The 101,805-nt window shown below is 45.0% G+C and overlaps 1 protein-coding gene and 1 non-coding gene across 3 annotated transcripts; one reads left to right on the plus strand and one right to left on the minus strand.

Moving 5' to 3' along the window:
• The first annotated feature begins 30,600 nt into the window (after positions 1-30,600).
• Positions 30,601-30,704, plus strand: LOC112630814. Its single transcript, XR_003120952.1, has one exon. It is a non-coding gene; the product is annotated as a U6 spliceosomal RNA (small nuclear RNA).
• A 9,445-nt stretch (positions 30,705-40,149) lies between these two features.
• On the minus strand, positions 40,150-101,485 carry FBXO16 (F-box protein 16). 2 transcript variants are annotated; one of them, XM_025394407.1, is made up of 9 exons: positions 101,353-101,485; positions 94,742-94,856; positions 85,191-85,226; positions 74,797-75,003; positions 67,731-67,895; positions 63,613-63,845; positions 58,547-58,649; positions 41,117-41,142; positions 40,150-40,479 (listed from the first exon to the last, which is right to left on the minus strand). In XM_025394407.1, the coding sequence occupies exons 2-9, from the start codon at positions 94,838-94,840 to the stop codon at positions 40,470-40,472; spliced, it is 879 nt and encodes a 292-aa protein (XP_025250192.1). In that variant the 5' UTR covers positions 94,841-94,856; positions 101,353-101,485; the 3' UTR covers positions 40,150-40,469. The 2 variants fall into 2 exon arrangements, with proteins under 2 accessions (XP_025250192.1, XP_025250193.1); XM_025394408.1 differs by lacking the exon at positions 85,191-85,226.
• Positions 101,486-101,805: the final 320 nt, after the last annotated feature.

A 101,805-nucleotide genomic window follows, 5' to 3' on the forward strand; every position in this document is an offset into this window, starting at 1 on the left:
TTGTAGTCAGACAAACCGGCTTGCAGTCCTGACTGAACTAAATTCGCTTTATGATCTCCAGCAGGTTCTTCCACTCTCTGTACCCCAGCTTCTTCATCTGCAAGATGGAATGACATAGATAAGAGTGTCTAGCTCATAGCAAATAAGTATGCTTTCCCTTCCTCCATCTCCCACCATTTGTGAAATAAGAAAATTATCTAACTAGAACCAAAATTCCTATAGGACACTGGTTCTCAGTTGGGGGTGATGAGACAGCAATGTCTGGAGACGTTTTTGATTGTCACAATTAGGAGAGGGGTGCTACTGGCATCTAGGCCGAGGAGGCTGCTAAACATCCTACTGTGCACAAGACAGCAAGACAGCCCCCACAACAAAGAATTGTATAGTCCCAAAAAAATGCTGGTATTGTCATTAAGTCCCGCTATAGAATAATCCTGCTACCCTGTAATTCAGCAAAGACTGGTTCTACCCTTTAACTCTCACCCTCAAGGAAACATTTCTGGTTTGCACTAAGAAGAAGAATAAAACATTGAGGGGATCACCGCAATTACATTAATATGAAAATGCAGATTGAAATTTTGTATTTAATTATTCAAGGAATATTTAGGCCATGCAAGGTGGCTCATGCCTGTAATCCTATCACTTTGGGAGGCCGATGTGGGAGGTTCACTGGAGGCCAGGAGTTCGAGACCAGCCTGGGCAACAGCAAGACCTCTTTTCTCCAAAAAAAAAAAAAAAGGAATAGTTTCGTTAGTTAACAATGTATCCTCTCTCATTTTTAAGGTATTTTTGTATGTCACATGTTACTACAGTTCATGAATAGTTTTATATTGTTTCCATTTTTCTTCAAACAGTGGGTGTTTACTTACTTCTATATATTTACCTCTCTGCTAAATTCCTCACCTATCCTGAGGTTTATAATATAGTCCCTGCCCCCAAGGACTATACAGCCTCCGAGGAAGTGGATTAACGCACATACAACAATTAGGGAACAATACAAGATAACATATAATTAAGCTCTAATTGCAACACCCAGAGTAAAGTGGTTCAGAGGAAAGGGAAATGAGTTCGGCAGCAACAACCCAGGGCTTGCCTTTGGGACTAAGGTGTTCAGGAAATGTTTACTGAGTGAAATGAAATAGTTAATGTTTCTTACACCAGGTCGGACTGGTATGTAAACTCCATAACAGGATTTAAAGTGCTAGGATTCACCAATGGATGTTGGTGCCTGGTTGTGAATTTATTCTTTAGTTTTTGTTTCTTTGTTTTTGAGACAGGGCCTCACTCTGTCACTGAGGCGGAGTTCGGTGGTGGATTACAGATCACTACAGCCTTAATGTCCCGGGCTCAAACGATCCTCCCGCCTCAGCCTCCTAAGTAGGTGGGACCATAAGCATGGACCACCATGCCCAGCTAACTTTTTCTATTTTTTGAGAGACAGAGTCTGACTATGTTGCCCAGGCTGGTTTCTAACTCCTAGGTTCAAGCAATCCTCTGGCCTCAGCCTCCCAAAGTGCTGGGATTATAGACATAAGCCACTGTGCCCAGCCAATTTATTCTTCCTAAAACATCTAGTTTAAGCTTTTAACCAAACCTATATATTTCTTTAAATGATTGCACTTTAATAAAACCAAAACACTCATTCGTTTGACAAATACATGAGTGTGTGTTACATGCAAAGTGAGCCAAAATAGTCTCTACATTTCAACAGAATTGTTCTGTTTGAGAACTTGTTATGTTTAAGACTGTGTCTTGCAAACACAGGCCTTCAAAGGACATATGCTCTCTCTCTCTCTGCATAAATTGGATGCATATCTCTTTACTGCAGGTAGGTACTTGCACAGTATGCATTCCAGAGTTTTGCACATTAACACAGATGCAGAGAAATCATCCCAATACAAACATCCATTCCCAACACACACACACCCAGCTCTCAGCACCTTCACACAGAATCCGGGCCCTCACCTAAATACACACTGCACAAAACTAACATCACACAAAGCAAGACGTACTTACAAAGACAATCACTTTTTGGTTTCCAGTCTCATCCCCTCTTCTTCTCCCTTCCCCTATAAATGACTAAAGCTTGCTCTTCCTGGGGGGCTGTCCTATCTCAGAACTGCCCTTCACCCTGCTTTCTCCCACACCCTGGCCCCCCTATTAAAATGTAGGCAGGCTGGGTATATTGGCTCATGCCCATAATCCCAGCACTGTAGGAGGTTGAGGCAGTAGGATCACTTGAGGCCAGGAGTTTAAGACCAGCCTGCGAAACACAGGGAGACCCTGTCTCTACAAAAAAAAAAAAAAATTTACAAATTAGCTAGGCATGGTGGCACATGCCTCTAGTCGCAGCTACTTGGAGGCTGAGGTGGAAGGATCACTTGAGCCCAGGAGTTGAAGGCTGCAGTGGGCTATGACTGAAACCACTGTACTCCAGCCTGGGTGACAGAATGAGACCCTGTCTCTCTTTCTCTCTCTTTTTTTTTTTTTTTTCTTTTTTTAGATGGATTCTTATTCTTGTTACCCAGGCTGGAGTGCAATGATGCAATCTCGGCTCAGTGCAACCTCTGCCTCCCGGATTCAAGCCATTCTCCTGCCTCAGCCTCCTGAGTAGCTGGGATTACAGGCACGTGCCACCATGCCTGGTTTATTTTTGTATTTTTAGTAGAGACAGGGTTTCACCATGTTGGCCAGGCTGGTCTCGAACTCCTGACTTCAGGTGATCCACCCACCCCAGCCTCTCAAAGTGCTGGGATTACAGGCACGAGCCACCACGTCCGGCTGACCCTGTCTCTTAAAAAAAAAAAAAAAAAAAAGAATGTAGTTATCTTCTGCCTAGTTCCATTAAGTAATTAGCTCTTTGGAGAGTATCTTCCATTAACTGAGATTAAGCACAGCAGACCCAGGCCCGACCTCCCTTCCCTGCTTCATATGCTAAGGACTCATTTATAGGTGCTATTTTAGAGCAGTGAGAGTCTGAGATTGCCACCCTCCCAACTCCGGGATGTAACTGCTTCCAGGCTTGCCTCCCTCCAATCCACTCTATTTCCTCAACCTCTTGCCTCTGCTTAAAACTCCTCAAAATCTTTCAATGGCTTTGATAATAAAGTCCCAACATTGCGCATTAAGGTCCTTCATGGTGTGCCTTCCAGTGACATCTCCAGGCTCCACCTGCCCCTCTGCCCCTACGCCTCACATGGCACTCCAGACGCCCAACTAATCTTCTGTTCTTTGCCTGAACAGACTTTTTCTGCTTGTTACATGCTGTTTTCTCTGCCTAGAACACTCTCTACCCTACCCTCTGACCTCCTTACTTGGCTATCTCTGCTCATCCTTCAGGGGTCAACCTAGATAGCATTTTCTCTGAAATGCTTTCATGGGCCTCCAAGACTGAAACTAGGTGCCCCTCCCATGTGTCCAAAGCACTGTGACTCATTGCACTGAAATCTCCATTTTCTTGTCCTAATGCCTCAAAAGACTAAATATTTTGTGAGTACAGGGAGTATGTCCTGTTTTCCATTGTATACCCAACACCTAGTACAGTGGCTGGCATGTAGTAGGCACTTTTCTTTGAGTGTGAAACAGGGTTTCACTCTGTCACCAGGCCTGGAGTGCAGTGGGCACCGTCATAGCTCACTGCAGCCTCCAAATTCTGGGCTCAACCAATCCTCCCGCCTCAGCCTCTCGGTAGCGGGGACTACAGGTACATGCCAGCACACCCAGCTAATGTTTTAGAAAAATTTTTGTAGAGACGGTATCACTATGTTGCCCAGGTCTTGAACTGCTGGGCTCAAGTGTTCCTCCCACCTTGGCCTCCCAAAGTGTTGGGATTACAGTCATGAGCCACCACACCTGGCCTGTAGTACGTACTGAATAAGCATTTGTTAAAAATGAATCACCGGTTGCATATGCAGGACAGATTAGAGTTATTCCATGGTGCAGGTGATCCCTGGTTCAAAGCATGCCTCAGATGCTCAGTAGATTCCTGGGATACTGAAGACCTCTTGCCCATATATTTAGAGCAGATGAGGCCAGCAGAATGAACTGAGGCTTCAGGCTCCACCAGAGGCTTGATTTATACCTAACTTGGTTTCCTGAGCTCCAGACTCTTAACACCAGTTACCTAATTGGCATCTCCACTTGGATGTCTAATCAGATCTCAAATGCACCATGTCCAAAACCAGACTTCTGATTTCCCTTTAAAATCTGCTCCTTCCCATATCAGTAGATTGCTGTTCCCTTCTTCTAGTTGCTCAGGAAACAAACAAAAACTTGGAATCATCCTTAACTCCTTTTTTTAATTATTTTTTTATTTTCTTATACTCCATATCTAATCCATCAGAAAATCCTATTGGTTCTAGTGAAATACATCCAGAATTAATGAATGTTCCAGCATTTCCAGCACAACTTCCCTGGTCCAGCCACCATCTCTCTAGCCTGGCCTTCCACAATGGGCTCCCCCTGGTCTCCCTGCTTTCTCTATTGCCTTCCTACAGTCTATTCAACATCCCAGCAGCCACAAAGATTCTTTTGAAACTTCAGTCAGGCTGGGCACAGTGGCTCACGCCAGTAATCCTAGTATTTTGGGAGGCCAAGGCGGGCGAATCACTTGAGGCCAGGAGTTTGAGACCAGCCTGGCCAACAAGGTGAAACCCCACTTCTACTAAAAATACAAAAATTAGCTGGGCGTGGTGGTGCACGCCTGTAATCCCAGCTACTCAGGAGGCTGAGGCAGGAGAGTTGCTTGAAACCGGGAGGCAGAAGTTGCAGTGAGCCAAGATCATGCACTGCACTCCAGCCTGGGTGACAGTGAGACTCTGTCTTTAAAAAAAAAAAAAAAAATTAAAAATTAAAAATTAAAAAAAACCCCTAAATCAGATTATATCACTCTTCTGCTCAAAACTCCAACTGCTTCCCATCTCACTCACTGCAAGACCCTACGTGATCTTTGTCCCAGTCAGTCCTCCAGTCCTACCACCCCACTGCTCTTCCCTGGCTCCTGAAGCTCCAGCCACACTGGCCCCCTTACTCTTCCTCAGCTCCACTCCTAACTCAGCCTTTCCAAGGCTGTTCCTTGGGCTGGAATGATCTTCCTCCAGATACCCATGGAACTTGTTCCATCATTTGATTCAAGTCCCTGCTCCAAGGCACTCATTGTAAGATACATAACTATAACACCACCACTGAGCTGCCCCTTTGCCTGGCCTTTTTTCTCTTCTTTGTACTCATCACGGCCTGATAGTCTGTCTCATTCAGTCAACTACAAATTCAATAAGAGTAGAGACTTTGCTTTTACTTACTGCTATATCTGCAGCTTCTAGAATAGTGTCTGGCATATACTAGACACTCAGTAAATAATCATGAATCAAGGGTCTGGTTAGACTTCCAAAAAGTTGCCCATCAGGATGCCAGATACTAAATTCTTTGCCGCTATGCTTCTCATTCACTTAGACTAGGGACCACATTACCTCTGTGATCCACAGTTCTTTTATGAAACAGTCTCGCTCTGTCTAAACTGCAGAGTCTTACTGCAGACTGGAGTGCAGTGACATGATCTCAGCTCACTGCAGCCTCTACTCCCTGGTTCAAGCAATTCTCCTGCCTCAGCCTCCCAAGTAGCTGGGATTACAGGCATGCACCCCAAGTGCCTGGCTAATTTTTTAGTAGAGATGGGTTTTCGCCTTGTTGGCCAGGCTGGTCTCGAACTCCTGGCCTCAAGTGATCCACCTGCCTCTGCCCCTGGAAAGTACTGAGATTACAGTCTGAGCCACCACACCTGGCTTGTGATCCACAGTTTTAAACAAAGCTTTCATACCACAATCTCAAACCAGGCTGTGAGTTTCAAGTGAAAAGAATAATACTGTTAATGTCGTATCTGTGGCATACTTTGTGCTTTTCTTTTGATTGAGGAAATTACAATGTATCTTAGTGGACAAAAACAGGTCTAGCACCCACTGCAAGTATTTTCACCATAAGAAGCACAAGAGCCAGGAATTTTAAGAGAAAGTGGTGGGGTGAGTGTGCCCTGGGGTCAATGGCATCTTCTCTCTGATCTGCTCAATCTGTAAGGCTTTTCTGGAAGAAGTGGGCTTTGCACTCCATTGAAGAGAAAGGATGGATAGGTAGCAAATAGGTGTTCAAAGGTTAAGGGTATCCCTGAGGTTTCTTGCTTTGATCTGCACAATGACATTTTCACACTAAGCCCCCATATGTGTAAAGATGGCCACGGGTACACCCCAACACATAAACACCCAGATCTGTGTCTCCTTCCTCCTAGCTCTGAAACTCAGTGAATTTGAGCAAATGTCCACATTCAAAAAGGGGGAAAATGAGCTGGCTTTGGGAACAGGGAACATAAGGCCCTACGACTCTTGGTATGAAGGAATGTGTAAGCCTGGGCAGGCTCAGTGTACACATCTGGTTTTTCCCTTTTATGCTTCTGTGGTTTCCATGACACAGGAAATCCATTCTGGAACAACCCTGTCTGCTTTCTAGTGAGTGCATTAAAAGTGGGGATTAAAATTATGTTTATCTCACTGCTCAGGCCATGATGATAAAATCCAGAACAGAACCATTTTGAGGGTGAATCAGCTGAGGCTTCATCCTACCCTGTGCCCCCAGGGAGGAGCTCGTAACTAAGACAGGAGGAGTGGGAACCCAAAGAAAAGATTTATGCACAGGTTAAAGAATATCTAGACATGGCCAGCCATGGTGGCTCATGCCCATAATCCCAGCACTTTGGGAGGTTGAGGCGGGCAGATCACTTGAGGTCAGGAGTTTGAGACCATCCTGGTCAACCTGACAAAACCTCGTGTCTACCAAAAATATAAAAATTAGCCAGGCATGATGGTGCATGCCTTGTAGTCCCATCTACTCAGGAGGCTGAGGCAGGAGAATGGCTTGAACCCAGGAGGCAGAGGCTGCAGTGAGCTGAGATCGTGGCACTGTACTCTAGCCTGGGCAATAGAGAGAGATTCTATCTCAAAAAAAAAGAAGAAGAAAAGAAGAGAAAAAAGAAAAAACAAAAAATCTAGACATGGCTGTCCCTCTGAAGCAGACCAGGTCCAGGAACATACCACGTGGTGAAAACACAAATTCATCTCAACAGATAGAATTTGAGTAGTCCCCAATCTCACTGGGAGACCCTCTCGCTTAGGGTGCCACACTACAGCCTCTGCAGGAATACTCTTCTCATAGAAGGTTCTTAACAGAGGCTAAATTCAGTGGCCAGTTTTTCCCACTTATAAGGGAGATAACAGAGCTGTGAAAGAAATAAATAACATTAAATGGCTGGGCATGGTGGTTCACACCTGTAATCCCAGCACTTTGGGAGGCTGAGGTGGGTGGATCACCTGAGATCAGGAATTTGAGACCTGCCTGGCCAACATGGTGAAACCCCGTCTCTACTAAAAATACAAAAACTTAACTGGGTGTGGTAGCAGACACCTGTAATCCCAGCTACGCGGGAGGCTGAGGCAGGAGAATCGCTTGAACCTGGAAGGTGAAGGTTATAGTGAGCCAAGATAGCACCACTGCACTCCAGCCTGGGCAACAAGAGTAAAATTTCATCTCAAAAAAAAAATAATAGTGATAATAACAACAATAATAATAATATTAAACAATATGGCAGAGCACTGAGAACTTTAGACTTACAAGATGACCCCGAGGAGAAGCCTGAAGTTATCTGGCCCCTTGGATAACAAATGGTACCAGAGAAGCTGACTAGGGGCTCCCAAAAGAGGAGGAGGAGAGATAGAGCAGAAGTAAAATAGCCAATAAGAAGCAAAGAATTGGGCCGGGCGTGGTGGCTCACACCTGTAATCCCAGCACTTTGGGAGGCCAGGCGGGCAGATCGCTTGAGATGAGGAGTTGGAGACCAGCTTGACCAACATGGTGAAACTCTGTCTCTACTAAAAACACAAAACTTATCTGGGCATGGTGGCACACATCTGTAATCCCAGCTACTTGGGAGGCTGAGGCAGGAGAATCACTTGAATCCATGAGGCAGAGGTTGCAGTGAGCCAAGATTGTACCACTGCACTCCAGCCTGGGCAACAGAGTGAGATTGTCTCAAAAAAAAAAAAAGGAAAAAAAAAGAAAAAAAAAAAAAGAAAGAAAAGAAAGAAAAGAAGAAGAAAAAAAAGAAGAGAAGAATTGGCAGGAAAGTGCACATTGGGAATACTCACCCCTGACACTCCTCTTTGGTCCCAATCAACATGTAATAGTTATTTTACTGGGTCGGGTGCAGTGGCTCATGTCTGTAATCCCAGCACTTTGGGAGGCCAAGGTGGGAGAATCACTTGAGCCCAGGAGTTTGGGATCAGCCTGGGTAACATAAGGGGACCGTGTCTCTACAAAATAAAAAATAAGGCCTAGCTGGGTGTGGTGGCACAGGCCTGTGGTCCCAGCTACTCGGGAGGCTGAGGTAGGAGGATTGCTCGGGCCTGGGAGGTTGATGCTGCAGTGAGCCATGATTGCACCATCACACTCCAGCCTGGGAAACAGAGTGAGACCCTGTCTCAAAAAGAAAAAAGAAAAATTAGCTGGACGTGGTCATGTATGCCTGTGGTCCCAGCTACTTGGGAGGCTGAGGTGGGAAACTGAGGTGGGAGGATCACTTGAGCCCAGGAGGTCGAAGCTGCAGTGAACCATGATCATGCCACTGCACTCCAGCCTAGATGACAGAGTGAGACCCTGTCATACACACACACACAGGTTATTTTTCTGCAGTGTGTTTACTGTCATGACTTTGCTCTTAAGGACCACTTTCGTCCCTTGGCAGTATCACCCCTAGCCCTCCACAGAACGGGGCTGGTGGCCTTTTCTTTAGTGAACTTACCAGAGTTTCATTTTGGTTCAGCTGTTAAACGTCATCATCTCTCAAATGTATTCCATTCTGGTCGCCAGCCCCACATGAGCATTCCAGCCTTCTTCCTTATCCTTCTGTAGCAGCAAACTGCTGCCCAAGGCAGATGTGCCTTCTGCAACCCAGCCTGCCCAGATGGTCAAAAATGGCCCAGATCTTGAGACAATGATCACGCAGAAATATCACAGATCTTGACAAAGCGCACAGGGTGATCTTGCATACTGTGGAATGGCAAAGCCCATGAAGCACTGGGAAACAATTATTGTTATTATTATTATATAATATTATATATAATTATTATATTATTTCCACAGGACCACAACAGCAATGTGCTAACTAACAATTGCCCAGGATGTGGGGTTGATCAACTGAACAACATCTTGACAAGCAAAATGAAAAGATTAAAAAACAAAAGTCCATAACCCCATTTGCCAATCAGATAAAACCCCAAATATAAAAGGCTGTTTCTAAAAGCATTTTAAATGGTGTCAATCATTTTATGACAACTTCTGGCCCTTCAGAATTGAATAGCGGATGCTGTTTGTACCAGATATCTTATTGTATTCACAGTCAGCACAGTTTCTTACATCCATCAGAGATCAGCCTCCATCACTCCCCAGTGGGATAACCAACTTCACAAGACTGGTCTGTAAGACACTGAGAGCACAAGTGGGTTGACACACAGCATGAAATTCCCTCTTGAGCCAGACAAGGTGGCTCACGCCTATAATCCTAGCACTTTGGGAGGCCAAGGTGGGCAGATCACTTGAGGTCAGGAATTCGAGACCAGCCTGGCCAACATGGTGAAACCCTGTCTCTATCAAAAAATACAAAAATTAGCCAGGTGTGGTGACAGAGACATATAACCCCAGTTACTCGGGAGGCTGAGGCAGGAGAATCGCTTGAACCTGGGAGGTTGAGGTTTCAGTGAGCCGAGATCATGTCACCGCACTGAGCAACAGGGCAAGACTCCATCTCAAAAAGAAAAAAAAGAAAGAAAGAAATTCCCTCTTGAATTTCAGTATAGATAGCAAGGTCTGACACCCAGATTCTCCTTCAAGTTTAATTTTTCTAAGTGCTATGTTTTGAATGTGTCCCCCAAAGTTCACTTGATCACCAGTGCAGCAGTGTAGGGAGGTCGGGGCTAAAGGAAGATGTTTGGGTCATAGTGTACCATCCTCCTGAATGGATTAATGCCCTTATTATGACAGTGGGTTCCTTATAAAAAGATGAGTTTGGCCTCTCTTTCTCTCTTGCCCTCTCTTTGCCCTTCCACCATAGTGTGACATAGCAAGAAGGTCCTTGCAAGATGCCTATACCTTGATTTTGGACTTCCCAACCTCCAGAACTGTGAGGAAATAAATTTCTGTTCATTATAAATCACCCAGTCTGTGGTATTCCTTTACAACAACATAAAACAGACTAAGACACGAAGTTTAAATCGTTTATTTACTAGCAAAAAGTGTCTCCTCGTTTCATAGGCCTACCTAAATTCATTTAGGTGAGGAAGAATGACACTTTTTTTTTTTTTTTTTTTTTTTTGAGATGAAATCTCTCTTTGTCTCCCACGCTGGATGCAATGGCGCAATCTTGGCTAACTGCAACCACTGCTTTCCAGGTTCGAGCGATTCTCCTGTCTTAGCCTCCTGAGTAGCTGGGATTACAGGCATATGCCTCCATGCCCAGCTAATTTTTTTTTGTATTTTTAGTACAGACAGGGTTTCACCATGTTGGCCAGGCTGGTCTCAAACTCCTGACCTCAAGTGATCCACCTGCCTTGGCCTCCCAAAGTGCTGGGATTACAGGCATAAGCCACCTCTCCCAGCCAAGAATGAGACTTATCTTTAGTTTTTTTGGAGAGAATCAATACAATATTTGCCCATAAAACCCAGAGTCTTACCTTGATAAGATATATAGTTAATGATTCTTCTAACCTGCAATTCATCTGATGTTAGGCCACATCTTGCCCTAGTAATCCTTATAACACATTGGAGCAGAAGTCTTGTGAATTATTAAAATCCTGTTCAATTACCCTTTTATATTATCCACCTGGGAGCACTCTGATTTTCCAATGCTTGTCTTAGAGATGGTCCATCTCACAATCTTCTCACTTATAAGCTGTTGATTTACAAATCCCAGCCTTCTCCCTCTTATACTGCAATTGATTGCTTCTCAAATCACCGCTGACAAACTGTCAGTGATTCCTGAAGGCACAAGAAATGACTAGCATCTGGGTGTTTGGTAATTCAGCACCCAAGGTAGGAGTGAAGATCTGTCCTATGTAGAAACAAGATCTCAATCCACTTATAGACCATTCTAGGTTGTTGTTCCTCTGATATTTCCCTTCTTTGTGGCTTATCTCTTGATCCAAACTAATCACCTCAAAAGAGACACTTTGAAATTCACTAGTCAATGAGTTGCCAGGCTCCTTCGAATGAATAATAACAGCCATATGACCGGAAAATTATTCCTATCATGTATTTTAGCATCCACCCACTCCATTCCCAATGTGCTAACCCACCATTTGATAAATAGAAGTATTCATTGTCCTGTATATATTGGGGAAAGGCACAGGCGATAAGATGCTATAGCACCTTTGGTTAGCTGGAAAGGTTGTGAAATACTGAGGACAGATTTGTGACGTCTGGATGACACAGCCAGGAGAAAAAACAAATCCAATCGAAAAAAGCCTTTAAAGCCGGGCGCGGTGGCTCACGCCTGTAATCCCAGCTCTCAGGGAGGCAGAGGCGGGAGGATAGCTTGAGCCCAGGAGTTCGAGACCTGCCTGGGTGATATAGCGAGACCCCGTTCTCCACAAAAAGGAAAAAAAAAAAAAAAAAAAAGAGACAAGAAAAAAGCCTTTAAAATAATATGTCTTTGTTGACATTCTTATAGGAGGAAGCCAAAGAGGAATTTAATTGCACAACACACAAGAAGCTTTCAAAAATCCTCTTTCTAAATTTCTCCCCACAAAATCCTACTGCCCATAGCTGCTGTTTCTCTCTCCTCCTCCTTCTCTCTTCTCCTGTCCTCAACCTTGTTCTCATTTCCTAACTACTCCTTTCCTTTCCTTTCTTCATCAAGTAGAGAAATACAGCCTGCTCCTGACTTCCCAACTCTCCACTTTGTCAAAGGCCTAGCAGCTGACAGAGCCAGCAAGGAATCTGTCCCCTGTCTGTCGTGGGAAAATATCTAATTTTTTTCTTTTCATGGTGACAATATCAGACTAGTCTCAGTTTACCTGATGTGTTCCCAAGAATATGTATAGGGCCTCTATAATTTTATCCCCAGACCCCTAGAATGGCCATGACTGGCAAAGGATATGAAAAGACCATCTCTCCCTGCTCTCCATGGACCACTGACCACCTTTTGCTTGGTGACCTACCCAGCTGTCCATCACTGGAATTGTTCAGGAGGAAGGAGAATGATTTGTCAGGGACTCTGTCTCTAAGATTCTGTGACTCCCAAATGCCCCCGCTCCTTGCAATTCATGTTCTGTCCTCTAATTGCTTCTTTAAAACTGACCCTCTCACCTTTTCCATCCTTCAGCTTTAACCAACTGATAGGTGATGATGATGATTATTATTATTATTTGAGAGGGAGTCTTGCTATATTGCCCAGGCTGGAGTGCTGTGGCATGATCTCGGCTCACTGCAACCTTGGCCTCCCGGGTCCAAGCCATTCTCCTGCCTCAGCCTCCCAAGTAGCTGGGACTATAGGCACCCACCACCACGCATGCTAATTTTTGTATTTCTAGTACAGATGGGGTTTCACCATGTTTGCCAGGCTGGTCTCAAACTCCTGACCTCAAGTGATCTGCCCTTCTCCGCCTCCCAAAGTGCCGGATTACAGGTGTGAGCCACCACGCCTGGCGAGAATAGTTATGATTCTATCAGTCTTTCTTTCTTCCTTTCCTTCCTTCCTTCCCTCCCCCTTTATTCTTTTATTTTCTTTCTCTCTCTCCTTCTTTGTCTTTCCCCATGTTGCTAAAAACCTTCTAGTAATCTCACCTCAACAATCTCAGTCTTAGCCTCTGCACGATCCAGACCATCATCATATCCCAAGGTGAAGTGTTACCTGTCCAATCTCTAACTCGGACCTGTTGAATTGTTTTCTGTGTAGAAAAGCAATAATACTGAGGAAGAATTAGATTTTCACGGGACTCGCACTTGCTATGACTCATTCTGGGAAGTGGAACACTTAAGAAGTGATAGCTGTGGCCAGCACCCAATTTCCATTATTCTTTGAGGGATAAATAAATACCACTGTGCCAAACTTATTAGTCAGGCCTCTTTTTGGAGACAAGTGACAGGAACTCAATTCATGCTAGCTTAAGCAAAAAAAATGAACTTGTTAGCTTCCTTAACTGGGAAACTCAGGAGTATAACTAGCCCCAGGCATAGCGAGACCCTGGGTTTAAACAAAGTTGGTAGGGTCTGTTCTCTAAATATCTCATTTCTGGTTTGCTCCTTCATATTAGTCCCGTTATTTCCTACTTCAAAAGAGCCCCCAGCCCTCAAAAATGAGCTTCCCTCGCGCACTTGGGAACATGGCTGCTGGCAGCTCCCAGTTATGACATCCTAATTTAGCAACACCAGCAGAAAACAAATTTTTCTCTCGCACATTCATATATTAGTTCCAGGGAAAGACTGTAATTGATTCTGTTCAGAGAAAATGCTCACCCTTTAGACCGCTGTTGCCAGAGAGATGGAATCCTAAGGTGGTCAGCCCAAATAAAACCACAGGGAATAGAGGAGTGAGGTCCCATAGGAAGGGACGTGGTACGGAGAAAATCACATATGTCCATTATACGAGGGGTAAGGGACACCTTTGAGAGTCAAAGCACATGTGCACTTTCACTAGCTGTGCGACCTCGGACAAACCGCTTTGCCTTTGTCAGCCTCCGTTCCTCAGGTGCAAAACAGTTACCTGGGTAGTAGTTAGGACATTACCAAATTACGTGTCACAGCGCCTCTCTACTCTGGATTTCTCAGACAGTGGAAAACTGACTTCGTGGAAGAAGGCACTTCAACAGAGCCTGCTGTCCTCAGTGTTCATGCAGATACCCTCGTGGAGCGCTCCACGGTTTACGGAAAACTCTTGCATCGATTGCATAAATTAGAAAATAAAGCATAGGAGGCCGGACTGCCTAGAGTACAGACTCAGATCAGCTCAGTGCGTGACTGGAGTCTCGTGCAGGCACACAAACCATAGGGCGATGCTGCCACCGAGTCATTTCCTGGATTAGGAGAAGTGGCAGAGACGCCCTCCGGGACCACACGTGTCAGATCTCCACCTCCCAAGCGGCGATGCCCGGACGCGCTGCTCGGGGCCCAGAGCGCTGCGTGCACGCAGCCTCCAGCAATCACTTACCGCGTGTGCGCGCGTGTGTGTGTGCGCATGTGTGTACGTGTGTGCGCACGCGTGTATATGAGTGGGTGCACTCAGTTATGTGCGCGAGTGTGCACGCGTGTAGGCGCACGTGAGTGCACTCGAGTGTGTGTGCTTGTGTGTGCGCGCGCGCGCGTATCCGTATGCGCGTCTATTTGTGCATGTGTGAGTGCGCCTGTGTGTGCACGCGTGTGTGTACGTATGTGTCGTGTGTGCGTGCGTGTATATGTGCGTGTGTGCGCACTCGGAAGTGTATGTGAGAGTGCGCGCGCACGCACGCGTGTCTGTGTGTGTGGCGAGGGGGGCGGCAAGGAAAGCAGGCTAGACATCTTTTAAATAAAATAAGAAAAATAAAAGCCCAGCAGTCCTGGGTGTCTTCAGCCAGCCCCGGCTGAAGCCACCTCCGGCTCCCGCCCCACCTCCGGCTCCCGGGCCGCGGCTCCGGCGCCGCGTTTTCCTGGCCGCCCCGCGCCCGCGGGTTAAAGCTCCCCCGCCAGGAGTAAACAGAGCCCCAGCCGGCAGTCGGCAGCCCCGCCCCTCGGCCCGTTTCCTGCGCCAGCCCTGGCAACAGGCCTCGCCCTTCGCGACAGGCCCCGCCCCGTGCCGTCCGTCTAGCCCTTCCCGGCGTCCGCCTACTCGCGGCGAGGTCCCGGCACTGGCCCGTGCCGAGTGCCCAGCCAGCCCCGACCCTCCTCCCGCGGGACTCCGCGGCCAGAGCCCGAGCCGAGGGAGGGTGCGTGCCGCGCACGTGACTCGTGTTGTGGGCGGGGCCTTCGCGGCGCCGGCGAAGAGGGGAGGAGGAGGTGGGAAGGAGGAGGGAGGGAGGAGGAGGAGGAGGGGCGGGGAAGGAGGGAAAGGGAGTGGGGAGGAGAAAGGAGAAGGAGGAGAGAAGGAGGGCAGGGGAAAGGAGGAGGGGACAGGAAAGCAGCGGAGGGGGGAGGGGAAAGCAGGGGAAGGGGCGGGGCGAGGGTCCGGCTTAGCCTCCTCCAGCTGCCTGGAGCTTGCCTGGGGCCCAGTTCTCCCGCCCCCGCCCCTGCCCCTCCTCGGGTCCAGCTGGGAACTGGCTCTGGCCTCTCCGCCCGGCGAGGGCCTCAATGGGCTCCCCGACGACTTTGCCGCGGTTGCTGCTTCTGCAAGCACAGCCTCCGGGCGCTGTCCGGCTGCAGGGCTCCCACCTCTTCCCCAGGTCCGTGCTCAGCAGAGCCTCTTAAGTTTCCTGCCTATGTCCACAGAACCCGACATTTCAAGCCCCCTGAACGCACAGGCTCCTGCTGCATAAACACCCCGCCCTCTTGCCTCCTGCACACACAGGCCTACATTGTAGGGCCTCCCACGCCTCTCCGTTCCTGGAATGGAGCTCACCTAACCCTGTGCTCGTCCTGCTGTCTTCTCTAAGGGTGGGGAAACTTGAGGTTCAGAAAGCTGGAAGGATTTCAGTGTGCACCATACGTCGACCACACAACAGTCCCACTCCTAGGTATTATCCAAGAGAAATTAAAACAGATGCCCACACTAAGACTTCTGCTTGCGTCACTGCCAACCAGAAAGTAATCACCATATCCATGAACAGGAGAGTGAATAAACAAATTGCAATATATCCATGAAATGGGACGCTACTCAATAAAAAGAAATAAACTTTTTTATTTCTTTGTTAGTGCAGACACTACCTGGGAGGAACCTCAGAAGTATTCACTCTGGTGGACCCGGCACAGTGGCCCACCATTGTAATCCCAGCACGTGGGAGGCCAAGGTAGAAGATCACTTGAGGCCAGGAGTTTGAGACCAGCCTGGGCAACATAGTGAGACCCGTCCCCCCCAACCCGCATCTCTTCACAAATAAAAAACATTAGCCAGGCATGGTGGTGCAGTCCTGTAATTCCATCTGGAGAGGCTGAGGGAGGATCACTTGAACACAGAAGTTCAAAGCTGCAGTGAACTGTGATCTCACCACTGCACTTCAACCTCGGTGACAGAGTGAGACCCTGTCTCTCACATAAATTTAAAATAAAAATACATAAACTATTAGCTATGTGAAAAAAGCCAGACATACTGTAATGATTCCATTTCTGTGAAATTCTGGAAATGACAAAACTAACGGTGGTGAGCAGATCAGAGATTACCAGGGGACAGGGTCCAAAGGAGGGGATTGACTAGAAAGGGGCAAGAGGAAATTCGGGGGATGATAGAACTGTTTTATATTTTGATTGTTGTGGTTGTCACAGGGCTAGATACAGTTGTCAACAATCATTGAAATGTGCACTTGAAGTTGGTAAATTGTGTTTTATCTAAATTATTCCTGAATAAAACTGATATTTTAAGAAAGGAAAGGTGGTGGGCCGGGCGCGGTGGCTCAAGCCTGTAATCCCAGCACTTTGGGAGGCCGAGACGGGCGGATCACGAGGTCAGGAGATCGACACCATCCTGGCTAACACGGTGAAACCCCGTCTCTACTAAAAATACAAAAAACTAGCCGGGCGAAGTGGCGGGCGCCTGTAGTCCCAGCTACTCGGGAGGCTGAGGCAGGAGAATGGCGTAAACCCGGGAGGCGGAGCTTGCAGTGAGCTGAGATCCGGCCACTGCACTCCAGCCTGGGCGACAAAGCGAGACTCCGTCTCAAAAAAAAAAAAAAAAAAAAAAGAAAGGAAAGGTGGAAAAATTTCCCAGATCTGAACTAAGACTGGAACTCAGAACTCCTGTTGCCAAGGGCTTCTTTCTACCCTGATCTCTGTGTGTAATTCAGGGGCAAATGGAGGTAGAAAGCAGGACTCAGCTCCAGAGGCTGGGTTTGGAGACTGAACCAAACTGAGCACTAACTAAAACAGGGACAGAGAAGAAGCAGCTTTCCCACCAGTGAAGTGGGAAAGACATGCCCACCATGTCAATGTATCATTGCCATGGCAACACCCCAGAATGACTGCCCCTTTCCATGGCAATGACCCAACGACCCAAAAGTTACCACCCTTCTCCTAGACATTTCTGCATAAACCACCCCTTAATCTGTTACATGTAATTGAGAGTAGGTGTAAATCTGCAGCCTGAGCTGCTGCTACTCTGCACACTGCCTACGGGGTAGCCCTGCTCTGCAGGAGCAGTTGAGGGGCTGTAACGCTGTTGGAGTTGTAACACTGCCACCTCAGTAAAGCTGTTATCTTCTACTCTACTACCAGCTCACTGTTGAGTTCTTTCCTGGGCAAAGCCAAGAACCCTCACGGGCTAAGCCCCTCTTTGGGGTTCACCTGCCTTGCATCAAGATGACTACCCAGAAACTGGCAGTATCCAGCTATTGTCATCCAGGTAACACCCTCCAGATCTTCCCTCCCAGGGAAAATGCCCATTACCTTCTATCTGTCTCAAGGTAGCTCCAGGAAATAGATCAGAGCTGGTGGAAAAGGAAACTGGAGAACCTTCACTAAACCTTCACTGCAAGAGAAGCAGTCATTTCAGGGAGGCATTGAGAGAGAGTGAACTATGGAGCCAGACTACCTGGATTCCGAACCAGCTCCTCCACCTACTTGCTCTCTTGGACAAGTCGTTTGACTTATCTCTGCCTCCGGTTCCTCATTCGTAAACCTGGGATGGTGATAGTAACTACGGCTTAGATATGTTGTTGGGATTGAATGAGCAAATGTAGGTAAAGTGTGCAGGCAGCATTTGGCCTCTAATAAAGCCATCAAAGCAATCATTCTGTGCTATGTTCTTAGTGTCCCTACCACTCTTCCTGATCCCTCCCTCACCTCAGCTTTAGGACTGACTTGAAGATTAGCAGCAGAGTGAATGGAGGGTTGGAGGGCAGGGTAGCTCTATTGACACAGGTGTGCATGATGTGGTGCTGGAATGGGGAAATATGGGGTTCAGAGAAGGAAGTCATGGGTCCAGGCAGTGGAGTGAGGAGACAAAGTAACTCCCAGATACAATGTGGACGGGTACTCTGCCATCTCCTGGTCTCTGAGCTCCTGATCCACAAGTGAGTATGTATGTCTAGTCTTCCCTTGTACTATGTGTTTCCTGAGAGCAGACACCATGTTGTGTTTACCATTATTCATCCTTTAGCACCTAGCTCAGTGCTTGGGATGTAAGTGATCAACAAATGTTTGAATATTTGTTCAATGAGATTTATTGATTTATTGGTTTTTGAGACAGGTTCTTGCTCTGCCAACCAGGCTGGAGTGCAGTGGTGCAATTATAGCTCACTGCAGCCTCAACCTCCTGGGCTCAAGCGATCCTCCCACCTCAGCCTCCCGAGTAGCTAGGACTATAGGCTTGAGCCACTACATCCGGCTAATTTAAATTTTTTTTTTTTGTAGAGACAGGGTCTCTCTGTGTTGCGCAGGCTGAGCTTTTATATGTATCACCACACTGAGCCCTGTGAAGAGGTTCCTAATTTTAATGAATTTTAGAGTTCCTTTATCCAACTCTTTCACTTCAGAGTTAAAGGAATCAAGGAAAGATATTTGCCTGGGGTTATACGACAAGTTAGAAACAGAGGCCAAGTCTCTGCTTTCAACCTGATGTTATTTCCTTGACACCGCTCTGTACTTACAATGCAATTGGAAGGAAAAACAAACTCCCTAAAACTTACAGAACTAAATGCGGCAGTGTGTGGTTAAGATTCGAATGCATGGTATATATGGTAGGTATGGCTCAAGTTGAGAGCACTGGATTCCCCAGGGGCTGGGATTGGGCAGAAAATGCTCACTGCAAAAGAGAACTTGAACTTACCCTGAAGGATGGGTAGAATTTGGGATTCAGGAAACAGAAGTCCAGGGAATGGAGGTAGCTTTCTGCTGAGGCCATGGTGAATGGGTAAGGGTCAATCGGAAAACAAGAGGGGTTTGCACTGGACCATAGTAAGACAAAATGTTGGAGGATTAAGTTGAGGCCAGATTATGGGAAATTTCAAATGCCAGGATAAGGAGTTTCTACCTTCATCTATGGGCAGTGAGGAACCCCTGTATATAGACACGGCTAGGCACTGAACCAAGACAAGACACCAGGCAAAGGTCTGCCAATGTGATCTGATTTGCATCTTTTGCAGACAGTTGCTTGCCATATATATGCATTTACCGAATTTACCCCCACACAAAGGAAACTCTACCAGCTAGCTTGTCTATATTTATGTTGCCTCCATATACACATGATACTTGTTGGGAGCAGAGGAAGGGGAGGGAAATTAACATGGTTGGTGTGTCTGTAGACACTTTCACCTGCAGTAGTCTCTCATTTAATCCTGACAATCTTGTGGGGAGTGGGTGGTATTGCCTCAGTAACCCCCAGAAAGGGTTAGTAACTTTCCCAGCACACACAGCTAGGAAGTGGTGGAGCCAGAATTCAAACAAACTCAGCTTTGACACCAAAGCCCTCTCCAATCGCTTCTCGAAACCTTCCCATGAGAAGACACAGGAATTGGGGTCTCAATGCCAGGTTCCTTGAAGTCAGACAAAGCTGGGTTTGAATTTCCATTTCCACTACTTACTAGCTGGTAGCAGAGGCTCATGACTCTGATGGACCTGAAGCTTCAAGGCCCCCTCACTTTACACAGGCCCCTTGCAAGCCTGCTGCCCAATTTTCAAATCCCAAATTTTGCATTATTGTCCTGAAAGAGGGCTCCAACGATTGCATAAGCCTTGGGCCTCATGAAACATGAATCTGCTGAAGGTAGATGACCTCTATCAAGTTACTTGCTGAGACTTAGTTTCTGTATCTGGATAAAATCATCCTGGACTCTGGTCTACCAGCTTAACATCCAGTTGACACATAATACTAGAGATGCTGCAGTAACTTGAACCTGATCTCACCTAGCCTTACTCCAAAGGCAAAGGTTCACAGAGCCCCTAGGTTAAAAGAAATACCTAACGGATTGTTAAGTACGTAGGTCCAAACAACTTAATAGGTATTCATGTCTTAACAATTTAGTAATTATTTGCAAAGACAATACATAGAAATTGAAGGAAATTAATGTTTTTATTATTTTTTATTTTTTTAATTGTTTTGAGACGGAGTCCCGCTCTGCCACCCAGGCTGGAGGTGCAGTGGCGCGATCTCAGCCAACAGCAAGCTCCACCTCCCGGGTTCATGCCATTCTCCTGCCTCAGCCTCCCCAGTAGCTGGGACTACAGGCGCCCGCCACCACGCCCGGCTAATTTTTTGTATTTTTTAGTAGAGATGGGGTTTCACCATGTTAGCCAGGATGGTCTCGATCTCCTGACCTCGTGATCTGCCCTCCTCGGCCTCCCAAAGTGCTGGGATTACAGGCGTGAGCCACCACGCCCGGCCTGATGTGTTTATTTTATTTATTTATTTATTTATTTATTTATTTTGAGATGGAGTGTCGCTCTTTTTGTCCAGGCTGGAGTGCAATGGCAAGATCTCGGCTCACTGCAACCTCCACCTCCCGGGTTCAAGTGATTCTCCTGTCTCAGCCTCCTGAGTAGCTGGGATTACAGGCACATGCCTTCCCGCCCTGCTAATTTTGTATTTTTAGTAGAGATGAGATTTCACCATGTTGGCCAGGCTAGTCTCGAACTGCTGACCTCAGGTGATCCACCCCCCTCGGCCTCCTAAAGCCCTGGGATGACAGGCGTGAGCCACTGCACCTGGCCTTTATTTTATTCTTTTTTATTTTTATTTTTTTATTTTTATTTTTATTTTTTTTGAGACAAAGTTTTGCTCTTGTCCTCCAGGCTGGAGTGCAATGGCACAATCTTGGCTCACTGCAACCTCTGCCTTCTGGGTTCAAGTGATTCTCCTGCCTCAGCCTCCCAAGTAGCTGGTATTACAGGAGTGTGCCACCACGCCCAGCTAATTTTTGTATTTTTAGTAGAGATGGGGTTTCACCATGTTGGCCAGACTGGTCTCAAACTCCTGACCTCAGGTGATCCACCCACCTCGGCCTCCCAAAGTGCTGGGGTTACAGGCGTGAGCCACCGTGCGCAGCCTATTTTATTCTTAAATGACTGAAATTTCTTTCTAACAGGATGAGTACACCTGTTGAGCACTGCACAATTTCCCAAACCTTAGAATCAGATGCACACAGTCACCCTCATTTCCTATTTCCCATCCATTGTCATATGCAGTGCTTGCCTTTTTTTTTTTTTTTTTTTTTCTTTGAGACGGAGTCTCCCTGTGTCTCCCAGACTGGAGTGCAGTGGCGCGATCTCGGCTCACTGCAAGCTCCACCTCCCGGGTTCACGCCATTCTCCTGCCTCAGCCTCCCGAGTAGCTGGGACTACAGGCGCCCACTGCCACGCCCGGCTAATTTTTTGTATTTTTAGTAGAGACGAGGTTTCACCTTGTTAGCCAGGATGGTCTGGATCTCCTGACCTCGTGATCTGCCCGCCTCGGCCTCCCAAAGTGCTGGGATTACAGGCGTGAGCCACCACGCCCGGCCCAGTGCTTGCTTTTTAACACAGTATCTGACAAAACCCAATTCTGTCAAGCCACTGAAAGGAATGTAATGCGATGTAATGTTGTAACTGTGCATTGCCTTTGACTAACAGTTCATGCAGTGTGTGACAGATGGCAGGTATCACTGTGTCCCTCTGCAGCATTTAAAATATCCTGATGAGGCCGGGCGCAGTGGCTCCCGCCTGTAATCCCAGCACTTTGGGAGGCTGAGGTGGGCGGATCACTTGAGGCCAGGAGTTCAAGACCAACCTGGCCAATATGGTGAAACCCCATTGCCACTAAAAATACAAACATTAGCCTGGCATGGTGGTATACTCCTGTAGTTCCAGCTACTTAGGGAGGCTGAAGCAGGAGAATCGCTTGAACCCAGGAGGTGGAGGTAGCAGTGAGCTGAGATCACGCCACTGAATGCCAGCCTGGGCGACAGAGCGAGACTCTGTCTCAAAAAAATAAATTAAAATATCTTAATGTGCCCCCTGTGAATTTGCGGCAGCACCCTAGGGCACCTCGACACACAATTTGGGATACCGGACTTAAGGAAACTGTTAGAGGCTATATCAGGAAGCAACCAAAAGGCAGCATGGGCTGGGGGCGGTGGTTCACGCCTGTAAGCCCAGCACTTGGGGAGGTTGAGGTGGGCGGATTGCCTGAGCTCAGGAGTTTGTGACCAGCCTGGACAACACGGTGAAACCCTGTCTCTACTAAAATACAAAAAATTAGCAGGGCGTGGCAGCGTGCACCTGTATCCCAGTTACTTGGGAGGCTGAGGTAGGAGAATTGCTTGAACCTGGGAGGCGGAGGTTGCAGTGAGCTGAGATCGCGCCACTGCACTCCAGCCTGGGCAACAGACTCTGTCTCAAAACAAACAAACAAACAAAAAAGCAGCACGGTTCTTTCCAGGAGAATGGAAGCAGGGAACAACCTGTATGTATCCTTGTTCACAGTTGGCCACCCTGTCATTGTTCCATGGTCTGCAGGAAATCTTCCTGAAGTCTCTCTTCCTAGTACCTCCTTCCACCCTGGGTTATGGCTATTTACATAACATTAGCAAAGGAGAGAATAATGGTTGGTTGTTAGAAGGCCTGGATTCAAGTCCCAGATCTGCCACTCAGGAGGTACGACACCTTAGTCATAACCTCTTCTTTTTAGAGTCTCTTCCAGCTTTAAATATCTATGAATCTATGCATCTTCCCTCAAGCTTTCTCCTAAGAGGTCAAAATTTTGCACTTAATTTTAACTTAGCCTCATCAGAGTAGGAAGGAAAGAAGGAAATGTTTCTTCCGTTGTACACGGAAGCCTGCATGCTAGAAGCCTGGGGACTTTAAATCAAACAAAAATCAATTTTCACATCAGGTAAATTTCTGAAAAGAGAGAAGAAAGCAAGAACATAAAGCTCTCTATAAGGTGCCCTTGTGTATGGGGTGCTGGAAATGTTTCTTGATCTGAATGCAAATAACTAGGTGTCTTCAGTTTGAAAAAATTCATCAAACTGTACATTGTGATTTGTGTATATTCTACTTTAATTTCTTTTAAGGGCAGGTAAGCAAATTGGAGAATTGAAACAATATAGAAATTACATAAAAATACAACACAAACAATACCATTTTCTTTAAAAACTTGACGATGACTTGTAAAAGTGTGAATATGCTATACGCTTGTGGTAATTTTTAAAATAAATTTTAAGTCATTGAAAAACACAATAGGCCAGGCATGGTGGCCCACATCTGTAATTTCTGCACTTTGGGAGGCCGAGGCAAGAGGATTGTTTGAGCTCAGGAGTTCGAGACCAGCCTGGGCAACATAGCGAAACCTTATCTCTACAAAAAATACAAAAAATTAGCCCAGCATGATGACACATGACTGTAGTCCCAGCAACTCAAGAGAGTGAGGTGGGAGGGTCACCTGAGCCCAGGAGGTCAAGGCTGCAATGAGCCGTGCTTGTGCCACTGTAGTTCAGTCTGGGTAACAGAATGAGACCCTGTCTCAAAAAACAAGAAAAGAAAAAGAAAACAATAAAATAAGGCTTTTGCCAGCTTAATAAGGAAAGTTTGAGACACAGACCAGCAAAGGGAGGCTCATGTCCTCTGCATGGTAGAGTCTGGCTTCTTCGAAGGCAGCCTTTTTTTTTTGAGATGGAGTTTCGCTCTATCGCCCAGGCTGGAGTGCAGTGGCCAGATCTCAGCTCACTACAAGCTCTGCCTCCCGGGTTCACGCCATTCTCCTGCCTCAGCCTCCCAAGTAGCTGGGACTACAGGCACCCGCCACCTTGCCCGGCTAGTTTTTTTTTTTGAACTTTTTAGTAGAGACGGGGTTTCACCATATTAACCAGGATGGTGTCGATCTCCTGACCTCGTGATCCGCCCGTCTCGGCCTCCCAAAGTGCTGGGATTACAGGCTTGAGCCACCGCGCCCGGCCCGAAGGCAGCCTTTTACTGCTCTGTCCCTGTCACACTACAAAGGGTCAGATGTTCAGCCTATGCAAATCCATCAGAAGGACAATTTATCAGGCTGGGTGCAGTGGCTCATGCCTGTATTCCCAACACTTTGGGAGGCTGAGGCAGGAGAATGGCTTGAGTCTTGGAGTTTGAGACCAGCCTGGGCCACATAGTGAGACTCCATCTCTACCATTTTTTTTTTAAATTAGTGTGGTGTGGTGGTGCCTGTGGTCCCAGCTACTTGGGAGGCTGAGGCTGAAGGATCCCTTGAGCCCAGGAGTGCAGTGAGCTGTGATTGTGCCATTGCATTCCAACCTGAGTGACGGAGCAAGACCCTGTCTCAAAACAAAACAAAACAAAAAGGAGCAACCATTCTGAGAAGCCAAGGGGCAGAAGCCTGGGCTTGGCCTGCAGGCGCTGGTATGTAATCTGCTCCCATCAGCGACAGGAGCTGTCTCTGAAGCTAGAATGGAAGAAACAGCCAGTGACCAGAGGCTGCCTGTTCTACAAGAAAGAGCACTGTCCTAGCTTTGGGGACACAACTAGCAGAGTGACCAGAGCAAATCATCCATAACATTATGACCAGGCCAGGCGCAGTGGCTCACGCCTGTAATCCCAGGCTGAGGCAGGTGGATCACTGGAGGTCAGGAGTTTGGGACCAGCCTGGCCAACATGGTGAAACCCCCTCTCTACTAAAAATACAAAAATTAGCCAGGCATAGTGGCACACGCCTGTAGTCCCAGCTACTTGGGAGGCTGAGACAGGACAATCACTTGAACTCCAGGGAGGGGGCAGAGATCGGGCCACTACACTCTATCCTGGGTGACAGAGCGAGACTCCGTCTCAAAATATATATATATATATATAAACTAGATGGTGGATAGGAAACCCTATCTTAAAAAAAAAAAAAAAAACTTTAAAAGTATTTGTATCATTTGATCCTTCAAAAAAATGAAAATGATTGCATTTTGGTACAGTTGTACAATGTTAACATCGAACCATCAAACATATTTATGATGTGTTTAAGGAAGTGGGAAATGTTGCTAAGATATTAAGTACAAAAAGCAAGACACTAATGACTTGCACAGAACGATCAAGTCTGTAAAGAGAAATAGGGCAAAACGTGAAGAAATAGCCCACTACGTAAAGTATTTGCTTCGGGGTGGTGGAATTATGGGTGCTTTTCTGCAGGGTTTTTTTTGGGGGGGGGGTCTAATTATTTACAGTTTTCTGTATTTGCCATAGTGTATACACTAAGCACATACTACTTTGATTATAATGCGGCGGGAGGTTGAAAACGATCTCCAATCTCCTCGGTTTCCTTCTCAATCCTTTGCATAAGGTTGATTTCCTCCAGGCCCCTTCCTGAAAATTCTGCAGGTGACGCAGGGCGCTCCAGGAGCGCAGCCCCAGCGCGGGCCGCCGCCGGGAAGATTCGAGAGGCCGCCGGCCAGGGAGCGGAGGCGTCGGGTTTCCGTGCTGCTACCCCCGCGGCGAGTGCCGCCGAGGCTGTCGGGCCGCGTCTGTCCTCGGGCTCGCTGGGGCCCGGCCGCCCCTCTGCAGCGCGGGGCGAGTTCTTGGAAAGGCTGCGTTGGCGCTCCCTGGCCCTGCCCGCGAGGCGGGTACAACCCGCGGCCGCAGCCTGGCGTCCCCCTCCTGCTCGGTCCTCAACCCCGGCTGCGGGCGGCGGAAGCGCCCGGGCCTGGGAGGGAGGGGGAGGCGTCTCCCCGCCGGCTCAACCCCCTGGGCGCGGGGCCGGGAGGGCGCGGCTGGGACGTGCCCGAGCCCACGAAGGCCTCCGCCCCACCCCTGCGCGCCGCCTGCAGGGGAGACGGGGCAGGGCGCCCCCAGCCGCCCAGGCCGCTGGCTGCCGGCCGCCAGCCATGCACAGGGATCAGGCGAGGGGGTGGGTCGTGATCCGCGAGCCCGGCAGGCTGTGCCTGCGGCGCCAACGCTCGGGTCTCGCTCCCGGCTGCTGGACCGGCCCCTTTGTCCCGTAGTCCTGCTCCGCCGGGGATCGTCGGGAGCCAAGCCGAGCGCGCGCGCTGGCGTCGGTGTGGACAGCGGGGGAGGCTGCCCGGCCTGATCCCTTGGCGTGCGCCCTGGCACGGCGTCCCCACGGCCTCTCCGGGGCCGATCCCTGGGCCGGCCTGAGCGCTGAGCACTGCACCCGGTTTTCTTTGGGCGCGTGGCTCGTCCTCGGCCTGCTGCGGCCTCTTCCTTGCCCCGGCTGTGTTTTCCTTTTTATTTCTTTCGGTTTTTTTCTTTTTCTTTCTTTCTTTTTTTTTTTTTTTTTTTTTTTTGAGACAGGGTGTCGCCCAGGCTGGGGGGCGGTGGCGTGATTACGGCTCACTGCAGCCTTAAGCTCCCAGGTTCAAGCAATCCAGCTGCGCCAGCCTCCTGAGTAGCTGGGACTACACATGCGCGCCACCACACCCAACTAATGTTTTTTTTTTTTTTTTTTTTTTTTTTTTTTTTTTTTTTTTTTTTTTTTGAGACGGAGTCTCGTTCTGTCGCCCAGGCTGGAGTGCAGTGGCGCGATCTCGGCTCACTGCAAGCTCCACCTCCCGGGTTCACGCCATTCTCCCGCCTCAGCCTCCGAGTAGCTGGGACTACAGGCGCCCGCCACCACGCCCGGCTAGTTTTTTGTATTTTTTAGTAGAGACGGGGTTTCACCATGTTAGTCAGGATGGTCTCGATCTCCTGACCTCGTGATCCACCCGCCTCGGCCTCCCAAAGTGCTGGGATTACGGGCTTGAGCCACCGCGCCCGGCCTCAACTAATGTTTTTAAAAACTTTTTGTAGAGACAGGTTCCTGCTATGGGGCTTGCCCAAGGTGGTCTTGAACTCCTGGGCTGAAGTGATCCTCCCGCCTCAGCCTCCTAAAGGGCTGGGATTACAGGCATGAGCCACCGCGCCCGGCCAGCACCACTGTTTCTCTACCTCAGCTTCTTTGTCTAAGTCTGATACACCAAAGGCCTTCTTCGGCCCATCTTTCACCTCTATCTGTAAACCCATTCCTGCCGGCCCTGCACTCTGCCCTGCAGACACACATGCCTGAGGCGAAATCCAAGTTTACTTCCACTTTGACCGTAGGACAAGATCCTGCCCTCTCACTGTCACCACGAAATATCCCCAAAGGCTAGAAGAGTTGACTCTTGCTCTATTACCCTGGGCCCACTGCTGCGTAATTTGCAGGGCTCAGTGAAAAATGAAATTGAGCAGAGATGGAACCACTGCATTCCAGCCTGGATAGCAGAGGCAGACGCTGTCTCAAATAAATTAATAGAAACAGGGTCTCACTCTGTCGCCCAGGCTGGAGTGTGGTAGCATGATCGTGATTCACTGCAGCGTCGACCTCCCACGCTCAAGAGATTCTCCTCCCTCAGCCTCCTGAGTAGCTGGGATGACAGATGCGTGCCACCACCACCCCTCACCCCGGCTTTTTTTTTTTTTTTTTTTTGTAGAAATTGGGCCCTCCTATGTTGTCCAGGCTGGTCTCGAACTCCTGGACTCAAGTGATCCACTTTGGCTCCCCAAAGTGCTGGATGACAAGCATGAGCTACCGTGCCTGACGTTTCCTTCCTTCCCTCCCTTCCTCCCACGTCCCTCCCTTCCTTCCTTCTTTCCTCCTTCCTTACTTCCTTCCTCCTTCCCTCCTTCCTTCCTTCCTTCCTCCTTCCCTCTCCTTTCCTTCCCTCCTTTCTCCTTCCCTCCCTTCATTCTTCCCTTTTTATCAATCTTCTTTCTTTCCTCCCTTCCCTGCCGCCTTCCTTCCTGAGCAAAAAGTAAACCGACCCTGGGACCCTTCTAAGTCAGGATGCTTTGCAGCTCTGCAGGTGGAACACTCCCGAAGCCAGGCTTGCCAGCAGCCTTTCAAAGCATCTCCTCACAAAATATTTCAGTAATTAGCCCTTAGAAGTAATTTTACCATGGTGAGACCAGGCACACATCATCCTAATCAAATCATGAACGTGAACCCACAGATAACGAGATAAGTTGACATTGCGTGCCACCTGGTGAAACCCAATGAGGAGTGGCAGCGTGACTTCTGCCATGCTCCTGTCAAAGATGCAGGACCCAGGTCTTATAAGGAAACGCTGGACAAACCCAATTTGAGGGACAGCCTACAAAACGGCCTCTAATATTCAAAAAAGTCAAGACCTTGAGAGCCAAGGAAACTTGAGGAGCTCCCTAGGTAGAAGTAGACTCAGCAGAGCAACTGTGTCCAACGTGTGATTGTTGTGCTGTAAAGAATGTCATTGAAGTCTGGGCGCAGTGGCTCATGTCTGTAATCCCTGCACTTTGGGAGGCCGAGGCGGGCAGATCACTTGAGGTCAGGAGTTCGAGACCAGTCTGGCCAACATGGTGAAACCTCATCTCTACTAAAAATCCAAAAATTAGCCGGATGTGGTGGTGGGTGCCTGTTGTCCCAGCTACTTGGGAGACTGAGGCAGGAGAGTCACTTGAATGTGGGAGGTGGAGATTGCAGTGAGCCGAGATCGCGCCACTGCACTCCAGCCTGGATGACAGTGCGAGACTCCATCTCAGGAAAAAAAAAAAAAAAAAAAAAAAAGAATGTCATAGAGGCCACAGATGAAAGGCGATGAGTCTCTGGGCAGAGAATAGGGGAGTTATTTTGTTCGACTCTTTCAGCTAATTTCCTGTCAATTTGAAATTATTTCAGAATGAAAAGAAAGAATAAAATTCACCATCACAATCCCCCCCTCCACACCAGCTTTCCCTCTAGACTTCGGTCAATAGCAGCGACGTTCTCCCAGTCACCAGAGCTTAAACACTTTGGTATCATCTTTGATTCCTCCCCTGCCCACTTCCCCACCACCCTAACACAAAGTCCTGCTAATTCTTTTTAAAATGCCTCTCACATAGCTACTTTTTAAATTAAACCTCCAAATTAAAAAAAAAAAAAAGACTCTACCTACCTCGTGTAATCATTTTAAGTAGTGTCTGTGAAAATAATTTGTATACCTAGAGTATTGTGTAAACTCAAGATCTTCTTGCACCAACTCAAGCCTGGATTACTGCTGTTTACTGCTGCAATCTCCTAACTGGTCTTCCTGTCTCTCCTTGCTCCCTTTACCAACCCATCCTGTATAGGGTTACCGGAGTAATCTGCCTAAAAGCACATTTTATCCTGTCCAGACCTTCCTTCCCACGGTCCACTGCAGGACTTAATCCATGTTCCCTGGGAAGACTGTCGTCTATGAGCTGAACCAAAACGGTCTGCCCTTGTATCAGATAACCCTGACCTTTCCCCAATTCATAGAGAAAACAAAAGTTAGTGGATAGAACTTTCTCAATTTGTAAATATTTTTCCCTATATGTACTTGTTTTTCTGTAGTAGTAAGTCCAAGCTTTCATCTGCTACTTTTGTAGGGGACAAAATCAATGAATAAGCAGCAAATAAATCATAAAGATTTGGCCATAGCAGATCATACTTACTTTGATAGATTGGTTTTCTCATGGGCACATATGGGTGGTTGTGATTTTTACAATGCACGTCAATCAATTATATAGCCATTTTCTTAAAAAGCGTTTCTGTTTGTTTTGTGATGGAATTCAATATATCAAAATTTTATCGTGAATAAGAGAAAACACTGCCCTCCCAAACAAATACTTGGCCTCTTATTCACAGTTTTCCCAGCCAGATCGCAGCTACTCCCCTTGATAGCAAAGTTGTCTAATCTCTGTTCATTTTTGCTTTCTTATTTGTTTGCTTTGCATAAACCACTCCATGTCCCTGGCACTCTCCCCCTATTCCTGTCTGCAGAAACCTCCCCAGCCTTAAAAGACCAAATTAACCCTGTACTTGGTGAAAACTTCAAAAATCATGACGACTCCTTCTAACTCAGAGCATGTCTTGCCTCTGCTAGTCATCTGGCACTTAATCAAGTACTGCCTAGTGGATTCTTACTTTCTTGTGTACATAGCTGTAGTTAACTCATTCTTCTGACCAGGCGGGGCGCTGTGGCTCACACCTGTAATTCCAGCACTTTCAGAGACAAAGGTGGGTGGATCACCTGAGGCCAAGAGTTCCAGACCAGCCTTACCAACAGGATGAAACCCCTTCTCTGCTGAAAACACAAATCATTAGCTGGGCTGGTGGTGCATGCCTGTCATCCCAGCTACTCTGGAGGCTGAGGCAGGGGAATCGCTTGAACCCGAGGGGCGGAGGTTGCAGTAAGCCGAGATCACGCCGCTGCACTCCAGCCTGGGCGACAGAGCAAGACTGTCTCAAAATAAAATATAAAATAAAATAAAATAAAAAACTCAGTTCTTCTACTTGTCAATGCAAGGATACTTTCCTTTCTGAATTGCACTGGAAGCAGAGTTCAAGTGTTGGAGTAAGATAAAATAAGATTGAAAAGCTGTTAGAGAACTTTGTTAGGAGTTCAGACTTTGTTTTATAGGACAGGGTTTCCTACTTTATAAGCTTTAATGTGCGTACGAATGGAGGGAGAGCTTATTAAACATTCAGATCCTGTGCTTGCCTCAGCAGCACATATACTACAATAGAAATGATACAGAGATTAGCATGGCCCCTGTGGGAGGATGACACGCCAATACATGAAGCATTCCATATCTTTAAAGGAATCGGCCAAGTGCAGTGGTTCACACCTGTAATCCCGGCACTTTGGGAGGCCGAGGCAGGTGGATCACTTGAGGTCAGGAGTTCAAGACCAGCCTGGCCAACATGGTGAAACCCTATCTCTACTAAAAATACAAAAATTAGCTGGGTGTGGTGGCGGGTGCCTGTAGTCTCAGCTACTCGGGAGGCTGAGGCAGGAGAATCGCTTGAACCTGGGAGGCAGAGGTTGCAGTGAGCCGAGATCATGCCGCTGCACTCCAGCCTGGGCAACAGAGACAGACTCTGTCTCAAAAAAAAAAAAAAAAGATTCACCTTCCTTTTTGTATCTGGCTTATTTCACTCAGTGTAATGTCCTCAAGTTTCATCCATGTTGCAGCATGGGTCAGAATTTCCTCCCTTTTTAAGGCTGAATAACATTCCACGGTGTGGACCACATTTTGCTTCTCCATTCATCTCTCAATGGCCCCTTGGGCTGCTTCCACCTCTGGGCTACTGTGAAGAATGCTGCTGTGAACATGGGTGTACAAATATCTGTTTGAGCCCCTGCTTTCAGTCCTTTTGTGTATTTCCCCAGATGTGTGATGACTGGATCACATGGAAATTCTGTTTAGTTTCTTGAGGAGTGTCATATTGTGTTTTGCTTGTTTTTTGAGACAGAGTCTCTTTTTTGAGACAGAGGCTCGCTCTGTCACCCAAGCTGGAGTGCAAGTGGCATGATCTCAGCTCACTGCAACCTCCGCCTCCCAGGTTCAAGCAATTCTCCTGCCTCAGCCTCATGAGTAGCTGGGATTATAGGTACACACCACCACGCTCCACTGATTTTCTAGATTTTTAGTAGAGACGGTGTTGCACCATGTTGGTCAGGCTGGTCTTGAACTCCTGACCTCAAATGATCTGCCTGCCTTGGCCTCCCGAAGTGCTGGGATTACAGGAGTGAGCCACCGCTCTCAGCCCATACTGTTTGTTTGTTTGTTTTTTTAATTACAGCTGCACAATTTTACATTCCCACCAGCAATGCACAAAGGTTCTAATTTTTCCACCTCCTTGACAACTTTTCTGTTTTGTTTGTTTGTTGTTGATAACAGCCATCCTAATGGGTGTGAAGTGGTTGGTTACTTTTTTTTTTTTAAATGGAGTCTTGCTCTGTTGCTAGGCTGGAGTGCAGTGGCATGCCTCCAGGGTTTAACCGATTCTCCTGCCTCAGCCTCCTGCGTAGCTGGGACTACTGGGGTGCCGCCACTACGCCCAGCTAATTTTTGTATTTTAGTAGAGACGAGTTTCACCATGTTGACCAGGCTGGTCTTGATCTCATAACTTTGTGATCCGCCCGCCTCGGCCTTCCAAAGTACTGGAATTATAGGCGTGAGCCAGCGCACCTGGTCAGTTGGTTACTTTTTAAAGTGGTTATGTTTCTTTAGACTTTTAGTTGTTCAAAAACTGACAATGTGATTATTTGCTTGAATGATTCTAATGAAATCAAAGACTTGAGTGGAATAAGTGAGTGATTCTCTAAGGGTGTCAGCATGTATATTCAAAATTTCCCAGAGCCCCTGCCTAGTAGTGATGGAATCTGTGTTTTCATGAACGTCAGTCCTGTTTGAATTTTTGAGACACAAATGGGTAGTAGTGATGTGCCCTGATCTCAAATAAGAGGGGAAGGAGCGCCCTCTTGTGTTCCTTCTCTGCTGGTGTCAGTGACTACAGAAAGCCTGCTGAGAAATGCACATTTTGGATCTTCCAAAGACATTCCAATGACAGTGCTACTGTCAAAAGCCAATCATGTGTCTACTGCGTGAAAGAAAATGTGGAAATATGGCATGAATGAAACTGGAATCCTTTGAGGAATTCCAAACCTAGTGGGGGAATAAGATACATGCAGAAATCACTCGAGTAGAAGACAGATTGAGCAAAATGAACAGAGTATATATAACGTGAATACGGGAAGATCAAGACTTCGAAGGGGAGAGAAGTCGAGATTCACATCAGAATGTAAACCTGGCTGGTTAAGGAGGAACTTGAGATGGCACTGGATTTTTTTGTGGTTTTTGGGTTTTTTGTTTGTTTGTTTAGTTTTTTTGTTTGTGGAGACAGAGTCTCACTCTGTGGCCCAGGCTAGAGTACAGTGATGCAATCTCAGCTCAAAGCAACCTGTGCCTCCTGGGTTCCAGTGATTCTCCTGCCTCAGCTTCCCGAGTAGCTGGGATTACAGGCGCCCACCACCACGCCCAGCTAATTTTTGTATTTTTAGTAGAAACGGGGTTTCACTGGCCAGGCTGGTCTTGAGCTCCTGACCTCAAGTGATCCACCCACCTCGGCCTCCCAAAGTGCTTAGATTACAGGTGTTAGCCATCTCACCCAGCCAGCACTGGGGTTTTTTAATGGTGCCAGCTTCTGCTTGTCTGGACCTGGGAGGGCCAGCCACATAGGTCTAGTTGTCGGGTTCCCTAGTCATTTGGAACGAGGACCCCAGAACTCACGGGTTCCCTGTCTTCTCAGTAGTGCCCTTCCCACAGCAGTCTCTCTCTTGAGTTTCATCCCCCGAACTCTCCCATTCCTAAATTGGCTGATGGCAGGGGCACTGCCTCCATAGCTTCCACTGTCCGTCATGCTCACAAAGAAACTTACATAGGTCCTCCGGTTTTAGGATTTTGCAAATATAATCAGGGTAGGGACAAGTGACAAAGGGATTAAGAAACTCTTGAAATCTCTGTTTCTGAGAGCAGCCTTCTGCCATCCTCTTAGAGTCCTGAGGAGGTGACGCTCCCATCCCTCGGTCTGCATCCTTCTGTCTCTCTGTTTTTTGTTTTGTTTTTTGATGGCGTGTTTCTCTGTTGCCAGGCTGGAGGACCGTGGCGCCATCTCGGCTCACTGCAACCTCAGCCTCCCTGGTTCAAGCGATTCTTCTGCCTCAGCCTCCCAAGTAGTTGGGATTATAAGTGCGTGCCACCACACCCAGCTAATTTTTGTATTTTTAGTAGAGATGAGGTTTCACCATCTTGGCCAGGATGGTCTCAATCTCCTGACTTCATGATCTGCCCGCCTCGGCCTCCCAAAGTGCTGGGATTACAGGCCTGAGCCACCGCACCCAGCCAAGAAAATTCTAAGTTCTGCTATTTCTCCTGAAGACATTCTACAACCTCCTTGTATTCTCTCCACCCTCCTCCACTACTTTCAGTTCAAGTCAGCAGCATCTCTTCCCTGGAAAACTGTGATGGCCCCAAACTGGTCTTCAGTGTTGCCCCTCTCCTGCATTATCCAGAAGTCAGAGCTCTTTCAAATGCAAGTCCTAGCAAGTCACTCTCCTCTTTAAAATCCTGTCCTGATTGCTCAGCTATGTTGGAGATAAAGTCTTAACTCCTTAGCACAGCCTGGCTTCCCATTTGGGCTCCTGGCTATCTTTTCAGCTATCTCTCTTTTCCAACCCTGCTGCAACTCAGCCCCACTCCTCTGGGCTCCAGCTGCACTGGATGTTTTACAAGGACCACTCACAGTGACAAGAAGTTTCCTGGATGTAGATCTTGTGGTGCTAACGCCAGGACAGCCCTGGCAAACCAGGATGCTTGGTCACCCAGGTTTGGCCTGGGGTCTCTTTACTTTATTTGGCTTACTTTATTCCTCTCCGTCCTCTCTGTGGAATGCTCCCCCTTGTACACTCAAACCTCGTAGTTACTATGAAATACTGTTCATCCCATCCCAGGTTTCTCCCTCCCTCCTTCCCTCCCTCCTTTCCTTCCTTCCTTCAACAGAGTCTTGCTCTGTCACCCAGGCTGGAGTGCACTAATGCAATCTCAGCTCACTGTAACCTCTGCCCTTTGGATTTGAGCAATTCTAGTGCCTCAGCCTCCTGAGTAGCTGGGACTGCAGGCACCTGCCACCACGCCTGGCTAAATTTCGTACTTTTTTTTTTTTTTTTGAGACAGAGTCTCGCTCTGTCCCTCAGGCTGGAGTGCAGTGGCGCGATCTCGGCTCACTGCAAGCTCCGCCTCCCGGGTTCCTGCCATTCTCCTGCCTCAGCCTCCCGAGTAGCTGGGACACAGGCGCCCGCCACCTCGCCCGGCTAGTTTTTTGTATTTTTTAGTAGAGACGGGGTTTCACCGTGTTAGTCAGGATGGTCTCGATCTCCTGACCTCGTGATCCGCCCGCCTCGGCCTCCCAAAGTGCTGGGATTACAGGCTTGAGCCACCGCGCCCGGCAAATTTCGTACTTTTTTAGTAGAGTCGGGGTTTCACCATGTTGGCCAGGCTGATCTCGAACTGCTGACCTCAAGTGATCCACCTGCCTCGGCCTCCCAAAGTGCTGGGATGACAGGTGTGAGTCACCGTGCCTGACCCATCTGGAGTTTCTGCTTGGACATCACTTCTGCAATGCCCCGTGGAGTGGCTCACTCCTTCCTTCTGTGAGCTTTCACAGCCTGGCCGCTCTGTCTCCTTCGCAGCTATGATCACCGCGTTGAAGGCAGGAACAGTTTCTTTCTCATATCTATATTCCCAGAGACTTGCATGAAGTCTGGTGCAAAGTGGGCATTCATAAAGTTTTGCTGAATGTGGCCGGGCGCGGTGGCTCACGCCTGTAATCCCGGCACTTTGGGAGGCCGAGGTGGGTGGATCACCTGAGGTCAGGAGTTCGAGACCAGCCTGGCCAACATCGTGAAACCCCATCTCTACTAAAAATACAAAAATTAGCCGGGCACGGTGGCGCATGCCTGTAATCCCAGCTACTCGGAGGGGCCGAGGCAGGAGAATCGCTTCAACCTGGGAGGCGGAGGTTGCAGTGAGCCGAGATCATGCCATCACACTCCAGCCTGGGGACAAGAGCGAGATTTCATCTCAAAAAAAAAAAAAAAAAAAAAAAAGTTTTGCTGAGTGAATGAATATGAACACAGTTTACCAACCATTACCTGGTTCCTACCACAATGGGAGATGTGCCTACCTCACATGTCTGTGTCCAATGTATGGCAAGGGTTGCCCAGGGAACCATCCTGGGGCACAGAGCCTACCCCCAAATGATCACAAGATTATTTCCCATCTCACATGTTCTCCTAGAACCTTGCAGCTCTCCCAAGTCTTCGTCCTCTCTGCTTGAAATTGGACAAGCCCCTCTGGCCAACTAGGGATGGTGGAAGAGACGAGGAGACTTCCAAGGCTGGGACCTCAAAGGTGATTCTGGTCAATCTGGCTCTCTCTTGGGACCCTCATCCTTAGAACCCAGCCCCCCTGCCATGAGAACCCCAGGCCACATGGAAAGGTAAAGAGGCCCCGCCCTCAGTCCCGGCTGAGCTCTCAGTGGGTGGCACACACCCACTTTCCAGCCATGTCCCTGTATCCCCTCGGACATGGATCCTGCAGCCCTCAGTTGAGAGGACGTGGAGGATGCTGTGTGGGTCGGAGGTCTTGTCTCTGAGAGAGAGACAACCTCCCCACAGAGCCCAAACCACAGATTCATGAGGAAAATGACGGACTTGCAAGCAAGTGCATTCAGGGTGGTTTATTACACAGAAATAGATAACCCGAATACTCCTTAAGACAACATGCAGGCTGGGCGCGGGGGCTCATGCCTGGAATCCCAGCACTTTGTGGGGCCAAGGTGGAAAGATTGCTTGGGCCCAGGAGTTCAAGACCAGCCTGGGCAACATAGGGAAACCCCATATCTACAAAAAATTAACAAATTAGCTGGGTGTGGTGGCACACGCCTGTAATCCCAGCTACTCAGGAGGCTGAGGTGGGAGCACTGCTTGGAGCCTGGGAGGTCAAGGCTGCCGTGAGCTGTGATGGTGCCGCTGCACTCAGCCTGGGCCACAGAGAGAGATCCTATCTCAAATAAAAGAGACAACATGCAGCCTCTGGCACTGGAGGGGCCCTTCTTTCTCCTGATACGTCCTTGCCCCAGGGGATCTTGGCTTATTCTGAAAGGGGCTGTGAACAGACTCTGGTCTGGCCCATTCAAACATCTGCCTGCAATGTGACAGGCTCATGATATAATCAAAGAATGCACTGGGACAAAGGGGGTTAGATGCACGGAGCTACAGGCCATCCCAGCTTATCTGTCTGTCCCTGGCTTCTGGGGGCAGCCCAGGAGGAAACCCTTCCTGACAGCCGTCTTCTTTTGGAACACATGGGAGGAATACAAGGTCTCGACTCAGGGAGACACATTCGCTTCACCCTGGATAGGACAAACAAATCAACTGAACCCGCCTATCATTTGGGCATCAATACCCCTGTGTCCGGGGCCTTCCGCCCAGGCCACTATCTTTTTTTTTTTTTTTTTTTTTGAGACTGAGTTTTGCCTTGTCGCCCAGGCTGGAGTGCAGTGGCGTGATCTCGGCTCACTGCAAGCTCCGCCTCCCGGGTTCCCCCCATTCTCTTGCCTCAGCTTCCCGAGTAGCTGGGACTACAGGCGCCTGCCCGCCAGCATGCCCGGCTAATGTTTTGTATTTTTAGTAGACATGGGGTTTCACTGTGTTAACCAGGATGGTCTCGATCTCCTGACCTTGTGATCCACCCGCCTCGGCCTCCCAAAGTGCTGAGATTACAGGCATGAGCCACCGCGCCCGGCCCAGGCCACTATCTTTTGTGTGTGTGTGTGTGTGTGTGTGTGTGTGTGTGTCTTTATTTTTTCATCTTTTTCATTTTACAAGAGATGACCCTTTCAACAACCAGACAGTGGATGTGACAGAAGAAGTTTCAAGGCCAGGAGTTTGAGACCAGCCTGAGCAACTGAGCAACACAAGTAGGAGAGCCCAGATGAAAAAAAATGAAAAAAGGAGGAGGAGGCCGGGGTGTGTGTGTGGGGGTGGGTGTGTGATGGGGGTGAGGGTGGCTGGGGGAAGGAGAATGAAAGAAAAGAAAAGGAAAAAGAAAAGCAACCATCAAGAAAGTTAACATTCTCCAATTGTGCAGGCACAAAAAAGTGTGATTTCACGTCTTTTCCAACAACACGGATAAAGCAAGAAGCAAGTATGTACCCAGGGAACTGCCAGGCCACTATCTTAAACCATGCCAAAGTATATATTTACAGTATGTAGCGCAAGGACATAAGTGTTCAACATTACAAGCTTGGCAAACGTGTGTGTGAGTGTTTTTGTTTTGTTTTGAGACAGAGTCTTACTCTGTCACCCACGTTGGAGTGCAGTGGCACGATCTCGGCTCACTGCAACCTCCACCTCCTGGGTTCAAGCGATTCACCTGCCTCAGCCTCACGAGTAGCTGGGACTACAGGTGCCTGCCACCACATCCGGCTAATTTTTCTATTTTTAGTAGAGATGGGGTTTCCCCATGTTGGCCAGGCTGGTCTCAAACTCCTGGCCTCAAGTGATCCACCCACCTCAGCCTCCGAAATTGCTGGGACTACAAGTGTGAGCCACTGCACCCAGACTCTAGGATTCTAATCTAGTTAAAGCAGAATGATAGAAAAACAGATGTTAGCTGGGTGCAGGGGCTCACACCTGTAATCCCAACAATTTATGAGGCCAAGATGGGAGGATAGTTTGAGCCGGGAGTTCAAGATCAGCCTGAGCAACGTAGGGAGACCTTGATTCTACAAAAAGCCAAAGAACAATTAGCCAGGTGGCATGTGCCTGTGGTCCCAGCTACTCAGGAGGTTGAGGTGGGAGGATGGCTTGGGCCCAGGAGGTCCAAACCCAGATGGGTTTGATCAAAGGGAGGTGCTATTGAAAGTGAGGAAGGCTGGGAAGGGAGAGAGGTGGGGTCTTCTCCATCTTCCCTCCCTGCTAGGCCTTGGGGTTTCTTTGTTGTTGTTTGGTTTTGTTTTCTAGAGATGGAGTCTCACAATGTTGCCCAGGCTGGTCTCAAACTCCTAGGCTCTAGTGCTCCCACCTTGGCCCCCCAAAGTGCTGGGATTACAGGTGTGAGCCACTGCACCCAGCTCCCAGGCCTCAGTTTTGATGTGGCTGTGTTGCTCGGCCACACCACACATGTCCTGGTGGACAGCCCCTCTTCCGTGGCTACAGCTCTTCACTGATCCCAGCAACTCCACCTTCTCTCTCTCCTTTGCCTCTCCAGCCTAAGGGATGATAAAGTTTTCTGCTGTTGCCAATTCCTGGGCACTTCACCAGCCCTTCTTCATGCTCTTTTTATTTATTTATTTTGAGACAGAGTCTCACATTGTTGCCCAGGCTGGAGTGCAGTGGTGCCATCTTGGCTCACTGCAACCTCTGCCTTCCGGGCTCAAGCGATTCTCATCATGCCTCAGCTTCCCAAGTAGCTGAGACTACAGGCGTGTACCACCATGTCCAGCTACTTTTTTCTTTTCTTTCTTCTTTTTTTTTGGTAGAGATGGGGTTTCACCATGTTGCCCAGGCTGGTCTTGAACTCAGGGGATCAAGCGATACGCCCACCTCAGCCTCCTAAAGTGCTAGGATTACAGGCGTGAGCCACTGCACCTGGCTCCTTCTTCATTCTCTTAACTCTGCCCACAGCATATGTTATGGGCTACACTATGTCTCCCACAAATTCTATGCTGAAATCTTAACCCCCGGGACCCCAGAATGTGACTGTATTTGGAGATAGAGTGTTTAAAGAAGTGGTTAGGGTTAAATGAGGTGGTTAGGGTGGGCGGTAACCCAATAGGACTGGCGTCCTTTTAAGAAGAAATTAAGGCCAGGCACCGTGGCTCACGCCTGTAATCCCAGCACTTTGGGAGGCTGCGGTGGGTGGATCACCTGAGGTCAGGAGTTTGAGACCAGCCTGGCCAACATGGCGAAACCCCATCTCTACTAAAAATACAAAAAATTAGCTGGGCACGGTGGTGGGTGCCTGTAATCCCAGCTACTCCAGAGGCTGAGGTGGGAGAATTGCTTGAGCCTGGGAGGCAGAGGTTGCAGTGAGCTGAGGTGCCATTGCACTCCAGCCTGGGCAACAAGAGTGAAATTCCATCTCAAAAAGGAAAAAAAAAGAAGAGGAAGAAGAAGAAGGAGAAGGAGGAGAAGAAAGGAGAAGAAAGAAGAAGAAGGAGGAGGAGGAGGAAGAAGAAGAAGAGAAAGAGGAGGAAGAAGAAGGAAGAAGAAGAAGGAGGAGGAAGAAGGAAGAAGAAGAGGAGGAGGAGGAGGAGGAGGAGGAGAAATTTAGACATAGACATATACAGAGGGATGACCACTTGAGGATGCAGGGAGAAGATGGCATCTACAAGCCCAGAGAGAGGCCTCAGGAGAAACCAGCCCTGCCAGATCCTGGGTGTCTAGCTTCTAGAACTGCAAGGAAATACATTCCTGTTGTTGAAGGTTCTTGGTCTCTGGTGCAGCCCTAGCAAATTAAGATACCACGGTAAACAGCCCCTCCATTCAACTGCTCATGCAGCCTTGGGAATGAGCCTGTATCCTTCTGGGACCTGCCTCACCCACCTGGTACTACCAGTGGTGCCGTTATATGTCCCATCACCAACCTCATGATATCTATCATCATGTTTCTACATCCGTAAATCTGTCCACATTTATGCCATGAATTCCTTTTTACTGAAATACTGTAGGACTCACTACCACAATAAGTACTTAAGCTGAAAGTTTCTAATAGGAGCCAAGTAAATTCAGCTCTCCACTGTGCAAAGCATCTTGTCATTTCTATAATAGAAGTCTTTCTATGTTGTTCAGTCCGCTTTGGCTCTGGAACCTGGATGAGTCATGCCTGGGGCCCAGGGTGCCTCTGAAGATGCTGCATGAGAATTTCAGCTGTGGTGGCAGTGGCTGGGAGTCCCACTGACTCAGGAGGAGGCCAGGCGAGATGAGCTGGAACTTTTAGGGGAGAGCTGGAACTTAGGGACATCTAGAAAGGAAAAAGGAATCATGAAAGCGAGAGTTATTAAAACACCAAGGGAGCTATCTAGTTAAACTTATTTTTAACGACATAAAACAATTTTATAAAAGTATAGGGCTAACTGGGATTTATTGAGATTTCCCAACTTCACTTCCCTCTGCCCCCATGCAGTCTTCACCCTGAGCTACAAATAATACGGTCTTTAGCGTCCAAAGTGCTCTCACATTATTTCATCTGAACCTCAAGATCACATGCAGTAGAGAGGATAGTATTAATAAGTTTCATTTTGCAGATAAGTGAAACTGAGGAATTTGAGTGACAGTCCAAGTTCACACAGCTAAAAAGCGTCACAGCTGGAGCTAGAAACTTGGGATTTTTAGATGAGACTATTGGCATCATTTCCATATTTTAATTTTAAATATTTTTAAAAATAGATATTTTTTAGATATGAGGTCTCCCTATGTTGTCCAGGCTAGTCTTGAATTCTTTGATCCTCTTGCCTCTGCCTCCCAAAGTGCTGAGATTACCAGCGTGAGCCACCGTGCCCAGCCTGTTCCCATAATTTACACTCTCCATTAATCAATGCATGCGCTTGATCTCTCTAAAAAGGCAAATGTCACAGGTTGACATCACAACCAAAACTCACAGTGGGAAGGGATTTCTCCTCGACATCTGGCCGTGAGCAGGAAAGCGAAGAGAATGGAGAGAGGAAAAGAAAGAAATAATCCGAGTTGAGCTTGAAGGGAGAGAGAGTGAGGCACTCTTTAAAGTTCGCCCTTATCTTGGTTCCAACTGTGCAAGGAGAGACCTAAGAGGATTGGGCTGAACACAGATACCGTAGCCTCCCCTGAGCACAATGCCCCCCCGTTACTCCATACTAAGCTGCCAAGTCACAGGAGTCTGGTCAGAGTCGTTGTTATCTCTCTAACACTGTGGCGGGTATGTTTGCAATACACAGGGTTTCCGTAAGTCTGGGAAAATCCTACTTTAGACTTTCATTGACTCAGCAATGACATCCACCGATGACAACTCCGTGGTCCTCCCCTCCAGCTAACGGGCTCCCTCTCATTCCACAAGGAAGCTCCACACCTGCCTGAAGTGCTCTCTGTAGTCCTCCCGTAAGTCTAACCGGTCCTTCCAGGCCTGCCTTCCTGCAAGAAGCTTGCGTGTCTCCATCCACAGGATGTTTACAGCAGGTGGATTCCCGAAGCCTTTATTATCGACTTCTCTGGCTTCGTGTTGAACATATGCTCTAAAGCATTAGTACTCACTTCTAAGTGTAATTCTTTGTCCCCCAGTGAGACTGCAAACTCTCTGAAAGCAAAACTGAAATCTGTATTTTATTTTTGAGACAGGGTCTCACTCGGTCTCCCAGGCTGGAGTTCAGTGGCACAATCATAGCTCACTGCAGCCTTGACCTCCTGGGCTCAAGCAATCCTCCCATGTCAGCCTCCCGAGTAGCTGGGACCACAGATGTACACCACGATGCCTGGCTAAATTTTTTACATTTTTTTTTTTTAGAGATGAGGGTCTCCCTATGTTGCCTAGGCTGGTCCTGAACTCCTGAACTCAAGCAATCCTCCTGCTTTGGCCTCCCGAAGTGCTGGGATTACACGCCCACTGTGCCCAGCCAAAGCTGGAAGCTTACACTTCATTGAATCGACAGGTGTCTGCCTATAGTAGATGCAGACATGTTTGTTGATTTTTTCTGGGAAAGACGGGGCAAAACTGGGGTTAAAGTAGCAAGTTGTCAGCATCAAAAAGGAAAAGGGGGAAGAGATGGGAGTAAATAATCTTCCCTCGTTTGAAGTGTTTGGTGTTGATTAAGATCCCTGTAGTGGAAGCATTTTCATTGTTGTTTCAAGATCAGCATGAGGTAAGAAAATAAACAGGAAGGTTCCTCTATGCTCTTTTAGTAACAATGAAGATAAAATAATACCTGTTGAATGGCCAGGTGCAGTAGCTCATACGTGTAATCCCAGCACTTTGGGAGGCCGAGGCGGGCGGATCACCTGAGATCAGGAGTTTGAGACCAGCCTGGCCAACATGGTCTAGTAGAAACCCTGTCTCTACTAAAAACGAAAAAAATTAGCTGGGCATGGTGGTGGGTGCCTGTAATCCCAGCTACTCAGGAGACTGAGGCAGGAGAATCTTTTGAACCTGGGGGATGGAGGTCACAGCAAGCAAGACCACGCCATTGCACTCCAGCCTGGGGAACAAGAGTGAAACTCCATCTCAAAAAATATAAATAAATAAAATAAAATAATACCTGTTGAATGAAGAAAAAGCCTAGCTCTCTGTGATACAAGAATGGGCTAGTCACATCTCACCTGTAAGAGTTTCAAATTTAATCCTATTACCGAGTAATGCTTATCTGTCACTGCATTTGCAGAACCCCTTTCTCCTGAGTCCCCGGGCAGTTCACAGGTCCAGGCAGGCTCCTCACAGCCCTCCCATTTCACCATGGCAGGTCCCAGGGCTTCCCCTGCTCTCCTCTCCTCTTGGTAGCTGTCACCACCCATCCAGACTATGGCATTTCTCTTCCCTCCAAGATGGGCTCAAGGAAGATGGTCTCCTTCCGGCCACCATTTCTTGTGGTCCCGGAACACAAGCTCACAGACCCTCTTCATTTTGAGACTTTCATGTCCATTATTACAAGAGAAAAGACAAGATTTAAGGGAGAAAACATGGGGAAGTTCTATAAAAGGGTAAAAATCTTACAGTTCTCGATCCTGCTCTATAGCACCGGACTATCTGGTTGAAATGATAACTAGAAGTTTCTTCTATACCAATGTTGGGGTCTCCCAAACCTTTTCTTTCCTTCTGATCTTTTCCCCTGGCTGTGAATCCACCCCCACCTTCTTCCCCCAGAAAGGTCCGTCTTCACAGCACATAGACTTCACAGCAAGAAGCACCTTAGCGGGATAACTCAGGCCGAGTTTCACATGGTTTAACTTCTGAGCACCTCGAGACACAGCAAGGCACATTTCACGACACCTCTATTCTCCGTGAGAATCTTCCCTAAAGGGCATTTTCCTATGGCTCCTCAGGGATTATTTTTGCTTGTCTCTTTGAAAATAATTAAGCTTGTTTATTTTTTGAATAGGTTACTTTTCTACATAGTTCAATATTCAAAAGGTACAAAAGCATTCAGCGAAAAATCTGCTCCCACCTCATCCTTGAGCCTCCTAATTCCCTTTCTCAAAGTTACCAGGGTTGTGTTTTTTTGTTTTTCTGTTTTGTTTTTTGTTTTGTCTACTTCCAGTGATATTGTGTATGCATGTGAGCAAATGTAGACATAAAATGCAAATGTACCATCCCACTCTCCTTTTTAACACAATTGGTAGCACGCTGTGAACACCACTGCTGTTTGCTCACTATATATGTGAGACTATGTATGGAGTGTGTGTGTGTGTGTGTGTGTGTGTCTGTGTGTGTGTGACTGTTACAAATCAATACACGAGGCCGGGTGTAGTGGCTCACGCTTGTAATCCCAGCACTTTGGGAGGTCGAGGTGGGCGGATCACCTGAAGTCAGGAGTTCGAGACCAGCCTGGCCAACATGGTGAAACCCCATCCCTACTAAAAATACAAAAATTAGCTGGGCGTGGTGGTGGGCACCTGTAATCCCAGCTACTCAGGAGGCTGAGGCAGGAGAATCGCTTGAACCTGGGAGGCGGAGGTTGCAGTGAGCTGAGATCGCACCACTGCACTCCAGCCTGGGCAACGGAGTGAGACTCCATCTCAAAACAAAACAAAATAACAACAACAACAACAACAAAAAACCCAAATCAATACACGAAGAACTTCCCTAGTCTTTCAATGGCTGTAGAGCAGATGAACCATACCAATAGATTATTTGGGCCATTTTCAACGTCCTGCTCCTACAAACGACGCCAACATGAATGATCCTTTATGATTGTGCAGGCCCCTCCGCTTTTTGGTAGGTGGACGTTGCCAATGGCCATGCCATCTATCAGCATTCCTAGTGCTGCCCTGGAACACCATCGTAAGAATATTCCGGCCAGGCATGGTGGCTCACGCCTGTAATCCCAGCACTTTGGGAGGCCAAGGTGGGCGGATCACCTAAGGTCAGGCTTTGGAGACCAACCTGGCAAACATAGTGAAACCCCATCTGTACTAAAAATGCCAAAAAAATTAGCTAGCCATGGTGGTGCACTCCTGTAATCCCAGCTACTTGGGAGGCTGAGATGGGAGAATCACTTGAACTCGGGAGGCGGAGGTTGCAGTGAGCTGAGACCGCACCACTGCACTCCAGCCTGGGCAACACAGTGAGACTTTGTCAAAAACAAAAACAAAAACAAAAGCAAAAACAAAACAAAACAAAAAAACACAACAACAACAACAAAAGAATTTTCCAATCCCCCATCTGTCCCTATAAAGAGGGATGGGATCAGGTAATTCAAAGATATTTTTCTCATTAGTTGAGCTTTCTGTTCTTTTTCTAGAGGTATTTACACAATATCCTGATGTGCCGTTATTGTGTCTTTAAAGGGAAGGAAATAGAAGAGAAATGCAAGGCAATGTGTTTGGCATTGGAATTCGCCAGGGTTCTGTTCTTGGCCTGCTTCCTGGCCAATCAGTGCCTGAATCTTCCATGGCTGGATGTGTTTCTGTCGCCCTGCTATTCCCCTGGGCTCCGGGCCCATCTATTCAGACCTCTTCTGAACTCGTATACTTGTGGTCCCTGAGGTACCTCCAACCTGACATTTCCCACTAGGTTTCCAGTCCCACTGGGGAGAGGCAAGAACCTTAATACAACTGCCCGCCCCAGATTCCTGGGACTTTTCCCTTGCTGGGCCAGAAGCTCTCCCTTGTAGCCTGGAAGTTCTCGAGGGCAGGGGCTGTTATCTTATGATTATCTCCCTAGGGCTAGTTCAGTGCCTGTAAAATCCTTGTTCATTAATGATACACATACCAATGCTTCCTTCTTCTTTCTCATCTCAGGGCAATGGCTGAAACCACCTTGCAAGTGAACTTTAGATGGGGATAGAAAATCCCTATTTTCAGACTGGATGTCATTTTACTGGGCGCAGAGAAATGGGTGAGAATGCCAAGAGGCTACTGAGGGTGAGGGGCCCAAGAAAGACAAGGGTCCCACAGGAGGCTAAGGCCCAAGAAGAGGTAGAAACAGGAACAGCCTGTGTATACTAGCTTGTCTACAGACCTGTGTTTTTCACTCCTTGATTGATTTTTTTTTTCTTTTCTTTTCTTTCTTTCTTTTTTTTTTTCTTGAGATGGAGTCTCACTCTGGTGCCCAGGCTGGAGTGCAGTGGCGCAATCTCAGCTTACTGCAACCTCTGCCTCCTGGGCTCAAGCTATTCTTCTGCCTCAGCCTCCTGAGTAGCTGGGATTACATGCGCCTGCCACCACGTGGCAAATTAGCCCAGCTAATTTTTGTATTTTTGGTAGAGACAGGGTTTCACCATGTTGGCCAGGCTGGTCTTGAACTCCTGACCTCAGGTGATTCGCCCACCTTGGCCTCCCAAAGTGCTGGGATTACAGGTGTGAGCCACTGCACCCAGCCCCTGATTGATTTTTTTGTTTGTTCTCCATTCATGTTATTTGCAGATATCTGCAAATGATCACTGATGCAAACAATACCACTGGATCAACCCGAGGATCAGTGAAGTGAACACATTAAGTAAAGAAGTATGTGGATACGGAAAATAGATAAATATAGTAACAACAATGACAGCACCTGCTTTGTGCCAGTCCCTCTTCTAGGAATAGCAATGACGGTAATAACTGCAAATACCTGACAGCCAGGCATTGTGCTAACATGCATTTATTAATTCATTTCTTCTTCACCACAAGCCTGTGATGTGGTAAAGAATCTTACCACATCTTCACTTTTTGTGACAGTCTTCACTTTGTAGAAGATTCACCTCCTCCCTTTAAAAAAATCTCCATCTCAACGTTTTATGATGATTCCCAGTTGAGTAGTCGATGCAGGATTTTTCTTGGCCCCTTTGCCAGACTTGCAGCAGGGGCACCCTGTCTACTCAGCCTGCTGTGCTCAGCCCCTTGCGGGAGGGAGCATGCGAGTGAGTGAGTGCGGAACCCAGTCGGCCACTCTAAGCGCCAACACAGGAGCAAGCTCCATGTGCAGGGCCTGCAGCCAGGCCAGGCATGTTACCTCAAGGGAACGTGGTGGCTCCTGGACAAGGGTGCCCACGACCCTGAAGCCCCAGAGGGGGCATCAGTGTGCTGATTAGCTCTTTTAGTTCCGTTGTCCATAGCCCAATGGATGGCAGTATATTAGCACTCATTGGCCCCTGCGCCTGTTGCGTGGGGCAGCTGCCCTCCACTAGTGAGGGCAAAAGGCCAGTGTGGCAGCCTTTTTGGGTACCCACACTCGGTGGATCCTAAGCTCTTGTCCAGCATCCAAGAAGAATGAGGTCAGGCTGACAATAAAGGGTGATGAGGGCAGATTTTTTTTTTTTTTTTTTTTTTTTGAGACAGAGTTTCACTCTTTCTGCCCAGGCTGGAGTGCAATGGTGTGATCCTGGCTCACCGCAAACTCTGCCTCCCAGGTTCAAATGATTCTCCTGCCTCAGCCTCCCGAGTAGCTGGGATTACAGTCACCTGCCACCACATCCAGCTAATTCTTTTGTATGTGTTTTTAGTAGAGATGGGGTTTCACCATGTCGGCAAGGCTGGTCTTGAACTCCTGACCTCAGGTGATCTGCCTGCCTTGGCCTACCAAAGTGCTGGGATTATAGGTGTGAGCCACCGTGCCTGGCCTGAGGGCAGATCATTTTATTGAGGACAGAGCAGCTCTCAGCGGAGAGGGGATGCAGAGGGGTGAGGAGGTTCCCCACCCCCACAGTTGGGTGGTTTCTCTCTCCCCATGTGGCTGGGTCAGGGCTTTTTATGGACTCAGAATGGGGAGTGCATGCTGATTGGTTTGTGAGTACACAAAAAAGGTTAAAGCAGAGACACCATTCAAAGGTGGGCACAACAGTGTAGAAAACCAATTAGAAAAGGGTAGGTACATGTAAAATAGGTGAAGGCTGGGGATCAATGAGGGGAAAGCACGCCAAACGGGAAGACAGATTCTCAGTAGGTCTGTGGATTTGACTCGTAGCATGGCTTTCAGGCTTTCGACTGTCTACGGGTTGGTGGTGGGATTCCACCAGGGATCCACCCCTATCTGCCCAGGCATTTGGCTGCCTCCTGCTGCTATCAGAGTGATGTGGTAATATTGTATATAAATATGGATTATTGTGTTTGAAAAACATAAAATCAGAAGTTATTGGTTTTAGCAGTGCAAGCACAGTTTAAACTTACCCCTGTAAATTGCCTAAAGCACAGGTTGGGGGCTGAGGTCATGGGTAGAGACAAAGCCTCTGAGTGCAGAGGAGATGGTTGAGGAGGTCCTCCCCGGGGGGGCCTTCCTCTAAGAAGAAGGACTAAGAGGCTGATGCTAGTCCCAGTCCCAGCTTCATCCGGTTGAGAGGATGCTTAATCCTCAGGATGGAGTTGCTTCAAGGACTTTCCATCTAGGAATTCTGGAGAAGGACCCCTGCTGTCTCCTGTCTGATCAGGAGCCCAGAAAGCTGCTCAGTCCTGTCTGGACACCTTCCAGAGGGCCCCCGATTTGGCCAACACCTATAAGCAAAACATTCCCTTTCACTCCCAGCGTTTGCTTCTGGCGGAAATAAAGGCAAGGTGTTAGAAAGAAATAACCAACGCAGTTTTAAAGAATCCATAGGCCTGGCTTTATGTTTATCTTTTAAGTAACCTTGGGGTAATATTTTTAGCTGCAGAGGAAGGCTAAGCAACTTGAGCCAGTGTTTTGAAATTTAAATCCAAGACTATGTGACTATATCTTTCATGCTTCCAAGTAGGTGAAATAGGCCATAAGGTCTGAGTGGTTGGTTGTTAGTAATCATTGTGAACTAATATTTCAAAACATCTGTGTCTTACAAAATCGACTTCCAGTGTAATTTGTGGTAAAGTACCATATTACTAAACACACACCACACACACACACACACACACACACACGGTACATACATATATCTTATTTTATGTTATTTATATATATATTTATAAATATATAAATATATAAATTTATATATATATATATATATTTAAGAGAGGGTCTCACTGTCACCCAGGCTGAAGTGCAGTGGTGCAATCATAACTCACTGCAGTCTCAACCTCTGAGGCTCAACCAATCCCCCCAACCTGAGCCTCCCCAGTAGCTGGGACCACAGGTGTGTACCACCATACCTAGCTAACTTTCATTTTTTGTAGAGACTGAGGGGGTCTCATTATGTTGCCCAGGCTGGTCTCAAACTCCTGGACTCAAGTGATCCCCCTGCCTCAGCCTCCCGAAGTGCTGGGATTATGGGCATAAGCTGCTGCATCCAGCCTACATACATATATATTAAACCCCAATGGTAAGAGTAACTAAAGCATGTTATAACAAATATGTATATAACTAATAATATTATATAAATCACAAACACAGTTCTCTTCTGGTAGGTCCTAAACAGAAGTTAATTTGTGTCAAATATTTTGTGTTAAAATAAAAACAAATAGCCATCTGGCATTGGTCTAAATGCTCAGTGAAGAGAGCAGGTAGAATCATTTCCATTGGAAATATCACAGTAATTTATTACGGATAGCCTGATGAAACGAGAGGCAACAAGACAGAACAAGTAAACTCAGCTCTCTTCCAGGCAAAGGAGAAATGCAAAGACTCCAAGTAGCGGGCTCGCCTGACAGTTGATTTTGCCCCCAGGATTCTTGCCAAGGAGGCTTTTTCATCTCTTAGGTATAAAAAATTAACAACAACCAAGATTGTAGTTCTCAGGCAGTGGAGTGCACATAGCATATAATTCATGGCACTGAGTTCAACACACATGTACTCTTCAGTCTAGGAATATGGAGTAAAAAACAAAACACTGGCTAGGTGCAGTGACCCACACCTGTCATCCCAGTGTTCAGGGAGGCATGGCGGGAGGATTGCTTTTGGCCAGGAGTTCAAGAACAGCCTGGGCAACATAGTGAGACCCTGTCTCTACAACAAATTGAAAAATTAGCCAGGTGTGGTGGCGTGCATCTGTATTCCTAGCTACTTGGGAGGCTAAGGCAGGAAGATCGCTTGAGCCCAGGAGGTCAAGGCTGCAGTGAGCTCTGATTGCACTGCTCCACTCCAGAATGGGCAACAGAGCGAGACTCTGTCTCTAAAAAAAGAAAAAGAAAAAACAAGGACCACCACAATGATGAGGAATACACACACAGGCACAAGGCTATATGGAGGCCATGCAGGAGCTGAAAATATATGGCTTACATTCCACATAGCTATTGATGCAACTGTTTCTTACACAGTGGAAACTGACTATAAGGGCCAGGTGTGGTGGCTCACATCTGTAATCCCAGCACTTTGGGAGGCTGAAGCAGGCAGATCGCTTGAGACCAGTAGCTCGAGACCAGCCTGGGCAACATGGAGAAACCCTGGCTCTACTAAAAGTACAAAAATTAGCCAGGCATGGTGGTGCACACCTGGAATCCCAGCTACTTGGGAGGCTAAGGCATGAGAATTGCTTGAACCTGGGAGGCGGAGGCTGCAGTGAGCCAAGATCGCACCACTGCATTCCAGCCTGAGCAACAGAGTGAGACTCTGTCTAAAAAATAAAGAAAAGAAAAGAAAAAACTGACTGTAAGGAAGAGAAAAGACAAAGGGGGGAAGAAGAAGATAAATGGGAAAGGTCAAGGAAAAAGCGAAAAGGAGACTCTTGTTCCATGGACCAGGGCCTCCCGCCAACGCTTTCTGGCTGCCTGGCAGGTCCCTCCTCCATCTATCTCTCAGCGGCAGCTCAGCATCAGATTTCTCTTGTCTTTCATTGTGGGCTCGGGTGATGGCTTAGTATGATTTTTACTGCTGTTACTACTACTATTACCACTACTGGCTTTGAGCTAGGTACTATGCTAAATGCTTTACATCCTTCTCCCAATTGAGTGACGTTAGTTAGTCTTGTTACTAACTCCATTTTACAGATAAGGAAAAAGAGGCTCAGAGAGGTCACACAACTTGGCCAAAATCACCAGACTACTAAAATAGTGGTACGATGGGCATTGAACCTAGGCTATTTGCATCCCAATCTGTGTCCTTAGAAAGCAAAGTAGGCTGGGTGTGGTGGCTCATGCCCGTAATTCCAGCACTTTGGGAGGCTGAGGCAAATGGACTACTTGAGGTCAGGAGTTTGAGACCAGTCTGGCCAATACGGTGAAACCCCATCTCTACTAAAAGTACAAAAATCAGCCGGGCATGGTGGCAAGTGGCTGTAATCCAAGCTACTTGGGAGGCTGAGGCAGGAGAATTGTTTGAACCCAGGAGGCAGAGGTTGCAGTTAGCTGAGATGGCCCCACTGTACTCCAGCCTGGGCATAGAGTGAGACCCCGTCCTCCCCCCCAAAAAAAAAGAAAGAAAGAAAGAAAGAAAATAGAAAAATAATATGATACTGAATGACAGCACAAACACGTATTACATGCTTAATATAGACCTGGGATTTAGGTAGGTGTCATTATTCCCATTTTACAGACAAAGAAACTGAGGCTTAGAGAGGTTAAGTAACATCCGAAGTCATACTGTTTAGTACAAGAACCCAGGTCTGTCTGACTGCAAATCCCATATTCTTTCTTACTCCTCTTTCCAAATGGAATTCCCAGGAATGTCATTGGTTGAATGAAATAATTAAAAATATCTCCCACGGATATTTTTGGTTCTGCACATTCAAACCAGACAGACATTGTTATAGAATGAACACCTGGCATTGCAGAGTGGCTCATTCCTGTAATCCCAGCACTTTGGGAGGCTGAGGCAGGAGGATTGCTTGAGGCCAGGAATTTGGGACCAGCCCCGGCAAAATAGCGAGACCCTGTTTCTACAAAAAAATACCCCCCTAAAAAATCACAATTAGCCAGACTTGGTGGTGCACAGGTGCTGGCTACCTGTGACGCTGAGGTGGGAGGATCCCCTGAGCTCTGGGAGTTGTTGAGGCTGCAGTGAGCTGTGATCACACCACTGCACTCCAGCCTGAGTGACAGAGTGAGACCCGTCTCAAAAAAAAAAAAATTAATTTAAATTTTAAAAACCCCAAATACCTGAGGAGTGCATCAGAATTTGATAAGAAGTATATTAAAGACTGCCTGCAAGGAACCTTCTACAGAAACTGTTTTATAAATTCTTCTGTTTTGGTTCATTATACTTCCTAAAGTTCAAAGAAAAAGATTGGAAACAGAAAATAGTTTGTATTGGTTTAAAATTAGGATTCACGAATGTAATTTTTTTTATTTTATTACTACTATTTATTATTTATTTAAGTGCTCTGTCACCCAGGCTGGAATGCAGTGGCACAATCATGGCTCACTGCCCCCTTAACTTCCTGGGCTCAAGTGATCCTCCTACCTCAGCCTCCCAAGTGGCTGGGACTACAGGCATGCGACACCACGCCTGGCTAATTATTTTATTTTTTTTTGTAGAGACAGGGTCTCGCTATGTTGTCCAGGTTGGTCTCAAACTCCTGACCTCAAACCATCCTTCCACCTCAGCCTCCTGTGTCCCTGGGATTACCCAGCCACTGCACCCACCAAACTCTCATTTTATAAATGAGGAAACAAAGACTCAGGGGATTTGAGTGACTACTCATTAGTGGCAGAGTTGATACTAGAACTGGGGTTTCCTGATTCTTAAACCATTGTTCATTCCACAATATGATCCAGGAATCACTGTAGAGTATATTCCTGTTTTTTCTTTTCTTTTCTTTTTTTTCCTCTTTTGAGTGAAGGAAAAAAGGTGAGAAAGCCTGAAGAAGCACTTTTAAAAATCAGGACTCTAAGAGTAAAGTTATCCCTGGAAAGAGGTGAAGAAAGTAATTTCAGAGGCTGGAATTAGCAGAGGACAGAAAAAGATAAGGTCTAATCTAAGGCAATTAGAGTAAGCAGGCAATTAAAGACTTTTGTTACTTGTATTTAAGTGAATGCTCTGAAATGGCAGGTTTTTTGAAATCCATGGCTGAACCAGGACCTAGAAAGTGAGGACACCTAACTCCCAAGTAAAAGTTCAGTGTTAGACAAGAGGTATTTGTATTTATACTTGATAAAGGAAAAAACAAAGAAAAGAAACAAGATGTCAGCTAGGGTCCTCTTAGCCCAATTCCAGGGCCTCGGAAGTTCAAAGCCCATCTCCTTATTTTCTGTGAATTGTCCTAAGGAGTGTTCATTTTCTTAGCTTTCTAGACTTCTAAGATCTTGCTTCCATGTGTAAATGGAGTAGAATTTGCTGCAGAGATGGAGGCAGGTATTTACATCCCAGTAACGGCAAACAGGTTTAATTGGAACAGGTGGTATCTAATACTGTTCCTACCTCTCTCCCCTACCTAATCTTGGCTTCTCTCCTCCTCCTCCTCCTACCTCTTTCCGCCCTACTCCCGCTCCTCCTCCTCCTCCTCTTCCCTTCCAGGAGCAGAAACAACAAATTCTTCCTCTAATCTCTAGTCGAGCAGGTTTTCCCTGTCTCTGAAGGCCTAGAGTCTGCTGACATCCTTGCTCTCAAGGCCTCCTCCTTCCCTATGAGTTTAGTAGTCTCTCCCTCAAGAAGACAGCTCCTTTCTTCCCTAAGAATTACATGGAACTGCTGTTAAAATTTAAAATATAGGGCTGGGCACAGTGGCTCATGCCTGTAATCCTAGCACTTTGGGAGGCCAAGGTGGGTGGATCACCTGAGGTCAGGAATGTGAGACCAGCCTGGCCAACATGGCGAAATCCCGTCTCTACTAAAAATACAAAACTTAGCTGAGCGTGGTGGCAGGTGCCTGTAGTCCCAGCAACTCGGGAGGCTGAGGCAGGAGAATCACTTGAACCTGGGAGGTGGAGGTTGCAGTGAGCCGAGATTGCGCCATTGCGCTCCAGCCTAGGCAACAAGAGCGAAACTCTGTCTCAAAAAAAAAAAAAAAAAAAAAATTAAAAAATATATATATTGTATGTCTTTACACAAGGTTGAAAATCTTTGAAGTTTAATGAAGATGGTATCTGACTACTGTGGAGTTTTTATATATATATATATGTATATATACATATATATACACACACACTGTGGAATTTATATATATACACACACATATATATACACACACATATATATATAAACTCCACAGTATGTGTGTGTATGTGTGTATGTGTGTATATATATATATATTTTTTTTTTTGAGACAGTCTTGCTCTGTCACCCAGGCTGGAGTGCAGTGGTGTGATCTCGGCCTCCCAAGTAGCTGGGATTACAGGCATGCACCACCATGCCTAATTTTTGTATTTTTAGTAGAGATGGGGTTTCACCATGTTGACCAGGCCAGTCTCCATCTCCTGACTTTGTGATCCGCCCTCCTCGGCCTCTCAAAGTGTTGGGATTACAGGCATGAGCCACTGTGCCCGGCCGGAGTTTATATTTTTAATTGCTTTGTTTTATATGGAATCTTGTTCTCATAACTAATTGTAATGGGAGTGTCTTGACATTTACATAATTTTCATAAGGAGCCTTCAAAACTGTAAAGGATTAGCAATCAGGTCTAAGCTTTATTCCCATCCTTTCTTTTTTTTGAGACAGAGTCTTGCTCTGTCACCCTGGCTGGAGCACAATGGTGCGATCTCAAGTCACTGTAACCTCTGCCTCCTGGGTTCAAGTGATTCTCTTGCCCCAGCCTCCCAAGTAGCTAAGATTACAGGTGCCCACCACCACACCCAGCTAATTTTTGTATTTTTAGTAGAGACGGGGTTTCACCAGGTTGGCCACCTGACCTCAGGTGATCCTCCTGCTTCAGCCTCCCAAAGTTCTGGGATTACACGTGTAAGCCACCTTGCCCAGCCCATCGTTCATCAATCATTCACCCCAAAAAATGGTTAGACTAAGTGGTTCTAAGGCAGCACTTGGGGTCCGCTTTAGAATCAAAAGCAGAAGAGCAAATCAGGTACACTTGCAAGGGGGCGGGCTTTGAAAACTCAAACTCATCGAATAGGAAACATGACAAGCTCACCGCAACATGTGGAAGATGTGAAACCGTTTCCCCAAGTATGGTTCTGTTTTTGGAGAGAGCACTCACATCTGTAGGCTTAAGTAATGATACGCGAAAAGGGAGGCTGGTGTCAGTGATCTGAGAGCCACATCCCCAGAGAGATGAACTAAGGAATATTACCTGTACTTTTTTTTTTTTTTAAGATAGGGACTTACTCTGTCACCCAGACTGGAGTGCAGTGGTGAGATCATGGCTCACTACAGCTTCAAACTCCCGGGCTCAAGTGATCCTCCCACCTCAGCCTCCAGAGTAGCTGGAACTACAGGTGCATGCCCCTGCCATGCCTAGCTAATTCAAAAACGTTTTATTGTAGAGATGGGATCTTGCTGTGTTGCCCAGGCTGGTCTCAAACTCCTGGCCTCAATTATTCTCCCATCTCAGCCTCCCAAAGTGCTGGGATGACAGGTATGAGCCACTGCCCCCCGGCCACGTGTCCTCTTTTATTCTCCCATTATCTTCTCTCTTCCTGCCCTTTCCATTTAACAAAGCCTCTTTCCTGATAATAGGAGCGAGGAATCTTCAAGTGTTCAGGTCTCAGGTAACCTCCTAGGTTTGAGGGTCAGGGTTTGGGGGTATGTCACTTTCGTCTTTGTCTTTAGAAGGTGCTCCCCTAAGTTTGTCCTGCTCACCCACTTCTCTAGGTCCTCCTGAAATCTTCCTCCATAAACCTGTCTAAATGATGGGGGAACTTTCTGTCAGAGGTGTTTGAACCAGAGCAACTCCATCTTGAAGGGGGGCTGGGTAAAATGAGGCTGAAACCTACTGGGCTGCATTCCCAGATGGTTAAGGCATTCTAAGTCACAGAATGAGATAGGCGGTCAGCACAAGATACAGGTCATAAAGACCTTAATGATAAAACACGTTGCAATAAAAAAGCCGGCCAAAACCTACCAAAACCAAGATGGCGACATGAGTGACCTGTGGTCATCCTCACTGCTACACTCCCATTAGCGCCATGACAGTTTACAAATGCCATGGCAACGTCAGAAAATTATCCTATATGGTCTAAAAGGGGGAGGCATGAATAATCCACTCCTTGTTTAGCATATAATCGAGAAATAGCCATAAAAATCGGCAACCAGCAGCCCTCGGAGCTGCTCTATGGGGTAGCCATTCTTTTATTTCTTTACTTTCTTACGAAACTTGCTTTCACTTTACGAACTTGCACAAGATCCAAGAACTCTCTTTTGGGGTCTAGATCCAGACCCCTTTCTGGTAACATTCATGTATCAAATGAATACATGATTTTCTGCACTGGAATCACACCTGGGCTATGTCTGGCGTAACAAATTCACTCTATGGCTGCAGTTACCAGAGTTTTACCCTCACTTTCCTTTGTTCCCCTGATTGGATTTCCTCAGTACCCATTTCCTCTTCTCTTCTTCTTCTTCTTCTTTTTTTTTTTTTTTTTGAGACGTAGTCTCGCTCTGTCACCCAGGCTGGAGTGCAGTAGTGTGATTTTGGCTCACTGCAACCTCCGCCTCCCGGGTTCAAGCAATTCTCCTGCCTCAGCCTCCTGAGTAGCTGGGACTACAGGCGCGCGCCACCACGCCTGGCTAATTTTTTTTTTTTGTATTTTTAGTAGAGACAGGGTTTCACCGTGTTAGCCAGGATGCTCTCAATCTCCTGACCTTGTGATCCGCCCACCTTGGCCTCCCAAAGTGCTGGGATTACAGGCATGAGCCACCATGCCCGGCCTATTTCTTCATTTTCACAATCATCTTGCATCACTTAGGAGGCCGATGAGGGCGAACTACTATCCTGTGGAGAGGAGAACTGAGTCACACCCGCCTTGTATCCCAAACAGCCAAGCTTGTCTTTGGCAAGCTCATCACCGGCATGAGTCATATATCACAGCATACTTTTTGGGGGATTTAATGATGCCTTATACTCTTTATCAAAACTACAAAACATAAATAGTGATTATAATTAGTATATTTACAAAAAAACACAAGAATAGACAGACACACTTAAGAGCCCCGTTCACGAAGCGCTAATTCTTCCATCATTGCTTAACGTACTCTGGTTTCCCTTTCAGCCTTAATTAGTACAACTTCTTAACTTTTTAATTTATAATGAATGCTTTCACTTAAGCAAGCCCTGCTAGTGTTTGACAGATGGTTAATGTCAAAAGCCCATGGGGATGGCTTAGCTTTGGGTTTTGTGTTTTCGAAGCAGGAGAAATGTCTGACTGTGCTGATAATTTCTCAGCATGCATCACCATCCATTTTTATTGTCCTTCAAATTCCCCATTCTCCCTTGGACTTCTCTTCCACTCCTTGCCTATCACGGCCTGGAGACCAGGCAGAAGCACGCCATAATGGCTCATGTGATAAGCCTCATAAAGTTATTTTTCTCAGTTAATGGCTTCACTGACAATTTTACTGCTTTGCTCTAAGCTCCCCCATTCCCTTGGGCATCAGTACACATGTCTATGATAAGCCTCATCCAGCCCAACAAAACTGGCCCTACAGAATTCAGATGGCCCTGTTTAAAGAAGCTCATCTCTCTCTCTGCTTTTTTTTTTTTTTGCAACATAACACTTGAAAGTACATTTAAACAGAAAGTAATAGAGCTTTAAAGCAGAGCTATAAAAGTGATTTATTCCTGAGTACGTACTTTTTCCTCTCCCAGCTGACATCCATTTTATATTAATTTTCCTTGAGTGTGTATCTTCATCTCTTTTCTAAATCCTTACTACTATATATGAACTTTTAATTTCACCCTTAGTCCTTTCTACTTCGTGCCAAAGACTTGCATAATGTGCTGAAAGATCCACAGGGCTTCGGAGCCACGATTTGGGAAACTGCTATGCAGTGATAATGCTCCCTAGTCACAATTACTGGCTTTATTAGGTAGTCAATTCGCTGTTTTTTAATTAGGAAAGGAAAAGTTCTTAATTCATGTTTTCCAAAGTTACTTTAAATGCATTTTCCTTTTTTTTCTTTTCTTTTCTTTTCTTTTTTTTTTTTTTTTGAGACAGTCTCACTATGTTGCTCAGCCTGGAGTGCAGTGGTGCGATCTTGGCTGACTATAACCTCTGCCTCCTAGGTTCAAGCCATCCTCCCGCTTCCCCCGCACCCACCACAGGCATGTGCCACCACACCCAGCTAATTTTTGTATTGTTAGTGGAGACAGGGTTTTGCCGTGTTGCCCAGACTGCACTCAAATTCCTGACCTCAAGTGATCCTCCTGCCTCAGTCTCCCAAAGTACTGGGATTAAAGGCATGAGCCACCATGCCTGGCCTAAATGCACTTAGATCAGGGGAACCTTCCTTCACTTAGAGATAGCAATTTCTGATAGCACCTCCCCCTGCCCCAAAGGACTCGGCAGAAAAAAGAACCACTGATAAAAAAAAAAAAAAAAACTTCCCTTGGCCAGGAACGGTGGCTCATGCCTGTAATCCCAGCACTTTGGGAGGCTGAGGCAGGTGGATTACCCGAGGTCAGCAGTTGGAGACCAGTTTGGCCAACATGGAGAAACTCCATCTCTACTAAAAATACAAAAATTAGCTTGGCATGGTGGAGGCACCTGTAATCCCAGCTACTTGGGAGGCTGAGGCAGGAGAATCACTTGAACCCAGGAGGCGGAGGTTGCAGTGAGTCGAAATCACGCCATTGCACTCCAGCCAGGGAAACAAGTGCAAGACTCTGTCTTAAACAAACAAACAAACAAACAAAAATACTCCCCTTATATCATACAGTTTTCAAAGCAATTTCATACACATCAGTTCATCCAGTCTTTTTTTTTTTTTTTTTTTTTAAACAGATGAGAAAACAGAGGCTCCGAGAGATTAAATAAAGTGTATCTTCAAGGTCATGGCTTCTCTGTCTGTCAGTGTCAGAAACCCGAATTTAATCACCACTCCATGATTCTGATTAAATAAACGAATTCAATTTTGCAAATAGGATTAGAGATCTGGAGATTTTCATTAATGTTATGGTGACGAATCTTTTATAAACAATACTTACCATTGATTGTGCTTTTCTTAGCCTAGTTCTGTCCTGCAACTTATTTTTCTTATCATGTGACTGTCGGCTGAAATCTGGGGTCATTTCGTTTCTTTTTTTTCTTCTGTAAATTGGAAAGCAGTGGGGAAATTACAAAGTATCTTTTTAACACTCGGTGGTTTGCATAGCTATTTGTCTGTTTGAGTTTGTTGTTGCCGTGATTTAAAAGATTGTCTCCACTTAACTGGAAATAAGCCAAATATCTATCAATAGAGAACTAGTTGAATCAACTCTGGCATCTCCACACAATGCAGTACTATGAGCTGCAAAAGGAAGGTAGGATGTTTCTATATTCAACTGTAGAAGGATCTCCAGGATATACTGTTACATGAAGAAAGAAGGGTGGATGAGACGGTATGTACTGTGTGCTGCCATTCATTTCAAGAAGGTATTAAGATCTCTGCCTCTACATATTGTGCATATATATTTACTTGTACTTTTTAAAATGGAAGGATTATGGCCAGGTGGGGTGGCTCACGCCTGTAATCCCAGCACTTTGGGAGGCCAAGGCGGGTGGATCACCTGAGGTCAGGAGTTCGAGACTAGCCTGGCCAACATGGTGAAACCCCATCTCTACTAAAAATACAAAAATTAGCCAGGCGTGGTGGCACACACCTCTAGTCCCAGCTACTTGGGAGGCTGAAGCAGGAGAATCACTCGAACCCAGGAAGCAGAGGTTGCAGTGAGCCGAGATCGTACCACTGTACTTCAGCCTGGGTGACAGAGTGAGACTCCATCTCAAAAAAAAAATAAATAAATAAATAAAATGGAAAGATCAAACCATAAAATGAAAAACAGTTACCTACAAGTAGGATTCCCATGTGAACTGATCAAAAACAGGGAATGTGAACTGGGCACGGTGACTCATGTCCGTAACCCCAGCTCTTTGGAAAGCGAGGGGGAAGGATAACTTGAGTGCAGGAGTTTGAGACCCACCTGGGCAACACGGTGAGACCCTATCTCTACAAAAAATTAAAAAATTTAGCTGGGCATGGTGGTGCATGCCTGTAGTTTCAATGACTCAGAAGGCTAAGGTGGGAGGATCGCCTGAGCCCTGGAGGTCCAGGCTGCAGTTAGCCATGACTACGCTACTGTGCTCTAGCCTGGGCAACAGAGACCCTAAATCAAACAAAAAAGAAAAAAGAAAGAAAAGAAAAAAAAGGAACAAGTAATACGGAGGAACAGGGACCAAAAGTTAGATTTCTCCAAGTATAGCTTATTTTGTATATTTAATTTTGGAACCATCTAAATTTTTCTCAAAATCATAAAATAAAATGAACTGAAAAATATCTAAAATCTGAAAAGCAAAATGAAACATATATATTATCTATTGAGTTGGTGGCATTACTACACACAAAGGAGTTACTTCATGTGAGTTTAATGCAGTAATTTGTCTGAATATTCTTGATAGAATATATCTGAGAGATAAAAACACAGACAGGGAAGTCAAACTGTTTTCAGTAATCACATCATTTGATTTAATATTAGCATTTGTTTTCTAAAACTCCTGTATATATTAGGATAAAGTAAGGATCCTCCAACCACAGCCCACAGGCTCAAGCCAGTCTGCCACCTGTTTCTGTAAGTAAAGTTTTATTGGAACATAGTCATGCTTATTTCTTGCACATCGTCTATTACTATATTCAGGCTACAATGGCAGAGTTGAGCAGCTGTGACAGAGACCATATGCCCTGCAAAGACTAAAATATTTCCTGCCTTGCCATTTACAGGAAAAGTTTGCCTGATGTAATAGATCTAGGCGATGAGTATCCATGGCTACCAACACAAGAGAGACAACCAGAAATGATGGGCGTTGTGACGGAAGTACATATCCCTGTTCAGTATATACATAAGCCTCTAGGTCTGACTCTCAGTATAGCCAGGTACAGGGGACAGAAGAACCTGTTAAAATGCATGTGGGCAGTGCAATCAACAAAATCCAGAATGTGAGAAGCTCTCCAGGATAAATGGTCTGATAGCTATAACAAATAAATTGCAAGGAAAAAAAAAAAAAAAAAAAGGACAGAGGGGAAATCTATGGAGAAAACAAAAGAAAAGAAAATGCTGAAGTGACATGTAGATCAAATGCATGTATATTGCTATGTAGGCTTCTGTTTTTTTTTTTTTTTTCTTGAGACAAGGTCTTGCTCCATCACCCAGGCTGAAGTGCAGTGGCACAACCATGGCTCACTGCAGCCTCCACTTCCTGGGCTCAAGCAATCTTCCCATTTCAACCTCCTGAGTAGCTGGGACTACGGGCATGCACCATCACATTTGGCAAATTTTATTTTATTTTTATAGAGACAGGTTCTTGCTATGTTGCCCAGGCCGGTCTCAAACTCCTAGACTCAGATGATATTTCTGCCTCAGCCACCGAAAGTTCTGGGATTACAGGTATTTGCCACCACACCCGGCCTATCTTTTTGGGAGTTCACTCCAACCTCTCAGCTCAGCTCCCTTGGCCCAATAAAGAAGGGTGATATGGGCCAGGCGCAATGGCTCATGCCTGTAATCCCAGCACTTTGGGAGGCTGAGGTGTGCGGAGCAAGAGGTCAGGAGTTTGAGACCAGCCTGGCCAACATGGTGAAACCCCGTCCCTACTAAAAATACGAAAATTAGCTGGGTGTGGTGGTGTGCACCTGTAATCCCAGCTACTAGGGAGGCTGAAGCAGGAGAATGGCTTGAACCCAGGAGGCAGAGGTTGCAGTGAGCCGAGATCATGCCACTGCACTCCAGTCTGGGTGACAGAGCAAGACTCTGTCTCAAAAAAAAAAAAAAAGAAAAAACAAAAAAGAAGGGTGATTTGCATAAATGTCCAAAAAGAAGATCAAAATTGGGGGACTCCCACTTTCTGGTTTTAAAATTTATTACAGAGCTACAATAATCAAAACAGTGTCATACTGGTGTAAAGACCAACATAGAGAACAATAGAATAGAATAAGGAGCCCAGAGTTAAAACCCTCACATATATGGTCTATTGACTTTCATCTAAGACTATTCAGTGGGGCAAAGGACAGTCTTTTCAACAATGGTGCTGGGGAAACGGGATATCTACATGCAAAACAATGAGGTTGGACCCCAACTTTATACTATATGCAAAAATTAACTCAAAATGGATCAAAGACCTCAACCGCGGAACTAAAACACAAAACTCTTAGAAGAAAATGTACAGGAAAATTGCCATGACATTGGATTTGGCAATGATTTCTTGGATATGACACCAAAAATTTAGACAAATTGGACTTCATCAAAATTGAAAACTTTTGTGCCCTAAAAGATACTATCAAGAGAGTGAAAAGTCTGGGGTGTCAGGTCTACTTGGGGAAATGAGCTTCAGGGTTGCTCCGTTTCATTTGTTTAATCTTTGCACTATCTCTTGATTTTTCTGTCACCAACCTGACTCCAGCTCAGTCTCTCCGGCTTGCTCCATTCCCAGGACTCTGATCTCAATTATGTGCCTCTGAAATTGGACCTCTGTGGAGTAATACCTCAGCCTTTCTTGTACCTGTGTGCTGGTTCATACTGGGCTGGCGCTGTCCATCATGCCAGCAGTAGGCACCAAAACTTATGAAGACCTAACCACTAGCCAGGCATGGTGGCTCATGCCTGTAATCCCAGCACTTTGGGAGGGCGAGGTGAGAGGTTCACTTGAGTCTGATCACTTCAGTCTGGGAGTTAGAGACCAGCCTGGGCAACATAATGAGATCCCATTCTACAAAAAATAAAAAAAAATTAACTTCTTTATAAAGGCCTAAATCCTTGACAAATCCAATCCAATGGTCCTTGATTTGTGTTTAATTCATCTAGAAGTGAAAGGTAATGCCCTTTTACTAAGGGAAACATTTAAGCAAGAAAGAGGCACCTCCATCCCTGCACTCACCCAGCCTTCTTCTTTCAAGTATAATATTTTAATAAACAACAAAGGAGCTCCACCAGGAAACCTCAAAGATCCAAGGCTGTTTCACATATTCCACATCTTTGGGGAGAGCTGAAGAGTCACTTTCAGCTTAAGATATTGTACTAGAGCCCTATTGGCTCCTGACAGGATGTTTCTAGGTTTGAAAGATACTCATGAAGAGATTTCTGGTGTGTTTGTCAAAGAACCAAAAATATTTTTTCTTTGTTTTCTTTCTCTCTTTCTATCTCTCTATCTCTCCCTCTCTCTTTTTTTTTTTTTTTTTTTTTGAGATAGGGTCTAGCTGTGTTGCCCAGGCTCGTCTCAAACTTCTAGGTTCGAGTGATCCTCCTGCCTCGGCCTCCCAAAGTGCTAGGATTACAGACACATGCCACCTTACCCAGCTTTACTTTCAGAATTAATTTATAATTGTATATACATACATACATACATATATATATATAGAAAATACAATCAGTAAATCTAATGAGTGTCAGGTTTCTTACCATCAGAAAAGGGAGGTACAAATACAGAAAGAATAACGGCTAGAATGAACCCTTTGGTGCTGGATTGCAATTTCATATTAAAATATTAGAAGAGGCCAGGCACAGTGGCTCATGCCTGTGATCCCAGCACTTTGGGAGGCCGAGGCATGTGGATCACCTGAGGTCAGGAGTTCAAGACCAACCTGGTCAACATGGCGAAACCCTTGTCTCTACTAAAAATACAAAAATTAGCTGGGCATGGTAGCAGCCGCCTGTAGTCCCAGCTACTTGGGAGGCTGAAGCAGGAAAATCACTTGAATCTGGGAGGTGGAGGTTGCAGTGAGCTGAGATTGCGCCACTGCACTCCAGCCTGGGCGAGCGTCAGAGACTATGTCTCAAAAAAAAAAAAAAAAAAAAATTAGAAGAAGCAATGTTAAATCATTACTATTACAAAATGCAAACATACTGTAACCAATAGAGCAAATTTGCTAGTAATGGTTAGTATCCTGTTCTATTACTTTTTGCTTCTATGTACTGAAAAGCTTTTGTATTTCACAGTAAGTTCTATTTTCATCTCTTCATATACTGAAATGCCAATAAATTATTTCTAAAAACAAAGACGTTGAGAAGAGCATGGAGCTTCTTACCCTTGCCAGACAGTCTCCAAGGGGTCACAGTTGTCTAGGTAATTAAAACGAATGATATCTGTTGGATGCTTATCAGAAGATCGCCAGGGTGGAAGTGCTTTCTGCCCTGAGTTATTCTTCTTTCTTAAAGAGGAAGAGGACCGAAAAGCTGATAAAGGGGACTGTTTTTCCTCTGGAGAATTGCTTGTAACTAGTTGAACATCAGCGATTACAAATCCATCCTTTGGGGGTGTCTAGAAGAAGAAAGTTAATTATGTTCTCAAAACACCATAATACGCTGGGTGTGGTAGCTCACGTCCATAATCCCAGCACTTTGGGAGGCCAAGGCAGGCGGATCACCTGAGGTCAGGAGTTCGAGACCAGCCTGGCCAACATGGTAAACCCCATCTCTACTAAAAATACAAAAATTAGCTGGGCATGGTGGCGAGTGCCTGTAGTCCCAGCTATTCGCGAGGCTGAGGCAGGAGAATCACTTGGACCTGGAAGGCAGAGGTTGCAGTGAGCCAAGATCGTGCCATTGCACTTCAGGCTGGGTGACAAGAGCGAGACTCCATCTCAAAAAACAAACAAACAAAAAAACAAAACCACACCCTATAATAACAACAACAACAATAAAACAAAGAATATATTGAACGTCCTATACCATTACCATGGTGACAATGATTATAGCAGCCACCACTCCAGGAGTACTTGCCATGTTGCAGGCACTGTCTCAGGCAGTTTTCATGCATTATATTGTTTAACCTTCACAATAACTCTATAAGGTAATCATTACTACTTCTGTTTTGCAGAAGAGGAAATAGAATATAGAACAAACTAATTAATTTGCCCACTACTACAAAAGTAGTAAGTTGGAGGGCCAGAATTTGAATACAGAACTGTCTTGCTTCAAGCCCATATATAAGACCTCCCTATCCTACTCTTCTACCATACCATTGTCTAGTTTGTCACAACTGCAGCTAATTTATTCATAAAAAGTACACATTCCCCCAAAAAAGTACTCCAGCTCTCATGACCTCTAACACATAGAAACAACTTATAGAAACAACTTTGAGTTGTAGAGACGTAGACTAGAAATTTTATCAATTATCAAAACCTCAACCACTCCCAAAGAATACTTCTGCTTTAATCTCCAAAACTGAAAGCCTGTCTCGTGTCTGTGAAATTCATAATGTTTTTATGTGGTTGTAGCCTAAGGAAAGTACTATTGGTAAGTTGAGAAGCCACTAAGGGCTTAATTTTTGTTCATTAAGAGATTAAGGAAGCTTTGCTTGGTAAATCACTTTGCTTCCATTGTTGGTGAGAATCAAGAAATTCCTCAGTTCCTCCAAGCATAATCAGTTAGTTTCTCATCCTTGTTTCAACAGCTCTTTGTATACAATTCTATTGGATAACGCTTTAGTACTCAGTGTTGTAATTATTTATTTTTCTATGTCCTGGGCTACGAGACTAGTCTGTGAAAGCAGGGCTGGGGTCTTTCTATGTTTAGCACCTAGCTCACAACAGTGTTTAATAAATATTTATTCAGGCTGGGCGTGATGGCTCATGCCTGTAATCCCAGCACTTTGGGAGGCTGAGGAGGGTGGATCATGTGAGGTCAGGAGTTCGAGACTAGTCTGGCCAACATGGTGAAACCCTGTCTCTACCGAAAATACAAAAAAATTAGCCAGGCGAAAATACAAAAATATTAGCCAGGCGTGGTGGTGCATGCCTGTAATCCCAGCTACTGGGGAGGCTGAGGCAGGAGAATCGCTTGAACCCCGGAGGCAGAGGTTGCAGTGAGTCAAGATCGCGCCACTGCACTCTAGCCTGGGCGACAGAGTGAAATTTGTTTATTCAATGAATGACTGTAACCTAGAAGCAGATTAAGAAGACATTTCATATTTACAAAATTGATAGCTCATTATTGGTTTAGTATTCAGTATTTTGTGCAAGTCTCATTCAGAATGGACATTCATTTCATTTCCCTGAGCTTATATTGAATTAAATCTGTTTTTGCTGGAAGAGGTCTAGTTTAATACTGCTGGGAATAAATAATATATGATAATAAAAAATAACTTCGGGGAAAATTTTAGGCATAAATGCTAGTAGTCATATGTAAAAAATCATTAATTCTGTATAGTACAAAATACTTACACTTTAACAAAATAGGTAATTGTGAAACCTGTGATAACTTATTTGTATTAAGTAAACAAAATTTTTGTTCACATCGCCTGGAGTCTTTTTGAGAATTTTCCTAATCATGAATAGATGTTGAATTTTGTTAAATGCTTTTGTTTGGATATATTGAAGTGATCATATATCTTTCCTCTCTTTAAAAAAATATGGACTGCTTCATGAATTTGCATGTCTTCTCTGCATCGTTCCAATTTTAGTATATGTGCTGCTGAAACATGCACTTTTTTCTCTTTTATTTCGTGAATTACATTGAATTTTTTTTTTTTGAGACAGTCTTGCTCTATCGCCCAGGATGTAGTACAGTGGCTCAATCTCAGCTTACTGCAACCTCCAGCTCCCAGGTTCAAGTGATCCTCCTGCCTCAGCCTCCTGAGTAGTTGGGATTACAGGTGCATGCCACCACGCCCAACTAATTTTTTTTTTTTTTTTGAGACAGAGTCTTGCACTGTCACCCAGGCTGGAGTGTGGCACAACCACAGCACACTGCAGCCTCAACCTTCTGAGCTCAAGTGATCCTCCCAACTCAGCCTCCCAAGTAGCTGGAACTGCAAGAGTGTGCTACTGCACCCAGCTAATTTTTAAATTTTCTGTAGAGACAGGGTCTTCCTATCTTATATAAGCTGGTCTCAAACTCCTGGCCTCAAGCAATCCTCCTGCCATGGCCTCCCAAAGTGCTGGGATTATAGGCATAAATCACTGTGCCTGGCCCCAAAGTCAGTTATATATGTATATATATAAAAAACTCACAACTTCTTTTCATTTTACTAGTTGGTTAATCACTTTTCTCTCCTCTGCCCCTGAACAGCCTGAGCTTCCACTATTGCTTCCTGAGAATGAGATGCAAGAGAAGTCTCACTAGGAAAGGAGTCAGAGCTACGGGAATTTTCAAGAGAACTTTAAAAATTCTTCACTTAAAACTCTCTTTTTAAAAGACATCCTCATGGAGCATACCAACTACTGAAATCAGGAAGACTTTTATCATTGCAATTGTAACAATATTAATTATGCATAGTTTATTACTGTATTAAGTGTAGATGGAGCCTATTTCAAGAAAACACAATAAAGCCTAAACTGAAATAAGCAAGCTAGGAGTTGACTGTTCATATTTCAAAAGGATTCTCCCATTTTAACAGGATTCATTGCTGTTTTTTTCACTAGCTTTAATACCCCTGTGGTTTTAAAAATCATTTTAAAAATGTAATTTACACATAATTTTTCAGGAATTCATCTATTGTACAAAATTTTGCACAACTCTGCATGTGTATAGATAATACTATAAACAAAGGGCTCATAAAATTTTCCCATGAATTATCTCATTAGCTGGGACTATACGAATGAATATAAGCATTGGTTAGAATGCATAGGAAGCCACTAGAAAACATTATTCTTGAATTATTTACTTTTTATTAATATATGTAAATGCTCTACATTGCTTAGTTCCTAGCAAAAACTAAGAACTCTAATATGCCCATGGGGCCCTTCCCTGATGACTCATTTATTAGAAAACTTTTCCTTATAAACGATACAAAAATAAACTTCAGCTCACCTGGTACAATCACAGAAAATTTGAATTAGTAAAGTAAAACTTGAAGACCCATAGGTAACAAATACTTCACATTACCCACAGAGTTCCCATGTAAGAACCGTCTGATGTCACTGTCAGAGACACAGAAACCAGGCACCTGGACAGAGAAAAAAGTTCCGTGGTCCTAACCGCCTGGATGCAACTGTGGTTTGGGAGTGGCAAATGAGGGCTCTCAACTAACATGAATGTCTTGAAAACAACTATCAAATCTCAGGAAAGGAGAATTTTGAAATCATAGTATATGTCCTTTGAACTACCTCCCTTCCCCAATTTCCAATCTGATCCTTTATTCTTAGTTCTAGAATTTGCAAAGAGTCAATGTTTGCAAGCTTGCAGCTTTTTGTCTAAAATTCACCTTAGGCTTGGTAACATGAAGTTCTTTCACCATTTGAATATAGTGCTTCTTCCAGATCCCCTGCTCAAAGGGAGTTGGAGAGAAATTGATGTACCAGTTAAACCGTAAACATTTCAGCATCCAGAGCTGATCCAGCTCGGCTAGGTTCTTCCAATGCCAGCACACCTGGAAAAACAATTACAATTAAACAAAACCAAATCGAACAACCCCCTCAGTTTATATGCCCACTTTCTCTAGGGTTTGAACTGTCATCCTGGGCCTGAGATAACTTTTTTTGTCCTTTGCCTCCAAACCATAGCTTAAATGGTCACCTCCTACCTGAAGTGTTTCCTACCCAGGCAGATTTAAAGTAAATTAGCATTTGCTTTAAATTCTAATTCAGATTTAGAATCAGAGTCAATTAATATTTATGGAGCACCTATTAATTATCTTCATAGCAACCTAGGGAGGTAAGTACAATTATTACTCTCATATTGCCAATGAGGAAATTGGGGCTCAGATAGACTTTGGAACTTTCCAGAGGTTTCCAAAGGTCATATAAAAGTTGTATAAGGATTATATAAACTTGGGTCTGCACTTTATTTATTCTTTTCATGGTGTGCTTCCTTTTCCCTCCTACATTAGTCTGTTTTCACATTGCTGATAAAAACATACCAAGACTGGGTAATCTATAAAGAGAAAGAGGTTTAATGGACTCATAGTTCCATGTGGCTGGGGAGGCCTCACAATCATGGTGGAAGGCAAAAGTCATGTCTTACATGGCGGCAGGCAAGAGGGAATGAAAGCCAAGCAAAAGGGGAAACCTTTATAAAACCATCAGATCTCATAAGAGTGACTCACTACCATGAGAACAGTATGGGGGAAACCATCCCCATGATTCAATTTTCTCCCCCTGGGTTCTTCCCACAACACGTGGGAATTATGGGAGCTACAATTCAAGATGAGACTTGGGTGGGGACATAGCCAAACCATATCACCTCCATTCTTTCAATTTCACTAAATATAAATGTTATAATGAAATATAATCACTGATACCATGTGATGTATAGAGCCTTTAGGATTCCACAAAGCAGAAAGCATTTATTCTGTACATACCAGTTCCAGAGCATTATGGCTAATTCCACCCATCCAGCAAATGGCGGAGATGGCCCTACTATGTGTAGCAATATTTATAATAATTTACCCAAGGGTTTGAATAAGTCTTGCCAGAAACTAGGATCAAGTTCACATATAAAGCTGAAACGAGGGATTCAGTGTCTTTGTAAGAGTTGCAAAGATGACATATAGCCTTCAAGCCCAAATTTCACCCTTAGAAAACTGGCCTCTTTTTCAAGATTAATTAAATAATTAATAATTTTTGAGTGCCCCTTCACCCCCAAAAGGGAACACTCCGTAATGGCCTTGCTGTCCATACACCTATTTTTCTATCCCTCTCTGCCTCCCCACTTCCACTCACCATTTATTGAGTTCCTCCTATGTTTAGTATTGTTTTATGTGCAGAAGATGAGACGTTGAGGAAAGAGTAGGGCACAATTAGAAGAAATAATAAATTCAGGAAAGGTTAGGGAAGGAGGAAAAAGTTAAGGATTTGATAGAGCCCTATAGGCAGCAACAGAAATCACATTTAGTTTGTTTGACCCAGAAATGAAACACCACCAACCTCATCTCCGTATGGTAAATTCACTCAGAATTCAATGGGGAGATGGAGTTTTTGGGAAAGGGAAGGGGGAGAAAAGTCTCAATTTTCATTCCTTTTTTCCTTATTCTTCTTCTTTTTTTTTTTTTGAGACAGTTTTGCTCTTGTTGCCCAGGCTGGAGTGCAGTGGCGCGATCTTGGCTCACTGCAACTTCCGCCTCCCGGGATCAAGCCATTCTCCTGCCTCAGCCTCCCGAGTAGCTGGGATTACAGGCATGCACCACGCCTGTCTAAGGGTTTCTCCTCTTCTTTAGATAATGTTTTGACCTGAGTACTTAAGTTGTTTTTCTTCCCAAGGCAAATATAGTTTTTGTTTTTTGTGTTTTTTGTGTTATTTTGTTTGTTTAAAGGTAGAGAGGAATGAAGAGAATTGAAAGGTAAGTAAGAGCTTTCAAATCTACAGGACACAGTTCCTCCACAACCTTCCATCTTTTTAAAACAGCAGGGACTTTATATGGTTTACTTTAAATTGAGCTGAAGAATGATGGTCTGTGTTTTCCCCACAGTCAGTAGCGAGGAGAAATTATGTCTTACAGTGCATACAGATGATAGAATTAGCTATTTCAAATAACATTTCCTTCTAATAATAATATTATCCTTGTGGAAAATGAAAAATTCTGAGAAGTTTAACCCATGACCCCATTAATCAGAGATGACCATTGTTGACAACCTGCTACAGTTCTTTTCCTTTCAGTCTTTATTTGAAGTATATACAAAAGAAAATCAGGAAACCCTATATACAACTTAAAATATTTTTTCATTTTAAATATTATAACATCTCTGTTCTTCCAAAACATGTTTACTAATGGTTGCACAATAATGCATCATAGGCCAGGTGCAGTGGCTCAAGCTTGTAATCCCAGCACTTTGAGAGGCCGAGGCGGATGGATCACCTGAGGTCAGGAGTTCCAGACCTGCCTGGCCAACATGGCAAAATCTGTCTTTCCTAAAAATACAAAAATTAGCTGGGCGTGGTGACACGCACCTGTAATCCCAGCTACTCGGGAGGCTGAGGCAGGAGAATCGCTTGAACCTGGGGGGACGGAGGTTGCAGTGAGCCGAGATCGAGTCATTGCACTCCAGTCTGGGAGACGAGAGCAAGACTCTGTCTCAAAATAATAATAATAATAATAATAATAATAATAATGCATCATATATGGCTGTATGATACCCTCTTATTACTGGGCATCCAGATTGCTATGCTCTTTTAAAAAGTCATTTCAGGCCAGGTGTGATGCCTCATACCTGTAATCGCAGCACCCCTGGAGGTCAAAGTGAGTGGATCACTTGAAGTCAGGAGTTTGAGACCAGCCTAGCCAACATGGTAAAACTCTGTCTCTACTAAAAATACAAACATTAGCCAGACATGGTAGCGCATGCTATAATCACAGCTACTCGAGAGGCTGAGGCAGGAGAATCGCTTGAACCCGGGAGGCAGAGGTTGCAGTGAGCCGAGATTGTGCCACTGCACTCCAGCCTGAGCAACAGAACAAGACTTCATCTCAAAAAAAAAATCATTTTTGGAATAGGTATGTGCATATTAATACCAAATTCAAAGAAACAAAGGAAGTCCCTCTCCCATCACTATCCCCCAGTCACCCATTCTTCTCCTCGGATGAGACCACTGTTACCAGTTTCTGGTAAATAATTCTTGAATATTCTAGGTATATAGTAACAAACATATATATGTATTTTTGAGACAGGGTCTCACCCTGTTGCTCAGGCTGGAGTGCAGAGGCATGATCATAGCTTACTGCAGCCTTCAACCCCCAGGCTCAAGCAATCCTCCTGCCTTACTTAGTCTCTCAAGTAGCTGGAACTCTAGGTACATGTCACCACACCTGGCTAATTTTTTCTTTCTTTCTTTTTTTTTTTTTTTTGAGACAGGGTCTCACTTTGTGACCCAGGCTAGAATGCAGTGGCATGATCTCAGCTCACTGCAGCCTCCTCCTCCCAGATTCAAGCAACCCTCCTGCCTCATGCCCCCCAAGTAGCTGGGTGCAGGTACAGGTGTGCACCACCACACAGGGCTACTTTTTGCATTTATAATAGAGATGAGTTTTCACCATATTGGCCAGGCTGGTCTCAAACTCCTGACCTCAAGTGATCTGCCCACCTTGGCCTCCTAAAGTGCTAGGATTACATGTGTGAGTCACCTCCGCACCTGGCTGACCTAAGTTTTTTTTTTTTTTTTTTGAGATGGAGTCTCACTTTGTCGCCCAGGCTGGAGTGCAGTGGCCCGATCTCAGCTCACTGCAAGCTCCACCTCCCGGGTTCACACCATTCTCCTACCTCAGCCTCCCGAGTAGCTGGGACTACAGGTGCCCGGCACCACGTGCGGCTAATTTTTTGTATTTTTAGTAGAGATGGGGTTTCACTGTGTTAGCCAGGATGGTCTCGATCTCCTGATCTTGTGATCCGCCCACCTCGGCCTCCCAAAGTGCTGGGATTACAGGCATGAGCTGCCATGCCCAGCGTGACCTGGCTAATTCTTAACTTTTGTAGAGACAGGGTCTTGCTATGTTGCCCAGGCTCTAGAGTACAGTGCTGCAATCTTGGCTCACTGCAGCTTTAAACACCTGGGCTCCAGTGATCCTCCCACCTCAGCCTCCCAAGTAGTTGGGACTATGGTCATGGGCCACCACACCTGGCTAATTTTTGTATTTTTTGTAGAGATGGGGGTCTCGTCATAATGCCCAGGCCAGTCTCAAACTCTTGGCCTCAAGCATTCGCCAGCCTTGGTCTCCCGAAGTGCTGGGATTACAGGCAAGCCACTGTGCCTGGCTGTATATATTCTTTATTCTTTTCAAAATGTGGTAGGATAGTTCTACACCTCTGCTTTTTTTTTTTTTTTTTTTTAACCAATGACATATCTTGCAGATAGTTGCAGTTTATTTACCCAGTCCCTCCTGGTAGATATTTTCATTGTTTCCAACCTATTGCTAGGACAGAGAATCGTGCAATATTCTTATACAAGTGTGGCTTTTACCATGTTGCAGGATACCCATCAGACAAATTCCAAGAAGTGGAACTGCTGGGGCAAAGGGAATTTTTATTTGAAATGTTAACACTGCCCAATGGTTCACCATGGTGGTTACATCAATTTATCTACCAGCAATATATGAAAGTTCTTGCTTTCCCACATCCTCACCAATATAGAATATTATCATTTAAAACAAATCTCAATCTGAGTCATGAAAGATGGCATGCCAGAATGAGGCTAAGCATCTTACATATTCTAGAGACATCTGTATTCCTTTTTCTGTAGATTACTTGTTCATTTCCTTTGCTCATTTTTCTCCTGGGTTGTTGGTCTTTTTTTTTTTTTCTTAATATAGATTTATAAGAGCTCTTTAAAAAAAAATAAAGAAATTAGCCCTTGCATGCAATCGATTTTTTTTTCCCTGCCTACTGTTTGGATTTATTTATGGTGTTCTGTTCCATGAAGAATATTTTAATTTTTATAGTCACAGTTTAAAAATCTGCTTTCTTCATTCTTGCTCATGATACAAAAAATGGAGGAAGCAAGATTTTAAATTGTGTATTTTCTTTTAAGACTTCTGGGTATGATGGAATACTGACATCCTTTCCTGTTTTCTTTGAGGACTTTAATGGTTTCCTTTGGTTTCATCTGTCTTTTATACTACTTAATTTTTTTTTTCCAGAGAGTTGCTCAATTGTCCCTATACCATTTATTGAATAATACATTTTTTTTTGAGACAGAGTCTCACTATGTTGCCCAGGCTATAGTGTAGTGGCACAGTCACAGCTTACTGAAGACTCAACCTTCTGGGTTCAAGTAATCCTCCCACTTCAGCCTCCCAAGTAGCTGGGACCACAGGCACACATCACCACACCCACCTAATTTTAAAATGTTTTGTAAAGATGAGGTCTCCCTATGTTGTCCAGGTTAGTCTTGATCTCCTAGGCTCAGACAATCCTCCCACCTTGGCCTCCCAAAGTGCTGGGATTACAAGTGTGAGCCACCACACCCAGATCCATCTTTCCTCCTGCATTCATTTTCTTAATTTTAAAAACTCAAGTTAACATGTCACACATATATGAATGCACACGGGCGGGTTATTTCCAGTCTTGCCAGACTCTATGAAAAGACTCAACAAAATGACTACCAGTTTTATATCTAAAATAATTTAACTTCATTTTAATACAGGACGGAATTACCTTTTTTTTTTTTTTTTTTTTTTTTTTTTGAGACGGAGTCTCGCTCTGTCGCCCAGGCTGGAGTGCAGTGGCCGGATCTCAGCTCACTGCAAGCTCTGCCTCCCGGGTTCACGCCAGTCTCCTGCCTCAGCCTCCCAAGTAGCTGGGACTACAGGCGCCGCCACCACGCCCGGCTAGTTTTTTGTATTTTTTTCAGTAGAGATGGGGTTTCACCGTGTTAGCCAGGATGGTCTCGATCTCCTGACCTGGTGATCCGCCCGTCTTGGCCTCCCAAAGTGCTGGGATTACAGGCTTGAGCCACCATGCCCGGCCAGAACGGAATTACTTGTAAAGGAAAAAAATAATAACAATCACCTACTTTTCCAAGGCCTGTATGAGCACACCTGCCCACTTGGATCTCTTTTAGTCTCATTCTCTTTTGTACATATCTCATTAGGTCCTTATTTTGAGCTTTTTTATTCATGAATGACCTGCACTGTACAATTGAGGACTTTATTGCAACTGAATGCCGTACAGTATGAGACCATCCTGCTGACGAACCATTTCTTACATGTATATGTAATTCCCCAACTAGCTAATACTTCTTTGTTGTATACTAATGTGGCCTATACTTTTTTCCCCATTTGAGTTCTAAACAGAGTTGGACGCAAAGATGATGAAGGTTAATACAAACGTACGAACATACTGATCTTCCCATCTCTTTCTTAGTTTCGTGTGTGTGTGTATATGTGTGTTTGTGTATGTATGTGTATGTTTGTGTTTATCTGTATGTCTGTGTATGTGTATGTGTGTTCAAGTGTGTTTGTGTGTGTGCATATGTATTTGTGTGTGTATGTTTGTATGTGTGTATGTGTGTATATGTGTGTGTTTGTGTATTTGTGTTTGTATGTGTTTGTGTTTGTATTTGTGTGTAATTGTGTGTATGTGTATATGTTTGTATGTGTGTATGTGTGTTTATGTGTGTGTGTGTACATTTGTGTGTTTGTGTGTATGTGTGTATATGAGTGTGTTTGTGTATATGTCTGTGTTTGTATGTGTGTATATGAGTGTGTTTGTGTATATGTCTGTGTTTGTGTGTATGTGTGTATATGTGTGTGTGTATGTGTGTGTTTCCCCTTAACTACTTCTAGTTTCAAGTTTCCTAAGGCTGTTCTCAGAAAACACCACATACCCCTTCCTTGCCTTTACCTGTGCACAACGACAGAGGCTCCGGGGGTCCAGGAAAGAAAAGATGTATAAAGATAACACCCTTGGAAGCTTGGTTGTAAAGTCCAGGGCTTCTGCTGGAATTTTCTCTTGAAGCTTTCGACAGCAGAACTTTTGCTGGGACAGCGAGCAGCGCTCCAACAGGCCTGTGAGGATTCTTCTTCTCTGAGAGTCTGTCCATTTGTCAAACTGGAAAAACAAAAGAAAGCAAAATGTAAAAAGCTCCAGGTTTAGTCTGATAGCAGATTCATTACAAGTAAGAGATGACAATGGCACAGAAAGGGAGTTTAGTAACTTATTTCTAGTGCAAAGCAAGTATTTATTTCCCTAATCAGCAAATTCCATGCTTTGCCACCTGTCTTCTCTCACATTTATATGGGAGCATGTGCATGGCCTAAGTGTGTACACAGAAGTGCATGTGACCTCAAAACTTGCAGTCACATATGAACAATAAATTGCGAGCTGCCCATATTCATAAACTGAGAATATATCTGCTTATAAAAGACAATTTTAAGGGAAAATAACTGCACAGCTCCTCCCCGCAAATAGTTTCTGCATTATCCCATCAGTGCTTAAAACGGCAGGACCAGAAACAAACCCTTGTATTCACAATTGGAGATAAAGTATTACAAGCAAATATCCCTGAGAAGGAAAGTATATTGGAGTCAATTCTCACTAGTATGTAAATGACTGATATGATCGCAGAGGATGTGTTGATAAAGGAGGACTTGAAGAGAGGAAGTGAATGCCAAAGGAAGCCAGGGTACGTCCAACAATTGGCTACCTCACAATTTTCCTCAGAGATTGCCCTGAACAACACCCAAGATCAGGGAATGACCAAGGATGAGCACCTTGGGACTGCCCAAAACCAAAAGAGAAGAAGGAAAGAACACCTACCAGCTCAGTGAGCCACTTCACTGGAAGTCTAAATCTCTTTTCTTCCCTGGCCCATTGGGGAAGAGAAAATAGGGAAGTTTCAGCTGGCTGTATTTTTGTATATTATTGCATTTCAGATATAGATATTCAGTATAGTTATAAACAGACTTTTTTTTTTTTTTTTGAGATGGAGTCTCGCTGTGTCACCCAGACTGGAGTGCAGTGGCGCAATCTCGGCTCACTGCAACCTCCACTTTGTGGGTTCAAGTGATTCTCCGGCCTCAGCCTCCCAAGTAGCTGGGATTACAGGCACGCACCACCGCACCTGGCTAACTTTAGTATTTTTAGTAGAGACAAGGTTTCACCATGTTGGTCAGGTTGGTCTCGAACTTCTGACCTCGTGATCCAACCACCTTGGCCTCCCAAAGTGCTGAGACTACAGGCGTGAGCCACCGCACCTGACTATAAACAGAATTTTATAATCTGTTTATAATCGTTTAGTCGTAATCATAAAATACACTGACTACCTAAAAAGGCATGTAAAGGAAAAATTTATTTTTTGCAAGCATTACAACAAGTTAACTTCATTATAGTTATACAATATATTTTAAATTTAATTTGATTTTTTTTTTCTTTTTGGCTTCTCAAGGGTCAACTCGATTTTTTTTTAATTAATAGTGTTAAAAAACAAAATGTCAACAAATTGCATTTAAAGATCTAATTGGCTTTTATTAGCGATTCATGAATCAGGCAGCATCCCATCAAAAGAACAGAGAGCAGGTCCTCAGAGTTGAGAAGAGGAGGTTGGTTGGCTTCAGGGTTGGAAAAGGGTTGAAGAAAGCAGAAATAGGCCCAGTGCGGTGGCTCATGTCTGTAATCTCAGCACTTTGGGAGGCAGAGGTAGGAGAATCTCTTGAGCCCAGGAATTTGAAACCAGCCTGAGCAACACCCCATCTGTACAAAAGAGTAAAAAGTTAGCTGGGTATGGTGGTATACAACTGTGGTCCCAGAAACTCGGGAGGTTGAGGTGGGAGAATTGCTTGAGCCCAGGTGGTGGAGTCTGCAGTGAGCTGTGGTCATGCCATTGCACTCTGGCCTGGGCAACAGAGAGAGACCCTGTCAGAGAAAAATAATAATAATAAAGTAAATTTTAAAAAAGGAGAAATAAGGAACAAAAAGTGGATTGATTATTTCAGAGTTACTTTCCTCATAAGATTAACACATAAGACTTTCTTATGCCAGCTCAGATAAACTGGGACCCTTCAGATTGGTGGCTGTGAATCTCCTGTTTTGGGTTTGTTTGTTTGTTTGGTCCTGTTTTTCATTTTTAATTTAAACTGGCCCTTTTTAAAGTTCAGTTTGATTACGTGAGACTGCCTCCATTCTGGGTTGGTTTGGTCTGTTGGGGCCTAGTATAGGAGCTCAGTCCAAAACAATGGCCTTCCATAAATTTTAACAGTAGAGGCTCGGTGGCTCACGCCTGTAATCCCAGCACTTTGGGAGGCCGAGGCCAGTGGATCACGTGAGGTCAGGAGTTCGAGACCAGCCTGACCAACATGGAGAAACCCCGTCTCTATTGAAAACACAAAATTAGCTGGGCATGGTGGTACATGCCTGTAATCCCAGCTATTCAGGAGTCTGAGGCAGGAGAACTGCTTGAACCCGAGAGGTGGAAGTTGCAGTGAGCCAAGATCGTGCCATTGCACTCCAGCCTGGGCAACAAGAGCAAAAACTTCGTCTCAAAAAAAAAAAAAAAAATTAACAGTAGAATAACAGTAGAAATACTTCCTAATTAAAACTATCCACTATTATAGATTTATTCAATGACCCACAAATCTCACTTTGGAGACTATCACTGTGGTGGGGAGGAGGGGGATCCTAAAATGAACAAACAGAAACTTTAACTGCAAAGACCACAGGAATAAAACTGATTCATATGTGAGTGTTCCCTGACTTCTAGCCCCGTTTCTATATAAGCCGTATCTCCAACTGCCATAAAAGGAGACTTCTGGCTGGGCGCAGTGGCTCACGCCTGTAATCCCAGCACTTCAGGAGGTCGAGGCAGGTAGATCACGAAGTCAGGAGATCGAGACCATCCTGGCTAACACAGTGAAACCCCATCTCTACTTTAAAAAAAAAAAGAAAAAAAAAATTAGCCAGGCATGGTGGTGGGCGCCTGTAATCCCAGCTACTGCACTCCAGCCTGAGCAACAGAGCAAGACTCTGTCTCAAAAAAAAAAAGGAGACTTTTTTCCCAGCTCTTTCGGATGGGTTCTCAGGAGAATGAGTAGAGAGAAACCAGGCCAGAATGGCTAAGGCCAGAGGAACTGGCCCCAGAAGCTGAATTGATCTATGAAATAAAGAGCCAAAAAGAAGGTGAGAAGAGAGAGAGGGAGAACAGTTGGAAAACTGGCTTGATGGGAGTCACAGGGGTGATAGTAGCCTCTACAGCAGCTAGTGTGGGAGAGCTCGGGAGTGAAGGAAGACTGGAGGAGTATGGCTATGAGTTTTGAACTGGATTTCCTGTTTTCTTTGAAAGAGACAAAATGAAGATTGGAATTCATTTTATTTATTTTTTATTTCATTCTGTTTTTTTAGAGACAGGGTCTCACTCTGTCACCCAGGTTGGAGTACAGTGGTGCAATCCTAGCTCACTACAACCTCAACCTCCTGGGCTCGAGGGATCCTCCCACCTCAGCCTCCTGAGTGGCTGGGATGTGTCACCACATCAGGCCTGGAATTCATTCTAAAATGACATTTGGGCAGTGCTATGTGAGTCTGGCGAGGCTGAGCTACGTTGAGACCCAGGATGATTATGGTCACAAAAAATTTTCATAAGATATTATGGCTGCCACAAAATCAAAGATAACTCAAAATGCTAGTAGTAGGGAATCAGCTAAACAAACCATAATATAACAACATGATAGGGGAAAGCAGGGCATTATAGGTTGATGGTGGGCTTCAGAATAAGACAATTTGCTGTCTCACTCCCAATATTCTATTAGTTCTTTTACTCATCAAAAATATGTCAGCCTCGATTTCCTCATTTACACATTAGCGATAATTACATCTACCTTGTAGGGTGGTTGAGAGGATTAAATACAATAATATATGTATAAAATTCCTAATAGAGTACATGACTCATTGTAGACATGGCAGCTACTATTAGAAAATGTCACAGTGATGTTAAAAATAATATGTATGTGGGTTAAGTAACTATAAAAAGAAATGCGCATAAAATTACCATGTTTGTACATTGACAAGGATGGAAAGTGCATTTAGAATAAATGAGGCTAGCTCATCCACTTTCCTGCTGCCCTCAAAAGAGAATGGGCTCACGTTGCAGAATGAGTGATTTAACACAAATATAAAAGAACATCAGGATGATAAAATACTGAAGAAATCTATAAAAGAAAACATTAAAACACTTTCTCTAGCGATGAAAAAGATAATTACATTGGTTCCTCATTTATTTCCCTGATTACAATGGTCAGAGGTAATTTGTTTGGCTTTGATAGGTGTTCTTTGCCTCAAGGGATTTTCCTTTCCAATTATGTTTGTTTAGGCTAATAGAAAACTAATTTACATTCCTTGAACTACCAACTGAAGAAGGTTGGGAGATGACTCAGAAGAATGCTGAACAGTAGGGGAAAATCCCTTTAGGATTTAGAAGGTGCTAGAAATAATCCAAAAAGTACATAATCCATGGAAGGGTTAACTGTACAGGAATTCAGTTATCCCCCACATCTCTTGCGTCACCTCTCAAGGAAAAATACCCCTGACTGAGTAGCCAGGGACCTCATGTATGAGACTAGGGGACTGTCAGGACCATTATTCTCCTATTCTAGCATCACGTACGGTACCTTGCTTCACGATTCATTCCTGAAGGATGCCTTTTTTAAGGCTTTCTTGACTCAATATAACTGTGCACATCCTATTTTTAGAGTAGTTGTTACAAGGATTCTTGCTGCCGTTTGAGGAAGTGAGAAGGTTGCTGGGGTGATCAGGTTCCACCCACCTCACACTGAATGGCAAAAAGAGGGTGGGAGGGAGATAAAGAGAGAGGCTTGTGGCAAAAAGAGGGTGGGAGGGGGATAAAGAGAGAGGCTTGTTTTTGCTGGCTTATTCGTTATATTATCTCTTCTGGTTGAGTTTCTGAGTCCTATTATCAAAAATTTAATTTCACAAAGTGTAAATACGTTTTTGTCTTAGAAGTTTCAAACAGGGCTGGGCAAGGTGGCTCACGTCTATAGTCCCAGCACTCTTGAGAGGCCAAGGCGGAAGGATTGCTTGAGCCCAGGAGTTCAAGACCAAAACCAGCTGGGCAACACAGCGAGATCGTTTCTTTAAAAAAAAAAAAAAAAAAAAGTGCTATGTTGGCGTATGCCCGTAGTCCCAGCTACTTGGGAGGCTGAGGTGGGAGGATCACTTGAGCCCAGGAGGTAGAGGCTGCAGTGAGCCGAGATTACGCCACTGCACTCAAGCCTTAGCTACAGAGCGAGACTCAGTCTTGAAAAAAACAAAAGTTTCAAGCAGACACATATAGAATCAATAGAATAAAAAATGAAAAGCTTCTTTAACACTGCTCCCTATCAAATCTCACTTCATCTCCCAGAGATAACCACTGTTCAAAAGTTTGATGTTCATGCATTTCCTTTTTTTCTAACTAAAAATAAAAAAACAATTTTTTTTTTTTTTTTTTTGAGACAGAGTCTAGCTCTGCCGCCCAGGCTGGAGTGCAGTGGCCGGATCTCAGCTCACTGCAAGCTCCGCCTCCCGGGTTCACGCCATTCTCCTGCCTCAGCCTCCCGAGTAGCTGGGACTACAGGCGCCCGCCACCGCGCCCGGCTAGTTTTTTGTATTTTTTAGTAGAGACGGGGTTTCACCGGGTTAGCCAGGATGGTCTCGATCTCCTGACCTTGTGATCCGCCCGTCTCGGCCTCCCAAAGTGCTGGGATTACAGGCTTGAGCCACCGCGCCCAGCCAATAAAAAACAATTTTTAAGGCCTGGCGTGGTGGCTCATGCCTGTAATCCCAGCACTTTGGGAGGCTGAGGCGGGCGGATCACCTGAGGTCAGGAATTTGAGACCAGCCTGACCAACACGGAGAAACTCCGTCTCTACTGAAAAAAATTTACAAAATTAGCTGGCCATGGTGGCGCATGCCTGTAATCCCAGCTACTCGGAAGGCTGAGGTAGGAGAATGGCTTGAACCCAGGAGGAGGAGGTTGCGGTGAGCCGAGATTGCGCCATTGCACTCCAGCCTGGGCAACAAGAGTGAAAACCCGTCTCAAAAAAAAAGAAAAATTGTTTTCAGAGACAAGGTCTTGCTATGTTGCCCAGGCTGGAGTGCAGTGGCTATTCACGGGCATGATCATGGTGCACTACAGCTTCAAACTCCTGGGCTCAGGTAATTCTCCTGCTTTAGTCTCTGGATTAGCTGGGACTTGAGGCGCACACCACCATGCCTGGAAGATGGTCATGCATTTCTATACGTTCACACACACACACATATCTCCATCAAGTTGGAGGTAGTGAAATAAATTAGAGTATACCCATCCCAGGGAATACTATGCAGCAGTTTAAAAAATAAACAAAATGGCCGGGCGTGGTGGCTCAGGACTGTAATACCAGCACTTTGGGAGGCCAAGGTGGGTGGATCACAAGGTCAGGAGTTCGACACCAGCCTGACCAACATGGTGAAATGCTGTCTCTACTAAAAATACAAAAATTAGCTGGGCGTGGTGGCACACGCCTGTAATCTCAGCTGCTCAGGAGGCTGAGGCAGGAGAATTGCTTGAACCTGGGAGGCGGAGGTTGCAGTGAGCCAATGCACTCCAGCCTGGGTGACAGAGTGAGACTCCATCTCAAAAAATAATAATAATAATAAATAAATAAACAAAATGTAGCCACACATGTCCTGATATGTAATGAACTCCAGGGCATATTGTCTTCTCATTCTGTCATAGTAGGATGAATATAGCATTTTTTGTTTACTCAATTTACTACTGATACCATTACTACTGATACCTTTCCAGTAGGAAGAAAGAAAAAGAAGGAGGAGGAGCAATATCTTGGTACATGCTTTTTCATGCCTTTTCATGTTCTGAATGAATAAATCTCTAGTATACATAAATATAGAGGCTCAAAGGGAACGTGCATTTAAAATTTTAACAGATCCTGTCAAATGGTCTTTAAAAGGTCTTTACCATTTTACATTCCCTCCAAGTGAGTTTAAAAGTATCTTCCTGCTCTCTAGTGAATCCTTCCTTACAGCGTATATTATATATATAATATATATAATGAAGAGTTATATATATTATCTAATTCTTCAATTTTTGCCATACAGGCAAGGAAGAGAGAATTTGGGAATTTCATTGTTTTCATTTGCATTTCTCTGATTTTGGCAAAATTGAGCATATTTTATATGCTTAGTGTTCATTTATTTTTTAAATATTCCTCATTCTTATATTAGCCCATTATTCTGTAGGGACATTTGTATTTTTCTTATTGACTTGTAAGAACTCTTTATATATCCTGGATATTAATCATTTTTCTGTCATGCAATTTGCAAAATAGTTTTCCTTGTTTCTCTTTTGAATTCTAACTCTGATTATGGTTGTTTCCAGCAAGTTAAAAGTGATGTCATCTACTTTATTAAAATAGGTTATGATATTACTACTATTTATACTAGCAACAGAGCAGAAGCTGAGAGAAAATCTGAGATTCTTTCCCTTTTCACTTCTGCTGTGTTCTCTCTCAATTTGAGAGGCAATAGCCTTTTCTAACAGGGATTGAAGGGCAGAGATTTGAGAGGAAGGGGATAAGTAGTAGCATGAAACAGCAAAGTAGAAGAGCTTTTCAGTTTCTCTTGATTATTTTATTTGCTGTTGTACAGAACATTAGACAGAACCATGTGCAAATAAATGAACAAAAATTGCCAAATTCTATGGCCAAATATGAAAACACTTCCAGACTGTCTATCATTGAATACAATTCATATTACATTTTATCTCTCACTGTCTAGATTCTTTTTAAAAAAATGACTTCACTTCTAATACTAGATTAAACTTTAAAACTAACACAGTGCTGGATGCCTACAGTGAAAATTCCAAGCAATGCTAAGTAAAAACACTGGTATCTTTATTTCTCCTTCTTCCCTCCTTCCCTCCCTCCCTCCCCACCTCCTTCCTTTCTCTCTCTTTCTTTCAAAAATGCATTTCTTATGTTACTGTCTTGAATCCAAGAAAATCTAAAAATTAAAATGGAGACAGAAATGTAAATAAAGTAGAAATATCTCCCTTAAGCCCCATTCATTGGGTTTTTGCAGGGGTACATAGGCTACCATATGACTTAGTGATTTTAAGGAATAAGTTTGTTTGGGGAAAGGAGAAAAACAAGAGACCATTATTTATTGATTTAGAAAATATCTGTTAATGCCTGGTAAGCATCGAGGTATGTACAACGAAAAACAGGATAGAAGCCAGCCCTGCCTCCGTAGATTATTCTCTTGAAGAAAGAAAATAGAGAATCTCAAAAAAAAAAAAAAAAATGCCCAGAGATGGATATTTTGATCAACATCCAGGGATGGCCATTGAGACTTTGTGTCCCTCCTTTTGAGGAACAGATGAGAAAGTCCTAGTTTTTGATGAAGGACAGTTGTATCTTGTTAGGTAAAAACATAACATTGTTACAGTTCTTGTATGAAAGTGTCAGGATCTATAGAAGGGTATATATGAATGCTGAGTAGCCAAATGGGTAAACCGTGCTGGTTACTAAGTTATTGTCCCTCAGATCCAAATTCATCTTTCTATTTTGGGGTTTGTTTGTTTTGAGACATGGTCTTGCTCTGTTGCCCAGGCTGGAGTGCACCAGTGCAACAGCTCACTAAAGCCTTGAACTCCTGGGCTCAAGCAATCCTCCTGCCTCGTCCATCCCAAGTAGCTGGGACTATAGGAATGCACCACCATGCCTGCCTAATTTTTTAAATTATTATTTTTGTAGATATGGGGTCTTGTTATGTTGCCCGGGCTAGTCTCAAACTCCTGGCTTTAAGCTCTCCTCCTCCCTCAGCCTCCCAAAGTACTGGTATTACAGCTGTGAGCTATTGCACCTGACCCAAATCCACCTTTCTGTGCTCTACTTTGTGGGCATAGAAGGCAGGATCTCTTGGGCTGGGCATGTGGTTCACACCTGTAATCCCAGCACTTTGGGAGGTCAAGGGTGATGGATCACCTGAGGTCAGAAGTTTAAGATCAGCCTGGCCAACATGGTGAAACTCCAGATCTACTAAAAATACAACAAACTAGCCAGGCGTGGTGGTGGGCGCCTGTAATCCCAGCTACTCAGAAGGCTGAGGAAAATCACTTGAACCCGGGAGGCAGAGGAGGTTGCAGTGATCTGAGATGGCACCATTACACTCCAGCGTGGGCAACAAGAGCAAACCTCCGTCTCAAAAAAAGAAAAGAAGGCAGGATCTCTATCACCATATTTCTCCTTTGACAGCTGGCTCCCTGATAAATGCTGCCAATGAGGAGGAAGGTGCTAGAGGGAAACTGAGGGACGAGAAACTTACTCCTGCTTGGTTGCTGTTCCTATCAGGATCACCTAATTCTTGACCCTGACAGTAGCCATTGATTCCAAGGTCCAGCTTTTTTTCCCATACACCTAGAACCATCATGTTTTGCCAGCTGTATCAGAACCAGCTGGCTGTGATGTCATCTGCTTTACTCCATAGAAATCTGGCTTCCCTATGGTGCTGAAGGTCTTCCCTCTGAGCTCCCAGTACCAGGAGAGCTGGTGGTAGCTAATTCCCACAGTTCTACCTCCTTGGAACCTCAGCCTTCCCTTTCTGTCTCTTCTGTTCTCCAATATTTGCTTAACCAATCCTGTTCATTTAATTATGTCTGTTAAAATAAGATACGATTTCTGTTTCCCTGACCAAATCCTAACTGACACTTACAGAAAGCACCTGTCATGCTTCTCAGGAAATGAGGAAGCACTCCCTTAAATCCAAAATGAATTCTCTGGGCTCTGTGATAATGCTACAGACTGAATGTTTATGTCACCCCCAAATTCATGTTGAAATCTCAACCCCCCAGTGTGATGGGATTAGGAGGTGGGGCCTTTGTGAAGTGATTAGGTCATAAGGGTGGGCCTCAAGAAGGGGATTATTGTCCTTATAAAGGAGACCCCAGATAACTCATTCCCCCTCTTCTCCACGTGAGGACACAGTGAGGAGGTGACTGTCTATGAAGAGAGGCCTCAGCAGACACTGAATCTGCCAGCACCTTGATCTTGAGCTTCCTAAGCCTCTGGAACCATGAAAAATAAATGTCTGGGGTTTTTTTTCTTTCTATCCAAGTTGAGTAAAAAAATGCCTGTTATTTGTAAGCCACCCAGTCTGATTTTTTAAAAGCAGCCTGAAAGATGAAAACAGATAACATAATGCAAAAACACTATGTTTTTAATATAAATATAAACTATATTTTAAATGTTTACCCATTTGCCAAGCAGGGCTCTTCTTTCTTCAAATACCTACAATAAGTAAAAAAGAATATGGTAATTTCATATATCATAGTTCAAAATACCCATTACAAGAATGATATCATTAAGGGATCTGTGAATAAATATTCATTGTATCAGCTGAATATAAAAAGACAGATTTTACTCCTGAGGTTATGTATTTTTACCCTGGGCAAGGTTTCTCTCTTTTTTTATTTCAGTTTCTACATGTGGAATAATTCATATGAAAGAAGAAGTAATAAGGCTGGGTACAGTGGCTCACACCTCTAATCCCAGCACTTTGGGAGGCCGAGGCAGGCAGATCATTTGAGCTAGGGAGTTTAAGAGCAGCCTGAGCAACATGGTGAGACTCCATCTCTACAAAAAGTACAAAAAATTAGCCAGGTGTGGTGGTGTGTCCCTGTAGTCCCAGCTGAGGCTGAAGTGGGAGGATTGCTTGAGCTCGGGGAGTTGAGGCTGCAGTGAGCTATGATCATGTCATTGTACTTCTTACCTGGGTGACAGTGCCAGACTCTGTAAAAAAAAAAAAAAAAAAAAAAAGAAGGAGAAGAAAAAGAAAGAAGTAACAGCTGTTTAAAGGGAAAGAAATTTTAAAAATGGAATTATAAAGGTAAATCAGTTTTAGAATTTGAAAGGAGATGAAAAAACTAACAAAAAAACAGGAACATGAAACTCCCCCGTCTGAAATATTTCAGTATTAATAGTATGAGAATTTACGAAACAGGTGAATGATCAGTTCTGTTTTTCTATTTCAGTGTATACACATACCAGTGGGCGTACAAGTATGTACACATCTGTAGGATTAGAAATGTGTGTGTGTACACCTCTGGGCTTCCACTTGAATGTTTGTTGGTATAAGTTTATTACAATATACTATTTAGGACAGAAACTAAGTCTTTTTCATCTTGACATCTCCAGCAGAGTGCTTACAGAGCATGTTACAGGTATCTATGTTTATTGAATTGAATGAATGTGATTGTGAGAATGAATATCCTTATGGATGTATCAGTACAATGTGAGTATCTTTATATATTGGTGTTGAGGTGCTTTTCTGAGCATCAGTGCATATGCACATTTCAGTGAGTGAGGAAAGGAAGACTAATGTAGGTACATGTGGCAGAGAAGGGGCTTATTAAGAGAGGAAGAGAAAGAGAGTAATGAACATATTTGAATGTCTCACTTGCTTTATCCCATACACCCGCTGTCAGCTTTCAAAATCGGGATTGATATTTTTCCCTCCTCTTGGCACTCACTACATTCTCTAGTGCTGTAAGAATGTTCCCTCTTGGAGAGGTGGCTCAGACCTATTTCTTCTCTTTTTATGGAAGAGGTTGAGGAGCTGGTTTTATGCTTCCCACAGATCGTGTTTTCCTTCCTTTTTTAACTCTCAAGCTCTGGTTGCCAAGGACATACAAAATAGGAATTGAAATAACTGGTTCAGCCACCACCTCGGGACCAGTGAAATGTCAGTTTTGCTCTTGGCCAGGGAATCTCTTCTGTCACAGACAGACACTTTTTGCACATAGAAGAAGAATAAAAAGACCCTTCCCCGCAGCTAACTGCCACCTGGGCTACCAGGACCCTCAAATAATGGCAACAGATAAACTCAGAATTTCTAGATAAAAAGAAGTAGAAGAGAATCTGTAGAACACAGAAGATTCAAAATATCTGGATTCAAATATTGTCTGAATTCTTCTCTATCAATCATGCATCACCCAACCCGTGCAACCAGTGTTGTCACTTTTCTGAAGCCCAGGGATTTCTCTCCTCCCAACTCCTACTCCATTTATAGTTCATGCTTCACTTAGACTTTATAGTGTTTGTTTTGCTCTCTAGTGGTGTCTGTTAATTTTATCTTCCCAAGTAGATTACAACCACTTTCTCTTACATGCTCCATAGAACCCTCAAGTACAGAGTCCATGGAAGGCCCTCAATAAACCATTTTGCTGATTGACTAATAACAACAAGAAAGCTTCAGAAGTCATCGAATTTTAGAGCTAAAAGGAATCCTAAAGATCTTTTTATTTGATTCCTATATTTTAGAAAGGATAAGCAGAGGACCAAAGAGGTTATATTTACAGATATTTAAAAAATCTCTGGGTCCAAACTATGTGTTCAGCTCAACACTGCACTTGATTCCTCACCAGATCCTTGGTCTTCCCCATTCTGACTTCCAGCCTTACATTCTTGATGAACTTCTGCCCATGCTTTGGTCTGACTATAAGAAGAAGCAGAGGTTAGGTCCTGAGACCACAACAGAGCTTCAAGAGGAAGTTGAAGCATGGTGTCCAATGATGGTGTAACCCATTGGAAACAAAAGGAAACTGACTTAAAGGGGAAAAGACGGTCAACAAGAGGGTAGTAGAAGAGGAATGGGGTGGATATTGGGAAGTGCTACACAGGCTAAAACATGAGACAAAGTCTAAGCAGAGTCCATGCAAGTCCAGCTCTTTACCAGAAGGTAAACTCAAGCAGAAACTGATGGGACACAAGGGGTAGAGGAAAGACACTAGACTGAAAGTCAGGAGACCCCAGATCTGGTTCTGACTCTACCTTTGACAAGATGTATCATTTTGGGCAGATAATTTTGTCATCAGGTTCTCAGTTGGACTTACAGTCTTACACACCCTGGTTTGGAGCAAGTCTTTATTTCAAAGATTTGCAATCAGGTTCTTCATTTTAAAGAGCTGGAAAACAAAGTATTTCTTCCAAATGGAAATATTAAAATGGATCTTCTTTTCTTGCAAGATGCTGCAGTCTGTTTATATCACAGTTTACTCAGAGCCTGCTGTTAAGTCAGAATCCCACGGTTGTTATTTTAGTCTGTTGACACTGTAGTTACATATTTCACCGTGTGACATCATTACAATGTAGGAGTGAGATATTTAGGGGCCCCTAAATAATGATCGATTGATGGTAACTGGGTGCTTTTTCTCAGAACACCTTTTTTTAACATGTACTGTACAACATGTGTGAGCCATACTCTAAAAGAAATGTGGATCACTTTCTTTTCTTTTTAAAAACTGTGTATATTTAAGGTATACAACTTGATGCTTTGATATATACATACATAATGAAATGTCAAGGAAATTGTCCTATCCATCACCTTCCACAGTTACCTTTCTATGTGTTTGTGTGATAAAGATCACTTTCAATTAAAACACTAGTTGGCAAAGAAATATACATTTTAAAAACATTCCTTCACTCAAAATTCACAATGCTTGAATAACTTACTAATCCGTTAAATATGCCTATCCTGGTGATGCTGGGTTTTTTTTAGGCATCTAAATTTGAATTTAGAGAATTCAACCTCTCTGCTTAAAGCCTGCTGTGAAGTTAAAATCCTGTGACTTTTATTTTAGTCTAAGATAGTTACATATTTCACATTTTACTACAGAATAGAAGAAAGACAAAATTAAAACAAAAACTTAAAACCAAGAAACCTTAAAATTTCACTGATCATTGGTGACAAATACCCTCATTTAGAAGTGTGGAAGCCCCTTGAAATGATTGTCTGCATGCCTTTTGGCCGGCTGTCTCCTTGGGCATCTATTTTTAATTCCTTTCACACAGTTAGAATGTTAGAACCAGAAGAGACCTTCAAGGTCATCTGATCCAATCCACTCATTTTACAAAGGAGGATAAAGCCCAGAGAAGGTAAAATTGGTACAGCTGATTTGAAACCAGAGTTTTCAATTCCCAGAGTTATCGTCCTTTGTTTGCTTATATGTACGAATATGTGTTTTAAAATTGGAAACTGCTGCATTGTATGAAGTAAGAAAATGAAAGCTCTCTCTTCTAACAGACCCTCCTCTGTCCACCAACACCCATATAACTCTTCGGGAAAAACCAATATTAACAGTTTGATATGGCTGGGCATGGTGGTTGATGCCTGTAATCCCAGAGCTTTGGGAGGCTGAAACAGAGGCTCACTTGAGCTCAGGAGTTTGAGACCAGCATGAGCAACATAGTGAGACCTTGTCTCTACTAAAAAAAAAAAAAAAAAAAAAATTAGCCGGGCATGGTGGTGTGAGCCTGGTGGTCCTAGCTACTTGGGAGGATGAGACAGGAAAATCACTTGAGCCCAGGAGGTGGAGGCTGCAGTGAGCCGTGATTGTGCCACTGTACTCCAGCCTGGGTGACAGAGTGAGATCCTCAAAAACAAACAAACAAACAAACATCAGCTTGGCATAATCACATACAAATTCTATGTGTGTGACTGTGCATTCGTACACATACTTCTGTGTATATATACACACTAAGATTTTTAAAAATAATTTTACGCCACACAATAACCTAACTAAACCAAAAAATGATTTTTTGTTTTGGAATAAAATGGGAGTTCGGGACAATGCAATACATATTATCTTGAGAAGTGATCGTTAAATTGGATAAAAATCTGTTAAAGAAACAATGAGTGCTGTGATGCACTCGTTCCCCTCCAGAACTGAAGGATTTATTTCCCCACCTGCTGGAAGGCTGCTGGTTGACAGTCACAAGCTTGAGAGAGCTGCCTTGCCCAGGGTCAGACTGGGGGGGGGGGGGGGGGGGGGGGTAGGCAGCTGGCGCCCACTGAATGGTCGGTCAGTGTGGAAGTATAAAGACCAGACCCTCTTCCCCGCTTACCCCTTGCTACAATGTAAGACAAATGATGTGGTTTGGATCTCTGTCCCCACCAAATCTCGTATCAAATTGTAATCCCCAGCCGGGCGCCGTGACTCACACCTGTAATCCTAGCACTTTGGGAGGCCAAGGCCAGTGGGTCACTGAGGACAGGAGTTCAAGATCAGCCTGGCCACCATGGTGAAACTCCATGTCTACTAAAAATATGAAAATTAGCCAGGTGTGGTGGTGGGCGCCTGCAATCCCAGCTACTCAGGAGGCTGAGGCAGGAGAATCGCTTGAACTGGGAGGCAGAGGTTGCAGTGAGCCTAGATCGCGCCATTGCACTCCAGCCTGGGCAACGGAGTAAATTCTGTCTCAAAAAAAAAAAAAAAAAAATTGTAATTCCCTATGTTGGAGGTGGGGCCTGGTGGGAGGTGATTGGATCATGGGGGCGGTTTCTCATGGTTTAACACCATCTCCCTAGCACTGTCATCAGCGGGAGTAAGTTCTCATGAGATCTGGCTGTTTAAAAGTGTGTGGGACCTCCCCTGTCTCACTCTTCCTCCTGCTCCTGCCACGTAAGATGCCTCCTCCTGCTTTGCCCTCTGCCACATGGAAAGCTCCTTGAGGCCTCCCCAGAAGCAGATGCCATTGTGCTTCCTGTACAGCCTGCAGAAGTGTGAGCCAGTTAAACCTTTTTTCTTTATAAATTACCCAGCCTCAGGTATTTCTTTACAACCAATCTGAAGCATCATGGCAGCCTCAGGGAGTCCTGTGGGGTCAGCGGAGACCTCACTGAGACTGCATTCCAGCCAAACTTCTTCCTCTGTCCCACATCTGCCCCTTTTCTCTTCCTTTTATTTCCTTCCTTTCCCAGGTGCTAATCCAGAAAGTCCTCTCCAGTCAACACTCTACATGCTAATCTCAGAATCAGCTTCTCTAAAACTGATTCTTGAACTGCAAGAGGCATTCAGGAAATGTTTTGCCTCCTAAGACACTTTTCTTCTCTACAGCTGCTAAATTGATGAAGACACATAATTTTTCGAAGAAAATTTCTGAAAATCAAGGAATCCAATGAACGCCTATTTGAATTCAAGTCACTTTTTCACATGTGTGTAAAACCTTCACAATTCTATGGGAAGACAGATTTCAAAATGAGACCCTGAAGTTTTGGTAGGGGAACCAGATAAGCTGTTATACAAACTGTGGGAGAGTTTCAAGCATTGCAAACAGGTGCTGAGTAAATTACTGTTGAGCTGGATAAAAACGATTTTCTTTCTTTCTTTTTTCAGAGACAGGGTCTCTGTCACTCAGGTTGGAGTGCAGTGGTGCAATCGTGGCTCACCCCAACCTCCAACTCCTGGGTTCAAGTGATCCTCCTGCCTCAGCCTCCCAAGTAGCTGGGACCATAGGCATGCACCACCATGCCAGGCTAATATTTTATTTTACTTTTTTTTTTTTTAAATAAAGATGAGGTCTCACTACGTTGCGCAGGCTGGTCTTAAACTCTTGGCCTCAAGCGATCCACTGGCCTCACCCTCCCAAAGTGCTGGGATTACAGATGCGAGCCACTGTGCCTGCCTCCCAAAATTTTTTCAATAGATTTGTTTGGTGTTCATGGCTAGGTGAAGGCTGAATCTTTCTCTCCCTCTTTCTCTGCCTTTCCTTTTGTTTCTACAGGTCCCTCTATTTTTTTTTTTTTTTGGTTCTTTTTCCTCTTTCCTCATTTCCTTTATCATTTTCCTTTTTCAGTCTCTCTCCATTTTATTTCTCACTATTCCAATCTCTACCTTGGCCCTTCTGTTCCTTTCCTAAAATTGCTCATCAGTAGAAACTGATTTGACCAGAAATAGAAAGTACCGAGCAGGAGGGTTCAGGTTGGATGAGAGCTTTGCCAAGGGATGAGCCCATCTGTTGAGTTTAGAGGGGCAGAGGGGTAAATCCAGGCTAAGGACACAAAGATGAAGAGGCAGGAAGACAAGAGTCCATGAAAGAGGTACCAGGGAGTAGACCTGAACTCTGATTCAATTTCCCTCCCTCCCTCCCTTCCTTCCCTCCCTTCTTTCTCTCTTTCTTTCTTTCTTTTTTTTCTGAGACAGAGTCTCACTCTGTTGCCCAGGCACTGGAGTGTAGTGGCACAATCTTGACTCACTGCAACCTCCACCTCCTGCGTTCAAGTGATTCTTCTGCCTCAGCCTTCTGAGAAGCTGGGACTACAGGGGTGCATCACCATGCCTGACTAATTTTTATATTTTTTAGTAGAGACGGGGTTTCACCATGTTGGCCAGGCTGGTCTTGAACTCCTGACCTCAGGTGATCCACTCGCCTTGGCCTCCCAAAGTGCTGGGATTACAAGTGTGAGCCACTGTGCCCAGCCCTGGCTCTATTTCTTATGCTTCAGGAACCAAACCAGGTTCCTGGGGGTACACAGAGAAAAGACAGAATCTCAACTCTTCATGCATGGGAGTTGACTGGGAAAGCCAGTAAATAATGATGAGAGCAAAGAAAAGGAAGCAGGATGCAGCGGGAGGCTTCACAGAGGAAAGGACATTTGGATTGACTCAGATAGGAGGCAACGGCAAGAGCACATGCAAAGGCATGGAGGTATGGGACAGCAGGGTTCACCTGGGGGCCCTGAACTGGGCCTGGGCATCGGATGTGAAGGAGCAGTGGCAGGGATGGAGCTGGGAAGTTGGCTGAGGTCAGATCATGAAAGATCCTCAATGCTATGCCTGGGGGTGTTGGAATTTACTCTTGGGAGTGGAGCCTACTATTGGTTTCACATAATAGAATCGGAATCTTAGAAAGATCTCTCTGGGACCAGAATAGAGGATGGATCGGCAGGGACACAGGCAGTGAAACCAGTTAGGGGGTGACTGCAGTACACTAGGCAAAGGGTGCAGACTGTGAGCTGAGAATGGAGCTGGAAGTAGATAGGCGGGTGGAGAAGAGAGGCCTGAATGAGAGATTGGGAGGAGGACTCAGAGTACTGGAAAGCAAATTACATATGGTGGCAAGGGAGCGTTGGTAGACACTTCTCTGTGTGCCTCTCACACTCTGAAACATCTTGGCATGCCAAGAACGTAAGGTCCTGAGTATTCGTGGCCGAGCACGGTGGCTCACCCTGTAATCCCAGCACTTTGGGAGGCCGAGGCAGGTAGGTCAGGAGGTCAAGAAGTCGAGACCATCCTGGCCAACATGGTGAAACCCTGTCTCTACTAAAAATACAAAAATTAGCTGGGTGTGGTGGCGTGCACCTGTAGTCCCAGCTACTAGGGAGGCCGAGGCAGGAGAATCACTTGAATCCGGGAGGTGGAGGTTGTAGTGACCTGAGATCACACCACTGCACTCCAGTCTGGTGACACAGTGAGACTGTCTCAAAAAAAAAAAAAAAAAAAAAAAAAGCAAGGCCCTGAGCATTCGTGACTTGGGCCATTCTTTCAGGTTGTGTCTGCAGGAGGGCAACCTTGAGGGATGAGGTAATGTCTCCCTTTGGGAGCAAGAGCAGGCTTACTTACTGCTTACTATGAAAAGCAGTGGATGCCCTGGGCTCATTGTTCCTCAGCTGTGGTTCAAACCACTGTATGTGTAGCATTTATCTGGGCCCTATGCGTCCCACCTGTGGGACGGGGAGGACCAGCAGAACCCATGCAAACATAATGTTCATGCCACTTGCTGCTTTGTGAGTAAAGTTGTTTTTGACCCAAGAATCTCATCTTTTATTGTGAAACAGCAGAGTCTTCTATTCCATAAGTCACAGGCTAACTTTTTAGCTTGTAATCTGGGGGAAAATCAAATCCCAGACTGGACAGGGAGAAGCAGAATTTCTGGCTTGAGTGACTTGGTATGAAGTAGTGTCTCTCACCGGGGGAGGAACTGGTATGTAGGAGCGAGAGGATGAGGTCAGTTTTATACATGGTGATTGTGTTTTCCTGCCAAATAGGTGTGGTTCTTATATACAGCGATTGGTCACTGGAGCTTACAGACCTGTTGGTAAATTTTGTCCCTAACTGAAGCAGGAACAGAAACCCCTAGAGGCTGGTCACTCTCACACCACAGCCGTCCACCGTGATCCTTTAGTGTGTTCCGCTGGCACCTTCCCAGAGTGCAGGTGGAAAATAAATATCTTTGTTGTTGTTGCTGTTGTTGTTGAGATGCAGTTTCCTCTTGTTGCCCAAGTGGGAGTGCAATGGTGTGATCTCGGCTCACTGCAACCTCCACCTCCCAGGTTCAAGTGATTCTCCTGCCTCAGCCTCCCAAGTAGCTGGGATTACAGGCACCCCCACCACCACACCCAGCTAATTTTTCTTTCTTTTTTTTTTTTTTTGTATTTTTAATAGAAACGGGGTTTCACCATGTTAGCCAGGCTGGTCTCGAACCCCTGACCTCAGATGATCCGCCTGCCTCGGCCTCCCAAAGTGCTGGGATTATAAGCATGAGCCACTGCACCCGGCCATGAAAATAAACGTCTTAAGAGAATCTGAGTAATGTGAATAATCAGCTGAAATGTATTCTTTTTATATATCTTATTAAATGTGCAGCGTTACCCAGCAACCTCAACTATACCAAGAAAACCGGGTTTTGGGGAATGCCGTGGACCACTCTCTCCTTTCTCAGTTCTGGTGGTTCTAGGGAGAACAAGCGATGGAAGAAAAAAGACAAGTGGGGTGGGAGAGGAAGGTGACAGTGGGCGAAAGAACAAATCCAAGACATTTTCTTCTTGGGCAAGGACTCTGTGTCTATTGCCAGCTTTGCCCATATAGCAAGGGTTCAGTAAAAGTTTTTGAATATCTTCATTTTGGTTTTTGTTTATCCATTACACAATCCTAAATAATTCCTGTTCATATTTTGGTAAGTAAAATTTTAATATCTTTTTTCCTTTATCAATGGATTCAATTGATAAAATAGTTCTGGTCACTTACCCGGTCATTCAATAGCTGATGGTTTAGGGGTGTCCAGGTGCTCATCTTTGTCTGCATTTTGGGACCATCTAGGTTTTTTGGAGGTGCAAATGCCATCATGAAACAACTGGATATCCTTCCATAAGAAAAACAGCACCTATCAGAGGAAGTGAATCATATAACCCTCAGAAAACAAAAATTACTAATACCGGCCGGGCACGATGGCTCACGCCTGTAATCCCAGCACTTTGGAAGGCCGAGGTGGGCAGATCGCTTGGGGTCAGGGATTGGAGACCAGCCTGGCCAACATGGTGAAACCCTGTCTCTACTAAAAATAAATGTAAAAAAAAAAAAAAAAAAGCTGGGCGTGGTGGTACAGGTACATGCCTGTAATCACACCTACTAGAGAGGCTGAGGCAGGAAAGTCACTTGAACTTGGGAGTTGGAGGTTGCAGTGAGCCAAGATGGCACCACCGTACTCCAGCCTGGGCAGCAGAGCGAGACTCCACCTCAAAATAAATAAATAAATAAACCAATACTAATACCATATAATTTTGTAGTATGTTGGCAGAGGGAATGGGGTGAGAAGATCATTTACTGCGGGCATCTTATATGTCAAGCCTTTCATATGTCTCCTCAATGGAAGCGCACAATTATCTGGTAAGGTGGTGGGTTTTAACTCATTTTACACATGAGGAAAATTTGGCTTATTGATGTCACCCTGTCCAAGATCATACAGATAGCAAGTGGTGGAACTGGTAGTCGGACCCAGGTCAGTTTAATGCCACTTTATTTTCACTGGACTCTGGGGGGAAATCCAGAATCACCGCTAGCTGAGGACATACTATATGGGCCAGGAAGAGAAGTATTTTAAATTTGAAATCATCATGCAATATGAAACACTTCATTCTTGTCCCTTGTGATATTAACTCTCCTCCTCCCCTCTTAACTTCCAGATATCCAAGTAACAAGAACTCCTGCCTGAGAGCGTATTAAAGAGGTAGCATGGCGGGAGAGACAAAGCCAAGGCTTTGGAAATGAACAGATTTGAGTTTATTGGGGGAAATTTGCTATTTTTAGTCATCCAGTATATGTCTGCCTCCTTTTGATTAAAGCACTTTAATTTTCAGGAGGAATTACTTTTCCCTCATTGTTTAGAGCCTGATGGTTTAATTAATTAAGGTAGCCTGTCCTTCCCTAGCCAAGAGATGGTCATGAGACCAAACTAGGCCAACTGGGCTGACAATGGCTTATTCTTATTCTTATTTTATTAACTGATTTATTTATTTTGAGATGGAGTCTTGCTCTGTCACCCAGGCTCAAGTGCAGTGACACGATCTCGGCTCACCACAACCTCCGCTTCCCAGGTTCAAGCGATTCTCCTGCCTCAGCTCCCCTAGTAGCTGATTGAGAGTAGTTCTGATATATACACTCAGGGTTGCAGGTTTCTGCATTTTCCACGCTCTGATGGTGGGTTTCACAAGGACAGGTAGCAGAGATGGCTAATGGGACCAGGGCCTGCTTGCCTGATCAATGGGCTCCACAAATGACCCCACAGCAACAGATACTGGATATTTTTTATTTTTTGAGAAAGAGTCTTGCCCTATTTCCCAGGCTGCAGTAGAGTGGTGCAGACACGGCTCACTGCAACCTCCACCTCCCAGGTTCAACCTCCACCTCCCACGCTTCTCCTGCCTCAGCCTCCCGAGTAGCTAGGACTACAGGCGCCTGCCACCATGCCTGGCTAATTTTTGTATTTTTAGTACAGAACGGGGTTTCACCATGTTGGCCAGGCTGGTCTCGAATTGCTGACCTCAGGTGATCTGCCCACCTCAGCCTCCCAAAGTGCTGGGATTACAGGCACAAGCCACTGTGCCCGGCCTTGGATAATGTTTTTAAATCATTATTTTTTGGCTGGTATGGGATTTTCCCAAACACTATCGGAGATCTTTGAGGTTCTCATTTGACATGTAATACTCTCTCTCAGGAAGATAAAGCCCACGTTTTAAACCCCCTTGGGTGCCAAGACAATGCCTTCCTGCAGTTGTCTGCTGCCAATATGCCACTGGAATGAGGGGTGCTCAGATCAGCACTCAGGTTCTTCTCAGCCTCAACAGCTACTATCTGAGACACATTTAGGTGAGTTACTAAGCCAAAAGAAATGATTTCATTACAGTAATATTAACTGGCAGCTAATGATAAAAGTACATGTGAGCAAGCCGGCATGGTGGCTCACACCTGTAATCGCAGCACTTTGGGAGGCTGAGGCAGGTGGATCACCTGAAGTCAGGAGTTCAAGGCCAGCCTGACCAACATGGTAAAACTTCATCTCTACTAAAAATACAAAAATTATCTGGGCATGGTGGCGCACCTGTAATACCAGCTACTCAGGAGGCTGAGGCAGGAGAATCGCCTAAACCCAGGAGGGAGAGGTTGCAGTGAGCTGAGGTCGCACCACTGCACTCTAGCCTGGGGTGACAGAACAAGACTCTGTCTCAAAAAAAAAAAAAAGTTATAGATACAAAGTGTAGCCTCTGAGTCTGGCTCTCCCCAGCTAAAAAGTGATATATTTGTTTTTGTTGTTGTTATTTATTTTCTACATTTCTTCTTCTTCTTCTTCTTCTTTTTTTTTTTTTTTTTTGAAGAGTTTTGTTGTTGCTGCCCAGGCTGGAGTACAACGGTGCTATCTTGCCTCACTGCAACCTCCGCCTCCTGGGTTCAAGTGATTCTCCTGCTTCAGCCTCCCTAGTAGTTGAGATTACAGGCATGAGCCACCAGGCCCAGGTAATTTTATTGTTTTAGTAGAGACAGGGTTTCCCCATGTTGGTCAGGCTGGTCTCAAACTCCTGACCTCAGGTGATCCACCCGCCTCGGCCTCCCAAAGTGCTGGGATTACAGGCGTGAGCCACTGCCGTGTCTGGGCTACATTTCTTCTTTTTAAACTAGTTTTTTTGTTGCCTGTAATCCCAGCACTTGGGAGGCTGAGGCAGAAAGACTGCTTGAGCCCAGGAATTTGAGACCAGACTGGGCAATATCGTGAGATCTTGTCTCTACACAAAGTAAAAAAACCCAGAAAATTAGCTGGGCATAGTGGTGCACGCCTGTGGTCCCAGCTACTTGGGGCAGGGGCAGAGGGCTGAGGTGGGAGAATCGCTTGGGCCCAGGAGGTTCAGGCTACTGTAAGCTGTGATTGCGCCACTGTACTCCAGCCTGGGCAACAGAGCAAGACCAATTTTTATTATTTTAAAAAGAGCAATTTTATTATTTTAAAAAGAGCAATTTTTTAATTATTTTAAAAAATAATAAAAACATAAAAATTAAATGAGTTGTTTTGAATCCTTTCTTAAGAGCTACATGGCTCTTGGAGAATATGATGAAAGCTATGAATTCTTCCCCTAGAAAAATGCACATACGCACAAAATTTTGCTTACCCCTGCTCTATGCTGAACAACTCTCTCCTTTCCAGTTTGTGTAGGAAATCATGTGACTGATCCTAGGCACGTTCTTCTGAATGAGGACAAGTAGCTCTCCTTGGTAACTCCCCCAAGGGTCTGCACTGGTTGTTTTCTTTTTCCTGGTTCCTCAGAGCTACATGTCACTTAGATTAGACTTTCTTTCAACCTGCTTAAAGATAGATGGGTTTTCAGCAGATGGGCCTGGCCCGGGGAAGCAGCCCTCTTGGCCATATAGGCCAATGTGGATGTCCTGCCTCATCTCTTGCTATTATCCTTTTACAGTATTTTCCTCCTTCCATTCCAGAAGACAGGCAGTATGTGTATTTGCATGCACATACATGCTCACAGAACAGACCACTTGCTATTATTAAGACAGATTTTTTTTTCTCTTTTGAGATGAAGTCTCACTCTGTTGCCCAGGCTGGAGTGCAGTGGCGCGATCTCGGCTCACTGCAACCTCCGCCTCCAAGGTTCAAGTGATTCTCCTGCCTCAGGCTCCCGAGTAGCTGGGATTACAGGCATGCACCACCACCCCTGGGTAATTTTTGTATTTTTAGTAGAGATGGGGTTTTCCCCATGTTAGTCAGGCTTGTCTTGAACTCCTGACCTTAAGTGATCCGCCCACCTTGGCTTCCCAAAGTGCTAAGATCACAGGCATGAGCCGCTGTGCCCAGCTACAGAGATTTTTATATAACACATACAAAACATAATTGTCCCCACTTAACAAAACAAAGCCAGTTGTCATCCTCTCCTTCCACAGATGTTTTGCTGTTGCTTTTTGTAATCTCCTTCCTTGTAAGGATTACCTTTGAATATTCATCTTTTTCTTTCTTTCTTTTTTTTTTGGTGGGTGGGGGGGGGGGGGCCAAAGTCTCACTCTGTCGCCCAGGCCGGAGTGCAGTGGCACAATCTCGGCTCACCATGACCTCTGCCTCCCGGGTTCAAGCAATCCTTCTGCCTCAGCCTCCCGAGTAGCTGGGATTATAGGTGCCTGCCACCATGATCAGCTAATTTTTGTATTTTTAGTAGAGACGGGGTTTCAATATGTTGGCCAGGCTGGTCTCAAACTCCCGAACTCATGATCTGCCCACCTTGGCCTCCCAAAGTGCTGGGATTGCAGGCATGAGCCACCGCGTCCAGCCAAATATTCATCTTTTTCTTAGAATTAAAATACAGAAAGAGGGCCTAGGACCCTAGTTCTTGACATATGGTTCTAGTCTCATTTTCAATAGCAAGGATGGGTCCTCTGGCCACATACTTCCAATTTGATCTTCTAAGCCTTTTTTTTTTTTTTTTTTGACAGGGTCTTGCCCTGTCACTCAGGCTAGAGGGCAGTGGTGTGATCACAGCTCACCATAGCCTCAACCTCCTGGGCTCAAGCAATCCTCCATGTCAGCCTCCCAAGTAGCAGAGAATACAGGTGTGCACCACCACTCCTGGCTAATGTTTTTGTATTTTTTGTAGAGACAAGGTCTTGCTCTGTTGCCCAAGCTGGTCTCAAACTTCTGGGCTCAAGCAATCCACCACCTCAGCCTCCCAAAGTGCTGAGATTACAGACATGAGCCACCACCTCCTGCTTTAAGCCATTCTTCACACTGTCATCATTATTTAACCACCTTACTAAGTACCTACAAGGCAGATGTTAGGGGTACAAAGATAAGAGTCTGCTTTAATAGAGCTCACAGTCTCCTGTTAGGTATTTTTTAAAAGACCAGTTGATCATGTCACTTTTCAGCTCTAAACCTTCAGAGGTTCACTGATGGCTACAGGATCCAGACTTCCTTGCACGGAAGTCTAGGTCTGCCATGATTTTACCTCCATCTACTCTTTCAGCCTCACCCGGCCCCACCTTTATGCACTCTCTGCCCAGACACACTGAACTCATGGCCACTCTGAGAACGTGCCACACAACTCTGATGATTCTTGGCTTATGTGGTTTTTCAGTGCTCACTGCTCACCTGAATCATCACAGTAGTATATCATAGGTACTCAATATTTGTTAAATCAATAGAAAAAATGACTACAGCAGTGGAAGTGGGGAGCAGTTTAAGGATTAAAACTTGTAGAAATGTTTGGGAGGCTGAGGTGGGTGAATCACTTGAGCTCAGGAGTTCGAGATCAGGCTGGGCAACACAGTGAAATCCCGTCTCTACCAAAAACAAAACAAAAACAAAAAATTAGCAGAGTGTGGTGGTGTGTGCCTATAGTACCAGCTACTCGGGAGGCTGAGGTGGGAGGATTGCCCTGGGAAGCAGAGGTTGCAGTGAGCCAAGATCATGCCACTGCACTCCAGCCTGGGGGACAGAGTGCAACCCCATCTTGAAAAACAAAAAAACCACCACCACCACCACCACAACTTGTAGAAATGTAGGCCAGGTGTGGTGGCTCATGCCTATAATCCACGCATTTTGGGAGGCTGAAGCAGGAGGATCTCTTGGGCCCAGGAATTCCAGACCAGCCTGGGCAGTACAGCAAAATCCTATCTCTACCAAAAAAAAAATAAAACACAAAAAATTGCCAGGTGTGGGTGTGGCGGTGGGTGCCTGTAGTCCCAGCTACTCAAGAGGCTGAGGTGGAAGGATCGCTTGAGCCCAGGAGTTCAAGGCTGCAGTGAGCTATGATTGCACCACTGCAGTTCAGCCTGGGCAACACAGCAAGACCCCATCTCAAAAAACAAAAAAACCAAAACCAACCAACCAAAAAAACCAAAAAACAAAACAAAACCCTTGTAGAATTGTAGAAATGTAGAGTGAAACTCAGAACATGATACTGGGCTCTGGGGTTATATGCAGAGTTCGCTGAGCAGAATAGGATTGGGTCTGTCTGCTAACAGAATTTACCCATATACTGTAATATCATCAAACAAGGGAATCTCAAATTATTATCAGGAAATTATCAAGAAATAGGGTATGGGTAGATTTAAATACGAATTCATCATCCGCTTAACTAGTTTTTAAAAAGCAAGAACTATAATACAACGCAAAGAGCTAGTGTTTGGTACGCATATAATTATCTGTGGGTTGTTAATTTCACAAGTATGAATATCTGGCAGTTGCACTGTAGCCCAAATGAGAGGGTACAATGAAATCCCCAGGAGCACTGACAAGGCTCATGAGAGACCCAGGAGCTTTCCAAAGAGAGTCTCCATCTTTTTCATGCACTGCCCACAGCTCTCACCTCTTTTAGCTTGTCTCCCTCTTCAAGCCTCGAGCGCTGACGTTACCACAGTTGCATTAGGTCAGCTTTTCTCTGACTCCCTCCAGCCCCTCACCCCTCCCAGCTTCCAGCAAGCCCAATCACCGCCTCTAAATCCCGTCGCTGGCATCCGGGGTCTCTTAGGCAACAATGTGTGGGCTCTTGATTGGCCGCGAGATCCAGGAGGGCTGGCTACAAAATTGGGCACGGGGATAAAATTAACAAGTGTGGCGGCCGAGAGCGTGGGAAGGACTGCAATGTCTCAATATAACCCGAGAATGAAGATGCGTCGAATCCTGAAACAAGCAGCGTTGAAAACCTTCATTCAAGACGTAGTGTGTCCCAAATCAGCCCTACCTACCTACGGAGCATGCCCAGTCACATTGTCCTGGTCACTCCGGAGCTGCGAAATGCAGGCTCCACTGTGCCAGGTTT

The sequence above is a fragment of the Theropithecus gelada genome, chromosome 8 (genome assembly GCF_003255815.1).
Source record: "Theropithecus gelada isolate Dixy chromosome 8, Tgel_1.0, whole genome shotgun sequence".
Classification (NCBI taxonomy): Eukaryota; Metazoa; Chordata; class Mammalia; order Primates; family Cercopithecidae; genus Theropithecus; species Theropithecus gelada.

What these genes read in the sequence shown, in the direction of transcription:
- FBXO16 (XM_025394407.1), bottom strand. Translation starts at nt 94,840, where the DNA reads ATGATGGCATTTGCACCTCCAAAAAACCTAGATGGTCCCAAAATGCAG. An exon ending in GCCTCTGTCGTTGTGCACAG is followed by an intron (nt 67,896 to 74,796) that starts GTAAAGGCAAGG and finishes TTGTTTTTCCAG; the next exon opens with GTGTGCTGGCATTGGAAGAA. An exon ending in TTCATGTTACCAAGCCTAAG is followed by an intron (nt 63,846 to 67,730) that starts GTGAATTTTAGA and finishes TTCTTCTTCTAG; the next exon opens with ACACCCCCAAAGGATGGATT.